Raw genomic sequence first — 144,179 nt, forward strand, 5'->3', positions numbered from 1 at the left:
GTGTATACACATATCTATAAATATTTATATGTTGTAACCATCTGTATCTCTATTAAGCTAAACATGAGTTCATATGATATTTCCGACTCTGAGCCATTACCATGTGGATTATTCTAGTCTTCTCCCCTTGATTATCTTTAACTTCCTATTCCAACAGTGAGAAACCTGGCTCCTACCATCCATGATCTGTTTACTTAATTTTTCAATTACAGTATAATTTCAGAATTGTTAGCTCATACCCATGTAGGAAGCTTTCGATACTTTTATCAACTGGAGTAGCGTGCTTACGTACAGTTCCCTTTGCTGTTAGCATTACAAGTTCCACTCACTTCTAAAGCTACTTAAGTCAGCATCTTCTCCCCAATCCTCTTCAGTGAAGTTGTTTCATATATTTGCAATATTTTTGGATTCTTTTGTTACATACTGTATTCCATCCTGTGATCCCTGACCTCCTAAATGATTTTTTAAAGTTTGCATACATTAAGGTTCACACCTTTTTCTACTGTCTCTACAGTTTAGACTTTTCTAGAATGTCACATAGTTGGAATCATACCGTATGCATACTGGCTTCTTTCACTTAGAAATATGCATTTAAGATCTATCCATATCTTTTTATGTCTTGGTAGTTCATTCCTTATTATTGCTCAAATTGTATGGGTGAGATAACAAGTACAGTTTGCTGATTCATTCACCTGTGAAGGACATTTTGATTGCTTCCAGATTGGCAGTTAATGAACGAAGTTGCTATATACATTTATGTGCTGGTTTTGGTGTGCAGACATAAGTTTTCAAGTCAGTAGCTTAAATACCTAGAAATGTGATTGCTGGATTGTATTGTTTGGCTATGTGTAACTTTATGAGAAATTTGTAAGCTGTCTTACAAAGTGGCCAACTGTTTTGCATTCTCATCAGCAATGAATGAGAGTTCCTATTGGCTGTAACTGGTTTTGTCAGATTTTTGCATTTTGGCCATTCCAATGGGTGTGTAGTGGTACCTCATTGTTTTAATTTGTGTTTTCCTAATGACAAATGATGTTGAGCATTTTTTCATATGCTTATGTACTTACATATCTTCTTTGGTGAGATGTACATTCAGATCATCTGCTTTTTAAAAATTGGGGTTGTTTCTTTTCTTATTGGTGATTTTAATAATTCCTTGTATATTGTGGATACAAGTCCTTTACGTGTCTTTTTCCCCAACACTTTAAATATTTCTTTTCACTCTCTTCTTGCTTGTATGGTTTCTGTTGAGACGTCTGCTGTCATTCCTATTCTTGTTACCTCTAGAGGTGAGATATTTTTTCTCCTGTGGCTTCTTTTAAGATATTTCTCTCTGTCTCTGCTTTTCTGTAGCTTGAATATGAAATACCTAACCGTGGATTTTATATGTTTTGGTCACTTTTGTTTTTGTTTTTTGGATTATTTGTTTTGTTTTGTTTTTATTTTGGTATTGATCCTGCTTCCTATTCTCTGAGCCTCCTGGATATGTGGTTTGGTATCTGTCATTAATTTTAGAAAATTCTTGGTTATTATTATTTCAAAAATATCTTCTTCTCTGTTGTCTTTCTTCTCCTTCTGGTATTCCAGTTATGTGTATGATACACCTTTTGTAATTGTCCCTCAGTTCTTGTATGTTCTATTGTTTTTTCTTCTTTTTTCTCTCTTTGCACTATATATCAACCTATATTCAAGGTCACTAATTCTTTTCTTGGCTATGATGAGTCTTTTGATGTGCCCATTAAAAGCATTCTTGGGCTTCCCTGGTGGCGCAGTGGTTGAGAGTCCGCCTGCCGATGCAGGGGACGCGGGTTCGTGCCCCGGTCTGGGAGGATCCCACATGCCGCGGAGCGGCTGGGCCCGTGAGCCATGGCTGCTGAGCCTGCGCGTCCGGAGCCTGTGCTCCGCAAGGGGAGAGGCCACAACAGTGAGAGGCCCACCTACCGCAAAAAAAAAAAAAAAAAAGCATTCTTCATGGGCTTCCCTGGTGGCGCAGTGGTTGAGAGTCCGCCTGCCGATGCAGGGGACACGGGTTCGTGACCCGGTCCAGGAGGATCCCACATGCCGCAGAGCGGCTGGGCCTGTGAGCCATGGCCACTGGGCCTGCGCCTCCGGAGCCTGTGCTCCGCAACGGGAGAGGCCACAGGGGTGAGAGGCCTGCGTACCACAAAAAAAAAAAAAAAAAAAAAAGTATTCTTCATTTCCACTATTGTGTTTTTGTTTTCTAGCATTTCCTTTTGATTCTTCCTTAGAGTTTTCATCTCTCTGCTTACATTATGCATCTTTTCTTACATGTACTCTATTTTTCCATTAAGCTGTTAATGTATTAATCATAGTTATTATAAATTCTCTGTCTGATAATTCCACCTGCTGTGTCATACTTGAGTCTGGCTTAGATGATTGCTTTGTCTCTTCACTCTTTTTTCTAGCTTTAGGCATGCTTGTAATATTTTGTGATAGCTATGGTATCAGGCAATAGAACCGAAGGTAAATGGGCCTTTGGTGAGAGGATTTATAGTAACCTGCCTAGGACTTGGGCTACATTTAATGATTGCTATAGTTATAGGTGTAAGAGATTTCAAATTCCTCTGGGTCTTGCTTTTGTTTTCTCTCTTGACTTTGAACTTTCCTGAGTATCCCTTCACAGAGAGAGTCTGTCTTATAGCTCTTTCAGTTGTAATCCAAGGTTATTATTCAGGAGTCTCTTTGGTGGTGTGGTAAGGTATGGGGAGGGGGAGCATTCTGTAATCTTCTAATTAAATTTCAGCCTCTGGTGACTCCCTGTCTTGGGCCCATGACCTTCACACTTGTTTTTCCAGTAGTAAACATTTTATCTTCACTGTCCCTTATCTTTTTCCTTGGCTACAGCATTCCCAGTTTATCTCCTTGAAACCTTGAGCCCTGTTGACTATAATTTTTTTCCCTTAGGTGAAACAGTAAGGTTAAAGGGAGCTGGAGTGGGAGGAACACCCTTTCCCCAACTAGGATAAGAGTCTGGAAAAGTAATTTTCTTTGGAGAGAAGGCCTTTGTTATGAAGAAGACTTGGGGTGTATTTCATTTTGATTAATACTCCTCTTTCCTGCAAGAGCCAAGAGAGGATCTTTCTTAGATCTTTGCTGTGAACATCTGGTGGGATTTCTGAGGTGAAGCCTTACGACAGCAGCCTCAGGAGTTTCTTTCTCTCATACTAGGCCACTCACTCTCCAGCAATGTCCAAATTACCATTAGTAGTGGATTGAACTGTGCCCCCTCCAAAAAGATATGCTCAAGTCCTTGAGAAATCCATCTCCCAGTCAAAAACCTCCATGTGATTTTTTCAGGCCCAAACACAGACAATTACAAAGGATTTAACTGCCATGCCTCACAAGGAAAATCTGACCTCCCCACACCAGAGTTGGGGGTGCACAGTCAATGAACTGAAGTCTCTTTAGGAAGCTGCAGTCAAGGACCATCCTTTTACAGATATCTGCATTCCTAGCCTAGGAGCCTGCATTCAAAAGCCTTTGTATTGGGGCTTCCTCAGGAACACCTGCCAAAACCTCCTTACTCATGGGAGGGTACCTTGAAGACACTTTTTCCCTACTCTGACAGTACTGAGTACTTTTCCATTACTAGCCTTTCCCCTCACTCGTCCTCTGGCCCCCAGGTCCAAAAAACTGCAGGCATTTTGGTTGGGGGCTCTCTCAGCAGCGAGAAAACTCCCTATGTCTGTGCTGATCCATTTGGTTCTCCTTAAGAACCATTCCATGGGGAAAACAGAACAGAGGGGAAGTCATTGCTTTCTCTAGTTTAGGCTCTTGCTTATACTGTGGGGCAGTAAGTGATTAAAAACTTGACTGTTACTTTCATCTGGCTTGTTGTTTTATTTCACTACTCCAGACTTGGCAACTCAGCTCTCTCTAGCTCACCTAAATTCTTGCTAACAACTGTAGTTGTGAATGGGACCACGTTTGGAAATAGGGTCTTCACAGATATAATCAAGTTAGGATGAGATCATGCTGGATTAGAGTAGGCTATAAATCCAATGGCTGCTGCCTCTTTTTTTAAATTAATTAATTAATTTTTTAAACATCTTTACTGGAGTATAATTGCTTTACAATGGTGTGTTAGTTTCTGCTGTATAACAAAGTGAATCAGCTATATATATACATATATCCCCATATCTCCTCCCTCTTGCATCTCCCTCCTACCCTTCCTATCCCACCCCACTAGGGCGTCACAAAGCACTGAGCTGATCTCCCTGTGCTATGCGGCTGCTTCCCACTAGCTATCTGTTTTACATTTGGTCGTGTATATAAGTCCATGCCACTCTCTCACTTCACCCCACTTACCATTCACCCTCCCCGTGACCTCAACTCCATTCTCTATGTCTGCGTCTTTATTCCTGTCCTGCCCCTAGGTTCTTCAGAACCATTTTTTTTAGATTCCATGTATATGTGTTAGCATACGATATTTGTTTTTCACTTTCTGACTTAGTTCACTCTGTACGACAGACTCTAGGTCCATCGACCTCACTACAAACAACTCAATTTTGTTTCTTTTTATGGCTGAGTAATATTCCATTGTATATATGTGCCACATCTTCCTTATCCATTCAACTGTCGATGGATACTTAGGTTGCTTCCATGTCCTGGCTATTGTAAATAGAGCTGCAATGAACATTGTGGTACATGACTCTTTTTGAATTATGGTTTCCTCAGGGTGTATGCCCAGTAGTGGGATTGCTGGTTGTGTGGTAGTTCTATGTTTAGTTTTTTAAGGAACTTCCATACTGTTCTCCATAGTGGCTATATCAATTTACATTCCCACCAACCGTGCAAGAGGGTTCCCTTTTCTCCACACGTTTTCCAACATTTATTGTTTGTAGATTTTTTAATAATCGCCATTCTGACTGGTGTGAGGTGATATCTCATTGTAGTTTTGATTTGCATTTCTCTATTGATTAGTGATCTTGAGCATTCTTTCATGTGTTTGTTGGCAATCTGTACATGTTCTTTGGAGAAATGTCTACTTAGGTCTTCTGCCCATTTTTGGATAGGGTTGTTAGCTTTAAATTATAAGTTATAATTATAAATTTTGGAGATTAATCCTTTGTCAGTTACTTCATTTGAAAATATTTTCTCCCATTCTGAGGGCTGTCTTTTCCTCTTGTTTATGGTTTCCTTTGCTGTGCAAAAGCTTTTAAGTTTCATTAGGTCCCATTTGTTTATTTTTGTTTTTATTTCCATTTCTCTAGGAGGTGGGTCAAAAAGGATCTTGCTGTGATATATATCATAGAGCGTTCTGCCTATGTTTTCCTCTAACAGTTTGATAGTGTCTGGCCTTACATTTAGGTCTTTAATCCATTTTGAGTTTATTTTTGTGTATGGTGTTAAGTAGTGTTCTAATTTCATTCTTTTACATGTAGCTGTCCAGTTTTCCCAGCACCATTTATTGAAGAGATCTTTTCTCCATTGTATATTCTTGCCTCCTTTATCAAAAATAAGGTAACCACATGTGCATGGGTTTATCTCTGGGCTTTCTATCCTGTTCCATTGATCTATATTTCTGTTTTTGTGTCACTACCATACTGTCTTGAAAACTGTAGCTTTGTAGTATAGTCTGAAGTCCAGGAGGCTGATTCCTCCAGCTCCATTTTTCTTTCGCAAGATTGCTTTGGCTATTCAGGGTCTTTTGTGTTTCCATACAAATTGTGAAAATGTATGTTCTAGTTCTGTGAAAAATGCCATTGGTAGTTTGATAGGGACTGCATTGAATCTGTAGATTGCTTTGGGTAGCATAGTCATTTTCACAATGATGATTCTTCCAATCCAAGAACATGGTATATCTCTCTATCTGTTTGTATCATCTTTAATTTCTTTAATCAGTGTCTTATAGTTTTCTGCATGCAGGTCTTTAGTCTCCTTAGGTAGGTTTATTCCTAGGTATTTTATTCTTTTTGTTGAAGTGGTAAAAGGGAGTGTTTCCTCAATTTCTCTTTCAGATTTTTCATCATTAGTGTATAGGAATGCAAGAGATTTCTGTGCATTAATTTTGTATCCTGCAACTTTATCAAATTCATTGATTATCTCTAATAGTTTTCTGGTAGCATCTTTAGGATTCTCTATGTATAGTATCATGTCATCTGCAAATAGTGACAGCTTTACTTCTTCTTTTCTGATTTGCATTCCTTTTATTCCTTTTTCTTCTCTGATTGCGGTGGCTAAAACTTCCAAAACTATGTTGAATAATAGTGGTGAGAGTGGGCATCCTTGTCTTGTTCCTGATCTTAGTGGAAATGGTTTCAGTGTTTCACCATTGAGGACGATGTTGGCTGTGGGTTTGTCATCTATGGCCTTTATTATGTTGAGGAAAGTTCCCTCTATGCCTACTTTATGCTGGGTTCTTATCATAAATGGGTGTTGAATTTTGTCAAAAGCTTTCTCTGCATCTATTGAGATGATCATATGGTTTTTACCCTTCAGTTTGTTAATATGGTGTATCACATTGATTGATTTGATTATATTTAAGAATCCTCGCATTCCTGGAATAAACCCCACTTGATCATTGTGTATGATCCTTTTAATATGCTGTTGGATTCTGTTTGCTAGTATTTTGTTGAGGATTTTTGCATCTCTGTTCATCAGTGATATTGACCTATAGTTTTCTTTCTTTGTGACATCTTTGTCTTGTTTTGGTATCAGGGTTATGGTGACCTTGTAGGATGAGTTTTGGAGTGTTCCTCCCTCTGCTATATTTTGGAAGAGTTGAAGAAGGATAGGTGTTAGCTCTTCTCTAAATGTGTGATAGAATTCGCCTGTGAAGCCATCTGGTCTGGACTTTTGTTTGTTGGAAGATTTTTAATTATAGTCTCAATTTCAGTGCTTATGATTGTTCTGTTTATATTTTCTATTTCTTCCTGGTTAGTCTGAGAAGTTTGTGCTTTTCTGAGAATTTGTCCATTTCTTCCAGGTTGTCCATTTTATTGGCATATAGTTGCTTGTAGTAATCTCTCATGATCCTTTGTATTTCTGCAGTGTCAGTTGTTACTTTTCCTTTTTCATTTCTAATTCTATTGAGTTGAGAGTTCTCCGTTTTCTTCTTTATGAGTCTGGCTAATGGTTTATCAATTTTGTTTATCTTCTCAAAGAACCAGCTTTTAGTTTTATTGATCTTTGCTATCATTTCCTTCATTTCTTTTTCATTTATTTCTGATCTGATCTTTATGATTTCTTTCCTTCTGCTAACTTTGGGGTTTTTTTTTGTTCTTCTGTCTCTTTTCTTTAAGTGTAAGTTTAGGTTGTTTATTTGAGAGGTTTCTTGTTTCTTGATGTAGGATTGTATTGCTATAAACTTCCCTCTTATAACTGCTTTTGCTGCATCCCATAGATTTTGGGTCGTCATGTTTTCATTGTCATTTGTTTCTAGGTATTTTTTGATTTCATCTTTGATTTCTTCAGTGATCTCTTGGTTATTAAGTAGTGTATTGTTTAGCCTCCATGTGTTTGTATTTTTTACAGATTTTTCCCTGTAATTGATATTCAGTATTATAGCATTGTTTTCGGAAAAGATACTTGATATGATTTCCATTTTCTTAAATTTACCACAGCTTGATTTGTGACCCAAGATATGATCTATCCTGGAGAATGTTCCATGAGCACTTGAGAAAAATGTGTATTCTATTGTTTTTGGATGGAATGTCCTCTAAATATCAATTAAGTCCATCTTGTTTAATGTATCATTTAAAGCTTGTGTTTCCTTGTTTATTTTCATTTTGGATGATCTGTCCATTGGGGAAAGTGGGATGTTAAAGTCCCCTAGTATGAATGTGTTACCGTCGATTTCCCCTTTTATGGCTGTTAGAATTTGCCTTATGTATTGAGGTGCTCCTATGTTGGGTGAATAAATGTTTACAGTTTTTATATCATTTTCTTGGTTTGATCCCTTAATCATTATGTAGTGTCCTTCTTTGTCTCTTCTAATAGTCTCTATTTTAAAGTCTGTTGTTTTTGATGTGAGAATTGCTACTCTAGCTTTCTTTTGATTTCCATTTGCATGGAATATCTTTTTCCATCCCCTCACTTTCAGTCTGTATGTGTCCCTAGGCTGAAGTTGGTCTCTTGTAGACAGCATATGTACGGGTGTTGTTTTTGTATCCATTCAGCCAGTGTATGTCTTTTGGTTGGAGCATTTAATCCATTTACATTTAAGGTAATTATTGATATGCATGTTCCCCTTACTGTTTTCTTAATAGTTTTGGGTTTCTTATTGTAGGTCTTTTCCTTCCCTTGTGTTTTCTGTCTAGAGAAATTCCTTTAGCATTTGTTGTAAAGCTGCTTTGGTGGTGCTGAATTCTCTTAGCTTTTGCTCGTCTGTAAAGGTTTTAATTTCTCTGTCGAACGTGAATGAGATCCTTGCTGGGTAGAGTAATCTTGGTTGTAGGTTTTTCCCTTTCATCACTTTAAATATGTCCTGCCACTCCCTTCTGGCTTGCAGGGTTTCTGCTGAAAGATCAGCTGTTAACCTTATGGGGATTCTCTTGTATGTTATTTGTTGGTTTTCCCTTACTGCTTTTTGTATTTTTTCTTTGTATTTAATTTTTGATAGTTTGATTGATATGTGTCTTGGTGTGTTTCTCCTTGGATTTATCCTGTATGATGCTCTCTGTGTTTCCTGGTCTTGATTAACTATTTCCTTTCCCATATTAGGGAAGTTTTCCACTATAATCTCTTCAAATATTTTTGGCTGCTGTCATTTTAGAAGAAAGGAGGGGAGGATCTGACACACAGATACACCCAGAAGGAAGACAGCTGGAAAGCTGAATCAAATTTAGTGATGTCGCTACAAGCCAAAAAAAAAAAAAAAAAAAAAAAGAAAAGAAAAAAGAAAGAAAAAAAAGCCAAGCATTGTCATCAACCACTAGAAGGTTGGAAGAGAAGGAGAAAAAATCTTACCCAGAATTTCTGATGAAATATGGTGCAGCTGATACCTTGAATTGGCACCTTAGATTTCTAGCCTCCAGAAATGTGGCAGAATAAGTTTCTTTTGTTTTATGCCACCAGTTTGTGATAATTTTTTTTATAGCATCCCTAGGAATCTAGTACTAGCAAGTGGGTTGCTTCTGTAACAAATTTCTAAAAATACGGAGGCGGCTTTGGATTGGGTAATGTGAGAGGGTGGAAGAATTTTTAAGCACCTGGTAGGAAAATCCTAGCTTGCCTTGAAGAAACTATTAATGGAAATATGGATGTTAATGGTGTTTCTACTGAGTTCTCATTTGGAAATAAGGAAAATTTTATCAGAGACTGGAGGAAAAGTAATATTTGTTATAAAATCGTAGGAAACTTGGCTGAATTGTGTTCTACTATTAGGTGGAAAATAGAACTTGTAAGCAATGAACTAGGATATTTTAGCTGAGGAGATTTCTACACAAAGTATTGAAGGCATGGCCTGTTCACCTTGCTGATTATAGTAATATGTGAGAGGAAAAAGATAAGTTGAGGAGGGAATTGTTAAGTTAAAAGAAACCAGAACTTGATGATTTAGAGAAATATCAGCTTATTTATATTGCAAGAGATGCTAAAACATGTTCTAGAGAGAGTGCCAAGGGTATAGCTGGGCAACCTTCTGCTGGTGAGATTAGGCATGTGATTCATGGATCACATAGTGGTTGATTGCAACCATCTCAGCTGAAGCCAGGAATAGAGGTTTAGTTATCTAGGCAGAACCTGTGGAGGATTCTCATGTCTATGATGTGGATCTTCTTGAAATACTCAGAAGACCCACAAAGGTTTTGAGAATGTTATGCCACCTACAACACTGCCAGTTTGGATTGAAGGGACAAAGATGGGATAAAACGAAGGAGGACTACCAGGCTTCTGGGATTCTATAGGCAGGGAATGAGCCAATCAAGCTATTCATTTGCGACCATGTGCTGTCCGTCAAGAAAAGGAAGGAATGACTCAAATGACAGAGCTATCAGCTGAGAGGGAAGAGATACCAGTGCAAGGGCAGCAGAGGAGGGGGCCTTGCAATGGGCAGTGAGCAGAGGGGACAAAGCATAGAGCCACAGAAGATTGTTTTCAGGCCTTGGAACTTGATGGAATTTGCCCTGCTGGGTTTTAGACTTGGGACCAATGACATTTTATTCTTTCTAACTTCTCTATTTTGGAATAGGAATGCCTACCTTATGCCTGTCCCACTATTGTATTTTGGAAGCAGGTAACTTATATTTAGTTTCACGTGGCCACAGATGGAGAGGAATTTTGCCCCAGGAGGGATTATACACAGAGTCTCAACCCTACCTAATTTAGATGATTTAGATGAGATTTGAGACTTTTTGAGTTGATGATATTTAGATGAGATTTTGGACTTAGTTGTAAGGCTGAAATGGATTAAGACTTCCAGGGATGTTAGGATGGGTTAAATGTATTTTCCACATGGGAAAGATGAATTTTGGGGGCCAGAGGGTAATCTGTGGTGGGTTGAATTGTTTCCCTCCAAAAAGATAGGTTTAAGTCCTAACCCCAGTACCTGTGAAAGTGATCTTATTTGGAAATAGGGTCTTTGCAGATGTAATCAAGTTCAGCTGAGGTTATACTCGATTAGGATGGGCCTTAAATCCGATAACTGGTGTCCTTATAAGAGAAAGGAGAGGGAGATTTCTGATTACAGTAAAATGTGAGAGAATAGAGATAAATTGAGACAGGAATTGCTAAGTAAAAGGAACCAGAACTTGATGATTTGGAAAAAAATCTCAGGTTATCTATATTGCATAGAGAGGCAACACATAGAGGGACGACACAGACACATGCAGAGAAAAAGCAGCCATGTTAACACAGAGGGAGAAATTGGAATGATGCAGCTGCAAGCAAAGGAATGTCAGGATTTGCTGTCAACCACCAGAAAGAAGGATGGAGCAAGAAAAGATTCTTCCCTGGAGCTTTCAAAGCGAGGATAGCCCTATCCACACCTTGATTTTAGACATTTAGCCTCCAGAACTGTAAGAGAATAAATTTCTGTTTTAAATGACCAAGTTTGTGGTAATTTGTTACAGCAGCCCTAGGAAATCATACATGATTTAAATTTATAGCCCAGAGCCGATCGTTGGGTTTGTCTCTCCAGATTAGTTTATCTCTTGAGATTTCAGGCTGGTGGTTTACTCTGCAAACTCAGTTCTTTGAATAGTCCAAGAAAAGTCATTTATTTTCAGTTTGTCCATATGTCCATTTTTTTTTTTTTGTAAGGTTGGGAATGATGATTGCCGAACTCTTTACATGTCACAGCTGAACCTGAAGGTGTCCCTATTAAGTTACTTTTGATCTATGCTCCTCTTTTTACCCCATTTAACATTCCTTTCTACCTTTTGACAAATATTGTTGGAAGTTGTGAGTTAGTTTGTTTACTGTGAGACCTCTATCATGGAATACTCTCTTACCCTTTCCACTTTTCACCATATTATATTTATTCTTCAAGGCTTAGGTCAGAATGTCAGCTACTCCATGAAACCTCAGGTTTACCCTCTCTGTTTAGTTAGAACAAATCTTTCCATCATCTTTGTTTGTGAAGCACTTTGAATGTTCCTTGATTATAGTGCTCATCAAATTATATTATAGATACGTCTTCATTCAAAAATGAATATCCTTAGCATCTTTTTCCTATTTTGTATTCTTATCTCAATTATAACTGGACAATTATATTTTAATTTGTTTAATATTTGTTTTTACTTTAGAATATTTTCATAAGTGAAAGAGATGTGTTTTTATTGCTCAACACTTTATTCACTTATTGGACAAATATTTTTGAGTGCTTACTAAGTGCCAGGCATTAGACAAGGATCTAGGGGTATTAGTAATAAGAAAAATGTGTTCCCAGCCCTCTTACATTGAGCAGTGGAGGAAAATACACACACACACACACACACACACACATAATGATTATATAAATAGTAATAAAAACCATGAAAGAAAGAAATGGGATGTTGGAATTAAGACTCATTGTATGTGTTAGGGGCTAGTCAGGATAGACTCTTCTTCAGAGATGACAGTTAGATTAAGATCTGAATATGACAAGGGAACAAGATATCAGAGGAGAGTAGAATTGTGTCCAGCTTCCTAGACTGAGAAATCCTATGTGTGGCACTAAGGTAGAAAAGAATTTGAATTTTTTTATACTGTGAACTCTTGAGTCAACAACTCTACCCCTTATCTTTGTGTTTATACATATAACAGCACATAGCAGGAAAGGCTGCCTCGAGGGAAGGAAGAAGCGTTGATTGTTAGTTGCCTAGTAGCTGTCAAACACTGGACTCACATGTTACTTAATTTAATTCTACAACAGTCTTGAAAGGCATAATCATTTCTAAAGTAGAAGAGGAAACAGAGTCTCAGGAGAGACAGGTGTCTAATCCCAGGCCATAGAACTAGTAAGTGGGAGAAGCAGGATACGAACCCAGCGGTATATATTACCAAATTTCTTATCCTATTCACCATATTATGTTGCTCCCTAACAACAAATGACTGTTGAGCAATGAATAAATTAAGGCTGAAAAACCTGCTGAATATGGGCATTTAAATCACCATTATACTATAGCAGATGTAGAATTTTACTTTAAAGATCGTTGATTGGATACTTTAAGTTATCTAAATTTTATGTGAATGTATTATTCTATCTTGGTTTTGTAATACTCTGCTTATTGCTATGACAACCATTTGTAATGAATGAGTGTTTATCAAGCTTAGGGTGATCAGAAGCTCAGGTTTTCAATCTAGATATTTCTATCTTAGAAGCAGGAGTGAGACTGTCAACCAGTGGACAACCATTAAGCAGTGGGGTTTATAACCTAAACCAATATAAGAATGTATAGCATTCAATGAACAAAACGAAACGTGTTTGGGGAGAAGTTTGGAGACATTTTATACTCAATGGATTCTAAAATGTAAGACCCTTTGTACCTATAGCCTCTGCAGCGGAGAACCTTCTGTTCACCAGCATGGAAAATTATGTTTCATATTAAGTGATGGCAGAAGCATCTGTTTCTGTCATTTTGACTGCACATCAACTTCATTTCACATATGCAGATGATGTAAGCTGTTAAAAAAAGAGTGGTGTAATTGACTTTGCATTAAGGATTGTAAAATTTGTTATTCTCCTAGACCTTGATTTAACCCGTGGGTAAGCTTTGAGTGCAATTCATGACCAGAGACCTGGGGATATTTGATCACTTTAGGGAAGGCCAAAGCCAGGTTACAGGTGTATAGAAAGATGGCAACTAGAGTTTTGATGTCAAATGGGGGAGATGATTAATTTAGTGGACAGAGCCATGAGATAGGATCAGAAAATCTGGTTCCAAGTATTAGTACACCCTGAACAGTTGTGTGACCCTGGGCAAGCTGCTTTTATTCCTCACAGAGTGAGAGGTGTGAGGGGCTTAACCACCTAGTGCAGGGCATCCCAGTTAGTGAAAAGTCGCCTACTGATGACATGTGTGATGATTTCAAGTAGTATAATGGCATAGCATTGAATTACTTTGAATCTCATAAGTAAAAAAGGTTTTCAATTTTTTAGTTTTCCCTTGATTGTTTTGATTTACTCAGGAGGAGAAACTCTCAGTTTGGTGCTGGTGAGTTCTTATCACTTCTCCAATACCTTGTAATCTTTTTTAACAGAGGAAGGTCCACATTCAGAGTCTTTGACTAGAATAATAGCTAACTGAAATGCCATAAATACTATTTTGTTTTCAATATATCCATTTTCTGATTACCTTCTATGTGTCAAATGCTACTGCTAATTAGTTATTTTCATTTTCTAATTTAAATGAAAAAAAATTTCATTTAAAATATAGCCATTTAAATAACAAAGACATTCAATTTAAATAAAACAATGTCAATAAACAGTTGTAAAGGTGGTTTATAAGCACGGTAATTATCATTCGTTCATTCAACAAGTATTGAGTATCCACTAGTGCCAGTCTGTGTTCTAGACATTGGAGGATATAGTGATAGGATAGATACTTTCTCCATTAGCAACTACACAACTTAGCAGGAAAAACAAATAATAAAAAAATGAATGAGTATAAAACATATCATATTGTAATAAATTCTATGAAAACAAGTAAGTGGGCTGGGGGATAGAGAGTGAAAGTTTGTGTGTGTGTGCTATTTTAGATAAAAGACACTCAGGAAGGAACTTTTTAAAGAGAACTGGGATAAATTGAGATAGCAATATTTGCAAAGGTCTTAGAGGAGGTGATTATAGGTAGAAGAAGCAACAGCTATAAAGACCTAGGGCAGAAAAAGCTTGGTGGGCTGGAGAGACGGCAAGAAAGCCGCGTGGCTAGACAGGAGTGAATATGGCAGAAAATGTAGAGAGATGAAGCAAAGAAAGAGGAAGAGTGATATCATGCAAGGCCTTGTTGGCCATGGTAAGCAGTTTGCATTTTATTCTGAGTGTGATTGGGAAGTCATTGGCGACCTTTGAGTCAGGGTGTGCTGAGATCTACTTTGTTCAAGAAAAATTCTTCTTGACAATGGTTAAAGATGATAAGAAAGGCTTTATTCAAGAGGAGACTTCTGCAAGGGGGATTTTGCAGTCGGGGAGAGAGATGGGGCTCCACTCCCGATACAGTATGGACAAGTATGGATGTGTAGCCAAGGAGCTGGGCATGGGGGTCAGTAGGTAGAAAATTCCTAAGAGGAAACATCACGGGTAAAGGGTGTTCTGGCCAAACTGCTTTGACAGGATTCTTGCTGAAGGCTGGCCAGAGCGGTAAGATATCAAGGGTCATCAGAACCAAAGGTGGGGGGTGAGGAATTTGATTAGATATTGAGGGTGGGAGAGTCTCACTAAACTGATCCAGCAGGTTTCTTGCTAAAACTGGACTTAGCAGGCCAAGGACAGAGCCTAAGTTTGGGGCCTAGTGGAGAAGAGGGGTGGGAGGAGCTGACTCAAGTTTGGTCAAGGAGAGAGTCCTTGTGAGCTTTATAATTCAGAAATGCCACTTGGGAAGTTTTATGGAGAACTGGATGTGGTGGGACACCTACTGAAGCGAGGAGGTGAACAGGAAGTGATCACAGTTTTCTAGGTGAGATGTGGTGGTGGCTTGGACTCAGGGCTGATAAGCACAGTTTTGCAGGATGAGGATCAAGTAGGGGCTGAAATACAGCTAGAGCTCTCCTCTCCAAGCCTTGCGCCCTGGCAAGGGTTGTTTTCACCTAGAGGAAGGAGAGCCTTTTCCAATCATTGCAAAGTTCATCTGTTGCCAAGCCATGTGATCACAGGAGGGGCATATTTTTTCTAAATCTCACAGATGCCCCATTTTCTCATCCAATGATATTACTGCCCCAAATGGGTACCTTTAAAAATTTTGTACAATGACAATTTTAGGCCAGTAACATCCTTGCTTCTACTAGGGTTGTGATGATGGAGGTGGTGAGAAGAGAATGAAATCAGGATAAGTGTCAGAAGTTTAATGAATAGGATTTGCTAATAGGTAAGATGTGTAGGTTGGGGAAAAGAGAGAAGTCAAGAAAGTCTCCAATGCTTTTGACCTTGTTGATGGAAGGAGAGGTATTGCCACTTACTGAGATGGGGAAGTGTAAGGGAAGAGAAAATTTGGAGATTTTAAAGAGAGCAAGTTTTGTTAAAGGGTTTTATCTTGGACATGTTAAAAGTGAGATGCCTATTAGACATCCAAGTGGTGATGTTAAATAAGCAGTGTATATGAATCTGGAGTGTAAATGAAATGTTACAAATGGATATAGGTTTGAGCGTATATGTGTAGATGATATTAAAGTTAAATGTGTGTCTAGTGAATTAATGTATGTTGAAAAGAGAAATGGGCCGAGGATAGAGCCTTGGTAGGTAAGAGGTAGGAGAAGGTGAGGTAAGAGAAAGACTCAGAGGAGTGTGGTATTCTAGAAGGCAGGCTAAGCATGTATTTCAAGAAGGACTTTTCTCTCTCAGGAGAGATATAGGTGAGGGAGATTGTGGTACAAACTTGTAGCTGCAAAATAAACGAGTCACTGGTGTGAAATGTACAGTGTGGGGAATATAGTCAATAATTATGTGATATCTTTGCATGGTGACATGGTAACTAGACTTATCACGGTGATCATTTTGAAATGTACAAAAATATCGAGTCACTATGTTGTGTAACAGGAACTAATATAATGTTGTAGGTCAATTATACTTCAAAAACAAGTACACAAACAAAATGCATAATAGAAAAAGAGATCAGGTTTGTGGTTACAAGAGGCGAGGGGCCGGGGAGGGGGAATTGTATAAAAGTGGTCAAAAGATACAAACTTTCCGTTATAAGGTAAATAAGTACTAGGGATGTAATGTGCAACATGATAAATAAAATCAACATTGCTGTATGTTATGTATGAAAATTGTTGAGAGTAAATACTGAGTTCTCATCACAAGGAAATTTTTTTTTTACTTCTTTTGTTTTGTATCTATAGGAGATGACGGATGTTCACTAAGCTTATTGCGGTACCCATTTCATGATGTATGTAAGTCAAATCATTATGCTGTATACCTGAAACTTATACAGTGCTGTATGTCAGTTATAGCTCAGTAAAACTGGAAGAAAAAAACCCCAAACAAACAAAAAAGAAGGATAGAGTGATCTATAATTTTAAATGCTGCTAATAGATTCAGTCAAATGAGAACTAAGAATTGATGGCTGGATTGGCAGAATGGAGATAATTTGTTACCTTAACACACATTGTTTACTAGTGTGCAAAAAGCAAAGTATCTGATTAGAATGGGTTGAGGAAAAAATGAAAGTGAAAAAAAAGAATGGAATAACATTTTTGAGCAGCTTTGCCATAAAGGGCATCAGAAAAATGGAGCGGTTGGTGGAAGGCAGTGAGGGGTCTGGATGATGGTGATATCGCTATTTATATGCTGATGGGAATAATTCAGTGGGTGAATCATGAAGATGGGCAGGAAATGAGTTTTGAGGGATTTTCCCCCCGATTTTACTATTCCTATATTTGTAGATAGAGATCTTGCAATCCAGGAGGTTAAATGAGTTATCCAAAATCACACTACAAGCTAGTAAGCTAAGCTTGCAGATTTCTAGTTCAGAACTACCCTTGCCACCCACATTGCTTGAGTGTGTCTAATCTCTGAGCTAGGGTACTTGGGAAGGTATATAAAATTCAACTTATCTATTTTCATATTTTCTTTAAGAATTTCAAAGATGAGAAAAATTTCAGAAAGCAAGTAATAAATCATACCAAAATTTTGAATAGCTGAATTTTTGGTATAGACATTAATTTTAGTAGCCATACAAGGAAAGAATAGTGATGACTGAGTCATTGGTGGAAAGTATTTCAGGTGAAAAGAAAAACATAAAAGGTAGACATTCAAGAATGATTCTAGTATCTTTACAAGGCAGTCAAGTATGCAAATTTGATGAGAACCAGGACAAGGGATGGGTAGCAACTGAAAATGAAGTTGGTAGAGAAGATGATTTCAACCTGTTATTCAAGGATGCTAAGGACCTGGGAGAAGTTTTAACTAATTGCGGTAGAAAATGGGGAGCTACTGAAGATTTCTGAGGGGAGGAGTTGGATGACATCACACTAATTTTATTTGTGGAAAGGGATGGGGGAATCCCTAAAAATCTGAAGGTTTTTAAGGCAGAGCAGGATATGGAGGTGCTAGCAGTAGGAATTAGTGAAGGAGAAAAAGGTCATAGGAGATGTTCAGTTCAGTTTGAATTATGGTCAGATATACAACAAGAAATGGACAAGAGACATTTGGAATCACAAGCTTGGCACTCAGATAAACAGGAGGAATTAAAGTTAGAATTTTATGAGGCTATCACATAAAGTTGGGTTGAATCTATGATTATATAGTACAAGAGATCTTTTGGGTAATGGAAGAATGGGGACTCAAGACAGAGTTGAGAATATTCACACTCTAATTTCTTTAAGCTTCCATTTCGCCTACTCTGAACTGTGGTTAATATTACCCATCCCACCTACCATATTCACAGTTGTTGTGAGGCTTTTGAGGAATGAGAGATGTGAACATTCTATGAAAAAATGTGTTATTTCAGATGGAGTGTGAAATTGCAATGAGAAATGATATAAACATGATCAAATAGGATAACATTTCAAGTTCTCTAAAAAATAATGAGATTGAGAAAAGGTGCAATTATGTATCCGTAAAAGTGGCTTTAATATGCTTAGTTGAGACTGGCTGTTGGATCTTCCTGCACATGAGTTCCCAACTTTCAATTCCAAACTTGAGTTTGAAAATGTGAAACAACTGTTAAAGATGAACATTTTTTAAAAAAAAAATTCAGATTGAGAGAAAGCAAGTTGTGTAACTGTTGTTTTAAAGAAGTAGCTGGTAGCATATGTCAGGACAATTTGCGGCTATTATCACCTCTTTAAGATACTGAGAAAATTTAATTGCTGACTAATGTAGTTGTGGGTGAAGGTCACCTTTCAAGAACCCAGTGACTGCAGTATGATCCTACTTTAAAAATGCATCTTGCAAAGTTTCATTTGGGAAAGAGCTTTCCTCTGACAACATGTTACATTTTATTTTAAGACACATCAAGTTTGACTATGTAAATACATGTATATGTATATGTGCGTATTTATATACATATATATACATGGTATATATTTGTATAATGGAAGGAATGCCCATCCTTTTTACCCCCTTCTGTTCCCCATCTGCCTACTGAAACCAGTTGTGTGGAAGTGAGGGGAGTTTGGACAATGGTAAAAGGAGAAACAAAAAAATGAAAACTTCAATTTTTTTTTCAAGTCATTTGTACTTAGGAGTGGTTATGTGAGGCAGATGTTTATGTTGCATATACATGCTGTTATCTGCTAGTTTGTTAGGCAGAAGTATAGCCTGACTTGGTATGAACAAGACAGTGCATATAGAGGAACTCAGACCACTTGCCCTGTATTGAAATGTAAAAGGTTATCTGCGGGTCTTCCCTGGTGGTGCAGTGGTTGAGAGTCCGCCTGCCGATGCAGGGGACATGGGTTCATAACCCGGTCCGGGAAGATCCCACATGCCGCGGAGCAGCTGGGCCCGTGAGCCATGGCCGCTGGGCCTGCGCGTCCGGAGCCTGTGCTCTGCAATGGGAGAGGCCACAACAGTGAGAGGCCCATGTACCGCAAAACAAAACAAAACAAAAAAGGCTATCTGCACTGTGGGCAGGGGAAACTTTTGCAGAGAAATTTACATTTGGGAGAGTATTGTTTTTTGATGAAGTGTATTTGCATGTATGTGTGTATATATACTGTGTTCTGATAGTTGAAAGTGTGAAGGGGCATATCTTTACCTTATATTGGTGGTGGACCCTTCAAAATGAATAGGGTCTGGCATGTAGTAGGGACACAGTAAATATTGTATGTTTGGTGTCTTAGTCGATTTGGACTGAGATAACAAATACCATAGCTTGGGTGGCTTATCAGAAACATATTCCTCACAGTTCTGGAGGCTGGAAGTCTAAGATCAGCGTGCCACCATAGTACATGGCATCCTCACAATGGCAGAGAGTAGAGAGAGAGAAAGCAAGCTCCCTTGTGTCTTTTTATACGGGCACTAATCCCATTCGTGAAGACTCCACCCTCATTACTTAATTCCCTCCCAAAGGCCAAACCTAGTATCATCACTAGGGGAGATAGGATTTCAACATGTGATTTTTTTTAATTGAAATATAGTTGATTTACAATGTTGTGCTAATTTCTGCTATACAACAAAGTGACTCAGTTATACACATATGTACATTCTTTATAAATATTCTTTTCCATTATGGTTTATCGCAGGAGATTTGATATAGTTCCCTGTGCTATACAATAAGACCTTGTCATTTATCCATTCTAAATGTAATAGTTTGCATCTACCGACCCCAAACTCCCAGCCCATCCCTCTCCCCCCGCCCTCCCCCTTGGCAACCACAACACAAACATTCAGTCCATAACATTTGGAGACCTGACTAATGAAAGAACCCAATGTATTAAAAGCCACTGATCAATGCATATATGTGGAATCTGAAAAAAAATGGTATAGACGATCTTGTTTGCAGGGCAGAGATAGAGGCGCAGACGTGGAGAACGGACGTATGATGTCAATGGGGAAAGGGGAGGTGGGATGAATTGGGAGATTGGGATTGACATATATACACTACTGATACTATGTACAAAGTGGATGACAAATGAGGACCTGCCGTATGGCACAGGGAACTCTACTCAATGCTCTGTGGTGACCTAAATGGGAAGGAAATCAAAAAAAGAGGGGATATATGTATACATATAGCTGATTCACTTTGCTATACAGTAGAAACTAACACAACACTGTAAAGCAACTATATTTCAGTAAAAGTTTTTTAAAAAGAAGTAAAGGAGGTGTCCTCTTTCTTCTGCAGTTGTAAAGGGGAGAGATTGTGCTGCAACAATATACCCAGTTCGAATAGACTTATTTAAGAGGTTAAATTGAGAACATTTGCAAGAATACCACTTCTATTTTTCCTACAAAACATGGAAACCTGTGTTAATACTCATAGCTATAATCAATTTGTTCTGTTCTCTGTGAATAGGACTTTGTCCTTGGAAGTGTAATTTGAATAAAGATTGTGTAAGAATGCCTACTTTTTAAGAAATTGTTGCCATGCCAAGTAAAAGCATCCTTCAAAGAGAAATCCGTAATTCTGATTAGTTGTCATACTTGATAATTTCTTTCCCTAATAATAACGGGTTTTTTTGTTATAACAAGTATCTTTTGTTTTTATTTATTTTTTACATATACATATATCTATTATTTTTCAAATTTTTATCCCATTTAGGTTATTAACAGAGTATGAGCGGAGTTCCCTCTGCTGTACAGTGGGTCCTTGTTGGTTATCTATTTTAAATATGGCAGTGTGTATGTGTCGGTCTCAAGCTCCCCATCTATGTCTCCTCCCACCCTTCCTCCCAGTAACAATGGGTTCGTTCTCTGAGTCTCTGGGTCTGTTTCTGTTTTGTAAATAAGTTCATTATAGAAATAAATTTACCTAAGGAGGCAAAAGACTTGAACTCTGAAAACTATAAGATGCTGATGAAAGAAATTGAAGATGACACAAATGGAAAGATATACCATGTTCTTGGATTGGAAGAATCAATATTTTCAACACAACTATACTACCCAAGGCAATCTACAGATTCAATGCAATTCCTATCTAATTAGCAATGGTATTTTTCACAGAACAAGAACAAAAAATTTTTAAACGTGTATGAAAAAGCAAAAGACTTTGAATAACAAAAGCAATCCTGACAAAGAAAAACGGAGCTGAAGGAAGCAGGCTCCCTGACTCCAGACTATACTACAAAGCTACAGTCATCAAAACAATATGGTACTGGCACAAAAACAGAAATATAGATCAATGGAACAGGATAGAAAGCCCAGAAATAAACCCACACCCCTATGGCCAATTAGTCTATGACAAAGGAGGCAAGAATGTACAATGGAGAAAAGACAGTCTCTTCAATAAATGGTGCTGGGAAAAGTGTAGAGCTACATGTAAAAGAATGAAATTAGAACATTCTTTAACACCATACAAAAAAATAAACTCAAAATGGATTAAAGACCTAAATGATAAGACTGGATACTATAAAACTCTGAGAGGAAAACATAAGCAGAACACTCTTTGACATAAAGCACAGCAATATCTTTTTCAATCCATCTCCTAGAGTAATGGAAATAAAAACAAAAATAAACAAATAGGACCTAATTAAACTCAAAACTTTTTGCATAACAAAGGAAACCATGAGAATAACGAAAAGACAACCCTCAGAATGGGAGAAAATATTTGCAAATGAAGTGACCAATAGGGATTAATTTACAAACAGCTCATGCAGCTTAGTATCAAAAAAACAAACAACACAATCAGAAAATGGTCAGAAGGCCTAAGTAGTCATTTCTCTGAAGAAGACACACAAATGGCCAAGAGGAACATGAAAAGATGCTCAACATCACTAATTATTAGAGAAATGCAAATCAAAACTACAATGAGATATCACTTCACACCAGTCAGAATGGCCATCATCAAAAAGTCTACAAGCAATAAATGCTGGAGAGGGTGTGGAGAAAAGGGAACCCTCCTACACTGTTGGTGGGAATGTAAATTGATACAACCACTATGGAGAACAGTATGGAGGTTCCTTAAAAAACTAAAAATAGAGCTACCATATGATCCAGCAATCCCACTCCTGGGAATATATCCATAGAAAAACATGGTTCGAAAATGTACATGCACCCCAATGTTCATTGCAGCACTGTTAATAATAGCCAAGACATGGAAGCAAACTAAATGTCCATGGACAGATGAATGGATAACGAAGATGTTGTACATATATACAATGGAACATTACTCAGCTATTAAAATGAATGAAATAATGCCATTTGCAGCAACATGTATGGACTTGGAGATTATCATACTAAGTGAAGTAAGTCAGACAAAGACAAATATCATGTGACATTGCTTACATGTGAAACCTAAAACAAAAAGATACAAATAATGTTTTAATTGATACCTCTGTGTTCCTAAAGAAAGTATTTGTACAATTGCTCTATCAAATCAGAAAGGGCCATTGATACATTTGTGGACTGGGAAAAAATGTACAACCTAAAAGTTGAGAATTATGTTTAATTTGGTGGATTTTCTGAGGATTTCAAGCCCAGAGGCAGCCTCTCAGATAGTTCTGAGGGACTGCTCTGAAGGGGGAGAGGAAGAGCCAGGATATATAGGAGTTTTGCAACAGAGACCAGGTAGTCGGAACATCAAAAGATTATTGTTAATTAAAGAAAACCAGATATTTCAAGTTAAGGAATTTAGTGCTTTTCTATGTATGGAAGGATGCAAGGGTCTGGGTGAATTGAAATCATTCCTTTGATAGGCACCTTAGTTATCCAGGGCCAGTATCCTGTTCTTTTCCATCCTGAGTTCACTCACGGCTCAACGTTGGGGTTGACCATAGTGGCTTAATGGCTGCAACATCGTTTGTTTACAGATATGGCAGGCAACATTTTTCATTCATACATTCCACTTCTTCCACATGCATAATGGGGGAAAAGTCAATGAATCTACTAGATTTCTTATCTTTAACAAATATATAGTATTATTTTATTTAAATATTCAATCCAAGAAAGCTTTTTATGCTTAGGATAACATGCTCTGTTTTGGGAGTATGATGGGTTGAAAGGAGACACAGGAGATGAAATTGGAAAAGTATGTCGAGGCTTAATTATGAAAGGCTTTGAATGCCAAAGAGTAAGAAAGTACCTTTATACATGTAATCTCATTTTTAATTTACTCTCTTTGAATAAAATATTAGAAAGTTAAAAAAAAAAAGCCACTGAGATCAACTAGATTCGGAGTGTCAAAACTCTTCCACTAGGGCTTTCCTGGTGACGCAGTGGTTGGGAGTCCGCCTGCTGATGCAGGGGACATGGGTTCGTGCCCTGGTCTGGGAAGATCCCACATGCCATGGAGCGGCTGGGCCCGTGAGCCATGGCCGCTGGGCCTGCGCGTCCGGAGCCTGTGCTCTGCAATGGGAGAGGCCACAACAGTGAGAGGCCCGCGTACCGCAAAAAAAAAAAAAAAAAAACTCTTCCACTGTGCAGTGTTTTGCTGGAGTTTTTTCCCCCTTTTTATAGAAGGAATACTCTTCAGAAAATGTACTAGAATGTGTAATTGTGTTACTGTGAGCCATGGATAGGGGAAGGCAATGGACCCTATGACAAGACTGAGCATTTCTTCAAAATAAGGGTACGGATCTGCATCTTTGAGGATGGAAAGATGAGGAAGGACTTACAGAGAAACAAAGATAGAGACTGTGGATCATCCTTTAAGAGAATCCCTGTAAATATTCAATAGCTAACTTTTATTTAAAATTCTTTCCCTTAGACTCCTCAAAAAATTGTATTGAGTATCCATGTCTAAATTTCTTTTTCTTTACAGTGACTTACTTTAGTTGTCTCTGGAACTTCAGAAAAAACACACAGACTTGTGTTAGTTGTTGGGAATGTATCTGTGGTGGTGATGGGGATGTAGGGAGAGCCCATGAGCCATCTAACATGATTAGTTCTACTATCATTTTCTGGCTTTTATGTTTTTGAAGTAAAATGCACCTCAGCAGTTAGGAAAAGAAAATCATAAACAGAGTTGTGCAGCAACATGTCAGACAAACTGACTTTCCTAAAACCCTTTGAGTGTTAGGATTTTGGCTTTGACATTAATATTTTGGAGACATAAGGACATTTAATGGCCAATAAAAAGACAAACCCATGGGATTATTTGGCTGATATAATAATTTTATGTACCAACATTAATGACTGGTCTATAGGGTGCCCAGATATTTGGTCAAACATTATACTGGATGTTGCTGTGAGGATGTTTTTTGGGTGAGATTAACATTTAAATCAGTAGACTGAGTAAAGAAAATTGCACTCCATAATGTGAGTGGGCCTCATCTAATCAGTTGAAGGCCTGAATAGAACAAAAAGGCTGACTTTTCCCTGTGCAAGAGAGAATTTTTCCTGCCTGGAAGGAAGAATTTTGAACTTGGGCATTGGCTCCTCTGGTTCTTGGACCTTCAGACTTGGACTGGAACTAAACTACCAGCTCTCCTGGGTCTCCAGCTTGCCAGTTCATCCTACAGATCTTGGGACTTGCCAGCCTCTATCATCACATGAGCCAGTTCCTCAAAATAAATCTCCCTTTGTCTCTATCCTATTGGTTCTGTTTCTCTGGAGAGCCTTAACTAATAGGGCTGCCATCATTAGTTGATCTTTTAATATACTTGCTTCCTTCATTAGTGAGTTTTCTAAAAATGCTGTATTTACTGTTTCTCTACAAAGTACATTCCAAGTAGTTTGCTAGCTGCAGAACATTCAGTAGATGACACTACAGACATTGCCTCTGCTTCTGTTGACGCTCACAGACTAATTAGGAAGCTCACAGCAGAGGCACACCTTGGAGATACTGTAGGATCAGATGCAGACCACTGCAGTAAAGCGAGTTTTGCAGTAAAACAAGTCACACATTTTTTGGTTTTCCAATGAAAATAAAAGCTAAGTTTACACTATACTGTAGTCTACTAAGTGTGCAATACCATTGTCTAATAAAACAATGTACATACCTTAATTAAAAAATACTTTATTGCTTCAAAATGCTAACCATCATCTGTGCCTAGATGTTGATAGCTGCTGACTGATCTGGGTGGTGGTTGCTAAGGCTGGGGTGGCTGTGGCAGTTTCTTAAAATAAGACAACAATGAAGTTTGCCACATCGATTGATTCTTCCTTTCATGAAGTAGAACTTCTTTCAAAATTGGAGTCAGCCCTCTCAATCCCTGCCACTGTTTTTTGGTTTTTTTTTTTTTGCGGTATGCGGGCCTCTCACTGTTGTGGCCTCTCCCGTTGTGGAGCACAGGCTCCGGAGGCGCAGGCTCAGCGGCCATGGCTCACGGGCCCAGCCGCTCCGCGGCATGTGGGATCCTCCCGGACTGGGGCACGAACCCGTGTCCTCTGCATCGGCAGGCAGACTCTCAACCACTGCGCCACCAGGGAAGCCCTGCTGCCACTGTTTTATCAGCTAAGTTTATGTAATGTTCTAAATCCTCTGTTGTCATTTCAACAATCTTCAGAGTGTCTTCACCAGGAGTAGATTCCATCTAAAGAAACCACTGTCTTTGTTCATCCATAAGAAGCAACTCTTCATCTGTTTAAGTTTTATCATGAGATTGCAGCGATTCAGTCATATCTTCAGGCTCCACTTCTAATTCTAGTTCTCTTGCTGTTTCCACCACACCTGTAGTTATTTTCTCCACTGTCTTGAACCCCTCAAAATCATCCATGGGGGTTGAAATCAACTTCTTCCAAACTCCTGCTAATATTGATACTTTGACCTCTTCCCATGAATCATGAATGTTCTTAATGGCATCGAGAATGTTGAATCCTTTCTAGAAGGTTTTCAATTTACTTTGCCCTCATCCATCTGAGGAATCACTATCTATGACAGCTATAGCCTTATGAAATGCATTTCTTTTTTTTTAAGATTTTTTTGATGTGGACCATCTTAAAAGTCTTTACTGAATTTGTTACAGTATTGCTTCTGTTTTATGTTTTGGTTTTTTGGCATGTGCTGTGAGGCATGTGGGATCTTAGCTCCCTGACCCGGGATCAAACCCACACCCCCTGCACTGGAAGGCGAAGTCTCAACCACTGGACTGCCAGGGAAGTCCCATGAAATGCATTTCTTAACATTGAAATTCTTGTACTTTGAAATTACTCCTTGATCCACAGGCTGCAGAGTGGATGTTATGTTAGCAGGCATGAAAACATTAATCTTGTACATCTCCATCAGAGCTCTTGGGTGACCAGGTGCATTGTCAATGAGCAGTAATAATTTGAAAGGAATCTTTTTTTCTGAGTAGCAGGTCTCAACAGTGGCTGAAAATATTCAGTAAACCATGTTGTAAACAGGTGTGCAGTCATCCAGGCTTTGTTGTTCCATTTATAGGCAGGATAGATTTAGCATAATTCCTAAGGGCCCTAGGATTTTTGGAATGGTAAGTGAGCATTGGTTTCAACTTAAAGTCACCAGCTGCATTAGCCCCTAACAAGAGAGTCAGCCTGCCCTTTCAACCTTTGAAGCCAGGCATTGACTTGTCCCCTCTAGCTGTGAAAGTCCCAGATGGCATCTTCTACTATAAGGCTGTTTCATCTACATTGAAAATCTGTTGTTTAATGTAGCCACCTTCGTTAATGATCTTAGCTAGATCTGCATAACTTGCTGTGGTTTCTACCATGAGCACTTGCTGTTTCACCTTGTACTTTTATGTTGTGGAGGTGGTTCCTTTGCTTAAAGCTCATGAACCAACCTCTGCTAGCTTCAGACTTTTCTTCTGCAGCTTCCTACCTCCTCTCAGACTTCATAGAATTGAAGAGAGTTAGGGCCTTGCTTTGGATTAGACTTTGGCTTTGGGGAATGTTGCGGTTGGTTTGATCTTCTCTCCAGACCACTAAAACTTTCTCCATATTGGCAACAAATCTGTTTAACTTTTTAAAAATCATCTGTGTGTTCACTGGAGTAGCACCTTTAATTTCCTTCAAGAACATTTCCTTTGCATTCACAACTTAGCTAACTTGTTTGGCACAAGAGGACCAGCTTTCAGCCTGTCTCAGCTTTTGACATGCCTTCCTCAATAAGCTTAATCATTTCTAGCTTTTGATTTAAAGTGAGTGAGAGATGTATGGCTCTTCCTTTCACTTGAACACTTAGAGGCCATTGTAGGGTTATTAATTAGCCTTATTTCAATATTGTTGTGTGTCAGGGAATAGGGAGGCCTGAGGAGAGGGAGAGATGGGGGAATGGCTGGTTGGTGGAGCTGTCAGAACACACACAACGTTTATCTATTAAGTTCATGGTCTTATATGGGTGAGGTTTGTAGCAATCCAAAACAATGTTGATGTTACAATAGTAACATCAAAGATCACTGATCACAGATCACCATAACAAATATAATAATAATAATATAATATAATATGGTATAATATAATATTAATGAAAAAGTTTGAAACAGAGGGAGAATTACCAAAATGTGACACAGACATGAAGTGGGTAAACACCGTTGGAAAAATGGTGCTAATAGACTTGCTTAACACAGAGTTGCCACAAACCTTCAATTTGTAAAACATGCAATATCTGCAAAGCTCAATAAAGCAAAGTACAATAAAACGATGTATGCCTGTACACAAAAATTGTATAAAGAATCTTATATTTACAGTACGGGAAAAGGAGAAGGAAACTAAGCTCATACTTATCCTGGTCCAGAACATGGAGAGAGCTTCCCAGAGGCAGTGGCATTTAAATTAGGTCCTAAGAGATGAGTAGAAGTTACTCTGTAAAGGTGCTTGAGGGTTAAGGTGGAAAAAGAGTGTTTGCAAAGGCCCTGCACTCAGGTGGGTCTTTGCATATTTAAGGCACTGGTATATCTGGAGTTTAAGAAAGGAGAGGAAAAGTGTTAATTGAAAGGGACCAGGTTGTTCTGGACCTATAGACTGCATTAAGAATTTGAGATTAGATTCTAAGAGCAAAGGTAAACCATGTAAAGCCTTTACTCAGGAATGTGACACTATCAAACACCATTGAAACACCTTGAAAGAAAAAAGAAATCACTGTGGTAGCAGTATGGAAAATGGATGATGGGAGGACAAAGATGACTGTCAAAAGGAAGACCATTTCAGGTGACAGACACAGTTGTCCACACAAGGTAGGACCGTTACTTCAACTTGGATGTTGTCAGGGAAAATAGAAGGAAGTAGATACTAGCATTATCTACTAAGTCAAGGAAAACTGAAGTGAAGATTTTGCAGGATGATCAAGGTTCTGCATTAGAGGGGATACAGTTAGGTGGCTGAGATATTCACATTGAAATGTTAGGTAGGCAGGTGGAGCTTAGAAGATAAACATTTGGAGTCATCAGGGTTTATAAATTAATTGAAGTCATGTGCCTGGACAAGTTTTCTAAGGGCAGAAGGACTATAGAAGGGAGAGAAAAGAGGACCCAGGATTGAACCCAAGGGCCTCCCAACACTGTCAGTTTAAGAACGCTGGAGCGTTGTTTTAAACAGGTGCACTGGCTCTGTCCAAAGCAGGAGCTTTTCTGGATTTGTAACTTGGAATAATTAGCAATGTTTGATTAGAACCCTTACACAAAGTGACCACTGATGACCTTCCCCTCTCTCTGTGCCCTTCCCCTTAAGCTTCCTTCTCTTCCTCCGTATTGCAACCTCATCTTATCACCCACTTTTCTGCCCCTAGATCAGGATAAACACTTCTTCCTTACTCTCCAGGCAGGTGTTAGATTATCTGACTTTAGTCAACCTCTCCCTGCTCCGCAATTAAGCACACATCTTCAACGTTTGCTGAATTTTATCTAGGCCGGATAAGTCCCCAAGGCACCTTTAGAAACAAGTGGGAGGTGTTCAAAGCTCTTAACTAGGATGCAGTTTCATTTGCTGATTTTTGGTCCTGGAGTTGAGTCAGGATCCCGAAGGAGAGAAGTGCTAACCCTTTCAGGACCCGCAAGTCAATGCAATCTATGAAATATCCATGAACATAACTTTAAAAGTAGTTCAGTGCATTCTCCCACACTATAAAAGTACATTTTTCAAGGGAAACAGAATTAAACCTGTTTCTTACCACAATCAGAGTCCTATTATCAAGGTGAAAGCTGAATTTAAAATACAGGGATTTTTAGATATAGTAACCCTGAGAAATTTTTTATTTTAAACCTTTCTGTTTCTCACCCTTCTGGCCCTGAAGATAACCTTCAGAATGTAAATTGATGGACTTCCCTGGTTGCACAGTGGTTAAGAATCCGCCTGCCAAGGCAGGGGACATGGGTTCCATCCTTGGTCTGGGAAGATCCCACATGCCGCGGAGCAACTATTGAGCCTGTGCTCTAGAGCCCACGAACCACAACTACTGAGCCTGCACTGTAGAGTCTTCGAGGCACAGCTCCTGAAGCCCACGCGCCTAGAGCCCGTTCTCTGCAACAAGAGAAGCCACCACAATGAGAAGCCCGCGTATTGCAACGAAGAGTAGCCCCTGCTCACTGCAACTAGAGGAAGCCCACGCGCAGCAACGAAGACCCAACGCAGCCAAAAATAAAACAAATAAATTAATTAATTAAAAAAAAAAGAAAATGAATGTAGGTTGATGCAGCAAGGTTTGGAGCCCAGAACCAAAAATTCTGATGCAATATCTCAAAAAATGTTGCAGCTTCTTTTTTCTATACCAACTACTAAGAACTTAAGATGTAATATCATTTAGGTTTTGTTAGACATTTACTCAGTACTTGCCTTGAGATTTTAAAGCTCCTCTACCAGTTAAAAAACACTGCATAGCCTGTTTTACAAATGCCTCTTTTTTTCTGGCATTTGACTAAAGGTTTCAGAGGGCAATATATCTTACGCACTTCAGCTACATAAAACAGAGTAAAGAGCTGTATAGTTCTACATCCTAGAAGGAATAATGGACTTGTAGGAATTTTTAGGTTCAATTCTATTTACAAGTAATTATTTAAGACCTAATATGTGCCAAGATCTGAATTAAGGATGAAAAGGTAAGACAAAATCACTACCCTCAAGGGGCTCACTGTCCAGTGAGGGTGGGTAGGACAGATATGGAAAAATAATCACCATATATATTATAAAAGCTATATAATATATAAGCTCAGATGTAGGAATGGCCCTACTTTATTTATTACGTGATTATTTTTTACATAATGAATTCTTTCTCAACAATGGCTACCAAATTGACTGCATATTTTTTTGTGTAGGTACCATCTTTTTTTTTTTATTAAACTTTATTTATTTATCTTGGCCATGCCACGCGGCAGGTGGGATCTTAGTTCCCTGGCCAGGGGTTGAACCCATGCCCCCTGCGGTGGAAGCGCAGAGTCTTAACCACTGGACCACCAGGGAAGACCCTGTAGGTACCATCTTAAGTGCTTTACACACTTTATCTCAGTTAATCCCCACAACAACTCATAAGGTAGGTACCCATTTTATAGATGAGGAAACAGGCTGAGGGGAGTTAAGCAATTGGCTTCTCCACAGCCAATAAGTGGAGAAGGAGGAGTTCAACCTCTACTCTGTCTGATTTTACACTCCCTGCCTTAACTACTTTGCAAAAGTAGTTTTCCCCAGAAAGATGAATGTCTATATGGGACCTGGTAGATGTAAATTCCAGATGGACAATCCCAGAAATCTCAGGGAACTGGATAGAATGCATTTTCTGGGGAATTCTTAGGAATTTTTCTTTTTTACTTCATGCACTAGAGATTTCACATCAACAGGCTTATTATGAGCACAACTAATCACCCTAAACTGACAAAGTTAAGGAAAGATTTAAGATTTAAAAGAGGTATTATTTCATTGTATTCTATTGATAGCTACCCACCCCATGTAGGAATATAAACTTCTATATACACAGTCATAAAAACAAATAGAAAACATTTGGTAGATTTTCTATTGCTGGATGTTCTAAGTGTTGCTATATAAATCAGTTTTGTTTTTCCCTCTTCTGGAAGGTATTGTTGAAAATAGCATTGGGCTTTTCTTGGTGCTGGTTAATTTTAAATGGAATATTGAAAAGTAACATACACCAGAATCACACATTTCTGGGTGGTTGATTCAATTTACTCAAATCTAATGGGAAAAATGTGTTCGTTTCCATTTTTTTTTTAAATTTCAACAGACTCAGAGCAAAGGAAAATATAGCTAAAATGATAAAAAATAACCCTTCTTTTACTGTCAGTGAATTTTTAGAAGCTGAGACATAATACATACTGTATTGCTGTTTTTGAAACCACATATTTATTTAAATAGATATTATCTACTGTTTTAGTATTAACTCCAATATGAATTTTAAATATATATCAATATTAATATTTTAATATTAGAGATTGTTAAATCTGGTGGGAGTCAAAAGTTCATTACTTTTATTATCCCTTAAAACTCCAACCTCTACCGAATAAAACCATTATTACATACTTCATAATATTAAGCATTTTTAGTAACCTTGCTTTAAGATAGATGAACGAAATCCTTATTTTATTCATAGATGATCTCATTCTTTATCATTTTCCTTAAATGAAAACTTGGTTTTGACATGACAAATAGAATGAAATTCTCATTATTAGAGTATTACTTTCTTATTTATTTCCACTTGTGTAATTCTCATATAGTTGGTGTAAAATTCAGAGTTAAATTTTGTATCAAATTGCATTAAAGATGTCAATAATTTCCTCTTTGCCTCCACAACTACCTTCAAGGATCCTGCCCAGCACCTAGCTCCAGAATGAGAGCTCCTTTGAACTATGTAGTCTTCATTTTCAACGCCCCCACTACTATTCCTACTTCAGACAACTCATCTAGGGGGCCCACAATGGATCTCTGACCTCTGGCCCATCAGATCTGAACTAGAGAACTGAGATTTTTGTGGGCAGCAGAGCTAGAAGTCCCTGTGCATTCTGTTGTTAAGTTCTCTATTTCTGGATGGCCTAGATGAGGCCATATGTAAACCTTGGAATAAATGTAAGTGACAAGCTGATTTATAGTGAAAAAGACATACAAATGCACAAGGACATATCTTATATAAAAGTCATATCCTATCTTCTACCCAGTAGACCCTGCCCCAACACTCCCATACACATATGTAGTTGCCTGACAACCTTCAGGTTTTTTGGAGACCCTGCTGTAATTCTTAAAGTGAGATTGCTTGAGAATGAAATAAAACCAATTTTTACTTGAACTATACTGATGAGTGCCTTGTAATCAAGTGGACCCTGTGTAAGACAGACACAAAATGGTTCTTTATCTTTAGTCTTGAATGAGAGAGGATGCTATATCAACCAAAGAGTGTTTGCTATGTACTTAAAGCTAGTAAACTCTATGTAGTAGATATATGTTTTTTTTCTCCTTTCCAGTTTCCTTCTCATAATTGCCATTCTTTTGATAATCACACTATGATTTTCCCTTGGGCAAGTATCTCTTATCAGTTCTTTTCTTTTTTTAAAAAATATATTAAAGTATAGTTGACTTACAGTGTTGTAGGTTAGTTAGTTTCTGGTGAACAGCAAAGTGATTCATATATATATATATATATATATATAAAATATTCTTTTCTGTTATGGTTTATTACAGGATATTGAATATAGTTCCCTGTGCTACACAGAACTTGTTTATTTTATATATAGTAGTTTGTATCTATTAATCCAAAACTCCTAATTTATCCCTCCCCCTACCCCCTTTCCCCTTTGGTAACCATGAGTTTGTTTTCTATGTCTGCGAGTCTGTTTCTGTTTTGTAAATGAGTTCATTTGCATTATTTTTTTAGATTCCACAAATAAGTGATATCATATGGTATTTGTCTTTCTCTAGCTGACTTACTTTACTTAGTATGAAAATCTCTAGGTCCATCCATGTTGCTGCAAATGGCACTATTTCATTCTTTTTTATGACTAAATAGTATTCCATTGTACCACATCTGTCCACATTTATCCATTCATCTGTCAGGACACAGGAGGTGTCCACCAGGAAATGTGCTGTGTGGTGTCACCTGTCACCACCCATTGTGTGGGCTCACAAAGTACACTGTTGTTGGCACTGTCCTTGGACCTGCCTCAACTGTGGGAATGCTGGCAATCAGCCCAGGTGTCCCTCAGGTGCTGTGCTCAGAAAGCCACCAGTGCAGGTCCCCTGAAGTCAAGCACTGGGGCCTGCTGTAGTCATGTGTAGTCACGTACCTGGCCCCGCAGTGGTAGTTATGATATCAGCCCAGATCCTGGCCCCGCCTCTGTGAGCCTGTGCCCACAAAGCCTGCAGCTACTGATGCCAGACCCTCCCCAGACATGGGAGCAACAGTAATTGGCTTGGCTGTCCCTCAGATGCAGAGCTTACATAGCCACAGGTGGCAGCAGGGTAAATCCGTGGATCTCAGAGCTGCTGTGCTCAGATTTCAGCCCTGTTTCCTAAGTCACTCAGCCCCTGAGATTGGCTCAAATTTCAGCCCCGCCTTCATGTACAGGCAACCCCTGGTGCTTGCACACTCCCAGAGCTCACAGAGGCAGAGCCGTGCCGTCTGTGAGCATGTGAGGAATGAGGCTGCTATGGTGGGGCACCGCTCCTCCCTTCGCCTGTGAGTTAACAACAGGGCTTCTATGGTGGACCCAGGTTTTGTCCTGCATATACCCCTGGTTGTGGGTTGGCCCACACTCCCTCCCCTTCAGGCTATCCCCACTCAGCCAACCACAGTCCTCTCCCCAGGTCTGTCCGCTGAAGTCCAATTTTCAGTACCCAGCCCACACGTGCTCTAGCAGATGCATTTCTTGGGCTTGGGAGTGCAGTGAGGTGGCCAGGACAGGCTGTGCTGGTCTTTCTCTGTTCTGCCTGCCACAATCCAGCTGCTGCACTCTTCTCTGAGCCTCTGAAGCTCCCTTTCTGTCCTGTCTGATCTCCCAGCTGGTGAAGGGGGTTCCCAGGGTAAGGGAACCTTTCCTCTTTCACAGCTCTCTCCCAGGGGGCAAAAGTCCCATCGCGATTCCTTTTTTCCCTTTCGTCCTACCTGGTTATATGGTGATCTTGCAGTTTTCGTTGTCTGAGGTCTTCTGCCAGCATTCAGTAGGTGTTCTGTGAGACTTGTTCCACATGTAGATGTATTTTTGATATAGTTGTGGGAGGAGGAGAGCTCCATATCCTTCTATTCTGCCATATTGATCTCTCCTTCTCTTCTCAGTTCCTAACTCATTTAATTTGCATAGAATCAATCCCTATGTCCAGACTGGTTCAGAGATGAGTACATTAGTCAAGTTGGGTACATGGCACTGAATTCCAGAAATGTGCAGAAATGTATAATTGGGAAGTAGAATGCAAGGGCAATGTAAGCCTGGAGGTGCTGAGAGCCACCACATGGAAAGAACCCATCAAATGATGAAGCTAACACAGAGAAATACTGTGCAAACTATAGAAGGAGTGATCCTTGACATCATTGTTTGAACCCCTGGATCCAGCTGTGCCAGAAGGAAGAATCATCATCGACCTCCTCAGTTTTTGAAGACAATAGCACTCCCCTTCCTTTTTTTTCCCTAAGGCGGTATGAGTTGTCACTGTCACATGCAACTCATAATGTTGACCAAAATATTTTGTGAAAATTACCTGGGAAATAGGAGACCTGAAACCTGCTCATAAGTAATTTGCTATAATAAGATAAAGAAGTTTAACAAGCATGTAGTTATTAGAAAGCAATATAAAATATATTGTTAAATGTCAGACTATGAAATAGTCTAAAAATTGTCTCATGAGATGCTGGTTGTAAAGACAGTTTAGAATCTCTATTCAATATGTAAAATCTATACTCTATTCAATCTTGAATTATCTATTTAATATTTCAAAGTGCTGCCGCATTTTCACAGTCAATAGATATGAAGACAAAGTACTTGGAATGTGGCAAGTAAGCACCTATATTTTGCATCAGAGATCACAAGGAAATCTGAAGAAAAATCATGAGAAAAGCATTTGCATTTTACATTAGATGAAATAAATATACTAAGTAATCACAAGAAAAATAAGCAAGCAAACACTTCCACCAACAGCAATAAAGAAAGCAAAAACTAAACCAAATAAAAATTAGAGAGAAGGAAGATGTTTTTAAAATTGGTTATGTTAAGGTTTTTCTTGATTCCTAATTACCACTTGGAACTCTCTCATTTATTTTATTGTCTACCATCTCCAACCTGGAAACTAAATAAATTTCAACTCTCACAAATGTCACTTTACTTTATCCATTTTTATGTACACAGGGAGGCTCGTGTAGCAGATGTGTGAAATAGAACCAAAACAAGCCTCATTGAGCCCAGGGATTGCTAAGAGGTCCATGAATGGGCTTCAGGAGAATCTGTGATTCTCCAGAAATTGTAAAAATTTGTGTGAATGTGCTTTTTTTTTTTTTTTTTTTGCCCCAAGGGAATCTTTAACTTTCATCAGTTTCTCAAAAAGATGTATGACCTAGAAAATGTTATAATTTTCTGTCATTTTAGGGTACTTTATAAGAAATTATTTATCTTCACTACATATTAATATATGCTATCATATTAAGGTATTATTGGCATTTTGAAGTAAACTGTGAACAACACTAAAGTCCTAAATAAATCTTAGAATTAAATACATTTTTCCTAATAAAATTTGTCCATGTAGTCCTCAGTCTACCAGTCATGTAATAATTCTTTCAGAATATTTAACTTAAAAATGTATAGTAGTTATCATCTGTATCAAAATTGTATTTTGGGGCTTCCCTGGTGGCGCAGTGGTTGAGAGTCCACCTGCCGATGCAGGGAACATGGGTTCGTGCCCCGGTCCAGGAAGATCCCACATGCCGCGGAGCGGCTAAGCCCGTGAACCATGGCCACTGAGCCTGCGCGTCTGGAGTCTGTGCTCCGCAACGGACGAGGCCACGACAGTGAGAGGCCCGTGTACCACCAAAAAAAAATTGTATTTTGGTCAATTCACATTTATTAACTATCTCTGCTCCTTTGTGAATGTTAGCTTTACTCTGTTTGACGGCCTTCCTCCATTTTCAAGGAACAAGTCTTTACATAGCTCCTGTCCTTTACATGTTTTTAGTCTTTTCACTAGTAAAGGTCTATCTCTTTTTAAAATTTCCAGTTTGAAAAATCCCAGGGAAAATATTTTGTTGGTCTCACATACCTACTCCTATTTCCCTGTGGCTGGGGGAGTGGATACTGTGGTTAGCAGACCCTATGAAACATGTTTAGAATGAATGAGTGGGTATGAAAAGCATACCCCATCCCCCTCCTAAGAGCCTATTATTCCCAGGAGGTAAGATTATCCCAAGGATGATGGGAACATAAAATAATAAATATTGGCTAGAGACATGTATCCCAGGAAATAATATGGCATGCATATATGAAATGGCATGGAAATTTGCAAGTTCCACTAGAGCAGTGACATTCACTCTGGGCTGTAAGAAGTATAGATTATAGAAGTAGGCAAGGGCCAGATTAGGAGGACTGTGTATGCTGTGATAAGGGATTGATTTTATCTCACAGGCTAGTGTGTTATAAATATTGTGATGGCATCATAGGATGGAGGGGATTTGTTAAAAAGCAGATTCACAAACTCAACACTAGAGGTAAAGACTCCAAATCATTGGGGGCTTGAGGTCCTGCATTTTAGAAAAAGCATCCCAGGTGATACTTAAGCCAACTAAACTCTGAGAGTCACTGACAAGGAGAATAGAAAACTAGTGAAGAAGCAAAATGGCACAACTAAAACATCTGTTAATGTGGCTACATACTGCAGACTAATTAGGTTTTGTGCTGTATGGCCTTGTGTGTGTTTGGGGCATGAGACAGGTGCGTCTCCTATGTGTACATCTCAGAGTGATTTTGGTCTAGCTAAACACTTCAAGGAGAATACCATGCTCAATGGCATAGAGTTTCAAAAATGAAGACGATAGTGAAATATCCCTACTTTAAGCCACTCAAAGGAAGCTTTAAAACCCTAGAAAATGTTGTATCCCTGTAAGGATGGAAAGTCTCTCTTCCAAAGAAGATGCAGAGATTCTAAATGGAACATTAATGAAGGGGACTGTAACCTTTCTTCAATCCGGAAAATTCAAGAGTTAGGTAAGTATCCAGTTTGCCTATGTGTTCTGATCACCTTCATTAGTCAATTTTGTTTGTTTTGTTTGTTTGTTTGTTCAGTTTTGTTTCTCAGAATCTATTAAATTAGAAAAAGTGTTTTGTTTCTGTGGTTTTTGCCTACCAGTGTAGAGAAGATGGATAGGGCCAGGACAAAGAATTGCATCAGGGTCTTTGGAAATTAGCTTCATTATTCTGTGGTGGATTTGGGACAGTTTCTTAACAAACTGTCCTCTCTTCCAATCAAGTCAGTGGTTCTCCTAACCTTTTCAGGCATTCGTCTCTGCCAGCTACAATCTTGCAGGAGGATAATATATTCCATGAGAGTAACACACACACACACGCAAAATGCATCCTTAGTTTGTCACCAGAATGACTGTATATGGTTTCATGGTTAAATAAGCTAAAGCTTGACCTCTGAAGGAAAGGTTAGATGTGTGGCTTCTTTAGTGTGGAAAAGGATAGCCAGTTGGGTGTTTTTAATTTAATTTTAAGTTTTGTTAATGTTGTTTTAATTTTTTCAGGATCTGATTTAAAGACTCATACAGCTCTCCAAGGCTATTTGGAAGAATATCTGTCCCCAGGTTCTTCTGCCCATTTTTTGCATTCCAGAGGGAACTATTTTCAACAGCCTCTTATGAAAAGTACCTCCACATTTCTGAACAATGGTTTATGGTACTTCTCTTTGATTTTTCCATTTTAGCCAACATCTATTTACTTCTCACTTTGGTAGAGGAAAATTTACCTCTCTTTCATCACCCCTCCTAGCACAGGCAAGCATAAAAACATAACTGCCCATCAGTGAACATAGTTAAATAATTATTTGGAGTAGATGAATATTCACCTTTTGTATTTACTATGATCACGTAAGTCATAGGCTCAGTGGAGACATGTGGTATATTCCAAACACTATTCCTTTGTTGCATAACTTCCTTTTTTCCCCTTTAATTGCTAATTGTCCTTTTTAAAATTAAAATGTATATATACACACATATATGTAAAATGTATTATACATATGTATAAATATATATAATGTATATATATATACATATGTATAAATAAATAAATATATATTTAACCATTTCTTCTACATTTATCTAAATCTCCTTTCGATCAGTTCAAATGCATCGGATATTCTATTTTTTCCATCTTGACAGTATATCCCTTAGAACCTCTCTGACCTGCTTCAATCTGTTCAGCTATACAGCTGTCAGCCAGAGATTTCTCTTCATTATCATCTTTGACAAGGGGATTCTGTTTATCTCCCACTTGTTTCCTGGATCCTATGACTTTCTTGTTTTGGGGGAGCATCTCCTCTAGTAATTTTTTTGAGAAATGTTATGTAGGATATTTTTGGAGATCTTGAATGTCTGAAAATGTCTTCAGTCTACCTATGGATGATAATTCAGTTGGGAATAATATTCTAGGTTGGAAATAACTTTCTCTTAGAATTTTGAAGGTGTTGTCTTTTTGCTTTATGGTACTGATTTTGAGAAATCTGAAGTCCATCTTAAACATGAAGTTAATAAGTAACCTGTTTTTGTCCCATCTCTGGATGCTTTTAGTATCTTTTCTTTTCCCCTAGTATTCTGAAATTTCAAAGAAGTGTGCCTTGATTTTTTTCCTTTAGTTTTTTTTTCTGAACAACTGATTGGCTCTTTCAATTTGAAGTTCAAATTTTTCAGTTCTGGAAATTTTCTTGAATTATTTTGTTCATATATTGCTCTGTTCCATTTCTTTATTCTTCTTTCTCAATTTTCATTTCTTAAATATTGGATCTCATGAATTTATTTTCTAATTAAAAAATTTTTTTTTTCCTCAAATTTCTGCCTTTGGGAGATTCCATCAATATTACTGTCCAACTTTTTATTGGGCCTTTCATAACTTCTGTTACCATATTTTTGATTTCTAAGAGTTCTTTCTTGATCTTTGATTGCTCTTTTTAAAAATAGCATTCTATTCTTTTTTCATGAATGCAATATCTTTTTATCTCTCTGAGGATATTAATTATAGTTTTTTAAAGGGTTTAGTTCTCTGCAGAGTTTTGTTTCCTTCAACTAGCCCTTTTTCAGTTTATGTGTTTTGCTGTATATATTTTATATTTGAAATTTTCCTCAGATGTTTGGCTAAATGTGGGCTTCATTATAGGGTAGTATACCTGGGCCATTTAATTGGGGGAGTATGTCATATTGGTGAGTTTAGATCTTGTTTCTTCGGCTGGTTGTGTCACCCAGTGAAGAATCCTGTCTCCTGTCTTTTTTTTTTTTTTTTTTTTTTTGTGGTATGCGGGCCTCTCACTGTTGTGGCCTCTCCCATTGCGGAGCACAGGCTCCAGATGCGCAGGCTCAGCGGCCATGGCTCACGGGCCCAGCCGCTCCGCGGCATGTGGGATCCTCCCAGACCGGGGCGTGAACCCACGTCCCCTGCATCGGCAGGCGGACTCTCAACCACTGCGCCACCAGGGAAGCCCCTGTCTCCTGTCTTGATGGCTTCCAGTATTTTGAAAGCTGAGCTGGGGAGGTGGCTCTACATTTTAGCATTTCCATGAAAACTTTTGGTTTTCCTTACTTCTGCCTTTTATTATGACCTATCCAGAAGCTCAATTTTACCCTTCATTAAAATGAACTTCCATTTTCTTTGTTAGACTGGGGAGGAATCTGAAGTTTAATAGCTTTCTAAAAAGATTTTATACCTATTCTCTAATTGTTAGCCTTATTTTTACATTCACTTCTAGAAGTAATGTGCACAAACAACATATGTGTCTTTTGAGGGATTTTGTAGTAGAAATCAGGTTGCATCACAGCTTTCTTACTCTTGGCTTAGGACTCAGTTTTCTTGTGTATACTGTTCATCCTTCTGCTCTCCAGTTTCTAGAATTTTATTACCATCCCTTTATTTTTAATCCTTCTGTGTTTATATTTTAGAAATTTTCTTTACTTTTTTATTTAATGGAAGAGGGGAAAGAAGAGGTAAATACATGTTTTCAATTTATGGTCTTTATAGTTTTCTGATACATTTTATTAGTCAAAGTGTCACGAAATGAGTACTGCGTTTGGAATAAGAACAAGTAGGTTCACATTCTAGGTCTAGTACTGTTTAAGGATATGACTTTAGACAGGTAACTCCTCTCAATCTCAGTCTTCATTGGTAAAATGGGCATAAGATCTAATTTATTAGTTGGAAGACTTTGGTTTCAAGGAACAGAAACTTTGAGTAACTCAAGGAAAAGGCATTAAATTAAAGTCTACCTAGAGTTCAGCAATCAAAGGGAAGGTTGAAGGATGACTTGAAGCAAAGCCTCTTCTGAAGGCTAGAAAGGAAGAACCACAGGAATTTCTGGTAATAGGGACAGTCTAGTTAAGGTTACACGATCAGGGCGAATAACATCAATGATCTTTTCTTCTTCCATTTGTGCCCTAAATAGTAAAATTTCTGTCAGAAAACTTTGACAGGGTTCAGGTTATATGTTCAACTGCTTGATATACTAGGACAGTGCAGAATAATCCAGTCAATTTGGGTTCTGGTGGCAGACAGACACCTGGATTTATAATCTCACCCAGACTACAAACAATGGGAGACAGATAACTCCCCAAAAGGAAATAGGGTATGGTTAGGAAGGTGTAAATGAAGCAGGGTATCCCCCAAATAATAAATATCTACTCTGCTTATCTACTAAGGTGTGAGGATTTAATGGGACAATGTATGTGAATGTAATCTCTAAAGTGTTAAATGACATTAAAATGTTCTCATATTATAGCCCTGAGACAGTGAATTATAGTGCCTTTCAGTCATCAGAAAAGGTTAGGCTGAGGCAGCTGCAGGGAGCGGAAGAAGATAAGAATTTAGGTTAGAGATACAGGCACATACCAGGCTATCTACATATACCTAGCCAGACTATTCTCTGTCAAATTAACTTGTCATAAAAAGGTATCATCCCTAGAAACATTCCTGTTCATTTGTTTACATTTTTCTCACCTATTTACCCCAACTGGATTGCAAGTTCTATTAGATCAAGGACCTTCTCTGTCTTGTTCATTTCTCTATTCTTTGTGTCAAGGACAATGCCTGGAACACTGTAAGTGTTCAGTTAATATTTTTTGAATAAATGTTGAATACTTTAATTATGACCAGATTTTGGCCCAGTGGGAAAAGAATGTCTCCCTAGGAAGGGCAGACATGGGATTTGCCCCATCCTCTTTCTACCCAGCAGGGCCCAGTGATTTGTACTGACTTCATATTCACTTTGCCTTATTCCTGGTTGAATGACTGCACTGGCACTTTATTTAGACATTTACTAATTTATGTACATGTTGAGGTTCAAAGGATGCACAGAAAAATGTTTTGACTCGTCCATGCCTTTGGATTCTTGAATCTTGTGCTTATTATGTTTAGATACTTCTTATATTTTTTCCTTGGCAATACATTAATACTCTCACTATGTAAGCAGTGTGTTTAGGTATTATATCTCACTCGGTGTTTTCAAGATGGGTTTTTTTTTGAGGTGTTTACTTTTATTTTGGAGAATAATATGTAACATCCTATTGAACAGTGAATGGAACACTGAGGTAATCATCTAATGGACTTAACAAGTCAATATTACTTACACAATTTTTGATTGATTCAGTTGATAGATATTTTAACCTGTTTTGTAAAGTTCTTTACCTGGTGGCATTTTAGGAGCTATAACTTACTAAGAACAGGGTTTTCAATATAGTGCCTTTTAGAAGAATTAAGGACAAATCATTATTTGGGTTGCAGGGTCACAATCTCAAATGACAACAGAGGCCACTTGGTATAAGGAATTGGTGCTAAGCTGCTTGTCTATTATGGCCATGCATGACACCTGCCTTATAGTGTGACTGTCTCAGTCTGCTTGGGCTGCTATAACAGAATATCATAAACTGGGTGGCTAAAACAACAATTTTAGATTTGAGAAACAATAATTGTTTCTCAAAAATATTTTGAGAAACAATTTATTTCTCACAGTTCTGGCACCTAGAAATCCAAGATCAGGGTGCTAACATGGTCAGTTTCTTGGTGAGGGTCCTCTTCCTGTTTATGTCTTCACGTGGCCTTCCTGGGTGTGTGCCCTAAGAGAGAGCTCTCATGTCTCATCCTCTTTGTATTGATATAAAGGCATTAATCCCATCATGAGGGTCCCACCTTCACAGCCTAATCTAACTCTAATTACCTTATTACCATATTCCTAATTACCAAAGACCCCATATCCAAATACCATCATGTTGGGGTTATGGTTTCAACATACGAATTTTGGGGGCACACAGACATTCAGTCCATAGCAATGACCTTTGCTTTATTTTATATTTAAGCTATTCAATAGACCATCATATTAATTAAAACTTCAACATACACCTAATCAAAATTAATTTCTTCCTCAAAGAAAATAGCTTACTCACATTTCTGCCAACTGCCTAAGCACTTTGTTATACTGCCCTTTATAACAATATCTGGGCTAAACAACAAGTTCTGAAGATTTTGCTCATGGGTTCCCAGAGTTTGACACATGATTTAGGCTGAATACACTTAAGAGGATTACATGAAAATCATTGCTGCCTTTTCCTTCTTGGGAAAAGAAAAATAGATCTGAAAATTGGGTTCATTTATCCTTAGATCAGAAGATTCAGGTTCTTGCCTCAACTCTCTGGCTGAATAATTATGTGTTCTTGAGAAACTATTCTTTTTTTTTTTTTTTCTTTTTGCGGTATGCGGGCCTCTCACTGTTGTGGCCTCTCCCGTTGCGGAGCACAGGCTCCGGATGCGCAGGCCCAGCGGCCATGGCTCACGGGCCCAGCCGCTCCGCGGCATATGGGATCCTCCCAGACCGGGGCACGAACCCGTATCCCCTGCATCGGCAGGCGGACTCTCAACCACTGCGCCACCAGGGAGGCCCGAGAAACTATTCTTTTAAAATTTAACTGCAAAATTGGGATATGCCATCCTGCTCTTCCCCACAAGACAATGAGAGTCAAACAAAATGATATAATGGAAAAACTCTATTGAAATATATAATCTGCTTTATAAAGGCAATGAGTTATTATTTAAAAGAAAGTGCAGCCAGTTACATAAAAGTAAGTGTAAAACATATCATTGCCTCTAAGAGTTTAAGATCTAAGACAATATATAGGCAGGAAGATAAGAGCTCCCTGCAAATTCTATTGTAACTGGGAAAAATTGTGAAATCTGGACATAAAATAAGTGTCAAGATTCTGGAAATGTGCCCATTTACAGCACAGTTGTTGACATCAAGTAGAATAATGATTTCATTTAAGTTCTGATAACTGCTATTACCTGTCTTTTTTTTTTATTGAGGATATTATTTCCTGCTCTTTCTGTTTTTCATACTAGGCAGATAGCAAAATTTGAAAGTAGGTGTGTAACTGTGTGAATTCGTAAATGAAATGAAGCCATCAGAAAGGGATCTGCTCTTTCAAAGCCTCTCTTGGAGTTTTTCTGATGTGACCTGATCTTAATGTTTAGAGCTTAGTCCCAACAAGCCACCTTTGGTTTACTGGCCTCAGCAGCGTAGCCCTCATTCTGCAATTCAGTCACTTATCCTGTTGCTTCATGCTGCCATTACATCCAACTTGTTTGGCAGCTTCATTATTCTTACCCTTGAGTTTTCTGGCTCCTTTGTATACAAAAATATCTGGATGGAACTATTGCTACTTTGGTGGAGTTGCTTGGCCAGCTTTTCCTCAAACCTAGTGAAATATTAAAGAAACAAGTAAAAGAGAGTCTTTGGTTTAAGGATTTCTTTTCAGCGGCCTCTGGTGCCCAGTTCAGTTCAGAGTGTTAGCCATGATGGATAGATTGTGAGTGTGTTTATTGCTGTCTTTTTAGCAGGATAGTGCACATTTATCTATGCACTTACAGGGGTGGTGTCCGTCCAGGTACCCAATATTTGATCTCCTTTAAGATAGCCTAACTATTTTGGGGGGAGGAATGGCCCATCCTCTCATAACTTTCTAGATATATAGGACTGCTGTCAGTTTGATGATAATAATGCTGCTGGTTGTGTGTGTGTGTGTGTGTGTGTATTTGTGTAACCTTTGCAGGAGTACCCCTTAACAGAGGAACAAATATGAGACACCTGTAAACCTCCATTCCCTAATATGTGCATCTAGCTTCAGATCCTCCAGAGAGCTGAGATTGGCAGTGGTTCTTCAGCAGGACTGGGTAATACTCAGTATAACTCCTGATCATTTTAAGTGTTGAGTTTCCTTTCAAAGCATAACTTTGGCCATCTGTATGTCTTCTTTGGAAAAATGTCTATTTGGGTCCTTTGCCCATTTTAAAATCAGACTGTTTGTCTTTTTGATATTGAGTTGTATGAATTTTAAAATATATTTTGGATATTAACCCCTTATTGGAAATATGATTTACAAATATCTTTCTCCATCCAGTATGTTGCCTTTTCATTTTGTTGATGGTTTCCTTCACTGTGCAAGAGCTTTTTAGTTTGATATAGTCCTATTTGTTTATTTTTGCTTTTGTTCCCTTCGCCTTTTGAAACAGATCCAAAAAAAAAATTGTTAATACTGATGTCAAAGAGAGTACTCCCTATGTTTCTTTCCAGGAATTTAATAGTTTCAGGTCTTACATTTAAGTCTTTAATTTATTTTGAGTTTATTTTTATACGTGGTATAAGAAAGTGGTCTAGTTTCATTCTTTTGCATGTAGCTGTCCAGTTTTCCCAACACCATTTATTGAAGAGGCTGTCTTTTCCCTATTGTATATTCTTGCCTCCTTTGTCATAGATTAATATCACTAATCATCAGGGAAATGAAAATCAAAGCTACAATGAGATATCACCTCACACCTGTCAGAAGGGGTGTTGTCTGAAAGACAAGTAATAAGTGTTGTTGAGGATGTAGATAAAAGGGAACCCTTGTACACCATTGGTTGGAATATAAATTGGTGCAGCCACTGTGGAAAAGAGTATGGAGGTTCCTCAGAAAATTAAAACTAGAACTACCATATGATCTAGCAATTCCACTTCTGGGTATTTATCTGAAAACAATGAAAACACTAATTTGAGAAGATATATGCACCCCAAGGTTCATTGCAGCATTATTTACAATCGTAAAGGTATGGAAGCAACCTGAGTGTCCTGTCTGTAGATGAATGGATAAGGAAATGTGGCATGTATATATAATGGAATATTACTCAGACATAAAAAAATGAAATCTTGCCATTTATGACAACATGGATGGGCCTAGAGGGTATTATGCTAAATGAAATAAGTCAGAGAAAGACAAAAACCATATGATTTTACTTATTTGTGGACTCTAAAAAAATAAAACAAATGAACAAATATAACATAACAGAAACAGATTCATAGATACAGGAAGCAAACTAGTGGTTGCCAGAGAGGAGAGAAGTGGGAAGGATGGGCTAAATAGGGGAAGGGGATTAAGAATTACAAACTTTCGGTTAAAAAATAGATGATGAGAATGTAATGTACAGCATAGAGAATAGAGTCAATAATATTGTAATAACTTTGTACGGTGGCAGATGGTAACTAGACTCACCATGGTGAGCCTTTCATAATGTATAAAAATATTGAATCACTATGTTGTATACCTGAAACTAATATAATACTGTAAGTCAATTATAGTTATATGCATACATATATGTATATACACATATATGTATATAAGAGAAAAGCATAGTTTTGGAATCTTGGGTTCAAAACTGAGTGCCTCTTGCAGCTGTGACATGTTACACATGCTACTTAACCTCTCTGAGCCTTACCTTCTGCACCTATAAAGTGGGGACTTAAACTTGTCATAGATTTGCTATAAGGTTTAAATGTATAATATGTAAAAAGCCCAATATAGTAACTGACATTAGAAGGTATTCAGTAAATAATAGAGATCTATCTCTTTGTCAGTCATTTTTTTCCCACCTCGAGTTCATTTGTTGTGATGGCATGAGATACATCTTCATATTCTTCATTGGTCAATATTTTACTTTAGAGGATTTTGTAACTTCAGTTTCTTGAGAAGCTTTACATTTTATGCATCTTAGTTATGCATCTTGGAGAATGTCGAAATTGCTCTGATTAGTACATAAACAAAAAGCTAAACTAAACCAGCCAAACTCCTAGTTCTTTTAATAAATCTCTTTCAATAAGACTTTGTAGATTTTAAGAGTTACCTGAGGATAAAGTATTAATTTGTTTTTAATTCAGTGCACTGCAATGAAGTGTGCGGATACTGTTAAACTCAACTGTCCTCTGACGTGGGGGTGAAACTAAATCACTACATACTGAGGCCACATACCACAGCAACACATATGCTGAAGGGCTTTGCAAACACTACAAATTAGGATAAACTTTTATATAACCAATTGGAGCAATGCTAGATTAGATGCATTAGATGCAATGCATTAGAACGTCATCAGTGAGTGATATTAAGTTCAGAGTTTGTTTTGATTTGGATTGTTTAAGGCACTCAGCACAATGAAGTAATTTATCTTCTGTGGCTTTCTGGGGATGGGCTCCATGATTTGAAAATTATTTTACAAAAGGAGAGAAAAAGAAGGTTTTGGTAGTAAGATAGTTGTATTTCAGAGGTCCATTTTACATACTATTGAAAATTGCGTAGACAACAGTGAATTTTAAACTATTAAAATGCTGGCATTAGTAGAATTTCTGTGATATCCCTTCTTTTTTTGCTCACAGTGTTGAGCAGATAATGAATGCAATCTTCTCGGTAATTCCTGTAAAACACTTTTGTTATCTTTCCATCACTGAGTGCAGGAGTGAAAAACTCACATGACTTCCAGGCTCTGGCAGGAAACAAAACAAGTGACATGCACTGGGCAGGGTCCGTGGCCCACTGGATCCCACGTGGCTCTAAGAGGGCCACGTGATCACCTCACCTCTGAGATTATCACCACATCTGAGTTTTCAAGAAAGAACAAAAATATGGAATTTTTTGTAAAGATGATTATGTAATCTACAGGAAATTGAAAAATGCCCTTTTGGGGAGCAAATTTGAGCTGCTTGGGCACATAATTTGTCTGACCCTTTACTTATGCATAAAAAGCCATACTCAGTCTGGGTTTAACTTTCTGTCTCATTGCTTTCCTCACTCCTACCCCTACCACCCACTGCCCTCACCTCTCCCGCACACGGGAGCGCTTGCACTTCAGTTCTGTCAAATTGTTTATCTTTCCCAGAGCACTTCAATCATTTTCTTACCTCCTGCTCTTCCGTTGGCATGCGTGCTCTCTCCTTGACTCCCCGCTTCCACACACCAGGTTCACAAAATTTCTATATCCTCCTCCAAGTATCACCAGGTGACAAGTCTTCTGAGCTTTCTGTGAGCATCTGATCCCAGGACTGAGGTGAGTTCATTGCTCACCAATCTGAACTTCCACATTACATTGTATTATAATTACTTGTTTGCATGTCAGTCTCACTACTACTCCACCACCTCTGTTCACTCAGCTGTTGTAGGGAACACAGTGACCATAGACAAAGTGTACCTGGTTGGGTTTGGTAACCAGGGAGGCTTCTGATTTGTCACCAGGACACAATTGCCACTATTTCTCCTTGGGAGAAGGTCACCTCATGGGGACGCGAGCTGGGTTCACAGGCTGCCCACCTGGACTGTTGGGCAGAGTGGACATTTGGAATTTCTGAGTCAGGCTAGATGGGACACGTTATCCATAGTTCTTTGTTTTTCCTCAGACTGGTTTCATAATCTTAGTTCAATCCAAGCCTGGGTCAACTTCTCTCCCTCGCTCCAGTCTCCTAGGTTTGGCGCTCACACAGAGAAGCTGGACTCTGGATCATGGAGGCAGGAGAGGGGGAGACCTTTCACATTATAACTTTGATTAATAACTTGAGCCGCAGAGCTTTTATTTTCCACGTTCTCATTCTGCACTCACCTTGCTGCTCACCATGGTTGCTCCAGCAGTCAGATTTTATATTTTTTTATTTTTTAATTTATTTATTTATTTTTGCGGTACGCGGGCCTCTCACTGTTGTGGCCTCTCTGGTTGTGGAGCACAGGCTCTGGACGCGCAGGCTCAGCGGCCATGGCTCACGGGCCCAGCTGCTCCGCGGCATGTGGGATCTTCCCAGACCAGGGCACAAACCCGCGTCCCCTGCATCGGTAGGCGGACTCTCAACCACTGCGCCACCAGGGAAGCCCAGCAGTCAGACTTTAAAGGTTTCTCATTCTAACCACAGTGGGAGATCTCACGGGGGCAGGAACTGTATCTCATTAACCTTTGTATCCTCCGTGCCTAACAAACAGAAGGAGCTGAAATACTTGTCAGATGAACAGTCTTGAGGGAAGAATGGATAAAACGAGGGTATCGGATCTTGTTTTTTATTTATAGGTAACCTTTTGTGACCCACGCTGCCAAATGTACCATGGGCTCCTTGACCACTCTCACATTTACTAAACAAATAAAGAGAAGGCTAACAGGACACCCCATTTGCACTTTCTCCACATTTTAGGCAGATGGAGCAAACAGTACTTGCTGTGGTTTTATTTCATTTTCACTCACTCCTCATGGAACTTGGAGTTTACCCAGTGTGTACTCAGCTCAGTCAGGGATCTCGTCATGATCAATGGCTGCTCTCACCACAGTTTTCTGGCCTCATACTTAAAGATTATAGGTTGCAAAAGAAGATTTAATTTTGAGGCCAGAAATTCATTTTGAGTAAGTGTGAAACTGGCTGAACATACTGTGATTTTTTTTCTAGCTTTGTCTAAAGATACTTAAAAATAAGATAATATATCAAAATGATAAGCTAATAAAAATAGCCGTCATTTATTGAACATTTAATATATGCCATAGTCTGTACCGACACTTTAAAAAATGGTATATTTAGTCTGCAACTTCTCTATGAGTTATAGATGAGACCCTAAAGCTCAAAGATGCTAAGTAAATCACCCCAGGTATGATTTACTGGTAAATGTTCATCTGGCTTTAAAGCCTGAACTCTTTCTATGATACCAAAGTCTGAGAGTGCAGTTATACTTCATTGTCCTCAGAATTCAAAATCCTCACTGAGTCATTCTAATAGTTCCAAAGTTCTTTAAATTAGGAGTAGCTTGAGGATTACTGCATCCTCAGAGATAAAGGGATGAATGCAAGGCCTGCTCCCAGGAAATACACTCTCTGAAAGTCATTCATTTTATACTTTAATGTCTGTTTTGGTCTCTGTTATTTTATATCCACCTTATGGCCAAATAAAAAGTAAATCTTTTGCTTATTCCATCTGCTAATTCTGCTTTTCTTGGTGATCATTATACTAAAATCAGCAATCAATTGATTTCAGTTTATAACCAGCACCTTACATGCACTTGGAATCTAGGAAAAGATTGGTGTTGGGAAGTTTTGGAGAGATTGCTGATAGAATGTTTACTTCAATATTGAGTACAGAGAGAGGTAGTACTGAGCTTGCTTAAGAACATGGGATTTGATAACAAACAGAAATACAAAGCACCTTCCCAGACATAAGGACTTAGGTATATGTGTGAAAAACAGACGAATGAATATAAAGTGTTTCTGCATTGGGTATTTTGCATGGATATTTAATTTTTTATTTAATTGTTTACATTTTTAAATCTATACTTTTAATATAGGATATTAAATAGTATAGGATATTTACTTGTTATTTTTCAATTATGACATCATAGCTTCTATTTGTTTCTAGCTAAGTATGAACACCTCTTTGCATATTTTGTGTATATTTTTGAATGAATGGGTATTCAAAATTAAGAGATTGCTTTAATGCTTGAAGTTACTAGGATACCTATGCACAGCCCAAGAGGTTGCTTTAATGCTTGAAGTTACTAGGGTATCTATGCACAGCCCAATTTCAATTTGTTGAATGTTAAACAAGGCAAAATTAAAACCTACCTGATATGTTTCATATTTAGATATTATATAAATTTTTAATGGAATATGTGGATTTATTTTGGACTTTAGCATTACTGGAGGTGAATTAAAGAAACGAATCTACAAATTGGCAAAAAGAAAAACATAAAACAAAAACAAACAAACATGGGATCTGAAATTTCTATTAGGAATGTTTACAAGTTGAAGTAGTGAAACTCTTGCCTAACAGTGACCTGAATAAGTAGAGGTTTATTTTCTCTTTCATGATGAGAAATCTGGAGGTAGAGGCTCTTGGGATTGGTTTAGTGGTTCAGTATTAACAGGGTTGGCATCTCTGTAATCCTCTAGGCCTTTTCCATGTGGTGACAAGATAGCTGCCACAGCTGTAGGCGTCAAATCTGCATTCAAGGCAGGAAGAAAGGGGGAAAAGTCATGTCATTCGTGACTGTCTCTTTTGATTAAGAAAACAAAAGTTTTCCCAGAAATCTCCTGAAACAACTTCTGCTTATATATACTTGGACAGAACATTATCTCATGGCCATCTCTTACTACAAGGAAAACTGGAAAACTGAATATTTCACTTTTCTAGCCAGAGTAGTAGAAGGTAGTATGAGAGAAGGGAGAGAGAAATGGCTCTTGGATCTGCCAACTACTTGTATTTGCCATTGAATCATATGGTTGTTGTAGCATTAAATTAAATGTTTGGAAAGCACTTAGCAGAGAGTCTGACTTAGAGTAAGAAGATATAGCAGTTTTTATCATTCTCAGTAACGTGTTTTATCATTATCAATAAGTGGCCATTAGCTTGGCAATCTTACATCTCTTTGTTTATTTCCTACACTTTCATCACATGCTATAAACCCACTAGAAATAAAGTATCTTACCTTTATTTTAAAACTTTAAAACCTATAACTTTCTCACATTAAATTTCCACACCTATGCCTTTATTTGGGTTGATGGATTTATGATAAAAACAAATCATTTCTGTTTTCTGGTTCTGTATTCTCTATTCCCACAGAAATATGGAGGAAAATAGTTATTTGAAGACAATCAAATTGCTCAAAATTTTCTGTGCCCAACAACTTCATTTGATTTGTGATAAAAGAAAAAAACAAGATTCTGAGAGGCTGAGCAAAAAGCAAATGACCTCGCCTCTTCAATGGCCCAGATTTCCTTTCTGTAAAGAAAAATCGATGATTTCCAATCCCTCAGTGCAAAGACGTATGATAAGCATATCATACTAATGTTGATACAGTACTGTCCTTAGGAAAGGTATGGAAAACTTGTCAAGGAGTGGAGGGTCCCTTTAAAATGACCTGAACTTTGACTGATAACGACAAGAAATAAATAGATTGGTTCTAGTTGTTACTAAGCTGACCTTTATTTAAAACTCAAAAGAGAAAAAAATGTAGCAGCAAGGAATTGCATATACTCCAAGTTTTTTGTTTTTTGTTTTTTTGATTTATTTCCTCAAAGACCTTTAGGACATTTTTTTCTCAGATTAAGCCTAATCTCTTTTAGAAGTGTCCCTTCAAGTTTTAAGACTTCTTTTAGGTAGAAGGCATATTGGAAAACTGCAAAAATTTGACCTGGAAGTTGAATAGTAATTTTAGATAACTGGTATACTGCACTGGAAATGCAAGTACTGGTAATAACAGAGAGGCATTTCAGTATGTAATGAAGTATTTAATTTCAATTTATCGAGGGAAAGAGACAAATGGAGAAAATTACTGTGTTTAGCAAATGAACAGATTCAGGCAAAAAGGTGGATTTATAAGTTTTCAGAAAGATTTTCAGACTGTAACAAGGTGTATCAATAATCTATTGCCATAATAATACTGTGTAATAAATCACCTCAAAACAAAGATGTTTAAAACACACATTCATTATTTCTCATAAGTCTGTGGGTTGGCTGCTGGTTTTATTGATAGAGGCTGGGTTGATCTGAGGTGGACTGTCTCATGCATCTCTGGTCAGCTGGCAGGTAAGCAGAGGGCTGTCTTAACTAGGATGACTTTAGCTTGGACAGTTTGGGTTTAGTCCATTTAGTTTCTCTTATCTTTTCATCAGACTAGCCTAGGAATGTTCATCTGGTAGTGGTAAGGGTCCAAGAGTAAGCCAGCCCCTCAGTCACACCAGAGAACAGCAGAAACATACATGTCCTCAAGTCTCTGCTTGCAGCATGTGGGCTAGTATCCCATTGGCTAAAATAAGTTAGTTGGCCACAGTGGGAGACAGTGGGAGAGGACCACACAGTTAAGGGCCACAGTGTAGGGAGGCATTATTTGGGACCATTAATGTAACCAATCTACCATACTAGGCTTGGTTTTGTTTTGTTTGGAGAGTGTAACAAGAATAATCTATGTTCTCTGAGTACTTCAAGTAACTTTGGTTGTATTGTTACTAATTGGCTGCAGAATTATCAAACTAGCTTATGTGTAAACTGGTTTGCTTGTATCTTGGGATGGTAATTATGATATTTTCAGACCTGCTACCAATCTTCTTTTTATTGTTTTGAGAACTTTTATGAATATTACAATTAATTGACCACATCTCCGCAATATAAGCCTTTATGTTACTTCCCAACAGATCAAGACTCCTGTTTCTCTCATATAGCACTTATTATCCTTGATTAAAGGAAAGCTCTATCCATGAGATAAAAAAATTCTTTCAAGTATTTCTAGAACTAAATTAGGCTAGACAAGAGGAGAAAAAGTTTCAACTAATTGGGATAAATTCCATATTGCTGTAATGTGCCACTATGATACTCGCCAAATTGTCCTAGATTTAGGATGATGTGTATATTGCTTTCAGCCATTGGAAGACTTTGCCCTGTAAGCACTCAGAGATGTGACTTTGTCATAATTGCTTAAATATCTGTTTGTAGTTACAAAAAGTCACTGTCACTATTAGAAAAAGTCACCTTATTGCCTTAAACTTTCTCTAACTTTGAAAAATTGTCTTATATAGACAGATGCTGACTGGCAAACACAGAATCTCTCATTTTGCAGCTGAAGAAATGGGTGGGGGTGTTTTCCTAAGGCAGCTTGAGTTTCCAAGGCATATGTCGAAAATTACATATGCCTCTGACCCACACTTAATTATTACTAACTTATTCTAACCTTGCCACTATAAAGTGGAAAAGCTCAGACCAAAATTTCAACATAAAAAATTCAACTTAAATGCATAAGGGAATAAAAGTGAAGCACCACAGCAACTGTTTTCTAGGATGCAAAGAAAATGCAGATGAGCACTGTTTGTGAGCTTATGAAAGAAGATAAAGCAGCCATCTGTTAAAATAACTCAGAAGCAAAAATTTGGTTAGTTATTGACTGGTCTTAATAAGCTTGAATGTTGTTAGTTCACCCGCAAAGAATTTCCATCTGAAGTCGACTCTTCATTATTTTTCAATCAGCATTCCATGATCAGTGTCAGATCACCATAGCCCATGCACAGCAACAGATGGACCAGATGCTGAACATTAAATTAGCAAAATAACGAGGCAAAATTCTCCTTGCAAGCTTTGATTCCCTCCTGCCTTCCTCCTACACATAAAAATTGGAGACAAAAAAGAGAGGGAGAAGGATAGGGGCAAACTGCAGTTATACGGCATTGGGTCCTTGCTAATGTATTTAACCTTGTTTTGTTTATGTATTGACTTCTGTTCTAGCACGGTATGTGGTCAATAGCTGGTAGTAGATGTCTCTATCACTTCTCTAAAGGTTATTTATACTTGCTCAAGGCGAGATCACTTGACAAATAACTCAATTCATAACTCAGATGCTGCTGCTTCTATTTAAAAGAGATTTTTCTGGTCTCTTTTCTATTCTACCTTCTCCACAATATACATATCTGCCTCTTTTCAAAATGGCTGTTGACCTAGTTACAGACATGGTCAGGAAAGAAAGTTGTTAGTCTTTTTAAAATTAATTAATTAATTAATTAACTTATTTTTGGCTGCATTGGGTCTTCGTTGCTGTGTGCGGGCTTTCTCTAGTTGCGATGACCAGGAGCTACTCTTCATTGTGGTGCGCTGGCTTCTCATTGTCGTGGCTTCTCTTGTTGCGGACATGGGCTCTAGGCATGCAAGCTTCAGTAGCTGTAGCATGCAGGCTCAGTAGTTGTGGTGCACGGGCTTAGTTGCTCCGTGGCATGTGGATCTTCCTGGACCAGGGCTCAAACCCATGTCCCCTGCATTGGCAGGCAGATTATAACCATGCACCACCAGGGAAGCCCAGAAAGTTGTTAGTCTTTTATGAGTGGCAAATAGCTTATGTGTGCAGATACTGAGAAGTCAAGTCTTTCATTCCAACTCAGCCATCCTACCGTCAGAAGCTAATCAACCCAATCCTTATACTAAATGGTTGAAGTTCAGCTACTTTCCCATTGTTAATGAGTACACTCTGTTGAAAATAACAAAAAAGGGACAGAAATATACATGTTACGATTCCCAGGGCAGTTATAGCTTGTCCTAAAGAAAACAAGTCTTCTCCACATTCCTAGATCACTTAGCAGCAGGTGGACCCCAAGTTAGTTAAAATTCTATCTTGACTTGACAAATCTCACAAAAATTACAGCAATCAAAAGCCAACTTTTCCCAAGAAAGATCGTTGTGCATTTATAGGCACTGCATTATTTATTATTTATGGCAAATTATAAGAAAAGTTGTAGTTGCATTGGTGATTGCAGTTGAAGTAAATTTTATTGCTGCATTTTGAAACATAAACAATTAACTATGTAAAATAATAATAACACCACTGAATATATGTTTTTAGTGTTACATTAAGTGCAAAACAGATTACTTATAGTATTGTTACTGAGAATACATGTTACTATTTTAACTAAAATTTGATTAGTATCTTAAAAATGGAATACACATTGCTACTGTAAACTGGCCATGGAGATAAGACTGAGTTTATAGCACTCTTTAAAAAAATGCTAGGGTTGTTTCCCGTGCTACTGATGGCAACATGACAGGTGGAAACTCTAGAAGATAAAACTTTCTAAAGTATAAAATATGAGACTATTTAAGAGGGCAATAAAGTACCTAATCTTTTTGAGCAGCCTAGATGAAGCCATAGCCTGAAGACACCTGTATTTGGAGCACTGCTTGTGTTGCATTAAGATGTGCTAGGTTCCCCACACAGGGGCTCTGTGGGTTGTGGGAGGTCCCCCCAGTGCTGGAGCAAGAAGGATCTGCTTAACTGTTGGCTTGTAAGAAAAGTGCATGGGTTCAGTTTCATGATTATAATGGATAACTTTTTGCTATGGAAATAAAAATATGAAAATATGAATGTAATTGGCAGGAGTGTTATCATGCTTTTCTAAACAAAATTCTGAAAGCAATATTGAATGAATTTCTTTGAAGTCAGTGACATTCACAAAGACAACTTTATGAACTCCAAGTATTCTCTGATGATGTCTTCATTCTCTAGAACAGAGGGCAGCAAACTATAGCCCACAGGTCAAATCTGGCTCATTGCTTGTTTTTGTTTTGTTTTGTTTTATTAGAGCAGTTTTAGGTTCACAGAAAAATTGAACAGAAAGTAGAGAGTTCCCAACAGAAAGTGTGCTCTCACCCCACCCACAGTTTCCCCTATTATTAACATCTTGCATTAGTGTGGTACATTTGTTAAAATTGAGTTACCAATATTGATACATTTGTATTAACTAAAGTCCATAGTTTACATTAGGGTTCACTCTTTGCCTTGTACATTCTATGAGTTTTGCCAAATGCATAATGTCATGTATCCACCATTACCTATCATAGAGAAGAGTTAGTTCCACTGCCCTAAAAATCCCCTGTGAGTATTCTAATGAACAAAACACATAAATTTTCAACTCTTTTGAGTAAATTCCAAGGAGCATCATTGCTGGAACATGTGGCAAGAGTATGTTTACTTTTGTAAGAAACCACCAAACTGTCTTCCAAAGTGGCTACCATTTTGCATTCCCACCAACAATGAATGAGAGTTCTTATTGTTTCACATCCTTGCCAGAAGTTGGTGTTGCCAATGTGTTGGATTTTGGCCATTCTAATAGGTGTTGGTAGTTACCTGTTTTCATTAATAAAATTGTATTGGAACATAGATGTGCTTGTTCCTTTACCTGTGTTCTGTGGCTGCTTTCATGCTACATTGGCAGAGTTCAGTAGTTGTGACAGACACCATATGGCTCACAAAGCCTGAACTATTAACTATCTGGCTTTTTATGGAAAAAGTTTGTGGAGACTTGCTTTAGAATATTTTTCTTCAGTGCATTCCCTGATGACTGTTTTAGAATTTATACAGATCCATCCTACAAAGAACTTGGCAAAAATGAGACTTTTGTGTTCCTCTCTTTGTTGAACAAAACACCTTTTGGGGGACATTATATAAACAGAGGTGGCCCCAGACCAATAAAATGTCATCACAAACTGTATAACTACAAAAAGAATAATCTTGAAACTATAGATGACCTTCGTAGGATGCATATATATGAAAGTGTATGTATATATGTGTACATATGTGTAAGTATTTACTAATTAAGAATAGTTTTCATGATTGAAAAATCCCACTTGTGGTCAGGTTGCTTCTCCTTCCCAACCTTCTTATTATACTTGGCAATAAAATGGAATGCACTACTTATACACACCATGACGTGGATTATCTTGAAAGATGCCAGATAGAAAAGAATGCATGGTTTTCATATGTGCTTAGTATCAATATTAATATAATCATCACAAAAGATAGAAATTGGTTGCTTGCAAAAGAATGTGGCTTGGAATGAATTTGAAGATGTAAGTTATCATGTCATGGAGAGAAAAACTAGTTTCTACTCATGGATTCAATGTGAGCTATCTATTGGTCACAGTGTCCCCTGGAGCAGTGTTTTCCAAATCTGGTTGCAACAGATTTCCAAACCTGACTCCATTCTGCCTGATTTATAATCTGAATTATGGGTCACCCAAGGTGACTCTGATAGAGTTGTCAGAGACTCCACAAAATAAGACCCTTATTTTTTAACTCTACCAGGTATCTAAGAAATGATTTACAAATTGAGAACCAGTGTTCTTCATGCAAGTGATGCTTGGGGTAGTTAGTCTATTTTGATTGGTAACTTGTCCAACATCATTAGATGAAATTTCTTTTGATGATGTGTGCATGCCTAATCTCCTTCCGAAATATTTTATCATTTGAAATAGGAATGTGGAATTCCAAATCACCCTGAACACAATTTTGCTAACAAAGTAGCCAAAATTCTGATTCACCTCTCATCGCATGTCACTCAGCCACCTGTCTTAGTTTTCTGATTACATGGCACAGGCTGGGCACAGAGATAATGCCTTTACAAACTGTCACTGCCACGAAAATTGTCAACAACTACGTGAGGTTGAACAGCTGAGTCAGTATAGCCATCTTTGTTTAGCAAAGCACTGCACCCTGTATGCTCACAGTGCTTTTAATATCTTTCAAGTTGAAACATCCAATTCATCCTAAAGCATTCATTCTGTAATTTCTGATCAGAAACCTATGAAAGGTAGGTGATGTGCTGAGAAGAGAACGGCAGATCTGCCCTCTGGGGTGGTCGAATCTATCTAGTGTTAAATTAATTAAACAACGAGGCCCTTAGACTGCGGAGGCGCTAATGCTGTGGCCTACGTGAGCAAACCAAAATGTAAGCCTGTAAATGCTTTAGGGTTCCAAAATCAATACACTCAGGACAATCAATCACAAACAGCCAGCCAGGCTTTAAGCTATAGCCAAGTTATGCTTTCTTTTCTCGGCTTCTGCACTTTCTCCAGACACATCTCCCCCTGTTCTTCTCAGCAGAGCCCTCTTAACCACTGAAGGTTTGGCACTGCCTGGTTCCAATTGATTTTTGCTCAAATAAACTTAAAATTTTTAATATGACTCAGTTTATCTCAACACGATATACAGTAAAAAAAAAGTCATAAATTTTCTCTCTTGGCTTCTTCCTCTTTAAAATCTGAATAATTCTTTTGATGTCACATTATTACAGATTAATTACGAGCATGTGAGTAAAAGCACGCTAAAGGGAGAGAGACACATCCATCTCTCTTCAACTCACCTTTTCACCTCCCTTGTCTGGTTTGGCATATCTTGCCTGGAGTATTATGGAAGATTCCCTACTGCTCTTCCACTCTGCAGGCTAGCCTCCCTCCAGTTCACTGTGGATTTTTGTTTTGTTATTGTTCCTAAACAATGTGTGTTGTCTACTTTTGAAGCTTCCTAGTTTCTGAAAGGGCAGTGTTTACAATCATTTATTTAGCATTTAAAACCCCTTACAACTGGGTCCAATATGAACCTCCTTCAGTCAATCTGAATGTATGGCTGCTCCTCCGTGCAAAGTAATTTTTACTCTGTACGTGCTATTTCATCTGCCTGGAATGCATTTCTTACCCCTTTCCTTTTTTTTTTTTTTTTTACCCGTCATTTCCATTATAGACTTTCTGTTGCTTTTTTTAAAGCCCAGCTGAAATGTTAACATCATCTGGATTTTGCTAACCTCTCTGACCCAGTGGTAATACTTTTTCCTTTGTGCGCCTATAACATCCTGTTATTTCAAAAACCATGTTTGACACTTATGCTTCTTCTTAGTGTAGATATTTATATACTTGATTTTATATATTAAGGTATGTATTTCTTTCAAACTTCAATGTTTTTGATATCAGGTTTATCTTAAAAACTATGTATATTTATTGATTTTCTTTTTTCCTATAAAATTATTATTTTAATTTAACTCCAGTTGATGGTGTTTTATGTTCAGTGAAATAGACACTATGCCTTGTGTCCCTTTGTTATAACATGGGTTTCTTGGGTGACAAGGACCATGTGTTACACAATCTTCTATTTTCCACAGCTCCTTGCACATAATAGGTAATCAATAAATGCTTTTTAAAGGAATGAAATACACAAAATGATATAAAAATGAAAGATAACAATATACTGTTCCTTGGCTGTGTGTGAAATGAGGTTCTGCACTTTGAAGGTTCTCTGGGAGTTCAAATCATAAATCCTTCTCCAATATTTATATCATTTATGCCTGTTGTACACCTGTCATGATATACTGGGAGAGAGAAAATGTACTTTGCCTCTCATGACGTTTTAAGCATGATCTGTTTATTTTTTCTTCAGTCCAGCTACTGTAATAATTTTTATGCCAGACTGCTTAAGTAGGCAATAATACCTTTTGCTTTGCTTTATTTTGTTTCAGTAATCTTGCTCAGCCAGCAGGGAGGCCTATTGGTAGCTTTCTTGGAATCTATTTACAATAAATTCTTTCTATTTACTGTGTATAGCTCTTTGCCAAAAGTCATCCAGACAGTTTTGATGCTTCTTCCTGGCCCTAAGTTGGAAGAAACATCAATTCAAATGGCTTCAAGTAGATTTCCAATTATTTCTGTGCTTAGAGCATTGAGAGATTTACCTGGAAAATTTAATATCCTTCTGTTTTGTACTTTAAGTTTTTTCTTCCATTTTTTAAAAAAGGCACTTAAATGTATCAGAAATTATCTTCACTTGATCTTTGAACCAAAGCATCTCTTCATTATTCTTCTTTCCCTCCTTGGATTGTTATTCGGAGTTTTTTAAGAATAAAGACAAAATAAAAAATAAGAAGCCTAACCCATGCAATGACTTTCATTTTTTATTATGTGTTCCTAATCCCTGTCTGAATAACAAAAATAATTATAGCAGCTAACATTTTATGTTTACCTTTTGCTATGTACTGTGGGAAGCATTTTATGTCAATTATCTTAGTTAATTTTTTAAAAAAATTTTTTGACAAGAGGGCTTTTTTTAATTTTTATTTTTAAAAGGGAGACTTTTTTTTTTTTTTTTTGGCTGCATTGGGTCTTCGTTGGTGTGCGCGGGCTTTCTGTAGTTGTGTTGTGGCTAGCAGGGCCTACTCTTCGTTGTGGGGTGCGGGCTTCTCATTGCGGTGGCTTCTCTTGATGCGGAGCACGGGCTCTAGGTGCACAGGCTTCAGTAGTTGTGGCATGCAGGCTCACTAGTTGTGGCTCGTGGGCTCAGTAGTTGTGGCTCGCGGGCTCTAGAGTGCAGACTCAGTAGTTGTGGCACATGGGCTTAGTTGCTCCACGGCATGTGGGCTCTTCCCAGACCAGGGCTTGAACCCATGTCCCCTGAATTGGCAGGCGGATTCTTAACCAGTGCACCACCAGGGAAGTACCTATCTTAATTTTTACAGTAAACTTATGAGGAAGAATAATTATTCCTGTCAAATGTAAGGCAGATGATATAATTTCTTTTCTCAAAATCCTCTAATAGCTTTTTATTCTCTCTAGGGTCCTTGCTATAAACTAACAGGTCTGTTCCCCAGCTCTGACCCCCTTTACTTCTTGACTTCCTCTTCTGACACCCTACCCTTCATCTCTCTGCTTTTGCTGTCTTTTGCTCTCTTTTCTTGTCAGGCATAGTCTTGCCTCAGGGCCTTTGTACTTGCCACCCGTGAAATGCTGTTTCTTTCCATGGATATCCACACTTGTTCCCTCACTTTCTTCAGGTTATCATCAAGGTCATCTTCTTGGTGACATCTTACCTGTCCCTCTCTAAAATATCTATCAAATACCTATGTAATACCCCTCCAATAGTTCGTATCCCATTATTTTATTTTATTTTTCTTTCTAACATTGTCATGTTCTAATATATATTTGTCCTCAGTCTGTTTTGCCTCTCTCATTTCAAAGTGTGAAGGCAGAGATTGTAGCCTCTTTTGTGAACTTCTGTATTTTCAAACCCTAGAGCAGTGTCTGACACGTAACAGGAACACAATAAATATGTGTTGAATGTATAAGTGTATGAATTAGAGACATTAAATAATTTAAATTCTTTTAACTAGTCATTAGTGGAGCCAAGGTTCCACACAGATCGTTTTATTTTTTCACATTCAGCTTTTGAGTATCCTTCAGGAATTTGTTGTATAAAAAGTGGAAGTTTGTCTGTAGCTTCTCCATAAGTAATTCTTCTACATTATATTGTTTGACAAAATAGACCAAGACTCCCTGTTCAGAGTTGACTTAGATTCCTAAATGTCTTTCGGAAGCATTTTTAGATACATCATGCATACAAGTTGTCTTCTTTGAATTTATTTTTTAACTGAAATGTGTCCATAATCTTCTCATCTCTGAACTGCCAAATTATACCACAGTCTGTTGATCAAGATGGATTCTGAGCATGTGGGACACATTTTAAACAAGAAAGAATCTTGGTTGTCATTTGGAATGTGATAGTTAATGCACTGGAAACAGGTTGCATGGCCATTAAACTTCTGTCCACACATCTATGTTCAACAACTCAAACAATACATATTTACCTTGATGATTGCTTTTGCTGGAGAGAGGCAAACTGCCATGGCTTCAATTTTTTTTGTATTCCTGTTCTTTTCTAAAGAAACTTTGACTTGAATATAAACACTGGCAAGGAAAATGTATCATTTTTAATACACATTTTGGGAGACTAGTTTGGTGATATGCTTCTGGAACAAAAGCTAGAGTATAATCAGTCTACTAATAGGAGCAGAAAGTCATTTCTTAAAATGACTCTACAGCCACCTTGTTAACATGGAGGATGATTTGAGCTGACTGATTATATTGCTGCTTTCTTCTTACAAGAGGTCTCAGTGCATGAAGTGGTTGCATATGTAATTTAGGTTTCCATGATTTCCAGCAACCTAATGATACACAGAAAGTTGAAATAAAATTCCTACTTTTTCCCAGATAAAATAGGCACATTTTCACTCTTTGAACATCTGTCTTTTAAAGACAGAAGGATATTGTGGTTGATGGAAAGATGATAGTTTAATGCCTCTTTGGTGATTTGCTTTTCTAATAACTTATTTCAAAGTTGTCCTGCTAGTGCTCTGGGGACCCAGCAACATTATTGTATATAGTTTCAGGATAGAAAGAGGGTAGGAGAGGCAACTTAGCCTAGAGGCAGCTTAGCCTAGAGGCAGCTTAAGCTATAGTATTTCAGACAATACTATACTATACTAAACTATACTCTACTGTACTATACCATACTATACTTTAAACTTATACTTCCAGACAAGTATTTTAGTGGTGTATATTTGAATCACAGCTCTGTCATTCAATAACACTTTATAAAATCCCCCTTCCTCTCTCATTTTTTAATATACCATAGTACCCCTGAATGTTTCATTCTCTCCCTTTATTTCCTGTCTTACCAAGCCCCAAACCATGTGTCCATTGTTTTTGGAAGCATCCTCATTCCTCCAGTCAGATATCACTATACCTGTTCTCCAAATTCAGGATGATGATATCCTGGGGACTGGGTTTTCAAGAGAGAAGAGAAGAAGGAAGAGAAAGAGAATGAGCAAATTCCTTATAACTGGAGGTGATGTAAGAAGGCTAGGATCAGTCAAATGTTAAATTTCTTTTGTCTCCATCAGAATATTTTTACCCAAGATCAGGTCTATTAATATGAAGGGCTCAACAATGGTCAGGTAAAAGTAGCATGCCTGTAACCTACAGTGTGTTCATGAGTGATTCAGAGATATGAAAATAGACATTTGGGAAGGTATAATTTTGACTTTAACACAAGAGAACTAAGATATTACAACAGTAATTAATTCTTTAGTCATTCTGAATATAACATTTTAAGTTTGCCTTTGGTTTGGACTTTATAATGAAAACATAATTGGGATGATGGACGTTTCCCTTTCTTCCTTTTGAAGAATGTCCACCGCCCTTTCTATCATTATCTCCAAGCTCCTAAAAGACAGTACATGTGGGGTTTTTGATCATGCAGGCTTCTTTCCTAACTTGATGAGCTGAAACGGGATGACGTTTTAGTTTTCCTTCTAACTAGTCTTGAGCTAGTTACAGTGGATTAACTTCCTCTTTCTTAGTCTTTAAGGCTTGCCTGATCCATCTTGGTTCTCACTATACATTTACAGATACATAGTGAACTCCTACTACGTACGTTCCAACTACTGTGTTAGGTACAGGTTATATCCATGATGTGTCCCTGCCACAATTTTGCTTTCAGACTCAGAACTAGTGTTCAGCAGAATGAACCCTTAACTCATGTCTACCCTGCTAAAATATGCTTGTCTAAATCTTTATCATCAAAATTCTCCTGAGAGTAGGGAAAACGGTAATCAAAGGGCTAATCCCCTTCCTTCCATTTCCCCATCCTATGATATCTTCATTTGAGCAAAAGGTTTCTGTCATGTTCTTTGCTCCCAGGGTCGGTATCAAGTTTCGCCTCTGTATGTGTTTTTCTTTTGGAAGTGGGTGTTGCTTTCTTGATTGCATATACAGGACTGCTGCCCAGTTTGTTCCTAATTTGGGGCAAAGAGCATGACTGTATATATAAGTGGGGTGGTGAAGGACAAAATCGTAACTGACTTGAAGATTTACTTGCACAATGAGATCAATCTGTTTCTGGTAGTCAGTCTTAGTTTGGGTCCCCCAGGAGCAGATCTTGAGACAATAGAAGGACTTGAGTGCAAGTAGTTAGCTTGGCAGGTACAGGAAACATGAGTAGGGGAGTGGGGAAGAGACACAAGGAAGGTGGGGTAGCCAGTGTGCTAAGAACTATCAATGCAGCCACTGCTATTGGTAACTAGATCTTAACACCTCTGGGAAGTTCTGAAAAAATGGTGTAAAACACACACCTTGCCTGTGGGATGAGCAAGCTGGGCATTTACCAAGCAACTCCATTCAGCCCTTGGTTTAGACTGCTCCCTGGGGTAGAGGTGTTAGTTCCCTCCACCGCAGGTCTGCTGGGTGCAAGGTGTGGCAGCCTTCCAAGTCTTCAAAGGCTCCTGGGCAAAGAGATGCAGATTCTGGCCTTTGGTATTTGTACAGGAGCAAACTGAAGTAACAGGACCAGAGGGATATTGGCAGGGAACCAGCAACATCTGCTCTAGACTGATAGTCCACAATTTTAATTTTCATGATTTCCAGTTATTTGGCACACGTAAAACTCTTAGCACGTATTTCTCAGCCCATTTAAAGTACTCAAAAGTTTACTTTCTTCTTATTCTTTTGGGTAAATAAAATTTCTGCATCATGAAATAACTTGACATGACTAGTCTTCATACCTGAACACTTAATTTATCAATGACAGGATTAGTGCAAAACTAGTCTTATCAAGTAATACTTCAGGGTGTTGTATATTTGATCAAAGCTATTTTAGTAAGTTCTATTATAGCCCTGCTATTTGTGATTGGATTTCTTCATACATTTTTAATGCTTAGAATAGACACATGTTAACCTGCCTGTACAATTTAAAAATGCTAGAGCTAAAAATAAACATACAGATTATATAATCAGGGCTCTTGCCACCTGGCACCTATTCGGCAGATGAGGAAACTAAGGGTCAGCGAGAACCACTTGCCTAAAGCTGTGAAAATAGTCTTTTCTTTCTATAACCCTGCATAAACCTGGAGAGACCTCTAGATCCAGGGTAAAATGTTTTGTTTTCCTGGGACTGAGGATTAGATTATAAACTTCTAGAACTAATGTGGAAGTCTCTGCATTTAGAGTTGTTGGCTATGTCTCGGAATTTAAACCACTTGTTCCTGGGGTTTCTTTTCTCCTTGAGGTGGAGCTACAGCAGTGATAAGGTTTCCTTGTCTTTGTGGATCATACATATGGCTCAGATGGGGTACTTATTATTTTTTTAAACATAAGCTTGACTTTCATCATCTATATACTCCTTGCACCCAGTCTGTTGGCTTTATTTTATGTTTAACACTGTGCTTTGATGCTTGACTTCTTATTAATTTTACTTCCAGAAAATTCCCTGGACTGGCTTCTATTATAAAGGCTTTTTATTAAAACTGAGAAGAGTAAAGTGTATAAGCAAGTGGGAATACTTTAAATTCTCTCCATCTTGATTCCTACTAGATATTTAAGATTTATAATAAAGCAAAATACATTGAATGTCCAGACATTTAAATATGGACTTTCTTTTGCTTTTACTCATTGTTGCATGCTTCTCAGTATTGAGGCTACAGAAACTGTGAAATTTTTCTTGGGAATTTTTAAAGGGCTATCAAAATTATTAAATAAAAACAGATTCCCTTAGATGATAATGAAATTTTAACTAACTGTTAGGACAGAAATCTCTTTTTTGTAAAGATGATTCTAACTTAAAAGGTATTTTCAAATAGAGTAATCCAAAAATTAAAAGATGATCAAAAAGAATCTCAACTACATGGAAACTAAGAAATTCACTCCCAGATTATTCTCGAATCCAAGAGAAGACAGTGAATATTGCAAATTCTTTAGAAAGCAATTTAATGAGACACATCACATACAAACCTACAGGCTATAGTACAAGTTGTAATCAGAGTCCTAATGCTTACCTTAGGAGAGAAAGCAAAAAATAAAAGAATCAAGAAGTTAGAAAAAAGAAAATATAAAGCAAGAAGAGGGACTTCCCTGGTGGCGCAGTGGTTGAGAATCCGCCTGCCAATGCAGGGGACACGGGTTCGATCCCTGCTTCAGGAAGATCCCACATGCTGCGGAGCAACTAAGCCCGTGCGCCACAACTGTTGAGCCCGTGCTCTAGAGCCCTTGAGCCACAACTACTGAGCCCACGGACCATAACTACTGAAACCCATGCACCCTAGAGCCCACGTGCCACAACTACGGAGCCCACGTGCTGCAGCTACTGAAGCCCGTGCGCCTAGAGCCCGTGCTCCACAACAAGAGAAGCCACTGCAATGAGAAGCCTGTGCACTGCAGCGAAGAATATCTCCCACTCACTGCGATGAGAGAAAGCCTGCATGCAGCAACGAAGACCCAACACAGCTAAAAAAAAAAAAAAAAAAAAAAAAAAAAAACTTAAAAGAAAAAGCAAGAAGAGACAAATAGAAATAAAAGATGTTATTTATGAAAAAGAAGGCAAAAACTTTAAAAATTCTAGAGAAGATAAATAAATACTAATCTGGTTCTTTGAAAATGACAGTAACATCATTACCCCTTAAAGTCTATTAAGGAAAATAATAGAGAGTAAAAATATTGAAAATGACCAAAGAGTAGCACATATTTATTTGTTGAATCATGAATTTATAGAGTGGGAACTATGTGCAGGGCATTGTACTGATAAACACCTTATTACATTTACTCTTCACAAAGACCCTTTTGTGATGGGCACTACTTTTATCCTCATTTTACCTGTGAAGAATCTGAGGCTTAACAAGATTAGAGAAAGTAATGTGTGCAAGATTACACAGCTGGAAATCAAACCCAGGATATCAAATCCAGCACCTTCATTCCTAACCGTTGGTTGGAGATGGCAGTTCTTATTTACTTATCTTTAGTTACAGTTCGAATGAAAAACCCCAGTGTGGGTTCTATAAGTCACCCTTGTAAGAATTTTAGTGTGAAGTTTAAAGTACTTTTTAGTTAAAGAAAATTTCCGAGAAAAGTCCTACGGAATAGCATCAAACTTTTTTTTTTTTTAAGATGTTGGGGGTAGGCGTTTATTAATTAATTAATTTATTTTTGTTGTGTTGGGTCTTCATTTCTGTGTGAGGGCTTTCTCTAGCTGTGGCAAGCGGGGTCCACTCTTCATCGTGGTGTGCGGGCCTCTCACTATCGCGGCCTCTCTTGTTGCAGAGCACAGGCTCCAGACGCGCAGGCTCAGTAGTTGTGGCATACAGTCTTAGTTGCTCTGTGGCATGTGGGATCTTCCCAGACCAGGGCTCAAACCCGTATCCCCTGCATTAGAAGGCAGATTCTCAACCACTGTGCCACCAGGGAAGCCCCAGCATCAAACTTTTAAAAGTTTGTTTTGCAAATGCATAGAAGTATCTTTTGGATAATCCCCTACTACAAATGTGGGAAATTTAGTATCAGTTGTGGGTAGTGAATCTGAACTCTTTCAGCCCCAAGGTTCTGTCCTTCCTCTGGTTGACAGGACGAACTTTGTAGGAGGGACTACATTCTCTCACCTGTAGAGCCTGACCATGGCGATTAAAGTAACATGAGTTCTTCAAAACTGGATTTCTTCCACCCTCTACTGAAAAGTCTTTTTAGGACTAAGAAAAAACTAAGATTTAATGAGAACAGAAATCCCATGGCCGTGGTTGAGACTTTAAAGTAGAAAGACTATTTACTAAAACTACATTATTTTTCTCTTCACACTTAAAATGCTCATTGCTTTAAACATGTACAGTTTCTGAATCTGTTCAACTGTCTGCTTATTTTCTTGTTAATGCAAACCATGAATATGTTATCTGAATCTAATTTAACAATTTGAACTTCCGTTAACACCACAAATAAAATTGATTCACTGTCTCAGCACAACGTATAAATCCTTTCAGGGTAAGGTATGGTGCTTTAAGTTACACAGGTACAAATTTCTAATATTTAAATAAAAATATTCTCCTCAGTTCCAGCATTTCATACACTCTTTGATAAAAGAAAGGATGTTATATTATGGAAATAAAGTCAAAAAATTTTGGAAGGAACATAGGGTCTGTTCCTTTGTTGGGTGCCAGTGATAATCTGGCCTCAGTGAAGGGAAATGTCCAAATATTTCCCTTGGAGGGTAGTAAAACATTTAGAGCAAAATAGTAAAATGCATTAATCAGTATTAATAGGGTAGCAAATAGCATGGGTGTTAAATAAAGCATCTGATTAAGTAATAAATATTGAGTTAGCAAAAAATATTTAAGGAATCCTTTTAGAGAGAGACCTTCACTGTAATGTAAGCTACTTATGTCAAATCCTTGTCTTGATTTTCCTTATGCACTTGAAGTGCTTGGCAAACACTGGCACATAGTAGGTTCTCGAATACTTGGTTGAAGGAAAAAAGAGCTTATCTACTTATACTAGTGAAATATGTTAATGCAGAGCAAACATTTTAGATAAAAGGCAGAAAGGATTTTCTCTATTTGGGATCTGTTGAGAACCAAAGCATGTAATCAAATTAGTTGGGTATTTCTCAGGATGCTGAATGGCTCTGCAGAAAGGCACAGATGTAATCGTGGGTTAGAAATTCTTTGCAACAGTAATGAATCCAATAAACTTGGAAGATTAAAAGAGATTCACTTCTAAGGAATTACAGTGGACTTTGTTAACTTAATTAAATTGTATGTCTAATCTTTTTTAAGTCTAGTGGCAAAAGGCTTCTTTTTATGAGACTGAGTTGGAAAATTCTCATTTAGACTACCATAACATATTAGATTATGAAATTATTTCTTTCAGGCTTGTGAGAATTTTAAATCTAGGCTCCTTTCAGTGGAATATAGGTTTTTAAAGGGCAAGTAAACATTCTTCTTAATTTTTCAGCAATGTGCAAAAATCAAATCACTGGGGCATTAGTCATTAGAGATTCATTTCAGTTATAACCCTAAAGTTGTCCCATGGAAGAAGAATGGGTGGATAGGAGAACTAAAATCATAGAATTTTAAATGTCACATTGCAGGTGATTATAATTCAGTATATTTTTAGCTGAGTTCTCCATAATCAGAGCTCATCAGACTATTGACTATATTGAAGAGCTAAGTAATTAAAAGGAAGAAGTCAACATCACAAGTTAAATTTACCTAATCTCCATGATTATTCTGGCCCATGTTGTTAACTTTTGTGACTTCCTGGGATGTAACTTTTGGACCCTTCCATCATGTACTTATGACTTGCTAGAGCTTTGCAAATACATGTATTTTCTAACAAACTTCAGATGTAGATAAAACCAATCTCAAATGATAGTATTGGAGTATTTTGTCCTTGAAGGGAAAATCTTAGCCAAAAAATGTAATAATTCAACATTTAACTTAATCTGACTTTAAAAATGGTATTTCAATAAATGATTAAGGCTTTAAAGAAGAAACCATTGTTTCTCCACACTTAAAATTTAAAGCACAGTGGAAAGAAGGATTGGAATAAACTACCAGTCGACAATTTTTTTTTTACATCTTTATTGGAGTATAATTGGTTTACAATGGTGTGTTAGTTTCTGCTTTATAAGACAAAATTTTTAAATTCAGTAAACTGTGCATAGACTTGTATTATAGCTGTTGACATCTATATAGTTTGCTTACAGTGACTGTAACCTTTTCAGAGGGTCCAATGGATAGGTCTTAACTTTAACTATAAAGGCAGTTTGGAGAAATAATCCAGAGAAATTGTGCTTTTGAGCCCCTTCATGCAAAATGGAAGAATCCGTGCTCTGATCCACCTACCTATTTAATAGTTTGCTTAGTAAAGGATTATGCCAGAGCCATCACTAGCTAGGTCTTAAGGCCAATTAAGGCTTGGTGAAAGGAAGATCTAACCAATTGATGTCCACATAGCTTAGAGTCTATTTGATCTAGGTCAGGTGAAAATCTAGGCTCAATGACCATTTTTTCTTTAACTTATTATTTAAATGTCTTTTTTTTTTAATTAGGAAAGTAATATATGCTCACTGTTTCCAGTGAAAAAGGAAGCAAAGATACATGAAGAGAGAGGTTATTTCTCTTTCCCTACTCCTTTCCTACCTTAAAAAATGTTATTGGCACAACTTTATGCTTTCACATACAAAAGTATGAGTACATATCAAAAAAGTGTATGCTTTATAGTTGTTTATTTTTATAAAAAATGCATCACATTAAATATATTACTCAGAAATTTAATTTTCCCATTTAACAATATGAATAGACTTCTCAAGACAAGTGATATACATCTAACCATGTATCAGAAACACATGGATAACTTAAGACACAGATTACTGGGCCCCATCCTCACAGATTCCAATTCAGCAGGCCTAGCGTGGGACCAGAGAACATGCTTTTCTATCAAGTTCCTGGGTGCTGCTGAGGCTGCTGGTCCAAGGGCCACACTTGGAGAGTCATTGGCCTAATCTATTCTTTTTGATAGCTATGGACTGTTGCATGGAGTAGATGTACTGTGATTTATCCAACCATTTCCCTTGTTGGTGTCCCTTTATTTTTTCTTTTATTCTGCTACTATAAAATAGTGTTGCAATAGACATCTTTGTTCATAGAACACAGGGTTTTTATTTCTAATGGATAGATTTCCAAATCGAGATTAATAGGTCAATCCAAGAGGTCATTGCAATTCACAAATTATTTCCTATCAGAGGTTATGTCTCCCTGTTTTTTCATCAGTGCTTTATTCTCACTATATTATTATTTCTATATGAGATTAATGAAAAAATGACATCTTGTTGCTTTTACTTGCATTCCTTTAAACCCTAGCAAGGTTAAGAGAATTTTTGTGTATTTATTGGCCATTAGAATTTGTTCTTCTGTCTTTGCCTTTTCATCCATTTTTCCTTCAGTTACTTCCCTTTTTCTTAATTATTTCTGGAGATCTTTTAATACAAGGAGTATTAACCCTTTATCTAACATAGGCTTTGAAAATATTTTCCTCAGTTTCTCATTTCTCTTTAATTCTGCTTACGGTATATTTGCCATGAAAGGTGTTTAATTTTTACATAATGAAATATTACATATGGCTTTTAGGTCTCCTATCTTGCCTAGGAATAATCTTGTATAATGCAAGGTTATACAAATACTCTTCTTAAATTTCTTGTAATGTTTTAACCATTATGTATTTTGCATTTAAAAACTTATTTCATCTGGAATTAATTTTAAGATAGCATGTGAAATTGGGGTACAAGTGGCAGGCCTTTCCCCACTTCAGGGACAGGGCATTTTTCTCCTCTGTGTAATTTCTTCCAGGCCTCTGGGTCAGTAGGACCACATGCAGCAAATGGACAGGTGCAGTCTTTCTGGAAGAGAAACCCAGGCTTCTGCTTGCTGATTTCCTTCAAGAAACAAAGAAACCTGAGTCATCATTGGAGACCCCAAACACAGGTAAGCCCTTTCCCTTGGGTCTGATCCCTTGGCTTAGATCACAAAAGAGAATTTTTTTACAGTTTACAGCTGATTCTTGGTCCCTAAAGACACCTTTGAAGTGTTATATGTCCTGCTCACCAGCCTCCCATCCCAATATGGTATTATTTAGAAAGGGTATTTAGAGTGAATCAGGAATCTGTGTTCAAGCTGCTCTCTTCTCAGAACACAAACATTACACAGTTAATACATGTTTATACTGATTGGGGGAAAATTAGTAAATAGAGGTTAGCAAAAAGAAGGCAGGAAAAATCACCCATATTTCATCCATCCTGATATTCCTAGTCTTTTGGTATATATCTTTTCAGATTATATAAATAAATAAATAACAGACAAATAAACACATAAATTTTAAAATAGTACTTTCCATGCTTTTTTTTAATCTCCACTATTTTTTGACATTTAGGTTGCTGCCAGTTCTTTGTTGTCATATATACAATGAGAGAAACATCACTTTGGTCACATTTTTGTGATGATTTATTATTGTTCCTTTAGTATAAATTTCTAGAATGGTGTATATTCATATTTAAGATGTATATTCATATTTTAAATGTTTCCAATTTGCTCTTCAGGAAAATTCTGAAGTTTACACTCCCACCAGCCATGTACGAGAATACCCATCAGTCCATATAACTCTACAGAAAAAAGTTTGTATGACCAAATGCAAACCCAGTTTCTCTTTAAAAACCATTTGTTCCTTCTATGGTAGATAAATAGTTTATTTTTATTGTTTGGTTGCTCAGGATTGATTTTTCCTTTTATATGTAAAAAAGCATCACAATATCCCACTCTTGTATATTTCACATTTGGGTGAACTACTTCCCCCTGCTCCAGGTCTGGGCTCGTATGAACACATCAATATACATATCCTCATCCTCTAAGACTGAGTAAGTAGTCCAAGCCAGGTTTGTATCAATTTTGGGATTTTACTACAATGAAAGAAAAGAAGTTCTCTCTCTTAATCTCTCTCTCTCTCTGTTATTCTCCAGGATTTTGAAAACAACAGAGAAAATTATAGCAAAGAAATGGAGGGAGAAGGGGGAAATGGTGAAGAGAGGAAGAGGGGGACAGGAGGAGCAAGACAGAGTTAGCTGTGCCTGAAGCAAGAGCTTCTGCTGGACTTTATATCAACATGAGCCAATCACTTCCATTGGTGAGTCTACCTTTCCTCTTACTCCTTTTTAAAGCACTGATCCAGCAATTTCTTTTCTATTGTATAGTCATTATTCAATCATCTAGAATGGATTCTTAATCTTTAAAGGCAAAATAATTATTTTTCAGTCATCACAAATAATTTGGAACCAAATAAACATGTTTTTCATTTTCTTAGCATTTACTATTACAAAATGTTTACTATTACAAAAAGGTTCACACAAGGTAGGTTGTTTGTCTCCTTGATAAAGTAGAGAACAGAGATAAGAGAAGACTTCTTTCTCATTCCTTCCTCACCTTTGAGCTTTGGCTATTGTATTAGCAATCTAATGGTGACAAGTGACTTTGGTTCCCTGGTCACCTCATTAATCACATTAATGATGTCAGACACCAAAAGGAAGGTAGAGAAATCACTTGCCTTATCATCTAATGTCTTTCCATTAGGGACCCAGTCAAGGAGTTTTAAAGACATTGACATTGACAGCAAATAGGCAGTTGATATTAAATCGGCTGAGAGCAATAATAAAGCATCCAGATTCCAAACAAGCTAGCAGTAACCTAGTGGGACTAGGTTAATCATTTCCTTTATCAATGTTTAAATTATTTTCCAGGAAAGCTCTTTAGGAGGTTGGAGGATAATATTATTTTTGAAAAGATAATCATAAACTCTGGTATTTATTTGCACAACTCATTCCTAGGCTTGATGGAGCTCCCAAATTTATTACCGGACCTAGTATGAAAAAAGGGTCATGTCTTTTGTAGGAATGGCCAAGGGTTACATCTTGGAATAAGAATAACAGGTTAATACTGAAGAGAAGTTGAAAACCATGCTGAAACATACATAGACCACCTTCCCAGAGAGATTCCAACGGGAATTTAAACTTTGGGTCAGTGTAGCATTTAGCTGATAAGGTATAGACTTGGCTTAATTTGATTAGAAATAGATGAGTACAAAAATGCTAAAACATACCTCAGTATAGCATTAAATTAAGTGCTGGGAGCCAGTTGTCAAAAAAGATATACAAGCCCCACTGAAAAATGTAAAAATATACTACATATGCCTTTGGTTTTATTCATGCTAAGTGAATAGCAATAATGCACTAAAGACAGTGGAGGTACTTTAACATCTCTTCCATTATAGTGATCAGCATTTGATTAAATTGTCTTTTGCATCCTGTTCTAAGAAAATGTTCATGATATGTTCCAAGTATGAGGCACATACCAATACTGAAGAAACAACATCTTTCTTTAATTTTTCTTCCTTGGAAAACCACTATACTCTGCATTCAGTAATTCCTTAACAAATATTCTAGACATTCTTGTAGAAAATAGGAATCTAACAATAAACATGATATACAAGTTTCCTATCCCCAATCCAATCTATATTGTTATAGTGACAAAAAGACAATAAGCAACTAATCTAGATAATTTCAGATAGGAGTAAGAAGCATGAAAAACATAAAGCTTTACCTGGGGTATAAAGTTACCTTAGATTGGTCAGTTAAGAACATTTCAAAAGCTAACATTTGAGCTGAAACCCAAGTAAGAAGGAGTTACCTCTGTGATGACTGGGTGAAGGAAGAAAATTTCTTGTAGAGGAAAGTGAGCAAAGTCAGAAGAGACTTAAGTTTTGGGGCTATGGTCATAGGATAAGAGACTCGACAGATAGGCAAGTCCAGTTCATGTAGAATCTTCCAAAAGAGGATAAGGAGATTATACTTGATTCTTAGCATAATTTATCTTCTTCATTATAGTCCTCTCCTTTCGTAAAAATAGAGATAACAGAACAAAGGGCCTATATTGTTCCTAGAAGGGTTGAGTCAGGTTGTATTTTCAACTGAGAGAGTTAGGAACACTCACATATTTGGTACATCACTCGTCTTAGCTACCGTGGCTGCATCTTGTTACAACCTATATCACATCACAGAGTCATATGCCATTATAGTATCGATGACACAACTTAATCATCAGTCAACAGCCATCAGTTGTTTACATTGATTGGCAATATTTATCTCTTTCAGATTTTTAACCATTTATCCAAAGTTGATTAAGACTGGCAAATAAAGGCTAACTCATGGAACGTTGGGAGAACTTTCTGCTCCATTAAAATTTTGAGAAAGAAATTTTTGGATTCTGGAAATTTCTAGAAAATTCCTCAGAATTATTTTCATTTCCATACTTCACCTCAGGGTTCTTTCCTAACTTTCTCAGATGGATTGAGAAATAAAAGAGGGAATCCTGAGACCTTTTCTCAGAAGTCTGCAGAAAGCCACTTCAAGCCCTCTTTCTTTCTGAATGCCATGTTTTCCAACATCTAGTCCCAGCATAGAGCTGTGTACAGATAGTGTCAGTAAATGACAAATTCTAATATCTTGGACACCCCTTTAAAAGGATAGATTGCCCCTGGCAAAACCAACCAATCAACATACTTTGTAATGCTTCCTTAGCTGCCATGGCCGCTGAGCCTGCTCGTCCGGAGCCTGTGCTCCGCAACGGGATAGGCCACGACAGTGAGAGGCCCGCGTACCGCAAAAAAAAAAAAAAAAAAAAAAAAAAAAGGTGTGGGCAGCAATGCTTAACTTCCTTAGCTGCTTAGTATGGGGAAGTCAAGTCATTGTTAACATGTTCTTTTGAAGTGATGATTTATGTGGTGTATTGTCAGGGTTTGAATGCTCACAGGTAATGAGTTTTGTTTCTTTTGTTGCCTTTGCTTGAAGTAATGCAAAAACTAGTTGGTGTTGGCTGCACGGCTTGAACTGCCCACCCAGTAGAGAAAAATTAAATGTTTAAAGTATTGGGTTGGTCAGTAGTGCTTTGAAAATATGTGTAAGTGATTGGCTCTGCCTCTATCCAAGGGAATAACACCTGACTTTACATGAAAAGTCCAGTGGTATTTTTGGCTAAGGCTATAGCACCCCATGGAAATCCTTACTAGTGCCTTTGACAGAGATTTTCATGCCATTCAGTGTGGTCTGTTCCCCTATTATCCAGACTAGAAAGATGACCTATCCTGTATTTGGGAGCCATACAGTGTTTCTAAATCCTCTTCAAGTGGTATCAGATAGCAGGAGGATAAAGATGGAGCTACGTGTTAAAACACTTGCTTCCCTGAGTGGGTGGGGCTTAGAGGTTGTAGATGCTGACAGAGGCAGTATCTGTACTTGAATATGCATTACTCGACATGAACCATGACCCAGTAATGCTGGCATGTAGAAGGAGAACCTAAGGGATTACATGCAGGGAATTATACCTTGATAATTCTCTTTGGAGGGAAACCTAATATATGGGATTCCTTGCTGTCTTTGCCCAAGAAGGGATGCCAGGCTTATAGGAAAGCTAGTTTTACTAGTAGAAGTAGGTAGTTTCCCAGTAGCCCAACCTAGTAGCTTGGGCAAACCAAGTTATGCCCTCAACATTCCTAGGCTCTTTAAGTAATATCTATGTAATTATATCTGTAATTAGAGGGAGAGAGATAGAAAGGCAACAGCCCATCTCTCTTTAGTCCTCCAATTTGAACACACTCCTTCTAGGTATGTGGCTAGTAATGAAAGCAGTAATTCCCCTGTTGGAATAGCTGAGATTTTGTTCCAGGGAAAATGAAGAAGTAGAGTTGTGTCTAGATGAGTAATGGAAATATGTTTTCTTAATTTTTTTGTATATATTTCTTCTGGAGTTTTCCTAAAATGAGCACGAATTATGATTCAAATGAGACAAACGTTATATTTAAAATTATGTTCAGCATTTTCCAGCAACAAATTTCAGCACTCGTTTCTTACGCTACTCCCTTTCCCAAAGGATTGAGCCCAGGCAGAATGCAAGAATTTTAGTACCTTATCTACTCATTTCAAAAGCATTCTTGAAATCTATCACAAGTAGCAGCTATTATAAGAACTTTCTACTCCCTTAAACACCTAATCCCCTGTGACACATTCCATTTATCCTTCTTTTGTGGAGACTACAACTTTAGCTGCCCCATGTGGCGAGACGTGCTGATTTTATTTCATTGCTATGAATTGCTGCTTTCAAATTGCTGGAAAAATGAACTTATTCTATGATGATCAGTTTGTCGTATTCCTCCTTTCCCAAGTTACTGTTCTAAAGTATCATCCAGTGTCTGAGATAATTCTTTATCTACTCAATATAGTTCTTGTCTTTTTTTTTTTTTTTTTTTGCGGTACGTGGGCCTCTCACTGTTGTGACCTCTCCCGTTGCGGAGCACAGGCTCCGGACACGCAGGTTCAGCGGCCATGGCTCACAGGCCCGGCCGCTCCACGGCATATGGGATCTTCCCGGACCAGGGCACGAACCCGCATCCCCTGCATTGGCAGGCGGACTCTCAACCACTGCGCCACCAGAGAAGCCCCTAGTTCTTGTCTTTTACCTTGTACCTGCCAACCACTTTATACTGGTAATTTGTGCAGGTCTATGCTAAGAGGTTCTTTGAAGAGCAAGTAAATTATGACTGCTTTGAACTCCTTCTAATCAAAACCTGCTGTTTGAAATTCTGACTGTGATTTTGCTTCTACTAAACCGTGGACAGTTTCGGCATAGTTATTTTTATTCTTTCCAGCTAATGAAAATCTGAGAATAAAGAAATGATCTTTTGATTTTACATTTCTAAAGGTGCATTTGTTTAACTGGCAAAATTATCACAGAGTTTTGGAAAGTCAGATTTGGAAGGGACCTCAAAGACCCAACCTTCTCATTTGTCAGGTTGAGAAAAACCAGCATCAGACCTCAAACATACAGTAACCAAACTGAAACTAGAATCCATATCTCAGGTCTCCAAGCTCAGTACCTTTTTCCCCCCACTATATCTGATCTGTTATAATTTACTCTCAGTGGAAAATGTAATTTCATTTCCTAATTTCCAAAAAAGAGAAACATAAGGAATGCAATCTTGATTCATCAGAGGGGCTTTAATTGCAAAGGACAGAAACTAACTCTGGCCAATTTAGGAATTTTCTGAAAGGTCATAAGAGGCTCACTTAATTCCTTAGCACAGGTTTTCGGAGTGGGGAGTGATTAGGGTAACTGAGGGAGAAGCAGCATGTTCACTGACAAAGATGGCTTCAGTGTTCTTCTCACCATCACTAAACATAGACAGTTTTCTTTCTGACTATAGGCCCCTGAGATTCCTTTCCTTAGAGTATTTACTTTAGAAACCTTGCAACTATAAAATCTCTCTCAGCCCCTTAGAGATATAAACCTTTTCCCAATGTCCTGCCGGTTTTACAACCCAAGAATGTCTTCCTTAAGAACCTAGGAGCCATTCCTTTGAATAGTAACCATCAAAAAAGATAGAGCCTCTATCTCGCCATCTCTGTGGAACAGACGGAGCCTTACTTCAATAAATGTCAATTATTAAATACAGATGGTCTTCAAGATTTGTTCAGTGCCTGAGTAATGTCCAGAAGCCAGCCACTTTCTATCCTTTTGCTCTACTATCCTTGACCTGTTTTTTTTTTTTCATCCTGAAACAACTAATGGCTGCGGAATGGCTGCCAAACGTCCATGTATCACATTTCTGTTCAAAAGTAGGAAGCAGCAGAGAACTAGAGCAGCTTGAGAACCGCTTCGTTCCTTTTATCTGGGAGGATAGATTGTTGTTCCAGAAGCCCCCAGCGTATCTCCCCTTATGCTTTATTCACTAGACATAGTTCACATACTGCTGATTAGTGGCAAAGGCAATGGAATTAGGGAAAAAAAAAAAGAGATTTATCCCCTAGCGATGGATGAGAAAAATAAATATTCACCCCCCACCCTCAGGGTTGGAAGAGAAGCCTACTTTCCTCAAGTACATTGCTAGCAATCTGATACCCAGACAAGAGCATGTCACTATTAGCCAGGGAGAACGGTGAAAAGGCAGTTATGTAGGGAGTCAACGATGTGTGCTACGACCAACCTTGGGAGGCTCTGAGTGTGTAGACTTATGTGGGGTTAGATCTGGATGAAGAGCAGAAGTCTGGAGCAAGGACTCCCAAGAGGAGCAGACAGAGATAGAAAGTGCGGTAGATACAAGAAGCCCTGTAAGATTAGTGATAAAGAGGACTGTAGAGATTTCAAAAAAGCCCTAGAAGACTCAAAAATATTACTGGTCTAAAGGGTAATTGGAATAAGTTTCTGGTGGGAAATTTGGCAGCATATGTTAAATGCATTAAATTTTCATACAGGTTTTGACTGTTGAGAAACTCTACTTTTAAGAGTTTACACTAGGGAAACAACCAGCTCTGCATGCGAAGATTTACATATTAGCATGTTTATCATAGCGTCATTTATAGTTATGTAGGCCTGGAAACAGGTAAAATGTACCATGGTAGGGACTTATGCAAATAAATCAAAAATTCATATTTTTGAAGAATATTTAATGATTTGAAGTATAGTAAATGCTTCTGAGGAAAACAGCAGTTTTCCAAAAAGGTTATGTGTGGGTGGGGGAAAAACGCAACATAATCAGGATCATCATTCTTACATGGTAGACTTGCTGAAGATTTTTTATGTTATTCTTTATATTTGCGGATCGTTTCCAAAATTTATACAGTACCTATGAAATAAATTCTGTGAAAGATAGCCCTTAGTTTTTCCTAGGGTAGAACTGGAACCTGATGTTTATTTCAGATGCAGAATCTGTGGTCAGCCAGCCAAGCTTGTTTCACTTTCCATGCAGAATTTAAGTTACATGTAAAAACAGCTCCCTTATAGCTCACAGTCTGTGGGTGAGGGAGCTGAAGCCAGAGCGGCCAAGTAACATGTTCACAGTGCTGAGAAGGAGCATCATCACTTCTCACCGGGAAGAGCCTTGCTAAGCTAGGCCTCCGTGTTCATTCTGTCCCACCTACTGTTAGCTCCCCATCCAGCAGTGAGTTTGAACTTAAAAATCGAAGTCAGATGATGACACACACACTTACTCAAACTTCCTAGAGGCTTCCGATCACACTCAGTAACACCCATATCCCGTGAGCCTATCTCTTGCTATCTTGCCTACCTCATCTTCTGCATGGCTAATTTAGTCTAGTTACAATGGTTATCTCTTGTCCCTTAGACCCACCAAGCCTGACCCTCTTGAGAACATTTGTGCTGGCTGCTCCCTCTTCTGGGAATACTCTTCTGTTAGGTCTTCACATGGCTTACTTCCTCATCTTCATTCATTTCTGTCGTTCAAATGCTTTCTCCTTGAAGAAGCCTTCCCTAATCACTACATATTATAGTCCCCCCTCTCTCCATCACCCCCCACTTTTTATTATGGATCTAGGTAATTCTTCTTTATAAAAGGAAATACTCTATTCTGTTTGTTTGCCATTTGTTTGTCTGTCTTCCCTACTAGAATGTAAGCCCCATAAGGGTAGAGACTTTGTCTTGCTTCCTGCTGTATGCCTAGTGCCTCGAAAAATGACTGGCACATAGTATGAGCTTAATAAAATCTGTTGAGTAAATGTATCAGTAACAGCCCATGCTATCTCACTTCAAATCACATGCTATTTTTTTTTTTTTTTTTTTGCGGCACGCGGGCCTCTCACTGTTGTGGCCTCTCCCATTGCGGAGCACAGGCTCTGGATGCGCAGGCTCAGCTGCCATGGCTCACGGCCCTAGTTGCTCCGTGGCATGTGGTATCTTCCCAGACCGGGGCACGAACCCGTGACCCCTGCGTCGGCAGGCGGACTCTCAACCACTGCGCCACCAGGGAAGCCCCGTGCTATTTTTATTATAACTTTAATCAGAGTATTTGTATGGTTATAGATCATTTTAGACATGTATCAACTAATTAGTGATTCGAACATGTTTTTCATAATTCTTTCATAATTCTTCATTAAAAACTAGAACATCAAACTGTATTTCTTAAGCAGCTGTACATCTGGAAAGAAGAAAGTAAAGATTCATGTACGTTAATATTCTAATTATTTTTGGAGTTTACTTCAAGGGGAGGGAACATTATACTGACCAGAAAGTCAGTTTAACTTGTCTATGAAGATTTATCACAATTTTTTCCTACTGCTTAAGCCCTGCTATTAATTAAAACAGGTGATTATGTTATAAACTATTTATAATGTGTTATAGCTATTAATAAGCTGTAAGTATTTAAAGCATCATTAGTATGAAAGTGCATAGAGATAGAAACGTTTACTGTGTCATTACAGTAAATTATGCAGTCCTTTAAAGGACTGAATAATTTCAGTGATGTGCAAGTGATTCCTGGGTATAATGTCAAGTGACTGAAATGTTGGTAGGTGGGCAATGAGAAATGAGTTTGAAGCTGATGAGTTATTATCACTTCATCTTTTGCCCTTTTATTGGTCTTAATATTCAAAATTCAATTTGAGTTACCTCCTTAGATAACTGATAAATTTTATCTCCTTTCTCAGTGGTATATATTCCATTTTCATTATTCTTAAGTTTCAATTCCTAGACTTAATAATTAAAAAATGATATCTACCATCTAGAGAGCATTTATAATGTGCCAGATATTGTGTCAAGTTCTTTGCACACTCTCACATACAATTCTCTTAGCAAGCTTTTTTTTTCCTTTGTTTTTCTTTAGACTTTTAATTTTGAAGTAGTTTGACTCATTAGAAGTTGTAAAATAATATAGTGAGTTCTTGTGTATCCATCACCCGGTGTCCCTCAGTATAATCACTTACATAACCGTAGTACATTGTCAAAACCAGGAAACTGACATTAATAAACTATTAACTTGAATCCAGACCATATTCAGATTACATTGGTTTTACATGCATTTTTTGCTATACAGTTTTATGAAATTTTACCATATGCATCTATTCATGTAACCATTATCACAATCAAGATACAGAGTTCCATCATTGCAAAGAAATTTCTTCAAGTTATCCCATAATAGTCACACATCCCAACTAAACAATCTGATAACCACTGATCTCTTTTCAATTGCTATAACTTTATTACTTTAAGCATGTTATATAATTAGAACTGTCAGCAACCTGTTAAAGCAGGTACTATTATTTTCTTCATTTTAACCTAGGACACAAAGATGCCAAGAGTCTGGGAGGATGCTGTGTTAAAAGTCAGCTGGCCAGTAAGAAATGGGCTGGGATTCTAACACAGGCTTATTTGACACCAAAGCCTATGCTCTTATCTATGCTGCTCATTTTTCTTCACCTACTTTGTAACTGATAAATGCCTAGGTCCTAATGATATTAAAATTATTATTTACAGGAGTTATAGACAAGTTTCCCTTTGAAAATGTTTGTTATTTTTCCAAGTGACATAGTCTTTAATGAGTTAGTTTAGGTATCTCTATTTGAGTAGAATAGAACATTATAGAATGTATGGCAGTAAATGGATCTTTCAGTGGAATGGAGCTTATCTTGGAGGACATCTACTGTAGCACGTTACTTGGCCCTTTCTTAATGTTATATGCAAAGGAAATTTTGACCATTTTGATGTTACTTATACCTTCCAGTTGAAAGATTTACCAAATTGGAGGATTCACAGGAGACCATAAAGGAAAGTAAATCAAAGATGGTTATAAATGCAGCAGCGTTAGGTGAGTCACTAAATACAAATTTTGAAAAACGGAATAGACAAATATCTATACTAGGTAGCTTAAATAAAATTGAAAACTGGTGTATTGTGTATTAAATATGGCCTACAGGTATTTTTATTTAGTCTGTATAATGTTTGAAAAACATCATTTTGAAATAGTTACAAATATCTAAAAATGGAAAGTTTGTTTGTTTGTTTGTTTGTTTGTTTTTGCAGTACGCTGGCCTCTCACTGCTATGGCCTCTCCTGTTGCGGAGCACAGGCTCCAGACATGCAGGCTCAGCGGCCATGGCTCACGGGCCCAGCTGCTCCGCGGCATGTGGGATCTGAGCCTGCACTCTGGAGCCCGTGAGCCACAACTGCTGAGCCTGGGTGCCACAACTACTGAAACCTGCACACCTAGAGCCCGTGCTCCGCAACAAGAGAAGCCACTGCAAGGAAAAGCCCGCGCACCACAACGAAGAGTAGCCTCCTGCTCACTGCAACTAGAGGAAGCCTGCGCACAGCAACAAAGACGCAATGCAGCCCAAAATAAATAAATAAATTTATTTTAAAAAAATGATTAGAAATGTTTGAGCCTTCAGTTTCTAATAACATCCAAAATAATTGAGTTTTTGGAAATAAAAGTCTTAAATTTTCATTCCACTTCTCTGAAGTCAGCATGGCATACCCATTAATGCTGACTGAAACAAACACTCAGTTGAAAATGGGAAAAAGGTTAAAAATAAAATCCAAGATCTTTGAAGACTTGTGAAATTGGAGACATCAGTGGAATACTCTATGGTTAACATATTTCAAATGAGAGAGGAAATAGCATCCTTTTGCAGAAAAAAACTGCCAGATTGTGGTTTCAGTTTTTGCTTTATTTACTGTTAGTAGGTTCTGAATTCAGTAGATTATTAGTGGTGATTTGCAAACTGGCCCCCATACATGGAGGGCAAGGAGAGACCAGAGAAAGAGGCAGACCACTCCAGATTGGTAGGTGGCAGTTTCAGTGAGCAAGGGAACTTACATACAAAGCTTGTCTTGAGCAACTGCAAAATGAGACCTCCGCACCCACCCACCAGAATCTTAAGTTTATGTAGAAGCCCTAACTGGATTCATTCATGTGTATCGTCCAGATGGTCTCAACAACACATTGCTCTCATAAGGCTGTGTCCTTGAAAACAATTCCTACTTGGGAAGAGTGGGCAAAACATACATTCCAAGGACACAGGAGGGGGTGAGGAGCCTCCAATTTCCTGGGTCCAGACCAAGGGTCAACTGGAGGTCACATCCTCTTGATGATTTCCTTCAAAAATCAGCCAGGCTGATGTTTTGAAGATGCATGCATGATTCTCCAAGGAGGAGCATTTATCACTTCACTGCATCATTCACTCTTTCAGCAAATATATATCTACAAAGTTTGAGATGCTAGGTGTAAATTAGTGAGTAAAACAAAGCCCAGCCCTCACAGAGCTCACAGTGTTATAGGGAAAATGAGAAATAAGCGAGTAAAAACAAGGCAATGAACATATAATTACCTTTTGCCCCAAGTACTGTGAAGAAAGCAAAGACCAGGCTGCTGAGTAGAGAATAAGGGTATGGGGAGAAGATGTTTCTCTTCCAGTTGAGCGACTCTGGAAGGACTCTTTGAGAAGATGTTATTTATGCTGAGTCCAGAATATGAAAAGGAACAAAAAAAGGATAAGCAGAAAGAATAAAATTCCAAGTGAAAGGGACAGCACATGCAAAAATCCCAAAGTGGGAAAGACCTCAGCGTATTTGACCAGCTCCTGACATGGCCCTGTGACTGGGTGACAGTGAGTACATTACAGTGAGTACATGGTGAGTGACGATGTGGGGTAGGTGGGAGAAGTAGGCAGAGCTCAGCCTGCAGGGCTTCACCTTTGACCATGAAAAGGGGTTTGGGTTTAATTTGAAGTTCATCTGGAAGGTAGTGAAAGTTTTAATCAGGTAAACGACACGATCATGTTTATGTTTTTCTAATATTGCTATGGCTACTATTAATTTGGGTAGGGGATGAATTTAGACGCAGGGAGATTAGACAGGGGGCTAAGGTAGTTATGCAGAGGAGGATTGATGGTGATTTTGACAGTGCTAGTGGTAGCAGAGTTGGAGACTACTGTATGGATTCCGTTCATATTTTAGATATGATAGCAATAGGATTTGCTGATAAATTCTATGTGAGATGTAAAGGAGTAGGATGACTCTTATGTTTCTGACTTAAGCAGCTGGGTAGCTTGAACACAGTTTAATGTCATAGGGAAACCTAAAGGGTGGACAGCTTTGGAGGGAGAAGGTAGCAATCCATAATCAAATTTTAGAGCATTCTGCGGAATAGCCTAGTGGAAGAGTCAACATGGAGTGGGTATGAATGTGGAAGTCAGAGGAGAGGTAGAAGCTAGAGTTTATCATTTGGGGCACCTCTACATTTGTTTCAATGTTTGAGAAACTAAGAAACAGAATCTAATCACATATAGGAACCGTTTCCTGCGAAGTTTTGGTTTCCTGGAGGCAAGTCCATTCATACATCTAATTTTACTTATATGTCAGATTTTAAAAACTGTATTTTCCTCATTCATGTCTAGTAGTATTTCCAAAATCTAAAATTTAGTGAGTCTGATTCTTTACATTTCATGGGTATAGTCCCAGAAGCAGGGGGAAGAGCCAGTTAATGGTACTCACAACTGGGCAGTTCGCCACCCACTCTTGGTTGAAGTCAAGTCACCCTGAATAACTAAAGGCTGATACCGCCTATCGAAGAGATTGACCCTTGGATGTAACTCCGGGAGCCCATTTTTTCTTAGTTTCCTTTTTCAATCCATTGATGGGCAGGTGGTGATGACTCAATAATATTAAAATGTAAGCTTCATCTTTCACTTCTCTTGCTTATTTAGAATAATGACCCTTGGATTAATCTAGATGATAGAGAAGAGACTTATTTTAATAGAGAAACTCACAGGAGGTAGAAATGAAAAGTGTGGTTTGAGGAAGAGAGTCCTGGTCTAAGGCACACTGTGATCCAAATGCCAGAACTGCTATTAACTGTTTATGATTTGGGGATATATTTATTTTCTCCCTTTAGTGTGTGGGGCTTAAACAAACATTTGAGGAAAATCTAAACTGAAGTAAGTTATAAAATAAGTAGAATTACCTGAAGTTCCAGTTTATATGGCTCTGTTTCCAGTGCTGTAAATATCATTTAGCTACTGTTTTTCTGGTTGGTGTATGGTTACAAGATCCCAAAGATCAAATGCTTTTTTGTATATTTATGGCATTGTTAGATGTAAGATAAAAACTATTAATTTGATGTGTATGTTTTGTTTCTGTAGAAAAAATTAGAAAGAGGTCTTTTTCTCTTTGCTTTATCAACCTACAAGTAAGCAGTTGTCTTATTTCTGGGATTCTACTGACAACTCTGTGCCTTCTTTCCATTTAATTTTATTTGCCATTATGCCCCACTAAGTAATTAACTCTGCATTTTAGAAAATTTAGAGGGTAAAGAGAGCTATTTCAGAACACTGTTGAATAGTTTTCTTATTTATAATAGTTCAAGCTGTGTTAAGCTTTATCACAGGCTTTTAAAATGTGAGACCCACTTGCATGTTTGTGTCTGGATGGAAATTAACGTCTGAGAGAAAAACAAAATTATCTCTAAGAGATTGAGAAATCAAGGCAATGTAAAATACAAAACAAAGCAAAAAAGCAACACCAAAAGCTACTGTCTTGACAATTTATTTATATCAAAATGACATGAATATTGACATAAACTTTCAAAGGAGAAATTGTTTTGCAGTTACACATTAGGTTTAATATATGGAAAATCAAGTTCCTCATGGGTCTCTTCTAACACTAACTTCTCTCCCCAAGCAATCCCAAGTATGGCCAGGGCCTCAGGTAACAAATATATGTGACTATTCCAGTTTGCATATCCACACCAGACCCTTCTGTGAGCTATTGGCTTCCTTTTCCAAATGTTTACTGAGCAGCTCCACTTGAATGTCTCAAATTCATGTCCAAAGTGAAATAACCTTCCCTTATCTATATTTGGTCCTCCAATATTTATCTAAAATGTATCCAAATATAATTCTATATAACTCTCTCTCTCTTTATTTATATATATATATATATATATATATATATATATATATATATATATATATATATATATATTTGTTTGTTTTTTAACATGTTCTATGGTCCAGAAGTGGAAGGGACAATATCTGCATGGATACTCCCTCTTCTGTAGTCATCATCAAATTCTGCCAATTTAAATCAGTTCATCTATTTTTTAACTCTGTGTCTAGTGCAAGCTACCATTTTTGCTCCAGTGTGCTATACATGGCCTCAAGCGTACTTCTTATACCTACTCTGAACTTTTCTAAACTGATCTCTACAAAATAGGCATAGTAGTCTTTTCAAAACACAGAAAGTTTTCTTGCCACAGATATACTCCTTTCTTAAAACCTTTCAATGGATTTTTCTTGATCTTATTTATTTATTGAATAAATTCAACATATAACATTGTGTAAGTTTAAGGCATACAATATGCTACTTTGATACATGTATATATATTATAATATGATTGCCATTGTGATATTTCTAACATTATATAATTATAGTATAATAATTGTCTATATTTATTACACTGTGCATTAGGTCTCCATGGCTTATTTACTACTGGTTGCAAATTTGTACCCTCGAACAACATCAATCTTATTTTAAGGACTACAGGTTATAATATGGCCTTTAAGGCCCAGAATGACCCAGCCCCTACTTGCCTTTTCAGACTTACCTCCTACTAGTTTTCCCATTTTATCTCTACACTTCATCTGTATTTCCTTTTTTTAATTCATTGAAAGTATTTCTTAGTACATTCTTATTTACCTTTCATTCCTCTTCTCAACCTCACTTTTTCTATGAAGCTTATGACCAATCTCCCAGATAAGACCAGATGATCATTTATATCCACTTCTTCTTCCTGAACTTCTTGAAACATGCTCCATATAGTTGTATTGGGTTGGCCAAAAAGTTCGTTCCATTTTAAGTAAAAATAAAGGATACATTTTTCATTTCACCAAGAACTTTATTGAACAATGTATTCGTGAACCGAACGAACTTTTTGGCCAACCCAATATAATCTTTTAGTTAATATCCTTTAACTACACTAGTCTACAAGTTTCAAAATGGGAGAGATTTTAATCTGTTATTTTCAACTTTGTATCTTTTACATCTAGAACAATGCCTAGCACATAGCAGACACATAGTAGGTAAGTATTGGCACTCTAACAGCATATCATGGACCCATATCGGGATCTGTAGTAGATTCTGTCAGTTGTGTCACCTCAGCATACCCTAGGACAACTGCACATAGATCCCTTATATGCCCAGAGCCTTCTGTGCTTCTTTGCCCAAGGACTTTCTCTGGCTGCAGGAGTATGGCAACCAAGGGGAAGGCCAGAAGTGCTAGAGAGTTAATGTCCTGGAGTGACTTTCAACCCAGTGAGGAATGGGAATCTTAGTGTGTGTTCCACAAAGACTCTCAGAGGGTCTTTAGCAGGATTGATATTCAATTGTCTACAGTAGTAACTTGCTTATTTGTGAACCCTGTATTAACTTTTCCTCCCTTCCCTCTCTCATTTTTCTGTTCCTTCAAAGTGCTTCCTGATATCACCTTCTAAATAAACTACTTGCACCCATATCATTGTAAATAAACTAAATAAACTACTAAATAAACTACTTGCACCCATATCATTGTTTACAGAGACACTCAAGCTAAGACAGGGCCAGTGCATTGCAAAACTCCAGAGGTACTGTTCATGTTGTATTCTGTCCTTCAGTGGGTGCCATTTACATTAGAGTATCTAAACAACAACTGTGGAAGAAATATATAAGGAATAGACTTTGATAATAACTAAATCTTAGTTTAAAACTTTCAACTAGTGTTTATTGGATGCTTTCTGTGTTCTAGGAGTAGAAGAGAGGGAAAGATGGAAGAAAATTAAATGGTATGTCTTTGACTTCATTGAATTTATTGTTTATTGAATACAAAACAGTTTGGAATACAATATGAGACTTTCTATATCCAAGTGCTGATTTTGCTTAAAAGATTTTGATCTGTTCCTAATCACAACATTTGTGACACCAAATGTTTTGGGTTTTTTCCCCCACACCAACCAATTCTCCAACTTTCCAGACACCAACTGAGTGTCTTACAATTCAGTTCAATTCTGACACCAGCTACCTTGTGTTAACACAGACCCCAGAGGTTAAAGGCTCAGTGCTACAAGACTACCTCTTATTTCACATGTCCATTGCAAGTTCTGGGCCTCCCATCCTTCTGGCCAACTGACTATGAGTTGAGGGTTCCCATGAACCCCTCCTCATGTTCAATAATTTGCTAGAATGGATCACAGAACTCAGGAAGACACTCCATTTATTATCACTGGTTTACTATAATATATTAAAAGGATCAGTCATTTTGTTTCAAGGAAAATTATACTCAGAGACTGAGGTTGTTTTTGCCAATAGTTTATTTAACACAGGTTCACTGCGGGAATTTTAATAATTTCACAAGCCAACAGCATACAGGATAATGTCTCTTAATAAGCCAGTAAAGATGTAACATACTCCAAACCAATGACAGATTAATCACACTATTGTTCCAGACAAGGGGAGATGAAAGAAATAAAGTTCAGATTTAGTTGAGGTGAACCGTTTCTACAAATTGCTTCTTGGGAGAGTGGGCTTAACCAACCATGAGCTGACATCCAGCTGCCAGTGAAACAAAGGTCCCCTGTTGCTAGAGCACGTTGCTAGGGAACAATGGCCTTGATGCTGGTGGGCAAGATGATTCTCTTCTTGCAGCTACCGCACTGCCAGTAAAAGAGTCACCTTTACTCCAGCGGGAGCTGGTGCCCCACGGTCTTCGGAGAGCTAATTTAGACCATCAAAGGTTAGCCTTGCCTAGATGAACGATCTCGGTCAGTGCTCATAAACTTCTGCTATTTATAGTCTAAATGTTCCTCCCCATAGTTGCTTCTCCCTATGTTCTTACTAATAAGGCCCCAGCAGGGCCCCTCAGGAGCTGAGCTTCTGAGTGTTTATTGGAAACCACAGATGTGGATAATGACATCCTAACACACAATTTTACTTTTATATCAAGACAAAAACTTCGTTCTTAAAAACAACTTTACTCTTAAAAACAACTTCATTTTTGTCATAAACAAGTGGATTTGAAATCATATCAAAACAATCCACAACAATCCACATGAACAGGTGTACAGAGTGAGGTCTGGAAGGGTCCTGAGTACAGGAGCTTCTTCCCTGTAGAATTGGGGTGCACCACGACTGTCCCGGCACTGGATGCATTCCCCAACCAAGAAGCTCTCTGAAACCTGTAGTTTAAGGACTAATCAGAAGTCTCTTGACACAGGCATGATTGATTAAATCGTTGGCCATTGGTGATTAACTCAAATTCTAGCCTTTCTCCCTATCCCAGAGATGGGGAAGGTATGGAAAGTTCCAACCTTCTAATCATGATTGGTCTTTCTGGTGATCAGCCCCCATCCTGAAGGTATCTAGGGGCCCTCAGCACCAGTCATGTCACTAGCACACAAAAGACACATCACTCTGGAGATCCTAAGGCTTCTAGGAGCTTTATGCCAGGAATCTGGGACAAAGACCAAGCGTATATACCCTGTTGTACCACAGAGATGAATACCTGTGACTTGAGAGACTCAGACCAGAGGTTGGTAGAGTTTGTCTCTTTGAAGCATTGTCTGATGGAACCTGTGAGTAAAGGTGAGGGAGGATTTTGATCAGGTAGGATGTGGAACACCTTAATTCCATTTCATCTTAAGCGACATAAGTAGGAGTATATAATGCAACTTAAAAAAAAATCGAGGTAACATTGGTTTATAACATTGTATAAGTTTCATAGCCTGCCCATACATGAATTTTGTTCTTACCAAAGCAGTGGAGATGCTTCACCAAATTAACTTCACTTCTTGTTATGTGCTCATTCTATCAACACTCTCCATCTTTCAGATTACTGTTGAGTAAGGAAGGACCAAAAGGAAAAGGAACTATGAGTTACCCCATAGTTCTCTTTTCTTCTGTGTCATTATTTTCAGCATAAGTGGTTGCCTGATACAGGAAAGTAACAATAAAAAATGAATACAATTGGGTTTTCTGGTCATTTGTGTTTCTTAGAATGCTGTTGCTTTTTTCTCCATTGAAGCAAACCTGATTCAAGTGGAAAGTGTGGTTTTTAGGGGCCTCAATTACTCAGTTTTAGGTAAAAATTCTTAGTTAGTGTTTGCTTTGAATCTTCATAACTCTACAGACTGGAATGCTGTATTCATGGGGCCTCCAGAATGTGATATACAAATTTTATATGTGAGTGGAGTGACCAGGAATGGTGCATATTGTATGTATTTTCTCTGCGCACATGTATATTCTATTGTCTCATTGGGCTTTATTTACAAAACACAAATTCAAAGAGAAAATTATTAGCACGTTGAAACAGAGACTGAAGAGCATTAAACCCAGTGTGAGGCCCTTATAAGTGCAGGGCCCTGTACACCTTCATAGCTCACATGCCTGTAAAGCTGGCCCTGCAAGGGCACGGGAAATACTCTGTTTCAATCTCAGTCACTTGCTTACCACTGGAGTTGTGAGTCATAATCAAAGTAACAGACTCAGAGTGGAAAAGGAAATGATTCTTTAAGAGAAGGGGAGAATGGACTGTGGAAAGACAAATGCAGCAGGTGTTCACTATGGGAATAGAAGACAAGGGGGAATTGTCTGTGCTATTTTCTGCGTCCATAAAATACCAAAGGGTTGTCCAGCGCAAGGGTAAGTGGAGAGTTTTTTCTCCAGAGTACCTTTTTATTTCTTGCTTTGCTTTATGTGAAATTTATCTCTACTAGGAACACAGAATCTAATCTGTTTACATCTATTTTTAGAACCTATGCTATCCAGTACTTGTGAATAATGTTAAATTGGTAATCCCAAGATCGTCTGTAAATGAAGATTACCGTGGCTATAATGTGAGACTCCAAAGGAAATTGTCTTCAGAATGTTCCTGATGGCACTTGGTGGGATGGAAAGTTGATTCCATGTGCATGAATTGTTTTATCACATGATTCTGTGAATGTGTCCCTTTTATCTGTCCAAGCCCAGGATGAGAGGAAATGGTCTACTTATTTGTATTCCTAATAATAATATAAAGAATAATATCTGAAACATAATTCATGCTTACCAAGTATTTGCTGACTATTGAATGAGTGCCATTATTACATAGTTGCTATTCTTTAGTTTTTATTCACAGGGCTTGTATTTTCCAGAGTTGAGAGACTGTGATATGATATTCATTTGGACATGCTTCTTTTTTTTTTAACATCTTTATTGGAATAAAATTGCTTTACAATGGTGTGTTAGTTTCTGCTTTATAACAAAGTGAATCAGCTATACGTATACATATATCCCCATATCTCCTCCCTCTTGAGTCTCCCTCCCACCCTCTCTATCCCACCCCTCTAGGTGGTCACAAAGCACCGAGCTGACCTCCCTGTGCACTGCTTCCCACTGGCTATCTGTTTTACATTTGGTAGTGTATATATGTCCATACTACTCTCTCACTTCATCCCAGTTTACCCTTCCCCCTCCCCTGTGTCCTGTCTTATAACTTGGTAGGATCCCTGTGTTTATTATGCTATTAATTCCCCTTGCTTTTCCTAGAGTTGTTATTGGTAAAATCACAGGGAAAACTTTTAAAGAATCTGTTTAAAGAAGGGGCAGGGAAAGGAAGGGAAGAAGTCTTAAAACTGTATCTCAGTCCATGGCAAACTGTGTAGGAAAGTAACCCAAATATAGCAATCAGGGTGGCTCTGGAGGGAGATGGTGGCTCAGTCCTTGGAGTTCTTATGAGATAAAGTTAGGGAAGTGCCTTGAAGCATATACCAGCACAAAATGAATCTTCATTGGACATGCTTCTTTTTTAATTGCATCGTGTTGTTCTGAGTAATTTGCCCAGGTCTCTGCTGTACAGGGCTCAACTTGCAGCAGTGCCTCAGAGGACTTTCCTGATTTGGGGGAGGTTGTTTTGGGAAGGTCAAAATATTCCATGGTGCCTTACTGCATTGAGTGAAAAAGGGAGTTAGAAGAAAGGTTGGCCACACTGGCTTCCTTATACTTCCTCAGCCCAGTGTCTTTGCCTTGTTCTTCCCTCTGACTGGAATTCTCTTTCCCCAAATATGCAAATGGCTTACAACTCACCTTACGGAGATCTTTACTTAAATGTTATCATCTTGGTGAGCCTTTCCCTGTCTATTCTATTTAAAATTGAAACTTGCTCCCCACCATGGCAATTCTATGCACCTTCACTGTTTATTATTCTCCAAAGCACTTATCATCGTCTGACACAGAATATATATTACTTATTAATTTTTATGTGTCTGTCTCTGGACACTAGAAAGTAAGCCCAGGAGAGCAAGGGCTTGTTCTATATTATTTACTGCTGTATCCTCAGCATCTAGAATAGTTAATAGCACATATTACATCTAAGGAATATTTGTTAATGATATTGCCACTGAATTGGAGAAGTTCATGGCCCACTGTAAAGTGTGTGACAGCCCATAAAGGGCCATGGGCCACACTTTGAGAATAACTGCCTATTAATATATTGAGAAATATTTTTCTGAGACCCCTTGGATTTGTATCTTTTCCCTCTTTCCTTTAGATTTTGCAAAATCCTCTGTCACTGAAGGTTATCTGATCAGTCATGCTCATGTGGAAGTGCGAGCACATGTGTTGGTCTTTTCAGGTGCACAGTCATTTAATTAGGACTGAATGGGTAAGCATCTGCTGAAAATAAAAGCAGATTAAAAGATCGAGTTGTGACTGAATAGAGTATTCCGAATCACTTAAAAAGATCATACTTTTCCTTTATAATTCAACTTCAGCATCAACTTAGTGAGTTTAATTTACTTTCTGATTTGTTCTGGTTTTTCCTTTCAGCATATCTTCACATGTCCCAAATGGGGTAGGCTGAAATCAATTTAGCCCTACAGAGCTGGACTTAGAATAATGACATTGCTGCAAAAGGCACCAATGGGTTAGCTAAGGATAGTTCATGAAGTGAAACAACTCAGGCGGGAGGGGCAATTTCTACCAATAACTAGCAGGTATGGAGCATTTACTCTATACTAAATACCTTGATAAGTGCGTGTGTAGACATGTATTTTGTCAGTTAATCCACACAACAATCCTATGATATTACTGTTATTCTCATGTTACTAATGAGAAACAGAGGCACATGGAGGTCAAATTGTTTACAGTTAAAACAGCTGGTGATTACTGAATCTGACATTCAGTTGTGTCTGCCTGGACTCAAAGCTCATGCTCTCACCACTGTCTGCTGGACTGCCTTAGGTAATTTAAACTTTCAAGCAACATAAAGAAGTAGAATTCATTGATTGGTTAATTAATTCTCCAGTGGGTGGTTGAAGCTGCCTATATTTACATTTATTGAGTGCTTTGTAATTTTCAAAATGTTTCCATATTCTCTCTTGTCTCTTCATCTGTTTCTGTCTCTCTGTCTTTCTGTGTGTCTCTCTCTTTCTCTGCATCTCTCTCATCTCTCTCTCCTCTACTTTTTCCTTTTTTTTTTTTTTTTAACTAGGAGCTACTTGTTTGTTTGGATTTGATGATTGAAAAGACCAGTGTATAATTGCTCTCTGAAATGGAGCTGGAATGAATGGATACTTTTCAGTTCTCTTTTCTCTCCACGGTAAATTGGTTGAAATGAGACAGCATTACTTTATTAATAAAAATTTGGTGATAATTGGGACAGGAGCTAGGCTATGTTAAAATGAAAAATACCTTTTGATATGCAAATGCTTTCTTTCTTAGGAAACTTAATCACATACATTCGATTTCAGGGGAATATTTAAATGACTTTGGGCAATAGTCTTCAAGGACCTTAAAGCCCTTCACATACTTAGTTATAAAAGCAGAACATAGGCCCTCAATGAGTATTTGGTTCGACTACTTCGTTTTGCAGATTTGAAAACTGAAGCACCAAAAGCTGACTTCTACAAGATCACAGTTTAAAAATTGGCTGAGTGAGATCTGCATCCAGATTTCCTGGTTTCTTGTCTAGAGATCGTTCCTCCAAATCACAAGAATATAAAATATACAAAGAATACTTGCAAATCCATATATTGTTCAACAAAAGAGCATGACAGCTGAATTGAATCATTGCATCTAATTCTAAAAACTAAGGTAGCATTTCTCTTATGATTTCCATAATCCGGACCTTCCCCTAATTTGCATGGTACTTTATCCTTGTTTTGTTTGAAAATGTGGGTATTTAGTTTACTGCCTCTGCTCCTCCTCCTGCTGTGGCTATTACTACTACTACTACCATTACAAGCTATCTTTATTGAGCGCCTACTGTGTGCTAGGCACTGCACTGTGATGAATATTTTATAGGTTTATCAGGTCGGTCAGGAAAACAGACATTATTCTAAGTATTTTGTGAAGAGAGGAATTTAATACAGGTGATTAGTTGATTACAAAATTATTGGATGGGCTTGAAGAGTGAAGGTCAGGAAAAGTCACTGACTTTCTGTTGGCTCTAGATTTTTAGGGGATCAAGAGGTTGCTGCTTTTGCCATGTTAGGAAAAGACAACTTGTAGCATGAAGATAGGTAATGCTGAGGTGTGGGTGGGGATGGGGGTGGGAAATATCCAGAGGCCACCGTGAAGCATTATGTATGCCAGAGGTCACATGATTACCTGCCACTACCAAAGGAAGAGTAATGTACTACTGTAGCTGTCTGTCTTCCAAAACTCACCCGAACTGTAGAAACTAAACTATATCTAGAATCACATTGGCAAAGGAGTCTGAGAAATATAGTTCCTAAGATTCTAGCCTCTGTTATAAAGGGAGAAGCCTAGAAGAGGGTGAAAAGTCTACTAAATCTCTACATTTAACTCATAGCAGAATAGTTGTTGTCTCCTTTAATTCTTTAAGGATTATACATGAGGAAAACTGAGACTTGGAAATTTTAAGGAACTTGTGTAAGTAGCCCCTGGATTACATAATAGGCTGACTGACACATATTTAGTATAGCAGAGATAACCCCTGAAAGATAAAAAGTAATGAAATAATGTTATTTGATATTTTAAAAAGAGGCATTGAGGCAGTAATCCAGGGACTTATATATATAATTTTATATATAACATATTTTTATAATTTCAGATATATGTATATTGATATTTTCTTTCCTTTTTTTTGAACTATAAAACTGGTGAGGATGTGGTAAGAAGAGCATCAAGCTTAAAGTCACACAGTTAATCAGTGGGAGAAGCAGGATTTAAGGTCTCTGGAAGTCTGACTCCAGAGCCTGCTTCTTTGCCACAAAACCAACTATGTTGGGCTTGCCTGGTGGCGCAGTGGTTGAGAGTCCGCCTGCCGATGCAGGGGACACGGCTTCGTGCCCCGGCCCAGGAAGATCCCACATGCTGCGGAGCAGCTGGGCCCGTGAGCCATGGCCGCTGAGCCTGCGCGTCCGGAGCCTGTGCTCCGCAGCGAGAGAGGCCACAACAGTGAGAGGCCCGCGTACAGGAAAACAAACAAACAAACAAAAAAAACCCAACTATGTTGAGTCACTGAGGGGAGCTCCACTTAGTATGATTATTCTTTAATTAGCATATACTTTAGTAACTTCTCTTTTGCTCGTTCTGGATCTGAAAGATATATTTTACTTACTGTCACCCTATTTTAGAAGGAAAAGAATAAAGGTTGTATTATATTTTAGACCTATTGCTTTAAGCTAGAAAGCAAACAGTCAGGTCTTGTGCTCTATGAGGAAATAAAGATCCCAAAGTAAATAGTCTTGACTTTTAGGGTGAAGAGGAACCAAGAAAACAGATGAAGATGAGGGAGTGCAGGTTTCTTTGTTATATAAGCCTGGCAGCCACCCAGCTCTGAAGAGAGGAAACTGAGAGGGCTGCACGTTATGATGGGAAGAGGTGGCAAGCACTGAGTGAGCAGGCAGTACCCTGGGGTTTTAATCCCAGCTACCCTTGTCCCTTCTTGGAGTTAACTCAGAATGTAAGTATAATGAACAAATGTGAAACACAGAATTTCATTTAGGTGGTTGCTGAGATTTCTTTCTGTTCTGAAATTCAGACTTTGCAGTCTGTGAAGCATTATCATAGTATAAAGTTTATTCTTGCTTGCCAGGAACTGCTGACATTTTCCTTACACCTTTGAGATTTTGAAAGTTTAATAAGTTTGAAATTCATGGTCACGTGATGCGATTTTGAGGTAACTTATTTAAGCACAGATTTTTCACATTTCTAAGTATATTTTTTAGTCAGGCAAATTTGCCATTTTTAAACATTTCTCTATCTGTTGCTTATATTTTTAGTCCCAGGAGACAACTCAAGTTATTTAAAGGAAAAGACTTTTGCAGATAATTGCTAAATTTGCAAGTTTATTAGATGCATATCAGCCTCAGACCGAAGAAAACTAATTAGGATCTACGTTGGAAAAATAGCTATGTCTGTTCAATGTCTGATTATTTTGAAGTTCAAAGCTTCAAAGTACTTTTATTTAAACTGAACTGCTTTTGTGTTTTTCTCCATTTTAGTTTAAAAATTGATAGGCTGGAAAACCTGTTTTAACCAACTCCCATTAAAGTGATTAATTCGAGGTATAGATTATTCTCATCCAAATTAAATTAATATAGTAGAAGAAATAGATCACTTTTTTGTTGATTACTTTTAATTGGTTCCAGTTTAATAAGCAAACATTACTTTAATGAAGTTTCTGGGTTTGTTATGGTAGGAGGCTGTTCACTCCGGTTCCAGTATTAACTTGTCACCTTAGGGCATAGCTGCTTTATATTAGTACCTTTTCTCCTCTTCTAGGAATGGACTAGAAGTTTACTGTTATCAATTGTGTCAATTCTTATCCTGGGTAGAGGATGCATGGGGTACTGCATAGAGAACTATTTGAGTCTCAGTATATGCTCAGTGAGTAAGTGGATTGTGATAGAAAAACCTTTGTCTATCCCAAGAGAGAGGAGAGAATGAGAGTGTACTGGGGAAGCAGTGGTTATAAGAAGTAACAGGTAGCAGTCATTCTCTGTCACTGGTGTTATACACTGGGAGAAGCATGGCCCTGGAGATAGAGGGAATTCGGCTCTAGGATCCTGAATCACCAGCTGCACGTATTTTGTAGGACAAGACACCTCATCTCTCTGCATCTCAGCCTCCTCATATAAGAAATAAAAGTTTGACCCTGGTGATTTTGCCAGCTCTGAGAGTCCATGATCCTCTTTTATTCAGTTGATTTGACAACTGATCACTGTCCATTCAGTCTTTGGCAGTTCAGTTCAAGCCCATCTTTTTGAACGTTTTGGTTAGAAAAATAAGAACAAGCCTTCCTAGGAATCCAGAGAGAGTCATTCAGGGAGACAGTCTTATTCTTTAATAATACCAATTCTGTCCACTTCAGGTTTGTCCTGCATCTCTTTACTTGAGTCCTTTATTTTTTTCAGAAGTCCTACTTCTTGGAATTTGCTAAAAAGTTGCTCTATTCTTGTAATATTCTTACCTATTGAGAAAAATGTCCATCTTGCCCATGTATAAGTTTTTAAGGTACTTAACCACGTAATACTTGGAGGTACATATCCATAGGATGCTATTTTTCTTTTTAGAAGCACATAAATGTAAAAATATTCAAGTTGATTCGTACATCCTTTAAATTCTTTTTATTTCTTATGATAGATATTTATATTTAATAAACTTTTACATTTTATAGTAGTTTTAGACTTGCACAAAAGTTGTGAAGATAGTACAGAGAGTTCCCATAATACCTCATACTTAGTTTCCCCTATTATTAATATATACATTAGTATGATACATTTAGCCCAACTGATGGACCAGCATTGATACATTCTTACCAACTGACGTCCAGATTTTACTCAGATTTCTTTAGTTTTTGTCGCCTGATGTCTTTTTTCTGTTCCAGGATCCCATCCAAGATACCACATTACATTTACACGTCATGTTTCCTTAGGCTCCTCTTGTTTGTGACAGCTTCTTAGACTTCCCTTGTATTTGATGACTTTGATAGTTTGAGGAGTACTGTTCATGTATTTTGCAGAATGTTCTCCAGGTCAGTTTGAGATTTCTGTATTTTCCCTCTGTTTATTTATTCAATCAGTTATTTAGATTAGTATGGATTTATGAGTATTTATTTTATACTTTGGGTTATAATCTAATACAACTTTATTATTTGTTGCTCAAATTGTTCCAGCTTTGGCCTTTGGGAGTGCTTGCGGTTGGTTTCTGTACCATTTTGACATACTCTTACCAATTTTAGCTTATTTTTAAAATTACTCTGTACAAGGTATTTCATGCTCATCTTGAATAATTACTTCCCAAGTCCTAGAATCAGACATTTCTCCAGGTAGTTTTGGTTTCTTTTATTGAACATGGTATTAGAAATCAAAATTTGGGCTTTAGGTGTGTTAGCTGCTACTGGCATGTTGTTTCTCTTAGACCTCACAGCTGACAGAACAAGGAAGTATAGGTAAGTATATAAACCTGTGCATATACACATATCTGTAAGTATTTCTATACATTTCCATCTATATTTATATTAAGCTAAACATGAGTTTATATTGATGTCTCCCATTCTAATCCATTACCACAAGGATCATTCTAGTCTTGTCCCCTTGCTTGTCTGTAATTTCCTCTCAAATAGTGATAAACCTGCTCCCACCATCCACCATCCATTTATTTCATTGTTCAATTCCAATATACATATATAGTTGTTTAGAATTGTTAATCTAAGTCCCTGTAGAAAAAAACATTATCAACTAGAACACTGCTTATGTAAAAAATTTTTTTTGCCTTTTCTTTTGCTGTAGCCTGCATTTTATATTCGAATACTTTTTTAAAAATTGAGGTATTATAATTATAATTGATTTATAACATTATATTAGTTGCAGGTATAAAGCATAATGATTTGATACTTGTATATATGGCAGAATGATCACCACAGTAAGTCTAGTTAACATCCATCACCATCACTATACATAGTTACAATTGGTTTTCTTGTGATCAAGATTTTTAAGATCTACTCTCAGCAACTTTCAAATATGCAACACAGTATTATTAACTATAATCCTCATGCTGTACATTACATCTCCATGACATTTATTTTGACCCCTTTTGCCCATTTACCTATCTCCTACCCCCCACTTCTGGCAAGTACCTATGAACTAGTTTTTGTGTGTTCATTTGTTGTTTTTTAAAATTTCACATATTAAATAAGATCACATGGTATTTATCTTTCTTCATCTGACTTATTTAACTTAGTGCAGTGCCCTTAAGTTCCATCCATGTTGTTGCAAATGGTAGATTTCACTTTTTTTCCTGGCTGAATAGTATTGCATTGTGTGTATGTGTGTGTGTGTGTGTGTAGTATAATATATGCATATACCTGTACATATGTGTATATATACATATATGTATATATATACATACATATATGTGTGTGTATATATATATAATAATCACGTCATCTTTATCCATTCATTCATTTATGGACACTTAGGTTATTTTCATATCTTGGCTATTGTAAAAAATGCTGCAGTAAACATGAGGGTGCATATATTTTTTTGAATTAGTGCTTTTGTTTTCTTCAGTTAAATACCCAGGAGTGGAATTCCTGGATCATATGGTAGTTCTATTTTTAATTTTTTCAAGAACCCCATACTGTTTTCCATAGTGGCTGCACCAATTTACATTCCCACCAACTGTGTACAAGGGCTCCTTTTTCTCTACATCCTTACCAACCATTGCTATTTCTTGTCTTTTTGATAATGGTCATTTTATCACGTGTGAGGTAGCATCTCATTGTGGATTTGTTTCGCACTTCCCTGTTGATTAATGATGTTGAACAACTTTTCATATACCTCTTGGCTATTTGTATATCTTCTTTGGAAATATGTCTATTCAAGTCCTCTGCCCACTTTAAAATCAGATTTTTTTTTTGCTATTGAGTTGTATGAATTCCTTATATATTTTGGATATCAAATATACGGTTTGCATACATGTGCTCCATTCCATAGGTTGCCTTTTCATTTTGTTGATTGTTTCTTTTGCTGTGCAGAAGCTGTTTAATTTGATATAATCCCACTTGGTGATTTTGCTTTTGTTGCTTGTGCTTTTAGTTTCACATCCAAAAATATCATTGCCAAGACCTATGGCAAGGAGCATTTCGCTATATTTTCTACCAGGAATTTTACCAGTTCAGACCTTACATTTAAGTCTTTAATGCATTGCATTTTTGTGAATGGTATAATATAGGGGTCCAGTTTCATTCTCTTGCATGTGACTATCCATTTTTTTCCAACATCATTTATCGAAGAGACTATTCTTTCCCCATCGAGTATTCTTGCCTCCCTTGTCAAAAATTATATGAGCACATGTGCAAGGGTTTAAATCTGCACCCTTGATTCTATTCCATTGGTCTATGTGTCTATTTTTATGCCAGTATCATACTGTTTTGATTACTATAACTTTATAATATAGTTTGAAATCAGGAAGTATCATGCTTCTAGCTTTGTTTTTTCTCAAGATTGCTTTGGCTGTACAGGGTCTTTTGTGGCTACATAAAATTTTAGAGTTTTTTTTTCCATATCTATGAAAAATGCTATTGGAAACTTGTTAGGGATTGCACTGAATCTGTAGATTGCTTTGGGTAGTATGGACATTTTAACAATATTAGTTCTGACCTATGAAAACAGGCTCTCTCTCCATTTATTTGTGGCTTCTTTAATTTCTTCATGAATGTATTATAGTTTTCAGTGTATAGATCTTTCACTTCCTTGGTTAAATTTATTTCTAAGTATTTTTCATTGTTTTTGACTTTGTTGTAAATGGGATTGTTTTCTTTATCTTTTTTCAGATAGTTCATTGTTAGTATACACCAAGGCAATTGATTTTTGTATGTTGATTTTCTATCCTGAAACTTTACTGAATTTGTTTATCAGGTCTCACAGTTTTTTTGGTAGTTTCTTTAGCATTTTCTATATACAAGATCATGTCATTAGCAAACTAAGACAATTTATTTCTTCCTCTCCAGTTTGGATGCCTTTTGCCTTTTATTCTTTTTCTTGCCTAATTGCTCTGGCTAGGACTGTCTGTACTATGTTGAATAGGAGTAGTGAGAGTAGGCACCCTTGTCTTGCTCCTGATATTAGAGCAAAAGCTTTCAACCTTTCACGGTTGAGTATGATGTTAGCTGTGGGCTTATCATGTAATGACCTTTATTATGTTGAGGTACATTCCTTCTATATCTAATTTGCTGAGAGTTTTTATCATGAAATGATGTTGAATTTTGTCAGATGCTTTCTCTGCATCTATTGAGATTGTCATATGATGTTAATCTTTCATTTTATTAATGTGATGTATCACATTTATTGATTTTTGTATGTTGAGCCACCCTTTCATCTCAGGGATAAATCCCACTTGATCATGGTGTAAAATTCTTTTATTTATTTTATTTTAATACATTTATTTATTTATTTATTTATTTATTTTTGGCTGCATTGGGTCTTCGTTGCTGCGTGCGGGCTTTTCTCTAGTTGCGGAGAGCAGGGGCTACTCTTCGTTGCGGTGCGTGGGCTTCTCATTGAGGTGGCTTCTCTTCTTGTGGAACATGGGCTCTAGGTGCATGGGCTTCGGTAGTTGTGGCACATGGGCTCAATAGTTGTGGCTCGCAGGCTCTAGAGCACAGGCTCAGTAGTTGTGGTGCATGGGCTTAGTTGCTCTGCATCATGTGGGATCTTCCTGGGCCAGGGCTCGAACCTGTGTTCCCTGCATTGGCAGGCAGATTCTTAACCAATGTGCCACCATGGAAGTCCTAAAATTCTTTTAATGTGATGTTGAATTTGGTTACCTAGTATTTGTTTGAGAATTTTTGCATCTATATTCATTAAGGATATTGGCCTGTAGTTTTCTTTTCTTGTAGTATCCATATCTGTCTTTTCTTTTTTTTTTTTTTTTTTTGCGGTATGCAGGCCTCTCACTGTCGTGGCCTCTCCCATTGCAGAGCACAGGCTCCGGACGCACAGGCCCAGTGGCCATGGCCCACGGGCCCAGCCACTCCGCAGCATGTGGGATCCTCCCGGACTGGGGTACGAATCTGTGTCCCCTGCATCGGCAGGTGGACCCTCAACCACTGCGCCACCAGGGAAGCCCCATATCTGTCTTTGGTATAAAGTAATGCTAGCCTAAGAAACTGAGATTGGAAATGTTGCCTCCTCTTCAGTTTTTTGGAAGAGTTTGAGAATGATTGGCATTCATTCTTATTTAAAAGTTTGGTAGAACTTATCTGGGAAACCATCTGGTCCTGGGATGTTTCTTGTTGGGAGGTTTTTGATTACTGCTTCAGTCTCTTTACTGGTTACTGATCTGCCAGATTTTCTATTTCTTCATGGTTCAGGGTTAGTAGGTTGTTTGTTACTAAAAATTTAATTAATTTCTTCTAGGTTGTCCAATTTGTTGGCATATAATCATTCATAGTAGTCTCTTATGATCCTCTGTGTTTTATCAGTTGTACTGTTACCTTTTTCATTTATAATTCTACTTGTTTGAGTGCTCATTTTTTCTTGGTGAGACTAGCTAAAGGTTTGTCAAATTTGTTTATTTTTTCAAAGAATCAGCTCTTAGTTTCATTGATCATTTCTGTATTTTTCATTCTCTATTTCATTTATTTTTGTTCTGATCATTTTTTATGTCCTCCCTTCTTCTAACTTTGAGCTTAGTTTATTCTTCTTTATCTAGTTTCTTAAGGTGTAAAGTTAGGTTGTTTGAGATCTTTCTTTTTTCTTAATGTAGGCATTTATGGCTGTAAACGTCCCTCTTAGCACTGCTTTTGCTGCATCCCATAAGTTTTAGTATATTTTTTCATTTTTGTCCAGCTCAAGATATTTTTTGATTTCCCTTTTGATTTCTTGTGACCCATTGGTTGTTCAGTGGCATCTTGTTTAATTTCCACATTTTAATAAATTTTCCCATTTTTCCCCTGTTATTGATTTCTAGTTTCATTCCATTGTGGTCAGAAAATATATTTGGTATAATTTCAGTCTTTTTTAAATTTTTTGATATTTGTTTTGTTACCTAACATATGACCTATCCTGGATAATATGCCATGTGTGTTTGAGAAAACTGTATTCTGCTGCTGTTGGATGGAATGTCTGTATATATTTGTTGTGTCTGTTTTGTCTAAAGTATAGTTCAAATTTAATATTTCCTTATTGATTTTCTGTCTGGATTAATCTATCCATTTTTGAAGTGGGATATTGAAGTAACCTACTATTATTATTATATTATTGTCTATTACTCCTTCAGATCTGTTAATATTTGCTTAATATATTTAAGTGCTCTGATGTTGGATGCATATATACTTACAATTGTTATATTATCTTAATGAATTGACCCCTTATCATTATATAATGACCTTCTTTGTCTCTTGTTACCATTTTTTACTTGAAGTCTATTAATTTTGTCTGCTATAAGTATAGCTATCCCTGCTCTCTTTTGTCTGCTATCCATTTGTGTGGGATAACATTTTCCATCCCTTCACTTTGAGCTTATGTGTGTCTTTGAAGCTGAAGTAAGTCTCTTGTGGGCAGCATATGGTTGGGTCTTATTTTGTCTCCATTCAGCCACTGTGCCTTCTGATTGAAGTATTTAATCCATTTACATTTAAAGTAATTATTGATAGGTAAGTACTTACTGTTGCCATCTCATTAATTGTTTTCTTGCTGTTTTGTAATTCCTTTATTCCTTTGTTCCTCTCTTGCTGTCTTCTTTTGTAAATTAATTATTTTCCATGGCAGTATATTTTGATGTCTTTCTCTATCTTGCATGTATTTACTAGAGGTTTTTTTTTTTTTTTTTTTTTTTGCGGTACACAGGCCTCTCACTGTTGTGGCCTCTCCGTTGTGGAGCACAGGCTCCGGACACACAGGCTCAACGGCCACGGCTCACAGGCCCAGCCGCTCCACGGCATGTGGGATCTTCCTGGACCGGGGCACGAACCCGTGTCCCCTGCATCGGCAGGCGGACTCTCAACCACTGCGCCACCAGGGAAGCCCATACTAGAGGTTTTTGCTTTGTGGTTACCCTGAGGCTTACCTCAAATATCTTATAGTTATAACGGTCTGTTTTAAGCTGATAACAGCTAAACTTCAATTGCATATGAAAACTCTACTGTTTCATTTCCCCTTCCACATTTTATATTTTTGATGTTACACTTTACATCTTTTTATACTGTGTATCCATTAATAAGTTATTGTAACTATAGCTATTTTTATTACTTTTGTTCTTAAACCTTTATATTAGCGTTAAGTGGTTAATATACCACCATATTACAGTACTAGCATATTCTGAATTTGATTATATGTTGCCTTCACTAGTGTGTTATTTATTTTCATAAGTTTTCATGTTACTAGTTGGTATCCTTTCATTTCATCCTCAAGAATTGCTTTCAGTGTTTCTTGTAAGGTAGGTCTTAGGAAATTCTTTATCTCATCTTCATTTCTGAAGGATAACTTCACTGGGTATTCTTGGGATGGCAGTTTTTTTAATTTCACCACTTTGAATATATCTTCCCATTCTTTCTTGGTCTGTAATGTCTCTGCTGAGAAATCTGCTAATGACCTTATGGAGGTTTCCTTGTATGACAGAAATTTGATTTTTCTTGCTGCTTTTTAAACTCTCTTTTTGACTTTGATTTTAGGCAGTTTTCTTATGCTGTGTCTTGGAGAAGATTATTTTGAATTGAAGTTTCAGCATGACCTATATGCTCCATGAACTTGAATATCCAAATCTCTCCCCAGGTTTGGGAACCTTTCAGCCATTATTTCTTTCTTATCCTTTTCTTTCTTCTCATTTCCCCCTCCCTGCCTGAGATAAAAATGCAATAGTATTTTGGTAAGTCTGTAACTTATTATATTTTAAATGTACCTCATAGGATGTCACTTCCTGTATCACATTATGATTATTTTTGTTTACATATCTGTATTACTTCCTGCTGGGCTATAAGCTGTTTCTGAGCTGGAAATAAATTGTCATCTCTCTAGTGCCTGATGTGATGTTTGTGTTATACGTAGTGCTAATTAAATGTTTGAATCTATGAATCTTTGAGTTTTCTGCGAGCAGAGCAATGCTGTCATAGTGAACCAGGCTTACAGAGTTGGGTTGCCTTCAAACAGAAAGTTAAACTGCCTTTTGAGTGTTTACATACAACATTTAACCTGATACATAGTGGTGTGATGTCCAGGGTAGGGTCTCTGGAATAAGAATGTCTCGCAATGAATCTTGGCTCTACCACTTACAAGTTGTGACCTTGGGAAGGTTATTTAACTTCTTTATCCCTCCGTTTCCTTATCTGTAAAATGTGGGTAATAATAAAATCAAGCTCATAGCGTTCCTGTGGGTTGAATGAGAACATACTTGTAAAAGGACATGGACTATACATATACTGCTTTAAAAAGGTCAGCATTATTACCACTGAATAATTTTAATATAATTTTATTCTTAATTGGCATATTTAAAATATTCCTTCCCCTTTTCCTTTCCTTCTACTAGAATATTTTTAACCTTAGTTCTCAGCCTTAATTTCTATAGATTTGATTATTTTTCTCCTAATACTTGTGTGTGTATGTCTTTTCCCTCAGCAGTGAGCAGAATCATTGTTTCTCAGAGAGCACACTCTTAGCTTGGATCCTGGCTTGAGAAGTAATTATTTTGGCATTATCTTCCATTGCTCTGAATTTGCCATCTGTTGGCAACATCATTGAAATGATCCAAGTCTTCTGTAATCTGGCAGTAATTTATTTATTTATTTATTTATTATTTATTTTTTTGCTTTAATGCCAGCTTAAGTTCTGTCTCTCAGATGGGGAATTTGGCTAATATTAGAAGTAAGCCTGACTATGTGGCGTTTATATAGAACATCTATACTTTGCAATTTGGAAAGACAGCTATTTTACTTTTTAAAATCCTATTAAATGTGAGAGGAAAGAATAACTTAAAAAGAAAAGAATGGCAGAAAGTTGTTTTAATTTTGGTTTATGCTATTATTTGTATTAACTCAGAACTATTCAAAGAATGACCCATCATTGTAGTTTCTACATTGGGTATGGCAGTGATCTTTGAACACTGAGACATTTTAAAGATAATCTGTGCCTTAGAAACTTTATCATGCAGACCATCTAGTTTCAGATTCTAAGCCAATTTCCCCATAGGTCTTCCAATTGCTCGATGTTCTTTTACAACTGTCATTCTCAAGACCTATTCAACAGACTGAGTTTGCATCCCCAGAATCACTGTTCCTTGGGGTCTTCCATGTCACATGAGGAATGTCTTTACCACTGCCACATCCGTCTTTCTTTTGCACATTTGTATTTATCTTTCATGTGGATCTATTCCAAAGCCTCCTGTAAATCTTAGTAGAGTGCCTCTTAGCCTATGAATTCTCTTTATCGTCATGGAAGCATATTCTTGAAAGGATTCCAGGAGGGCAGTTATAATGAGTGATCCTCTCATTTTTCTCATTCTTTCTTTCAGACCTGCCAAAGAAACTGCTATTTCACAGAAGGATGGTGCTGGCTGAAAGATGCTTTCTTGAAACGGAGGGATTACTGCCTTACACAGGTTCACCTGAAGATGTATTTTATTTGCATTTTCATTCTTAGAGCTAAAAGGCACGAGCATGAACTATTGAGGATATTAACTCTGAAACTTTATCTGCATTGTTTCTCTTTGCATTCTGTATAGTGTGTTACATAGGAATATATCAACAAAAATATATAATCCTGGCTATAAATTAGGTTTGACTATTCATTTGATAAAAGCTACACCTATCCTTTTGATAATAAATAAATACATACGTAATAGATTGATAATGTCTAGTGTTGGTGAAAGTATGGGGAAGCAGTTACAGTCATTCTTACATATTGCAGAATAGTGGTGATTGCTGCAACATTTTGGGAAGGTAATCTGGCAGCATGTAGCAACCTTTTAAAATCCTTTTTTTTCTTTTATGAATTCATTTAATGAAAACCTATTGAGCACAGACTATGGAGCAGCAACCATTCTAGTTACTGGGGATATGGCAGTGGCAAAATAAAGTCCTTAACCTCATGGATCATGCTTTTATTTGGAGTGGGAATGGAGACAGAAAATAAACAAACAACTAAATACAAAGTATGTCAGATGAGGACTAATGCTCTGGACAAAATAAAGTTGGGTAAGGGGGAATATGAATACCTGCTTCTTTTGGGGAGGTGTGTCATTTATTTTATATAAAGTGGTCATGAGAGGCCCCACTGAGAAAGTGACAGTTGAGTAGTAATTTGAAGGAAGTGAGAGAAATGAGGACATCTGGAGACCTGAGCAACAGAGTTCCTAGTAGGGGCAACAATGAATGTAAGAAATTCTAAGGTGGAGGCTTCTTATTGGATCAATGGACTATTGCTGAGGCCAGTGTATGTTTTGTAAACATTGATAATGGCATTTTATTATCCAAATTTCTGAAATGTTTATGTTTTCAAATCAGCCTCTTTCTTTACAGTTTTGAACTTTGAAAATATGTTTAGAATGACCTTCCATGTGCTCACAATTATGAAAAAAAATACAGTTGGCCCTCTGTATCTGCAGGTTCTGTATCCGTGGATTCGACCAACTGTGGATTACAAATATATTTTTAAAAAATTCCAGAAAGTTCCAAAAGCGAGACTTGAGTTTGCACCATGCCTGCAGCTATTTACATAGCATTTACATTTTATTTACAACTATTTACATAGCATTTACATTGCAATAGGTATTATAAGTAATTTAGAGATGATTTAAAGTATATGGGAGATGTGCGTAGGTTATGTATGAAAATGCTATGCCATTTTATAAGCGGGACTTGAGCACCGTCCAATTTTGGTATCTGCGGGGGATCCTGGAACCAATCCCCCATGCATACTGAAGGATGACTGTAGTTTTTTGTTTTAAACTCTACTGATAAGTGTGTTCACACTTAGAACTTTTTGAAACTAGATGTTAACTATGAAAATGATCATGCAGTGATCGTACTTCACTACAGTATATATCCTAAAATCAACTATGTTTATGTTGACAGATTCTTTGCTTGATTGACCAAACTTTAGTTAGGCTCCTGAACCTTCTCCTGAACTCACCTGTATACTCCCTTGTAAAATACAGTTTTAGCAAGAACCCTGCCAAGTCAGTTTAGCAAGAGTCCCCCATCCTCAATATCTGATCAGGTTCTTCATCCTTCATCATCCCCCAGATGATGCCTGATTACCCTGGCCTATCTTCAACAAAGAACCCTGTTAGGTCAGTTTAGGTGAAATTCTCCTTATCCCTGATGTTCCCCTTAGTAATTTTCCATCCACTACCCTCCCTCCCCTTCCACTCCTTGGCTGTATATTCCCACTTGCCCTGTATTTGCAATTAATCCAGGTTTGGTACTGAGTCACTTTTACCTTATTGCGATAGTCCTGAGTAAAAGTTGTTTTTGCTGCTTTAACTACTGCCCAGCTCTGGTTTTTATTCGAGAATGTTTAGACTGAAGTGGAGCATCTGAGTCAGTCTAGAGTTTTGTAGGTTTCTTAATATTAGGAAGATCATTAGCTATTATAAACTTAGAAATCTTTGTGCAAGTAGGTGACTATGTTTTTCTTTTTGTATTAGTATGAATAAGCATTTAATATGGTTATAATAGCATATAACTCAATGTCTTTTTTTGAGAAAATACTAATCATGAATTATTATGATGGATCATTGTTGGATGATATTATTTTCTGTGGTTACCTTAAATATATAGTTAAAAATGCCTGTCAGTTACAATGCAAAAGATCAAATTTGACTATACTCTACCCAGTGATGAATGGCAAATATGCTGAAAACTTAAGTTAACCCAGAATTATTTACTTTCTTCAAGATTTCAGTTATTAAAACTTGCAAATACAACACTAGATTAAACTTTCATTTTTTGTTTCTGGCTTGGTCTAGGTACATATGGAGTCCTCCTTTTGGAATGTAAGTCTTATGTATAACTTGCTTTGAGGAAGAGATGCTCGTTAATATTAAAATTTGTATATGAACAGTTAAATGTTATACTATTGATGGGTTATATATATTTTATTGTTACTAACTATATTGCCCTTAGAACCTTTGAAAAATCTGTTGATAACTTCCATTTCTAACAGGAATCATGTTATTCATAGGGTCTCAGCTAAAGGGACACTAATATATATATTAGAGGTGCATTCAGTGTTGGAATTGTGTGACCTCTGATACCATAATCATTAAAACCCAGGACTTCTTCATATACTGCCTTAAACGGGATTCTGGGATCCTTCTATGTATACTGGTCTAATTTCCTCAATGACATTAGAAGTTCCTTGAGGGGATTACACATGGGAAAATAGCACAAGTTTTTAAGTGAAGTAGGGAGGTAAACATTGCAATTTTGACCCATAATTTCACAGTAAAATATGATCATTATCAGCTAGCAGTCATGTTTTTCCATTTCCGGTCAAATTAGGTGTCCACTGTTTCTCTAACATTTGCAGAAAATTGGTTCAATAATCTGTACATGAATTATTCCCCTTTCTGATATGAATAAACATGCAATGGAAAATATTAATTAAAGCAAGTCTGGTTATTCAAACAATGCATTATTTAGGAAAGATCTCTAATATTTAATGCTAATTTTCTTTCTTGTATGTCAACAATCTCCATGATTTTTTGTTATTTAAATTAATAAGTGATTAATGAAAAGCACAAATAGATATAGGAGTCTTAAGATCTAATATCCTCATTCATAAAAACACTTTAGTAGTGGTCCCTAAAAGATATCAAATACTTATTGTTTTACAAAGCCTGGTGGTAACATTCTCTGTGTTGACTAAGGGTAGCAATTCTTCAACTGAATGTTTTTACTATGACGTTTTTAATTTCTTGTTGTGGTGTACATTAAGGTTAATATAACTTGTGTTCTTAAAGCGATTCCATCAAAAGGAAATGTCGTGAGCTAGAAGTTCATCTTCAAACCCAATGGCCAAGGACAGCTCTTTAAAGTGATTTTAATGAATTATCAACTTCATTCTGATACACTACAGTGCCTTAATACCTACATATTTTCTGGGAATGCATGCATGAATCTATACACACGTTGTCCTTTGTTAGAATGCAAAGTATTGATGTCTGTCTTTAAAAACTATTTTCAGTTTCATTTGGAGATGGCCAAGTTTTAATTAAATGAAAATGTCAGAGGCTTCCCTGGTGGCGCAGTGGTTGAGAGTCTGCCTGCCGATGCGGGGGACATGGGTTTGTGCCCCTGTCCGGGAGGATCCCACATGCCGCGGAGCGGCTGGGCCCGTGAGCCATGGCTGCTGAGCCTGCACGTCCGGAGCCTGTGCTCCGCAATGGGAGAGGCCACAACAGGGAGAGGCCTGCGTACCAAAAAATAAAAAATAAAAATAAAGAAATAAAAAAATAAAAATGTCAGGAATAATGAATAAAGATGGAAAAATGGGATAAAAACTCATCAACCTGTCAGACCTTGCTGATTTGGCATTAACAAAGTTGTATTGAAGATCTAATTTTAACAACATTCTTCAGTAATGTGACACAGTAAAGGAATATTCTTCACAGACTACTTCTAATTTGCTAAATAATGCATTTCTAATTGCTAAAATAATAGTCAGTGAAGGGACTTCCCTGGTGGCACAGTGGTTAAGAATCCGCCTGTCAGTGCATGGGACATGGGTTCGAGCCCTGGTCCGGGAAGATCCCACATGCCGCAGAGCAACTAAGCCCGTGCACCACCACTACTGAGCCTGAGCTCTAAAGCCCGCAAGCCACAACTACTGAAGCCCACGTGCCACAACTACTGAAGACCGTGTGCCACAACTACTGAAGCCTGTGTGCCCAGAACCCATGCCCCGCAACTAGAGAAGCCCCTGCAATGAGAAGCCCTCACACCACAACGAAGAGTAGCTCGCGCTCACCGCAGCTAGAGAAAGCCCGCGCGCAGCAACAAAGACCCAATGGAGCCAAAAAAAAAAAAAAAAAAGGTCATTGAATTGTTAAATTGCATTGTATTACTAAAGTACAACATATATTTAAAATATAGCTTTTTAACTGAATACTTAAAATTTTTGACTCACAGTAATTGTGGTGGTTTTAAAGTGTCCCCCAAACCTTTGGCATGCCTGTCTATAAAAGATGGAGCCTAATTTCCCTCCTCTTGACTATGGGCTGTACTTGGTGACTTTCCTCTAATGAATCAAATGTGGTGGAAGTCATGGTGTGTCACTTTCAAAGGTGGTTGTAAAATATACTGAAGCTTCTTTCTTTTGAATCACTTGCTTTGGTGGAAGTTGGCTGTCTTGTGAGGACACTCAAGCAGCCCTAAGGAGAGATCCTTGTAATGAGGAACTGAGTCCTTCTGCCAAGAAACAGTACTGACTTGCCAGCTACTTGAATGAACCACCTTGGGAGGAAATCCTCCAGCCCTATTCAAACCTTCAGAAAACTGAGCCATGGCCAACATCATGGTTGCAACCTCCTGTGACACTCCAAGCCAGGATCACTGGGCTAAGTAGTTCTTACATTTCAATCCATAGAAACTGGGAGGTGATGCATATTTTTTGCTCTTTTAAGCCACTAAGTTTTAAGGTAATTTGTTAGGCTTAACCCTTTAATACTTTGAAATCAGCCTGATAGAGTTTTTGGTTTAACTAGAGTGTCTATAAAGCTGTATTTCAGGATGCTTTTCTTCCAGTAGTTGTAAATTATGCTCTGGACATTTATTTTTAGTAGTAATTTTAAAAACCTTTTAGTCTCTGTACAATAGGTAATTAAAGGCAAGCAAAAGTAGATACTTTAAGATTAAAAAAAAAACCTTTTGGTCATATTTATTCTTGAAACAATGATTTTTAAAAGTCTTAAATGTTAACCTAGATGTAAACTAGATGTTAACCAGGCTTTTATTGACCTGTAAGATTTTGATAAGATCACTTGAAACTTCATTTCATATATAACAGTATGACCACCTCTCCAGGATTTGCATGGTTCCCAAAGGGCTTACTTTCTTAAAATCGCTGCTGCCTTTCAAATTCTCCATTAATTAATTAATTAATTCATGCCTTCCTTCCTTCAACCAACAAATATTTATTAAGCACCTACTACATGCCAGATACTATTTAAGGTCCTTGAGATGAGTAATGAATAAAGTCATCATCTTCTGATGAATAAGGTCAGTTTGGGGATGGTCTGTCCATTCTGCCTCTGTCTCTGTTTCACACCACATGAACCAAGAAGCAGAGAATTTAGCCTTTCCCCTCACTTTTCACCAAACCATTTATTTAAGGAATTTGTGTCCAGGTTTTCCTGAATTTTTGAGTAGATGGAGAGTTTTACCCTGAAGAAACACACATAACTTAAAATTCACGGTAAGACATGCCTGTTTTTAGAAGCCCTGGAGCTGTTTCCAGAAGTTGAGTTTCAGGCTCTCTGGTTGTGTTTCCTCCTCCTCTTTGCACCTCCTTCTCTCTTCTTTGTTCTCACACCTTCCCCACTTTTGATTCTCTGTGTATTCAATAGGTAATTAAAGGCAACCAAAAGAGGATACTTTATCTCTTTTTCTCCAGTGCAGAGAATTTAAAATATTTCTTCTGTTGTGCTTGTTTTTGCCAACCTATCACCACTTTCACTTTTCCCGAACTCACTTTTGTATCATTGCATTTCCTACACAAAGTTAGTTCCCTCCACAAAAAGAAATCTGGTGCTATCTGTTAAGGAAATAATTTTCACGCTGCTCCAAGTATTTTTTCCCTGAAGTGAAACATTGATGAATAACATTCAACAAACTGGTCGAACTAGTGGTAAAAGTAGTTCAAAGTTTATTTGCTGTGCAGCCACATATATACTCTGTAAATCTTTATTTACCAGTGAATTAGGGACACAATGATAATCACGTAGTCCAAGAAGGCTATTGTTTCCAGAGAAATAAAAAACATTTTTTTTCAATCTTTAATTTTTAATTTAAACCCAAAATTGGCTTTTTTCAACCTGTGTTCTGTTGTTTGACACAGCAGTTCCATCCAGACCATAGTTAATCTTAACATTAGAATCATTATTCCATTAAAAGTCTAGGCTATAAATCATACTTTTTATGTGAGAAAAATACCAGGAAGAATAGTGAGATTGAGAAATGTATGTTTTGGGAAAATTCATTATGAAATCTTTGCTCATTTTTCTTCTTGTTTTGGATATGCACAGATTCTTTACCTTTTAGAGGGCTCAATTATGGAATATCTTTGAAAGCTATAAAAACACAATGTTTTAACTTTCAAGTTAGGAGTATAGAACACAGGTTTATTATACTACTGTTGTTATCCCTAAACAAACAAAAAAACTTGTAAAGATGTAGATTTTATAATAGATTTGGTTTCCCTATCAAGTGAAGCATATATATGTATATATTTGTATATGTATGTGTGTGTATATATATATATATATATAGTATTGCATTGCATTATATGGTATGGTATGATATGGCATGGTATGGTCTGGTATGGTATTGCATTGTATTAGTATTGTATTGCTTACCACTTCTGACAATATTCTGCTATTGATGTTGGCAGAGACAAAATGCAAGAACAATATAAAAAATTTTTTAATCTGAAAACCTTGAAAAAGATTCGCCTTTGAGAAAATACAAGGTCTAGTAATTAAGCTATTTCTTTCCCTTCCCATCCCCTTTCTGTGTTTCTTCTTCTCCTTTCTCTTTTCATATTATAGGCTGGAGAACTTGAAAATATATCAAGCCAGATGAATGGCTATGTGGGACCATAGCATGTGTCCAGGCAGATGTAGAGACTATTATTTATTTCCTCCCTCAAACAGGGATCCATCAGTTGTCTTCTCTTAGAAGTACTTAGAGAATGTAAGTCTGGTTTAAAAATTGCTTTATGTTTTATCAACCTAAATTTTCTCTATAAGGATTGAGGTTTGTTTTGTATCTTTTTTCTAAGCTGCTCAGAGAAAACATAAATATGAGTAGAGAAATATGGATTCCAGTTACAATTAACTTTTAAGTTTGATGTTAAGCATGACATTTATGCTATTCAGGAAACATTTTTATGTATCTATCAAATATATATGTTGCATTAGCTGCTCTCTAAGATTTCTTCCAGTTTTTAAGCTGTAAGAGTTTGTGATACTAAGTATCACTTTATTTTGTGTTAAAGTGTGGCATTATTTAACGTATAATTATCACTGAGCATAACTGGTGCAGTCCATGGCTACCTCAACACCCCCTGGTAATAAAACTTACCCTTCAATTCTCCAAACAAACAAAATTTTAAAACCAGTTTAGTGGACATTTGTTGGTATCTTCTTTTATAACCGTCTCCTCAATCCCTTTTTAAAACAGTTGCCAATTTCTTTTGTGGGCATCTAGTGGTGAAGCCAAAAACCTAGGTAAACTAAGCCAGTCAGATTAGTTCATTTCATTGATTGTATACTTTGGTTCTGGGGTTGCCATCCCATTCTCATGTCACCTTAGTTCTAATCGAAGTGAAATTCAGGGTTTTGCTGGGAATTCAGGAGTAAGGATGTTCTCTTTTCCTGCTACATGTGGATAAGGAAGCATGTATACCATGCATTAGCAGCCATCTTGAGATCATAAAATACGCTGGTTTTAGGAATATGTAAACATCTTGGCATGCAGAGTGAGATATGGGACACACACACACATACATACAGACATTCACATGCACACACAACTTTTGTGATACAGTTGAGCCTAAGCTTTCTGCGTACTTCTTTTATTGGTGACCAAAGCCAATGTTTAGCTTTCTAAGTGTGCTAGCTAAAGTAAGTTCAGGGGATTAATCACAGTTATATGGGGGGGAAAGCAACTACATGATGGAACAAAATTAGGAGAGGTCCTTAAATCACTGTGAAGGATCCTCAGCTGGTTAAATGAATGGTGATATAATGTGAAAAGCATGAGCTTTGGAGGAAGGTAAACTTCAGTTTAAATCCTGACTCATTTACTTAGCATAAACATTAGCTAACATTTATTGACTATTTACTGTGTACTGAGTGCTCCTTTATATCTCATGTAATCCTTTTAATGATTCTTTTACAGGTACTATTTTTAATTTCCATTTTACAAATGAGAAAACTGAGGATTAGAGAAGCTAAGGACATAGTTGTTATGTGGCATAGTTAGGTTTCAAACCCAGGTGTGCACTATCCAGAATCTTCTTTTTTTTTTACTTATCCACAGGTGTATTTTATTTGGCCTATGTATTATATTTTTAAATTGTTTGAGCCAGCATTTAAAAATTGGAGGACTTCATGTAAAAATCCAGACTTGCATCTTCCCTTGAAAAATGTGTCTATATCCTAGGGGAACTATCGACTAGAGAGTTACTCTATCTCCTCCATTTAGTCAAGACATGACCTCTACAGTTTGCCATAGTTTCTATCCTTCTATATTGTTGTCCTGACTGCAAAGCTGGGACAATAAGCAGTGACCATTTCTTTCACATTGTTGCCTTTCTTATAATAGAGAAAATGTACCTTCAAAAATGAAGGATGGATCTAGAGGGTGGGGATTTTCAAGGAAAAGGAGACAGTGTTCTCTTTTTTTTCCTTTCAGATTTATTGAGATATAATTGATATATAACACTGTTTAAGTTTAAGATGTACATGTTGATTTGATACACTTATATCCTACAAAAAGATTAACACCATAGCATTAGCTAACACCTCCATCGTGTCACATAATTACCCTTTCTTTTTTTGTGGTGAGAACATTTAAAATTATAGTCAATAATACTGTATTGTATACTTGAAAGTTGCTGTACTCTTAATTGTAGAAGCAAAGAAAAAATTTTCTTGTTTAATATGCAAGTGCCACACCTAATTTATGCGTTTGTCTTACCTGCTTGGCTCCTGTGAACATGTGAGTTTGTGAAACTTGCACTAAACAATACTTTTTTTTTTTCTGTGTAATTTGGGAAACTCTTCTTCAAGCCTTCTTTTCCTCATTTTAAGAATGGACATTTTATGACAGGATTAAATGAGATAACCTATTTAAACATCTTAGCTTAATACCGGTTCTGGTGGTTGCTCAGAAAAAGAAGCTTTAGCTTCTCTAATCATTCTTTTTCATGTATGAATGTGGCCTACATTACTGTAATACAGTTGTTAACACAGTATTTTTTTTAACATCTTTATTGGAGTATAGTTGCTTTACAATGGTGTGTTAGTTTCTGCTTTATAACAAAGTGAATCAGTTATACATATATATATGTTCCCATATCTCCTCCCTCTTGTGTCTCCCTCCCGCCCTCCCTATCCCACCCCTCTAGGTGGTCACAAAGCACTGAGCTGATCTCCCCGTGCTATGCGACTGCTTCCCACTAGCTATCTATTTTACGTTTGGTAGTGTACATACGTCCATGCCACTCTCTCACTTTGTCACAGCTTACCCTTCCCCTCACCCATATCCTCAAATCCATTCTCTAGTAGAAAAACAAATACCGTATGCTAACACATATATATGGAATCTAAGGAAAAAAAAAGGGTCAGGAAGAACCTAGGGGCAAGACGGGAATAAAAACACAGTATTTTATTTTTTTACCTTAATGGCTTTGCTGTCTATATCATTTGCAAACTATTATCTACTTGGTCTTTTGCTTCGTGGACCTGTGGATAGTGCCTTTTGAATTTGAGGGCTGTAAAGGGAAAATGAATTAGTGCCATGTGGATGAGATTTCAGTGGGCTGAAACTTCCCATGGTATGAGAGAAATCAAGTAGCGGTGTCTGTTTCCTCAAACTGCCATCCAGGAGAGAAGGTTTATGACAGAAAGAGGCCAAATTGCACATCTAGAATAAAATAGGTACTGACTGTCAAGAAAAAGAGGCACTTTAATTGGTGATGGTACTATCAAATTTCCCAGAAGCTGTCACCATGGGAGTGACCCCTCCAGAGGAATGTTAGGTCAAATGAGGGAAGAAAAATATATCCTTCTCAGTGCCTTGCCCTTTTGGAGCCATTCAGTATGCCAGGTAAAATAAGAGTTTCATGATAGGAAAGTCAGTCCCAATATCTATCTGCCTTTAACTTTGGAGAAAAATAAATATTATTTATAGCCATCAACATATCCTGGAATTTAGCCCATCATTGAAAGGATTGAATTATAAATGTTTAAAGCAATAAAAAGTAATACTGTTTAATTTAACCCTTTTACTGTACAGTGACTTCTCTGAATTTTTCCAGCTGGTTAACTAGATACTGGAAACCAAGTCTTTTAACTTTCAGGGTAGTGGTCTTTTCACTGTACTATGCCTTTGATTGTGGTTCTTTTGTGAGCTGATGCTTAAAGGACACTGTTAACATTCAAAAAAATATAGTGAGAGTGGATGCCTATCCATGATCCTCTCAGCCCCCTTAACTTATTGAGGTCTGCTTCCTTTGGGGGAGCAGGTAATTGCTCTCTCCACCCACATGGATTAGAGGGAGCTGCTATATTTGTACAATATGACCCTTGCTCTCTAACCACAACCAATTTGTTGAATGGTAGGTATATAAATCAAAGCAGTCAAATCAGTCCTTTCCATGAAAATTTGGAATTGGGACTGAAAAAATAAGATTGACCCCTTTTTGATTGGCTGAATTTGTAGCATATAAATTCAGTAGCCTGTGGCTGCTCTATTAACTAAAAACAGAAAGCTAGTTGAAATGAAGAAGACATTAAATTAATTGCAGAGGGAAGCAGCAATGAGAGAGGGAGAAGGGGGACTCCTTGCGTTCCCTATTTCCAGTCTTGTGTTCCATGAGATATCACTGTAATCTCCTAATGGAGTCCCTCTTCTATTTAAAGTAGTTCAAGGGGGTTCTCTCTAAACATCTTTCATTTTTTTAATAATCAGAGTCCAAAATTCTCATTTGATATTTTGTATCTTTATATTGGGGGTTTTCTTTTTTTTTTTCTTGCGGTACGCAGGCCTCTCACTGTTGTGGCCTCTCCCATTGCGAAGCACAGGCTCCGGACGCGCAGGCTCAGTGGCCATGGCTCACGGGGCTAGCCGCTCCGTGGCATGTGGGATCTTCCCAGACTGGGGCACGAACCTGTGTCCCTTCCATCGGCAGGCGGACGCTGAACCACTGCACCACCAGGGAAGCCCCAATGTTCAGGGTTTTCTTGATGGCAAGTTGCATCTTGTTTCTTCTTATCAGTGGACGGTATATAATAGTATATACCACTTACAAAGCACTTTCTGTGTGCCAGGCACCATCGTTGGCACATTATAAACATTATCCCTAAGCCTTAGCCTGCAAATAAGGAAATAATATTGACATTTTAGAAGTGCCATTTAGAATGATTACGTAACTTGCCCAAGATTCCTCATCTCATAAGTGACAGAGCAAACTTTATACCTATTTCTTCATTTATTCCTTGAAAAACATCTCATTAAATGCCTACTATCTTCCAAGTATTCCAAAGGCACTGAAGATGCATAAATGAGCCAGACAGACAAGGTCTCAGCTTTCATGGTTCTACATTTTAATGGAAGATGCAGGCAATAAAGAGACAAGTAAGTATAAATATAAAGCAGTGGTAAAGGATATAGTGAATACAATATGAGATGGGGTAAAAATGAGGGATTGGGGACTATTTTACGTTAAAATTGTCAGAAAAGTACCCTTTGAAAAAAGACCTAAATGGAGAAAAGAGTAAGCCAAGAAAAGACCTGCCGGAGATGCTTTCCAGGTAGAAGCAAGAACAGGTGCAAAAAAACTCTTGCTAATAGATAAATTAATCAATGGAATGTTAGAAATCCTAGAAATATATACATATATCCAAATATTTCATGTTTCTATATGAAAACATTATATTACAGAAGTGCTGTACAGATGATTTGAAAAAAGGTGGGTTTAGCAATAAAAAAGTTAATGGGCACACATTTGTTTATGTGGAAAGATATGAAATTGAATCCCACTTCATTTCTACAGACCCACACACACACAAACATCAATTCTTTTACAGACCCACACACAAACATCGATTCTTGGTGACATTAATTATAAAAGATGTAATTATATATTTTTAGAGAAACATATTCTTTTTTTTTTTTAGCGGTACGTGGGCCTCTCACTGTTGTGGCCTCTCCCGTTGCGGAGCACAGGCTCCGGACGCGCAGGCTCAGCAGCCATGGCTCACGGGCCCAGCCGCTCCGTGGCATGCGGGATCCTCCCGGACCAGGGCACAAACCCGTGCCCCGCATCGGCAGGCGGACTCTCAAACCACTGCGCCAGCAGGGAAGCCCGAAAAACATATTCTTTATTATATTCTTAAACATGACACAAACCGTCAAATTATACAGGAGAAAATTACTAACTTTAAAGGTAAGACCTAACATTTATCAAAAGGCTAAATCATGAAAGTGCAAACTAAAAACTATGATGTATTTGTAATACTTATGACTCTCATAGGATTAATATCCAGACTGTCTTGTACACAGTGTTCTGATGATGAATACTTAGGTGATGATGATGATGACACAAAAACATCTCATAGTTCTTTCCATATAGTTATTAGATTTTCACTCAAAGACACACACACATACACAACAGATAGGTTTATTAAGTGTACAACATGATGATTATTTACTACATTAAGTAGAAATGGATCATCATAAAGGTCTTCATCTTTGTCACCTTCACGTTTAGTAGGCTAAGGAGGAAGAGAAGGAAGGGTTGGTTTTGCTGACTCAGGAGTCACAGGCAGAAGAGGTGGGGGAGGTGAAGGGAGAAAAGAGGGGCAGGCACACTCGGCAAACTTTATGGAAATATACTGTAATTTCTGTCTGACTTTCTAATTTCTCTAAAGTTTTTTATATGGTGCCAATCCTTTGCTGGAATTAAACTCTCCAGCTTTATATACTTTGCCTTCCTTTTGCTTTAAGATGTCATAATACTGACTTCACTTTTTCTCCAATTCTATTAGAGTCTACAGGTATCCTTTCTTATAACAATCCTGCACCCACATAGAAGCTGCATTGTTAATAGGAGATAAAAAGGTATTTTGCGGGTCTTCCCTGGGGGCGCAGTGGTTGAGAGTCCACTTGCCGATGCAGGGGACACAGGTTCGTGCCCCGGTCCGGGAGGATCCCACATGCCGGGGAGCGGCTGGACCCGTGAGCCATGGCCGCTGAGCCTGCACGTCCGGAGCCTTGCTCCGCGACGGGAGAGGCCGTAACGGCGAGAGGCCCGTGTACCGCAAAAAAAAAAAAAAAAAAAAAAAGGTATTTTGCAAAAAGTGCAAGGTTTTCGTGGCTGCTGGTGTAGCTGCAGGGATGGCTTCATGAATTTGCTTTGCTTTTTTTACAATGGTCCTTACATAGGATTCACTTATCTTGAAATGGCGGCAACAACAGCTGCAGACCTCAATTTACGGTACATAGCAAGCAATTCAGATTTTTCCTGTAATGTCATGACTTCTTTCTGCTTCTCGGGAGCACTTCCAGCATCACTAGTGGCACTTTGTATAGGTCTCATGGCGTTATTCAAGGTTTTAGGTATTTCACTAAACACGATGGAAAATAACGCGAGAACCGCGAGAGCTCATGTTCCCGCGAGATGAGATTTTAACTGGCGAGACACACGGGCTCAGGTGGGGATGTTTGGCGTCTCTGGCGTTTGAAGCTGACGCTCGCAGCACACACTCGAGCTCCCCACAGTAGCAGCAGGAGGTGGCTATGAAATTATCACAGGACTACGGTATGTACTACCATTAATTTTATGCAGTTATGACTTAATTTTTCATCTTTACGTTTGTTTACATTTCTCTTGACTGTAAATGGCGCCATGTACAGTTTGTATGCATACGTTTTGGTAAATTTTAACTTTTTATGATAATTTCTGTATATTTTATAGTGGTAAATGATAAAATAGACTAGTATCTACATATAACTTATGAATTTATGACGTACCTAACTTTTTCTTATTTTTTTCGATATTTCTAGACTACTAGGTTCATCTGCGAGTTTTTTCAAATTGTTGCAAATATCCAAAAATTTTCCAGTATGTTTATTTAAAAAAAATCCCTGTATAAGTGGACCCCTGCTGTTCAAGGGTCAACTATAATCACGTGGGAAACGTTAGTATTATCTAGTACAAAAGCAGATGCATGTACCTTTAAGAACCAGCAAGTGTTTAAGGTATTGTACGCTCACACCTTGGATAAACTCTTACACATTTCTAAGTGATAAGATATGTGTATTTATTACAGCTTTTTTTCTTAATAGAGGAGACAGTCCAACTTCCATCATTAAAAACAGTAGATAAGCAAATTTGGTTTGTGCATACAGTGGTGTACTATTTAGTAATGAAACACAGATGGATTTTACAAACAATGCTGATCAATAAATAAATAAAAGTGGTGGAAAGATCTACCTAAACCTTAAAAACATGCATGAGCAAGCTTTTCAACTAGGGACGTCTGTTTGTAGGGCAAGTCTAAGGAAAACCAAATGATGATTAAAAGAAATTTAGTACAGCTGTTACCTCTCAGGGGGGTATGGAGGGGCTCTGTTCAGGGAGGAAGATCCAGAGATCTTCAAAATACCCATAAGGGTCTCTTCCTTAAGCTAGGTTCTGGGTGCTTGGTGTACCACACACACAAAATATATATATATAATAAAATTGTACTTTAAAAACAGTGGTGTATTGGTTCAAATCTTTAAATTTCCTTCAGTGCATCAGACAGGTAGAATTAAATCATTAAAAATACCTGTATGCCAAGACATGGCCATGAACTCCAGAAACTCTGAGTTATAAATCAAGCTTTTGGAACTATGTAGCACTTTTTCTGTAGAGTTAACCTATATTTTTCTTTCAAGAATTGGGGAGGATTATCTTTTCCCCATTTGCTTTAGAAGCACAGCACTCAGGGATGTAGAGGGACTTTGGGGGCTTGTGCTATTACATTTGGTCTTCGCACTTCATATCAATTATGGTTCTTTAGTCGAAAGCAAATAAAACTCTGATAAGCCTAAGCAAAGTAGATATTTGTTGAAGGGATATAGAGTAGTTCAGAGAATTGTTGAACAATTGTGTAAAGATTGTAAACTTTATAAATGACTACAGTTGCTCTGAAAATTCAGGGAGCAGAAATGGATGGTCCTTATAGGGTACTTCTCTTGGATGAATGAACTTGAACTTTTTAATCTGTGGGTTTTTCTGCTTAAAATTGAAGTTCCAGGAAGAGAGCATCTGGCATCCTGCTCACCCTTGGCCAGGAGTTGAGGGGGCCTTGATCTATTTTCCCACTAAATTTATATTCAAAGAAAAATCAGGGTCCTGTGACAAAAAAAAAAAGGAATTGATGCTGGTATAGCAGTAAACTACAAACAAAACAAAACAAATTATGAAAACATATTGCCACAGCATTAATAGTAGGAATACATTGCCTAGCAGAGCTCTTTTGCTTTTCTCCTACTTTTAAAATGACATACACCATTTCAGTGGACAACCCATTTACAATATTAAAAATGGGGGATGTTAGTAACTTTCCAACTAAAATAGGCTGCAAAGGAGGCAAAAGTAGAAGAATTACGGTCTGGAAAGCATTAGTGAATATAGCAATCTGGACTAGAGGGATTCTTAGAATTAAATGACTAGGTCTGCAGTTTGTTCTTCAGTAAATGGATGTTTATGCCAAGGGAATGGTTGTTTCACTGTGTTTTATTATGCTCTACTATTCTCTCAAATTAATAAAAAGTTCCTTTGCCTTTGTTGACCAGAAAACACACACATAATTTGGTGGGCTCAGATAAAGAATATGCCCTGGGATCCAATGAGGTGACATTAATAGCAGGTTAGGGAACTGAGTTACCCATGTTGTTGTATAAACGAAAGCCTTCCTTAGATTTCTTATCTGGTAGCAGAGAACTATATGACCGAGTTTCCAATAACAATAAGAAGGTGTTACCTCTGTCTGGGATTTGGGCTAATAAACCTTTCCCCCTGGAGAAATTGGAAATGCATATTGCCCATTTGTAGGATAGTGGCTCTACTTTATGCTACCATTATCTTCTAAACTATGAGCACTCCTATTCATTAAATTCCTCCTTAATCTTTATTGTCTAATCAAACTGGATGAAATTAAAATCAAATTGATTTTCCTTTTAATTTGTGGGAGGCGTTATCAAGATTTTTCTGGGAGAGTTTCTTAAAGAAACAATGAGTTGCTCTTGAGTTTGAGGTTTAAATTTGCAGAGTCTCAAGAACCAATGGATACTCACTTGTGCTGAACATTGTAAATTGTTTAATATTTATCTTCTCTTTCTTCATTAGTAACATTTCCATGAATTGTGGAGATAGGGAAGGGAAGCAATGTGCCCTGCTCAGGAAACAGAAAACAAAAGCAAAATCAAAGTCCTGCCATGCCCAGTCTTTCTGGCAGATAAAAATGACTGACGTGTAAGCAGGAGTCATTTATTTGGTAGAGACGCCAGGAGAAAATTAGTAAAGGGAGCAACTTGGTGACGAGATGCACGCTGTCTGTCCTTCCCCCTTTTCCCTTCTTCCACCCTTCTCTGGGAACATGGCTGCAGTGGCATATTCTCTGTTTTCATTGAGACAACCTTGAGAATGAAAGGCACATGCTAAACACAACGTGACAGTAAGATGGAAGAGGCTGAGGACAGGGAGAATATGGTCCATCTTTCCTATCAGCCCTGCTTGTCCTACTTCTGGGCTTCCATACTGAGAAAATAAAACTCCATCTTGTTCAAACAACTGTTACTTGAGGCCTGTTTTAGCAGCGGAATGCAATTCCAAATTCATGTGATGCTTTTAATAGTTTTATGTTCTTGGTCTGCTTTCCAAACTAAACCATTTTAAGCTCGTGGGAAGATTGTGGGAAGGCCAAGCTATAGAGAGCAAAAATGAGAAGTGAGACGGTGTAGAAGTAAATGAGGCAAAGAAATGCAGAGCAAGGGCAGAAATTATAAAAACAATTAGGAATTTTAAAAGTACCCCCAGGGAGCTTCTACTTTGATGAATACAGTAACCATATGAGTAACTCTGGTAGCACGTTTAAATATACAGTACAGTACCATTAGCTATAGGTTCTATGCTCTATATAGTATGTCTCCAGAACTTATTTTGCGTGGCTGAGACTTTGTAACCTTTGAGCATCACCTCCTCATTTCCCTTCCCCTCAGCCCCTGACAACCACCATTACATTGTCTGCTTCTATGTGTTTGACTATTTTAGATTCCACGTGTAAGTAATATCATGTAGTATTTATCTTCGTGTCTAAATTCTTTCACTTAGCACAATGTCCTCCAGGGCCACCCATGTAGATCTTAGGTTAAGTGTTCTTACCAGACACAGAAAATAAAAATAGCAACAGTAATAGTAACAAAGGGAGTGAGAAGAAAGTTTGGGAGGTGATGGATATGTCTGTGGCCTTGATGGTGGTGATGGTTCCATGGATGTATTCTTATCTCCAAACTCATAGATTTGTATACATTAAATATGTAGAGATTTTTACATGTTAATCATACCTTGATAAAATGGTTAAAAAAACGAAGCAGATAGGCTTCACTTCTTCATATCTAGGTAAAAATAGTATTGACTCTATAGTTTGGAGAACTCATCTCTTTCCGTCATGTGTGGGTTTTTAACTAGCAGATGTTTGATCTTAAATCCTTCTTAACAGGAATGGACCCAATAAATGTATAAATTAATATCTAAAAAGTAACTAAATGAACATATATAAATTGTCTTGTAAAAGTCACTTCTTGTTTCTGCCAGGCCAGTATCTAGTTTCCTGTCTTTTAGTAGCTGCAGCCTGATTTTGAGGAGTACCTGCCCCTACCACAGTCTAAGATTTGGATGAGACTCACCTCCTATCTTGGCACCATGGTTAGGCAAACAACCCAGGTGTGGACATATTTCATCCCCTGCCATGATGACTGGTGCAGGAATCATCAGTGTGACATGAGTCAGGCCAGTAGACTGGAACCTAGTAAAGGCTAGGGCAGAGCAGCTTCTGTTTTGCTACCTGTGCAGAACAGGGAATCTTGGAGCAGCCTGTGACATCTCTGGAGAGAGCCTGCCTGAAGATGATGCCAACACAGGAAAGCAGAATTGAGAGACAGAGAGGAACAGATTTCTGACTACATCACTTTAAATAAGTTCTCCAAGTGATTTTGTGCAGGTTGTCCAAGGCTCAACTTTGGAAAACATTGTTTTAGGCTTCAACCTTACTAAAAAGGCTACCTAGAGAAATACCCTAAACGAATCAGAGACCTATTTTCCTAACATCCCTGTTACTTGCTTATTTCTTGTGTATGTTAAACTCATATTTCCATTGCTTGAGATTTATTATGCTTGTTAATTTCAGGTGTACAGCATAGTGATTCAGTATATTTGCAGATTATGCTCCATTATAAGTTATTACAAGATAAATTCCCTGTGCTATACAGTATATCCTTGTTGCTTATCTATTTTATACCTAGTGGTTTGTATCTGTTAATCTCATGCCCCTAATTTGTTCCTCCCTGCTTCCCTCTTCCCTTTGATAACCACAGGTTTGTTTTCTATGTCTGTGAGTCTGTTTCTGTTTTGCATATACATTTATTTGTATTATTTTTTAGATTCCACGTGTAAGTGATATCATACAGTATTTGTCTTTCTCTGTCTGACTCTCCGGTTTCTTTATCACATCGGTCTCGGTGTTGATAACCTTATTTATCTTCTCATTCTACCTATGGGAAAAGGGCCAAAGCTGATGAGACTGGGAACTGGAGCTAGTGACTGGGTGAAAAAGACTGAGGATTCACCTTTTCTCAGAATCTGTTACCCTGGTTACTGCACTTTAACCTAGGCATTTGTTCCTAGAAAACAGAAAAAGATTTTGCCACATTCATAGAAGCCCCAAATTCCAAAACACCATCCAGTAATCCCCCAAAGTACTATAATCTATGTCCAACTAACACACAGAAACAATCTCTTTTTCCCTAGATGAATATTTTGTGGCAATATTTCCTCAGAAACTGTACCTTGGTGGGCCATTCTGCCCTGCCACTTTAGCTATTAAGCCTACAGTATGGCTTTGTTAGCACCAAAATATGTTTTCATATCATAATCATTGCTGTAATACATGGGATAACAGAGATAACAGAGAGTATCTATTGAGGTAGGCTTCGGTGGACCCACAGGAGTTGTTGTATATTATATAAAAAACAAAAATGAATTCAAGGCTGTAAAACATAAAACTTCCTTTCCCAGCAGCAATATGCCAACCTGTAAAATACAGTCATAGGTGTTTTCCACAATCAAAAGTCTAATGCCAGTCTCTATCATTATTCCGGCTTCCTAAACGGAAGTATTTCTTCTGTAAACAACCTAAAGTTTGATTCCAAAGATAACCTTTTCTCCTAGAGGGAAATATCACAATCCTATGCTTTCTGAAGAACAGTGTAAAACTTGTATCCTATTTTGTGCTCCCATTTTAAGTGCATATATGATTTCTGTTAAGGTACTCTGTCTGACTTTTTAAGAACATATATTTTGTTAATTTAATAGCATTCTGGGTGAGCAAGCTAGTGAAATATTGGGGACCAGAAATTTAAAAAATGTAAGTTCACAAAAGTTTTAAGAAACTGAATTGCCACTTGTTTTCAATTTACTAACCTGAGAAAATAGCAGTATTTGCTATCATCTAGTACAAAATAATATTTCAGACTAAATTTAATATTTCTACATGAAATTATTTAAAGATGTTAGAATATGTTCTCTTAGGAAAAACAGCGTGGTAAATTATGTGAATGGGTAAATCCACATGCAGATATTTTTTTCCTTTCTGCCTTGTGTTTCTTTTAGTTCAAGGAAAATGCCCAGAGTACAAGATAGCTCCCAAACCACGCCTAAGTCTTCACTTGCCTTTTGTTTATTCAGTCAATCAATCATTCGGTTATATGGCAAGTATTTGAAGGACCTCCCTCCTTCCCCTCCTCCCTCCCTCCCTCCATTCTTTCCTTATTTCCTTGAATATTTAAGTTCTGTTCTCTTAGCAAATATCAATTATATACTACAGTGTTATCAACTCTAGTCACCATGTTTTACATAAGATCCTCAGACTTTATTTTATAGCTGAAAATCTGTACCCTTTTACTAACCTCTACCTATTTCCTCCGCTTTCCGGTCCTTGGCAACCAGTTTACGCTGTTTCTGTGAGTTTGGCTTTTTTTTTTTTTTTTTTTTTTTTTTTTTTTTTGCGGTATGCGGGCCTCTCACTGTCGTGGCCTCTCCCGCCGCGGAGCACAGGCTCCGGACACGCAGGCCCAGCGGCCATGGCTCACGGGCCCAGCCGCTTCGCGGCATATGGGATCCTCCCAGACCGGGGCACGAACCCGCATCCCCTGCATCGGCAGGCGGACTCTCAACCTCTGCGCCACCAGGGAAGCCCGAGTTTGGCTTTTTTATGTGCCACATAAAAGTGAGGTCATGCAGTATTTGTCTTTCTCTGTCTGACATTTCATTTAGCGTAATGTTCTCAAAGTTCATCCAGGTTGCTGCAAACAGCAGGATTTCCTGCTTTCTCATGGCAGAATAGTATTTCATTGTGTACCTCTTTATCTGTTCATTCACTGACAGACATTTAGGTTACTTCCATATCTTGGCTATTGTGAATAATGCTGTAATGAACATGGGAGTGCAGATATCTCTTTCATATCCTGTTTTCATTTTCTTTGGATAAATTCCCAGAAGTGAAATTGCTGGATTGTTGTGGTAGTTCTATTTTTAATTTTTTGAGGAACCTCCATATTATTGTGCATAGTGGCTGCACCAATTATATTCCCATCAAGAGTGCACAAGGGTTCCCTTTTCTCCACATCCTTGCCAATACTTGTTATTTCTTGTCTTTTTTAAAAAAAATTTATTTATCGTATTTATTTTATTTTTTTGGCTGTGTTGGGTCTTGCTGTGTGCGGGCCTTCTCTAGTTGTGGTGAGCGGGGGCTACTCTTCATTGTGGCGCATGGGCTTCTCATTGTGGTGGCTTCTGTTGTTGTGGAGCACGGGCTCTTGGTGCACGGGCTTCAGTAGTTGTGGCACATGGGCTCAGTAGTTGTGGCTCGCGGTCTCTAGAGTGCAGACTCAGTAGTTGTGGTGCACGGGCTTAGTTGCTCCACAGCATATGGGATCTTCCCAGAGCAGGTCTCGAACCCGTGACCCCTGCATTGGCAGGTGGATTCTTAATCACTGTGCTGCCAGGGAAGCCCTATTTCTTGTCTTTTTGATAATAGCCATTCTAAAGGGTGTGAGGTGTTATCATGTTGTGTTGTTTTTAATTTGCATTTCTTTGATGATTACTGATGTTGAGCACCTTTTCCTGTACCTGCTGGACATTTGTATGTCTTCTTTGGAAATACGTTTATTCAGATCTTCTGCCCATTTTTAATCATTTTGTTGTTGTTGTAGAGTTGTATGAATTCTTTATATAGTTTGGATTGATTTATTTCTTACCATATGATTTGCAAATATTTTCTCCCATTCCATAGGGATTTGGCTTTTTCATTTTGTTGATGGTTTCCTTTGTTGTGCAGAAGCTTTTTTAGTTTGATGTAGTCTCACTTGTTGATTTTTGCTTTTGTTGCCTTTGGTTTTGTTGTCAAATCCCAAAAGTCATCGCTAAGACCAATGTCAAGGCTTTTACCCCAGGTATTTTCTTCCAGGAAGTTTATGGTTTCAGGTCTTATGTTCATGTTTCTAATGCATTTTGAGTTGATGTGTTTCATTCTGTTGCATTGAGGATCTATTTTAGAGTGCATCAGAGTCTCCTCAAGTGATTATAAATGAAAATTATCAGGCCTCATTCTCTAACATCTCTCTCAGTTGATTAAGGATTTGGTATGGAAAATCTCTCAATTTTACCAGGTTTTGCAAGTACTTCTGATTCAGTCCTGTAAGCCACACCAAGGAGAACATTGCCTTCCTGTATGCTATGCGTCCTAATGTCAAACGTGGTTGAGATGATCATACTATTTAAACCAGGGCTGGGTGCAGCAAGCAAGGAACCCAAGGTACAAAATTTAGGGAGGCATCCTTGCCATAACCCAGAGCCTGACCTACAGATTCATCTAACCCAGCACTTCTTGTGAATTGTTGAATCCCCATCCCCACCCCGTGTCCAAGTGGAGGCTTGTATTTCATCCTGGCTTTGGCGCTCTGCCTTCTCAGAGCTAATACAGTTCAGCTGATTGTCCCAGAGGTGGGCATTATGTAACTCGCTGTAATACCACATGTACGTTCAGATCATCAGTGAGTTAACTGAACCAGTGGCAGAGATCCTGCCAAAATCTGAGGCCTTGTCCTCTGCCCTTGCAAGTAGTTTAAGTGTAATTTCATTTAAATAGTCCAAAAGCTTTCAAATAAATACAACTTGGCAGATAAATGATATTTGGGGAAGGTAAGAACAGAAACTGTACGAAAGGGCCAAATTAAGTGAATAAATGCTTCTCATAGAAGTAAGTCATATTAATTTGTACTTTTCAAAGGTATTACTGTCTGTACTTGCATTCACCTGTCAAGATGTTTATATTTATCTAACACATCTTCTTTATGGTATGTTGATCCTAGATGTAAGCAAAACATGACAGTGATGTGGCCTGTAAGCGGAGGGGCTCTGGATGTGACCAAGTGGAATAATGCTGTATTCCTCCTACAGATGACATTGCAGTTATAATTGCTGAGTGCATTAGAATATATGTCAACCTCATATACATCAGGGGTGTTTGTTGTACTCTTGAAGTTTTTCAGTTCAAAAAAGGTTAAAGATCTATTTCCTGACCAAAGAGAGTCAGCCATCTTCAGGTTTGCTCTGTACTATGTACTAAATTTAAATCTTCCTGTTATAATAAGCTAGTTGGGAACAGACCTACACTCCTAAATCTCTGATGCCGAGACTTGTCTTAACTCTGTTTATGAGGATGCTGTCGGCTTCTCAGCATTTCAGTTGTTGCTGATCTTATTCAGCATCCCACATAATTAGAATTGCTACACATTCTAACTGTTCAATCATCTCTTCCCTCCTTTATGAAACATGCTAACAGACTATGAAATGGAGGTGGCTCCCTGTGCTCTTTCTTTGAGTCTAAAGGAAGTTAAATATAAAAACCCAGGAAGTGTCTGAATACACCTCCCTTTCATTGTGATCTTCAGTTAGTACATTTCCCTTGAGGTTGGCAGAGAAATGTGAATACAATTTTTGTTTAAAACTATCCAATTTCAACTTAAAATTTAAAGTCTTAAAATGTTCCTCTACTGATCCAGTGCGTGCCCTAGATTATAGAGGAAGAGAGAGAGAGAGAGAGAGAGAGAGAGAGAGAGGAAGAAAAAACTTGGCTGAATCATTTGCTATCTTGTGATATTTCATGTCGTATGCTGCTAGTCTTACTAGAAACGAATATATGTTAATTCAGATATTCAGATCTAAGAAGAGGGCATGACATGGGACAAACTAAGCTAGGTTGAAGACACCTACAGATATGTTGAGCTTTGGAAAACATTTGGATTTTGGAATATTGGTCCAAACCTGTTTGCTTTCAGAGGGTCTCTCATAGGTGTGAAGAAAAAAACTTACATTGTGATTTTTTTTATTATTTTCTAATTTAGCAAAAGAGTAGAATTCATATCCCTAGTTTAACTCAAACCTGGGAATTTGGCTGTAATGCGTAGCCCAATATGTGAGCTTGACCTTTTCTAGAGTTTTTGGAAACACAGGTGAGTAGAGAAGCTTGAGCTTATGAACTCCTGCTTGTCAACAGTGTCTTCTTTCTTTTCCTCACATTTGAGAATTTTCTGTAATCAGTTGCAACACTGGCTCCATAAAGCTTCTGTAAAAGTGCAAATCATTTTCCAATAAGGCACTGAACATTAAAACACCTGTCAGTACTTTATATTTGTCGTAGGGACCTAGTTTTAATGGAATATTGGTAAAAGTCTCAACATTGGAGAACTTCCAAGAAAGGCGGGAAAACGGCATGCTGTCCAGGGGGGTCCTGGGTAAACTGAGGCGCAGGCAGAATGAGGGCATCGAGCTCAGAGACAGGAGGGCTGCCTCAGATACTGCTTATTTCAGTTCTTCTTGGGGCTGCCCACACAGAGTTTTCTGTTAGTGACTCATCCCATTGCACCTCTCCTAAATGGATGCTATTTTCGCTATCTTAAGAGGTTCAACAAGCCTTTTCCGCCAGAGAATATATTTCTGATAAGCAGAAGTCCTTAAGCAATTTTGTACCATGGACCTCTTATGGCACATGGTAAAACCTATGGACCTCTTTTTTGAATTATGTTATTAAAGGTAAAAACTAGAACACCTACGATGAAAGGAAACCTATTATGTTTAAATACAATCCTCAAAACAGAATAAAAACAAACTTGTGACATAGTAACATATATACTTCTTCAACACAATAACAGGATTTATTATTACCTAATTATTACCATAATTTTGAAGTAGTGGTGAACATTAATGATATATTGAACTATTTGCAGCAACTGCAATGTAATACAAAAATATCTTGATTTTTCCTGATAGAACCATAGATTCTGCTAACAGTACTGGAATTTGTTGTCTGCATTCATGATTGAAGGGAAAGCTAAATCAGGTAAATCAGCTAAATCAGGTTAGTGAGAAACAAAGGATATAATTTTTTTTAACATCTTTATTGGAGTATAATTGCTTTACATTGTTGCATTAGTTTCTGCTGTATAATGAAGTGAATCAGTGATACATATACATATGTCCCCAAATCTCCTCCCTCTGCATCTCCCTCCCACCCCCCCATCCCACCCTTCTAGGTGGTCATAAAGCACCCAGCTGATCTCCCCGTGCTATACGGCTGCTTCCCACTAGCCATCTGTTTTACATTTGGTAGTGTATATATGTCAGTGCCACCATCTCACTTCATCCCCGCTTACCCTTTCCCCTCCCTGTGGGCCGCCTGACTTTAATCCATGGTCTCCTTGGTGTTCTCCAGGTTAGACATTCTTGTTACATAGATTAAGCAAAGAGATATCAGATGACTTCTTGTATGTCAAAGAATAGTTTTGATGCATTTCTCATGACATAAGTTATAACACTGAAAAATTATCCTTGAAATGATATTTCTGTAGGGAAATTGGGACTAGATTTTGTTCTTTTTGCTTTTTTTATTATTATGAAACAAAGTGTTCCCTTGGCATGCCCATCTCAATTAAGTGCATTTAATAAAATTCCTGGGGTATTTGTATACTCTGACATTGCTGGGGAAGGGTGTCTATTTATAAAAATAATGTTGTTAGACTAAAGAACTAAATAAAAGGATCTGATGAATCAGAAATAATAAATTTCTATGGGAATAGGGGTTTTTTTAAGAGTAGATGAATCAATAGCATTTTACCTTAAGATGTTATTAATCTCTCTCAGTCAGGACCAAAACAGCAAGCCATTTCAAATTGATCACAGGACAAAAATGGGCACCAAGCTCCTTGGCTTCCACTTGAGCATGCTACATGGCTCATTTCATGAGTAGTGAAAATAACGATGATAATGACAGCTGTGAGAATACCATCCAAAATGTAGGAGAGAAGGAAACCAAATGGGGAAAAAACATACTTTTTTCTAATACTGTGTTTAAAGTTCTTGGAATTTGAGTTTCCATAGTTAAATAAAGCTATCTTCAATAGCAAACCAAGTATAACATTCCTAATATCCAAGTCATCTTTTGTTTCTGTTTTCTGAAAATTTACATTTCCAGGGAACACAATGAGAAGAAACCAAAGGAAGTCCTAATTCCAGATCTGGGTTATGACTCATATGTTGACAGAGGTCAGGCAGGAAACATACAAGCCTATAACAGGCCAGGTACAAAATAGAGGAAGGGCCAATAAGATGACCATAGGTCACAGGGAGTGGGGTTAAGTGAAAAGAAAACTGTGTAGCCAATGAGATTTTCATCTCTAACTATGAGAAAGATGGTCATGCCTGGATTCATAAATTTCTGGGTCTTCCATAGGTACAAACCAATGCCCTTGATTCTTTGCTTTTTCAGTTATGGATTCTTGGAAAGAGGTTTCAGGAGCCAAACACACTGGCCATGGTTTGAAAGAATGGATGGAGAAAGGAAAATGTACTTGCTCAAAAAAAGCAAAATTCAGTATTTCCATCCCACTTCTAATGATATGTTCCACTGTACTCTGGCAACGTTTAATTAATTGATCTTTTGTTTTGGTACATTCTTACCACTGATATGTCTACCTTGACTCATTATGTAACAGTAGGGTTTCATGCAATAATTTATTCTTTGGTTTATCCCAAAAGATTATGTATATATAGATATGGCTACAAAATAAAGCAAAGATAATAGTTTATTTAGCCTCAAGTCTATGGGGTTTCTCTGATTTGAACTGGGTTTGGCTATGCTTGGTTGATGTCAGCTGGGCTCACTGTGTCTCTGCACTCAGAGCAGGTCAGCTAGGCAGCTCTGCTCATCTTGGCTGGCCTCACTCACATGTTTGAGGATCAGCTGCCTATTACCCAATCTAGGATGGCCTTGTCTGGGATGACTTGAGCAACTCAGCTTTGTTCCTCATATTCCCTCTTCCAACAGGCAAGACTGAGCTTGTTCTTCCCATGTTATTGGCAGAGAGCAAGGCATGAGCATTTTCTTAAAGATTATTATTGAGTTGCTGTGCTAATATTCCACTGACCAAAGTTAGTACCAAAGTCAGATTCAGGAGTAAGGGAATAAATTCAAATCAAAACCACAGTGAGATACCATTTCACACTCATTAGTTTCGCTGTAATCAGAAAGGAAGAAAATAACAAGTGTTGGCAAGAAAGTGAGCATAGCTGGCAGGAATGTAAAATGGTGTATCCACTGGGGAAAATGGTATGGTCATTCCTCAAAAGATTAAAGGTAAAATTCCACATCTGGGTCTGTATCCAAAAGAATTGAAGAAAGGATTCCAAACAGATATTTTCATACCCATATTCATAACAACACTATTCACGGTAGCTCAAAAGTGGAAGCAAGCCAAGTGTCCACTGATAAATGAGTGGATACACAAAATGTGGTGTATACACACACACATAATGGAATATTATTCTATCTTAAAAGGAAGGAAATTTTGACTATGCTATAAAATGGATGAACTTTTATGATATTAATCTAAGTGAAATAAGTCATAAAAAGACAAATATTATAAGATTCCACATATATGAGGTTCCTAGAATCATCAAATTTGTGTAGACAAAATAGAATGGTAGTTGCCAGGGGCTGGAGATAGAGAGGAATGGAGAATTAGTGTTTAATGGGTACAGAATTTCAGTTTGTGAAGATGAAGAAGTTCTGGAGGTGGATGGTGGTGATAATTGCACAATGTGAATGTACTTAATGTCTTTGAACTGTACACTTAAAAATGATTTTGATGGTAGATTTTATGCTATGTATATTTTACCACAATAAAAAATATGTAAAAAGAGAGAATAGATTAAATCTCATTAGTAATTATTACTGCAAAGACATGTAGCAAAATAGGCATGGATGCACAGAAAAGCAAATAATTGGGGACATTCAACCAATCAGTCTACTGCAGAGGGGATTTTAAAGGCAGTAACGTTTTTTTTTTTCCAAAGCACAGTGAATCATTGTAAAACTTAATTTTCTTCAGATGACTTTGACATTTGTAACAGGTTAAAAAAATTGTGGTGAGGTGTTATATCCGTCTTAGCAGAGCAGTTTGTATGTAACAGGGACTTGAATTTTGGAACTGAGTTCAAGAGTATCAGTGACAGGGCACCCAGTCTCCTTACCACACAAAATACTAGTTACAATGACAAACTCAAGCTGTAGGAAAGGAGTCAAACCCCATTTATTATGCTTTGCTATGCTGCATATAATCAACTAAGCAATCAAAGTCTTCTGTGTCAAATGGATAACATTAAGATATGTAAAATAATTAAGTGCCAAACATTTTATTCAACTTCACTTACCTTTCAGCAGTTATATAAAGATAGAAATCTAGAGTTGCTGCCATAGCATTGTTATATGTCATTGTGATTTAAACTTAGATTATTTCAGTATTAATTAAAATTCTGTGCTATTATTCATTATTTCCTTCATAATCTATGCTATTTCCAATTTTTTGGTAATGGAAATGCATATGGTACCCATCAGCAAGTCATCTGTCTGCCCAGTATTTGCACATTAGCATCATTAAGTATTTCCAATTTATTGAAATTCCTGTGAATGTTCTTTTTGAAATATTGGCTAATGACTCCATTCATAAGTGACATTTGTGTGGGTTCTAATTTCCCTTAGAGAAAACTAAACATCTCACAGTGTGTATATATATATATATATATATATATATATATATATATATTTTTTTTTTTTTTTTTTTTTTTTTTTTTTTTGCGGTACGCGGGCCTCTCACTACTGTGACCTCTCCCGTTGCGGAGCATAGGCTCCGGAAGCGCAGGCCCAGCGGCCATGGCTCACGGGCCCAGCCGCTCCGTGGCATGTGGGATCCTCCCAGACTGGGGCACGAACCCGTGTCCCCTGCATCGGCAGGCAGACTCTCAACCACTGCACCACCAGGGAAGCCCTCACAGTGTATATTTTTAAAACCACAGTACAAATAATAGTAATAATAGTAGTAGTAGTAGTTACAGTAACCCTTCTGAGTGCTTTATGTGTTTATTATTAATTTAGGAGGGATAAAAATCATGAAAGTAAAGTAAGATCAAAGTCATTCCTTATAATGTGAAATACATATTGAATTACTTTAATATTCTTATAACTTCTCAAGGCAGATACAATGGATACTATGCCCATCTCACAGATGACAAAATGAAACTTACAATTTAAGTGACATTTTCAAGGTTACCTTGTTTAGTGATGGAGTCAGAACAAGATTCTAAAATCACTTCCCTCTAGAACTGTGATGTTCATTACAGCAGCCACCTGCCACATTTGGCTGTTGAGCACTTGGCATGTGAAAACTCTGAATTGAGATGTGCTTTGAGAGTAAAATAAACACTGGATTTCAAAGACAGTACTAGAGAAGGAACATAAAATAGCTCATTAATTTATATTGACAGCACATTGGAGTGGTGAGACTTGGGATATATTGGGTTAAATAAAACGTATTAAAGTAATTTCACTTAAAAAAATTCTTTTAATATGGCCACTAGAAAACTTAAACATTTTATGTGTGGCTCTCATTCTAGAACTTTTTTTCTACTGATTTGGGCTAAGCATCTGAATATGGGGTATAAATTATGTGTCTAAGTTCATATTGTGTGAGTCACAATTTAAGAATCAGGTTTGATATGAGTATTCCTATGTTGGTATAAACATCATTACTGGGTATTGTTCAGTGAGTTCACAAATGTCATAATGAAAAAGTTAAATGTATTGCCTGGAACTTATAAGTTCTAATAAATAGGGTTCCTTGCTTTTTATCACAGGTTTGTTAAGTTCCTTGAGGTTATGCATTTTAACATCTTCATTTTTGGTCATCATCTTTAATATGAAATGTCTAAGTGTTTAGTAGTATTCAGAAAGCTTATCTGAGAAGAAGGAGCATTCTGATTTCTCACCAATGGGGTTTTCTCCAATGCTTAGCTCAAAACAGTAGAGAAAACTAAAGTTCTAGAATAGCACTGTCCACGAGAAATGTGAAAGCCACATATAAAATTTTAAATTTTCTAGTAGACACATTAAAAGAGTAAAATACAGTGTAATTAATTTTATAATATATTTTATTTGATGCAATATATCCAAAGGAACCAGAGTAGCAATCTTTTAAGCAAAGCTGTCCATGTCTCCTCACTTTTTGTAACCCACCTATGCCTTTCTAGTGTTCTCAGTTTCATTAAAATTCTTACCATGATAGAGTTCTTGCCATGATTTATCTCCAGCCTATGTGCTCACTTGCTCTCAGTCTCTTGCTCCACTCTGTTCCCACGACCAGGCCTAAGCTGTCTTTGTTCCTGTCCTCCAACACTCTAGCATCCTCTCACGTAGCCCAGGGACCTACCTGTGTGATGCTTCCTTCTTCTGGAACGCTGTTCTCTTTTTGCCTAGTTAATTCCTGTTAATCCTCCAGCTCTCAGAACAAGACTGTCATTTCCTTGTGGACTATTTCCTTGACTTCCAAATGTAGGTCAGTCATTTTTCATTATATGCGCTCATAACATTTTGTTTCTTTACTTTGGATAAATTATTTGAATTTAGAATGATACATCCATTAACTTGCCTATTTCATTCATATCTCTATGCCCTGGTGGACTCTGAGATCCATGAGGGCAGGCTCCATGTCTGTTTTTTTTTCAGTATTGTATCCCCAAGGCATAGTCCTTAACACACAGTAGGTACTCAATAAATATTAGTTTAATGAAGGAACAAGTAAATGCATATGTCAGTAAATGAACTAATAGACAGTCTTTGGTGTATGCATAATGCTCCCTTTCATATACAACTCTTGATATATAATTTAAAAGAGTCCCTTGACATTTTACTAGCTATTTTATCTTCCCTATTTGTTTTTCAAAGTATTTCAGTTTCCAGCTAAAAATAAGATTCTCTATTATAGTGTATCTTTGAATATTTGAACATTGTCAGTAATATTGCTTAACATTAACCATCATTAGTTACTTGGTTCACACAACATCCTTAAGAAGGAAGTACTGATATTTCTACTTTGGGGAAGAAAAGTTAAATTATAGGAAAGGTAGATAACTGCTCAAACTTAAGGGGACAATAATAAATATGGAAATAGATTTGGAAATGGTGTGTGTGTGTATGTGTGTGGAGAAAGAGAGATTGAGAGAGAATGATGAACCAAGGCTAGATTTTGAAGTACTGCCATTTTTGGTGTCAGTTTTCACATGTGTGGGATTTTTATACCTCGTAAATGCTGCTGTTGCCTTAAAAAATATAGGCAATATAATCTTAACTTTCAATTATAGCAGAATGTTTTTACCCCTATGAAAAGAGGAAAATCATAGGAAAACTTTAATTTTAACTACAGATTACCAAAGAAAAGTCTCAGAGACACTATCCTGGGGTCACAATAGCATATATGTTGATCATCTATTCTATCTAAAATTCTGAAGAATGAGAACTGATGTCCAAATGATGACTTAATGACCCAGAGGGATCCAGAGAGATCCTTTATTAAAGAAACATTAAATTGTGTCTGGTAAGCATTATGAAATAAGAATGTAGACCTTTCCCTTTCAGAAGATTTTTTATCAGAAAGTTAAAATGTTTGAAATTGTTTATGGTAAGTTTTCTAGTTGGTAATAAAATGTACTACATTAGACTAATAATTTTCAAAGTGTGGTACCTGACCAGGAAATGGTCATCACTCTGGAACTTGTTAGAAATGCTAATTCTTGAGCCCCAACTCAAATCCACAGAATCAGAAATTCTCAAACCAGGAATTTGTGTTTTAATTTCTCTGTATGATTCTGATGCACTTTAATATTTGAGAACAACTGAACTAGACTATTATATTTAAGGAAAATACTTAGCGGCAAGACATTATTGAGCCATGCCATAACAAAGGGAAAATTATAAATATTAGAAAACTTCTGTTCTCTAAAAAACAAAAGTATGTGAAATTTTTCATTTCAAAAGTCTCTAAAATTTCTATTTCAAGTTCCAAGTCCTCAAACATTTTTATAAGAGTAGGGGTTTTTAACTATAGGAAATATTTGGAACATACATGATTAGGGATAACATAGGCAAATTTGTTGGCAAATTAATTATCTGAAAAAAGCCCACATTTGTAGTATTTTCTGATTTCCATGGTGTATATTTTCCCAGCATGGCCAATTTCTAGCCTCTAATATAGTGTCACTGAAAATAGAGTTGGGGAGAAATGCTCAGAATAGGCCTCTTATTTCTCTGAACAGAGGGGGAGACTCTTTAGAAAGGTTTATCTTTTCTAGTCCTCTCATTTTTGGAACATTTCTTTTTACTGCATATTCTTTTCTGCCTTGTTAAAAAGAAGACACACAGATTCTTAGATTCTTGACATTAAGAATTCTTATGTAAGAATAATGTTTTTTTTTTTTAATTGGGCTACCAGGCACTTGATTATAATATCCTTTTTCACAAGTTATGTGCTGAATTCTCAACAATTTATGCATAGAGAGGTGTCCTTTACAATGGGAAACATTTGGAACATATGCAGTCTAGGTCAGATTTTATATAGATATCCCAATTATTCTATTTTACTTAGGGACTCTTTGGTAACCAGAGTCAATCTTCAATAATTTCTTCCTATAGCAAAACAAAAAACTTTGAGTAATTAAGAATCAACATTTCAATTTTTCAAAACATTATTGAACATAATTATAATTGAAAATGGTGCCAGTGAGTAAAAACAAACATTGAAAGTGAGGACATCTTTTTTCAGAGCTGGTGAGAAACAAATCTGGTGTGTTGTTATTGGTGGTGAGGACTCCGTAAACAAATCTGGCTGGTAATTATTTCTAGTGTAGGCTGCTGTCCTGGATTTCAAAATATTTCAATTCCTCTTTGGGTCTTTCTGCTCTTTTTCTCTTTTTAAATTCCGTACTCCTGCCAGATTAATCTTAGTAAAAGTCTGTTTTGTGTCTGCTGCTCCTGTGCTCAGAAAGTTTTAATATCTCCCACTGCCTACGATATAAAGCCCAACACTTTAGCTTGGTACTCATACTCTTTGACTATTTGGTCCCTTGCTAACTTTCCATCTTAATTTTCTAATACCGCTTTACATGAACTCATGTACTTTGCCAACTCTGCAGTATCATGTTTTTCCTGATGCCTGCAATATGTTCTCTTGGTCCATGATATTCCTTCTCTTTCTCATGACTGGAAATACTATGTATACTTTATGACCTAGGGCAAATCTCGTATTCTTTCTGAAATTTTGTCATCCTTCCCACTACTGTAGGTGAACAGTGGGGTACAGTAGTTGGAGTCACTGCCTGGGTTTGAACATTTAACAGCTATGTTATCTTGTGCACATCACCCAAAACTCTCATCATGTCTTCATCTGTAAAGTGGGTTTAATAATAACTATCTTATAGAGTTGCATTTTAAGGATTAAATGAGAGAAGACCTGTAAAGCATTTAGCCAAGTGCCTGGAAAGAAATCCTACCTTTGACTTATTTTCTCTTTTGAACTCAAAAGCTATATCTAACCACTTGTTTGGTCCTTATGTGCTTTCTTATATTATAGATTTTGTGTATACTATTGTATTGCCAATACATTTTAAGAATCTTGGCCATGGGGACCAACCTTTTGACATCTCTATAGGACCTAACACATGCCTTGCATATAATAGATGCTGAGTAAATAGCTGATGAATTGATAAATGGAAGAGGGCAAGAAAAACTCATTTGGGAACTGGGAAAAGAGGGTCCTCGTCTCAGCTCTGCTTACATACTGTTGTATTGTATTAACTAACTAATTTTTTTGAGCTTCTGAGCCTTCATTCCAGAGGTAGAACTACTAGATAATCTCCATGGTGTTTTTCAACACCAATGTGTAATTATCTGGGATATGGTTTAAGCCTACTAATGTAAATATAGACCATTTTTAATAATTATTTATTAATGCCTCTATTGAAAAAATTGTTTTGTTCTGTTTTGTTTTTAAGTCCCCAGAAGTGAGATCATCATCAGTTCATGGCACATAGTTATCCTTCATCTGTGGGAAAATCATTTTAGAAATTGTATAACCTGACTCTCTCTTCAGCTTATACACTCTTTGGATTAAAGATTTAAATGTAAAAAATAAAATTGTAAAGCCAACAGAAGAAAACATAAGAGACCTTTGTGACATTGGGTGGAATATATTTTTTGATTTGCAAAGGAAAAATCCTAAAGGGAAAAATGATGGATTTAACTATATCACTACTTTATATATTACTTTTTCCCCCAGGCTATGCAAAAGTATTTAGAGTTAACATGTCCCAAACTGCCCTGAATTCTTCTATCCAATTGTTAATACAAACGAAACAACAACAAAACAAAAACAAGCTTTCCTTGGTATTTCTTTCATCCTCACCTTCAATATCCAATCATTCAAAAGGCTCTGTTGTTTCTGCCATCAGAAATTTCTCTTGTGCCTTTCCATTTCTAACCATCTCTGCTGATAATACTAGTCGAGGCTACCATTATCTCTCTTTTGTATTTTAATCTCAGTATTTTCTCTGAACTATTTTTGAGTTTTGAGTTAGGCTCACCACTTATCAACTTATTTACTTACGTAGCTCAAGGTAGTTTGAAATGTGTTTTGCTACTTGCAATCAGAATATTTCTTATGATAAAAGAATCAGACTTTTGAAAAGTAGCATCATTTTTAAGAGCTGAAATGAATTTTAGAATGGATTTCTTATCCAACCCACTCATTTCTTAGAAAATTTATTATTAGCTCTGATTTCTTTGTGAGTCACTAAAAAGTCACATAACATGTAGGTTCCTCCACACTAAGGGCTTTATTTTTCTCTCTCAGCAGCAAGGTCTGGATTTTTTTTCCCCCCACCCTTTCTTTCTCAGCAAGGACCAGCATTATTCAATGTACAACTTTCTATAACATCAGACCAGTTTTTATAATTCTTAATAGTTTTAGTGGACTGTGGGCCAAAAGTAGGAAAATACTTACCATATGCTCTGCAGTAAATGAGCTAGTGATTTCATTTCCTCATTATATCAAATTAATTGGATTATCAAGTGCAACATAATTTTTTCTGACCCATATTTTTAAAGAATTATTTTTTTCATTAAATGTTAACATCAGAAAGAAAACTAAAGAGTGTAGACCAATACTAGTTGAACTGCTTTCAAAATATGGAATATCTGCACATTTGGAAATGTTTAGGAAATTTAACTTCCAGTTTCCATTTCAATGTCTATGGCAGCAAATAATAATTTACTCTATATTACTCCAAAGCATCATCAAGAGTAAAACAACAAAACATGAAGTATTTCTATAGAATTGCCATCTACATGGAAATATAGGGAATGATATTTTAAATGTGTACTGCTGTTGGAAAGTACTATTTCTACCTCATCTGGTTTACATTATTTTTAGTTAGTTTGTTTAGTCATAGAGAAGCTTCTTTGATTTTCCTTTATGAAAGCATCTGGGAAACCCTCCCAGTAAAAATTCTGAGAGAATTTTTTTTTAGATTTTTTAGAAAAATTCCTGAAATTATTTAGATTTGCCTCTTTAATGTGGTACTTAAATTTTTCCATATTTGTTTGCATTTTGTTTTCAATTAATCATACATTCTTTAGGTCAGACATCATGGTCGACAACAATTATAAACACACTGGACCTATAGTCAGAAATCCCAGGTGAAGTCCCATTTCTGTCATTGTCTATATGAACTTGGGTGAGTAGCAACCTCCCTTGGGTCTGTTTTCCAGAGAGCTACTTCACTGTATCATTATGCAGGTTAAATGAAATGTAGTGAAATACCCTTTGCAAGCCATAGAGAACTATAGAGATGTAAGTTGTGTTTATTGTTCTTTTGCAAATGCCTCAACACAGTGCAGAAAATAGAAAAAGAGATTAGATATTTATTAAAGGAACACAGGATTTTTCGAAGATTGATGAAAATTAGAAAGAATTGACTGTGTTCTAAAGAATTCATTGAGTTCCTAAAGTACTATTTAAATCAATTAATTTCCCCTATTAGGTGGTCATAGAGCATGGACATGAAGAACAGAATGTGGTTAAGTTTGGGGTATTATCTTCAGAGAATTCCAACATCTGTTCCCAAACTCTGTCTAGGTTGTTGTGAAGACTTTATTGAAATATTGGGTAATTCTCACTTCTTACAGGAATATGATTTTAATCTGACATACTGTGGTCTAAACTGAGCATGACACAATATATACAATATCCCAAGTTTCATGCAAATTAAAAAAATTAGCTATCTGTTCTGAGAAAGCAGATTAATTAAAAGACAATAATTTTCCCAGGACATTTACTCAGAGGCACAAGTCATATCCATTTAAGTACTTATTTATCTTCCTGATTTAAGGAACTCAGCCCAAATAATTTCCATCCAGAGCTCAAAAGGACATTTGCTAATTTAGAGCTCTATAATAAGAAAGTAGCTAAGTAACAGCTAAACAAAAAAAGAAGCTAAGATTATTTTTCTGTTATGGTGAATAATAGTAATGTTAACCATTGGAAATAATTGGAAATGATTCCAACTTCAGAAACCAACTCATTTTAGAACCTAGATAGGGCACACAGAAATAATATACTTAGCAAATTCGGCTTCCTATACCTTCCCATAATGCATTTATAATCTGTACATCCCATTTGTTAGGTAATGTTGCAAGTTTTGTTAGAGACTTTATATAGAATAAACCATATTATCCAAGGGAGACAAGTGAAAAGAAATCATCACATTACTTTTACGTAGAACCAAATTTATTAAATAAAAAAACACATACGGTAGGAATATAGCATATATTTCCTAATACAGAGATGAAATACTTTCTTACTTAAATCTAGACAGATACAAATTTTGTAAAACAATCAAAATTACTTACTAATGTCATATTATGGAAAATCTAAACAGTGCTTGCAAAATATCACCTTCTCTAAAGTATGACTCAGTATTGCTTGAGAGATTAGTCAGTCAAAACATGATTTGATTCTGTGCTGGTTTGTGCTCAATGTGATTTCAGAACCTGAAAGTAAATAATTAGAATGTGCCTTATCTCACTAAGCCAGTGGGAGAGGTTCATTATCAATCCAGCAACAGACTTATGGTCCTGTGGTCATGCATCAAAAAGAAGAGCTGAGATTGTGTTTAGACCTTCAGAAAGTTTAGTCATCCATCTTTGTAGTTTCAGCACCATGAACAGTACACTTTCCTACAGTGGTGAGGGGGAAGGGACTGAAAATTCAGTTAGAAGTATAGTAACCTTAAAGGAACTCTTTTTCTATATTATCAAACTAATTTACTGGAGGGTGAGTGAAAATGTACAAAAATCTATCAGACTAGTAATTAGATATTTGAGATTGCTTTAGAATCTTGATGTAGATTTAGTTTGTAGGCAACTTTTTTACTTAGTAGTCAAAGGATTTGCCCTATATGTTGTCCAGCTCTTTTCCACTCTTCTAATTTCCAACAACTTCTGCTAATTTTCTGTTTGTTGTAATGTGTAATGTTGAGCAAAAGAAAGATAAAAACAGTCTCCTTTACTGACAGCCATGGGAAAAAAATCTGCTTGTAGATGTGTAATTATTGATACAAATGAGTGTTCAGCCATGTATTTATTTTCATCTC

At 37.4% G+C, this 144,179-nt stretch overlaps 1 long non-coding RNA gene across 1 annotated transcript; it reads left to right on the forward strand.

The window, feature by feature from the left end:
- The first annotated feature begins 16,377 nt into the window (after window positions 1-16,377).
- On the forward strand, window positions 16,378-81,643 carry LOC308615619. The gene is made up of 5 exons (XR_014015534.1): window positions 16,378-16,491; window positions 70,807-70,941; window positions 71,815-71,867; window positions 71,970-72,133; window positions 81,566-81,643. It is a non-coding gene; the product is annotated as an uncharacterized lncRNA (long non-coding RNA).
- The last annotated feature ends 62,536 nt before the right edge of the window (window positions 81,644-144,179 follow it).

The sequence above is a fragment of the Mesoplodon bidens genome (genome assembly GCF_964165515.1).
Source record: "Mesoplodon bidens genome assembly, chromosome: 4".
Lineage (NCBI taxonomy): Eukaryota > Metazoa > Chordata > Mammalia > Artiodactyla > Ziphiidae > Mesoplodon > Mesoplodon bidens.